Source organism: Eleutherodactylus coqui, chromosome 13, assembly GCF_035609145.1.
Source record: "Eleutherodactylus coqui strain aEleCoq1 chromosome 13, aEleCoq1.hap1, whole genome shotgun sequence".
Lineage (NCBI taxonomy): Eukaryota > Metazoa > Chordata > Amphibia > Anura > Eleutherodactylidae > Eleutherodactylus > Eleutherodactylus coqui.
In genome coordinates, this window is record NC_089849.1 from 118,366,939 (window position 1) to 118,511,117 (window position 144,179).

General features: G+C 46.9%; 2 protein-coding genes across 5 annotated transcripts in view; one reads left to right on the plus strand and one right to left on the minus strand.

Moving 5' to 3' along the window:
* The first annotated feature begins 7,066 nt into the window (after window positions 1-7,066).
* Window positions 7,067-102,242, plus strand: CEP131 (centrosomal protein 131). Of its 3 annotated transcripts, none has more exons than XM_066587666.1 (27): window positions 7,067-7,217; window positions 11,382-11,558; window positions 20,630-20,712; window positions 22,840-22,951; window positions 29,016-29,137; window positions 29,231-29,344; window positions 30,178-30,327; window positions 32,276-32,393; window positions 42,474-42,590; window positions 44,008-44,167; window positions 47,597-47,691; window positions 47,795-47,962; window positions 48,046-48,252; window positions 55,377-55,514; window positions 60,387-60,512; window positions 62,327-62,443; window positions 63,853-63,882; window positions 67,232-67,334; window positions 71,495-71,696; window positions 73,179-73,286; window positions 76,037-76,154; window positions 79,413-79,487; window positions 86,098-86,240; window positions 90,073-90,250; window positions 90,710-90,906; window positions 93,102-93,162; window positions 102,025-102,242. In XM_066587666.1, exons 2-27 carry the CDS (start codon window positions 11,388-11,390, stop codon window positions 102,094-102,096), a joined length of 3,285 nt encoding a protein of 1,094 aa, XP_066443763.1. In that variant the 5' UTR covers window positions 7,067-7,217; window positions 11,382-11,387; the 3' UTR covers window positions 102,097-102,242. The 3 variants fall into 3 exon arrangements, with proteins under 3 accessions (XP_066443763.1, XP_066443762.1, XP_066443764.1); XM_066587665.1 differs by having other exon boundaries at window positions 7,068-7,217; window positions 11,382-11,561; XM_066587667.1 differs by lacking the exon at window positions 63,853-63,882 and having other exon boundaries at window positions 7,068-7,217; window positions 11,382-11,561.
* Window positions 102,243-132,377: 30,135 nt separating this feature from the next.
* LOC136588055 (alpha-N-acetylgalactosaminide alpha-2,6-sialyltransferase 2-like) overlaps window positions 132,378-144,179 on the minus strand; it is a 62,445-nt gene continuing 50,643 nt past the window's right edge. For both annotated transcript variants that reach the window (XM_066586953.1, XM_066586952.1), the window contains 2 exons: window positions 137,998-138,097; window positions 132,378-133,631 (listed from right to left, as the gene is read on the minus strand). In XM_066586953.1, the coding sequence (XP_066443050.1) occupies window positions 133,461-133,631; window positions 137,998-138,097 (271 nt within the window). In that variant the 3' untranslated portion in view covers window positions 132,378-133,460. The remainder of the gene's footprint in view (window positions 133,632-137,997; window positions 138,098-144,179) is intronic.

The window sequence follows — 144,179 nt, forward strand, 5'->3', positions numbered from 1 at the left end:
ATGTGTAGCTTATACCAGTAGTACATATAAAATTATATACAGGAGATACCCAGGTTACTCCAGCATGATCCATATTACTATATATAGCAGATATACATCCCCTGTATATAGTGATGCTGATATAATTATGTACAGGACATATCCAGGTTATATGTACAGCTGGTATAATGTATACCACCTAAACATACAAGATTACATGCAGTGCATGGTACATACCGCATGTACTGCTCCTCTGCTCTCCTGCTTGGCTCCCGACACTGTCACTACAGGGAGGGCCAGACATCCATCCTGACCGCCAGACATCATACACACAGCTCCGCTACCGCTACATCCATTCTGATTCCCAGACATCACACACACAGCTCTGCTACATTCATCCTTACCCCCAGACATCACACACACAGCTCCGATACATCCATCCTGACCCCCAGACAAAGCTCTGCTACATTCATCCTGACCCCCACACACAGCTCTGCTACATCTATCCTGACCTCCACATATCACACACACAGCTCCACTACATCCATCCTGATCCCCAGACATCACACATACAGCTCTGCTATATCCATCCTGACCCCCACACACATCATACACACAGCTCCGCTACATTCATCTTGACTCCCACACATCAGACACACAGCTCTGCTACATGCATTCTGACACCCAGACATCATACACAGCACCACTACATCCATCCTGACCCCCACACATCAGACACACAGCTCCACCCACCCACCCAGTCATTCAGTCCTTCCACCCATTTAGACCCCTACAGCTCCAACACACACACAACGCTGCAGAGTCCTACATTTACTGAGCCCCCCCCCCCGTGGTCATGTGATCCTTGACTCCTCCCACACAGGGTATCACATGACATCATCGGAGGTCCTGGAAGCTGCGGCTCTGCAGGTCTGTGGTTTCCATGACATCAGGACTGCCAGGGGAGGGTTAACCGGCGCTAGGGGGCAGTGCAGGCTCTGAAAATACTGGCCTGTAATAGGGCCAGTAAAAAAATACCGGCCAGGCTGGAGAATCACCAGCCGGGTGGCAACACTACTTGAGTCTGAGGACTTATCCACACCGTTTTCACGGTCGGCCGATATTTGCTCCCATCTGATGCATTGGACTCCAATGCATCAGATCAGGCGTATTCCAGTGGTGTAAAAGCACCCGGACAGCAAATATAGCGCTGGGCAGCAAAAGATAGTCCTGGGTCTATCTTTGTGCCCGGAATACGTCGTCCGCTGCATGGGCTCCTATGGGAGCCAATGACAGTGGCTGGAGAAGGGAGGTGAAGGGAGTTTAGCAGCGTGACTGCTACACTCCCTCCCCCTTCTCTCCGGCTGTTTGCAATGGGAGGTGGCGGGACGGAGGCAGCACTAAGCTCCGCCCCTCCAACTGCAGACAAGAAGTGGGTGCTTATCTCTTCCCGTCACACCCACTCCCATTGCAAACAGCAGGAGCGAAGGAGAGAGGAGGTGAACCGGTGAGGGGGAAGGAAGAGGAGGCAACGGCATTTCGGCCTCGGCATTCATGCCCCGTGTCCATAGTGTCTGAACGGGCGCACAAACGTTGATTTGTGCGCCTGATCCCGCTGGCCGTGATTGGTTCTGGAACGCTGCAGCTCAGCCAATCACAGCCAGTGCTCCCTGGAGGCGGGGATTTTGAACCTCCAATCCAGGAAGTGCTGATAGAAGATTTCAAACAAGCGCCGGAGACCTGCGAGGAGACAGCGGCTGTTGGGTGATGGCTTTTTTTTAAAGCTAGGGCTTATTTAGGGTTCAAACAGTGGGACTTCCTACTGAAAAAGTTGTATCGCACCACATGAAAACGATGCAACAGAAGAAACACGGACTACAAAACCCCACACATCGCGGTAATACTCAGCATGCCGCGATTTTTTTTCTCGCAATGTAGCATGGGATTCACATACATGGGGCTTGATTCGGCCTTAGTTCGCTACTTCGAGGAATGCTATGCTCTCTTTGAAATCAATAAAGCTAAAGTGGAGGTTGAGCGCCAGGCGCCACGAGGAGGGGTATTTGGACGTGTAAATAGTTTATTTGGTGGCCTGGAAGTTCTCCTTTCTGCAGACTAAATGGCTGATAACAGTTGATAAGAAGAAGCAATAGCTTGTAAAAACTTGTTATAATCTTTATCCAAACTGATTGGATTCAGGTAAATGATTGAAGGAGCGCTGAGGTCACCGCTGAGGCCGTTGGCGCTCCTGCAGACTGAAGGAGCGCTGAGGTCACCGCTGAGGCCGTTGGCGCTCCTGCAGACTGAAGGAGCGCTGAGGTCACCGCTGAGGCCGTTGGCGCTCCTGCAGACTGAAGGAGCGCTGGGGTCACCGCTGAGGCCGTTGGCGCTCCTGCAGACTGAAGGAGCGCTGGGGTCACCGCTGAGGCCGTTGGCGCTCCTGCAGACTGAAGGAGCGCTGAGGTCACCGCTGAGGCCGTTGGCGCTCCTGCAGACTGAAGGAGCGCTGAGGTCACCGCTGAGGCCGTTGGCGCTCCTGCAGACTGAAGGAGCGCTGAGGTCACCGCTGAGGCCGTTGGCGCTCCTGCAGACTGAAGGAGCGCTGAGGTCACCGCTGAGGCCGTTGGCGCTCCTGCAGACTGAAGGAGCGCTGAGGTCACCGCTGAGGCCGTTGGCGCTCTTGCAGACTGAAGGAGCGCTGAGGTCACTGCTTATGCCGTTGGCGCTCCTGCAGACTGAAGTAGCGCTGAGGTCACCGCTGAGGCCGTTGGCGCTCCTGCAGACTGAAGGAGCGCTGAGGTCACCGCTGAGGCCGTTGGCGCTCCTGCAGACTGAAGGAGCGCTGGGGTCACCGCTGAGGCCGTTGGCGCTCCTGCAGACTGAAGGAGCGCTGGGGTCACCGCTGAGGCCGTTGGCGCTCCTGCAGACTGAAGGAGCGCTGGGGTCACCGCTGAGGCCGTTGGCGCTCCTGCAGACTGAAGGAGCGCTGAGGTCACCGCTGAGGCCGTTGGCGCTCCTGCAGACTGAAGGAGCGCTGAGGTCACCGCTGAGGCCGTTGGCGCTCCTGCAGACTGAAGGAGCGCTGAGGTCACCGCTGAGGCCGTTGGCGCTCCTGCAGACTGAAGGAGCGCTGAGGTCACCGCTGAGGCCGTTGGCGCTCCTGCAGACTGAAGGAGCGCTGAGGTCACCGCTGAGGCCGTTGGCGCTCCTGCAGACTGAAGGAGCGCTGAGGTCACTGCTTATGCCGTTGGCGCTCCTGCAGACTGAAGTAGCGCTGAGGTCACCGCTGAGGCCGTTGGCGCTCCTGCAGACTTAAGGAGCGCAAGGTCACCGCTGAGGCCGTTGGCGCTCCTGCAGACTGAAGGAGCGCTGAGGTCACCGCTGAGGCTGTTGGCGCTCCTGCAGACTGAAGGAGCGCTGAGGTCACCGCTGAGGCCGTTGGCGCTCCTGCAGACTGAAGGAGCGCTGAGGTCACCGCTGAGGCCGTTGGCGCTCCTGCAGACTGAAGGAGCGCTGAGGTCACCGCTGAGGCCATTGGCGCTCCTGCAGACTGAAGGAGCGCTGAGGTCATCGCTGAGGCCGTTGGCGCTCCTGCAGACTGAAGGAGCGCTGAGGTCACTGCTTATGCCGTTGGCGCTCCTGCAGACTGAAGGAGCGCTGAGGTCACCGCTCAGCCCGTTGGCGCTCCTGCAGAATGAAGGAGCGCTGAGGTCACCGCTGAGGCCGTTGGCGCTCCTGCAGACTGAAGGAGCGCTGAGGTCACTGCTTATGCCGTTGGCGCTCCTGCAGACTGAAGGAGCGCAAGGTCACCGCTGAGGCCGTTGGCGCTCCTGCAGACTGAAGGAGCGCAAGGTCACCGCTGAGGCCGTTGGCGCTCCTGCAGACTGAAGGAGCGCTGAGGTCACCGCTGAGGCCGTTGGCGCTCCTGCAGACTGAAGGAGCGCTGAGGTCACCGCTGAGGCCGTTGGCGCTCCTGCAGACTGAAGGAGCGCTGAGGTCACCGCTGAGGCCGTTGGCGCTCCTGCAGACTGAAGCGCTCCTGCAGACTGAAGGAGCGCTGAGGTCACCGCTGAGGTCACCGCTGAGGCCGTTGGCGCTCCTGCAGACTGAAGGAGCGCTGAGGTCACCGCTGAGGCCGTTGGCGCTCCTGCAGACTGAAGGAGCGCTGAGGTCACCGCTGAGGCCGTTGGCGCTCCTGCAGACTGAAGGAGCGCTGAGGTCACCGCTGAGGCCGTTGGCGCTCCTGCAGAACAGTTACACCCACGGACTTCACTGCTGGATCGATTAACCCCTTCCCTCCATATGACGTAAGGGTACGTCATGACAGCGGGTTACTTCCCACAACTGGATGTACCCTTACGTCATGTGGATATCGCTTCTGATCTCGCGCTTCCTGGCAGCGGGAGCCCGCTGTAACTGATAGCCAGCCTCCTGCTGCAACAGTGGGGGTGCATCGGAGATGTGCCCCTCCCGCTGTTAACCCCTTCCCTGCCGCGATCAATGTAGATCGCGGCATGGAAAGGGTTCATAGAGGGAGCGCGCTCCCTCTGTGACGATGCCGCGCTCTCGCGATACAATCACAGAGAGTCCGACTGGGTGCTATGGCAAAAGGGCGCCCCCTATTAACTCCTTCCCTGCCACGACCTGTCTAGATTGTGGCATGGGAAGGGTTCACAGAGGTAACCGGGCTTTGGCGATGTAATCGCAGAGAGCCTGTGTGGTTGCTATGGTAACAGGACGCTACCTGTAGGCGTCCTGTATTGCCATTGCCTATGATCGCTGTAATAAGCGATTAGGGATTGCAGGAGAGAAGTCATAGCGATCAGAGCTGGTATGGTGCAGTTCCCTCAAAGGGACACAAATGGTGTAAAAAAAAAAAAAAAGATCAAAATAATGTGCAAAAAATAAAAATGTAAAAAAAATGTAGAAAAAAACCCAACCCTTTTTCTCATATTAGCATAGAAAAAAATAAAACATCCCACATCCTTGGTATCATCGCGTCTGTAACGACACGTACGATAAGTTTAACACGTTGTTTAACCTGCACGGCAAAAAGCGTAACAAAAATACCCTAAAAAAACTAAGGAAAAATGCTAATTTTTAGCATTTTGCCTCCCAAAAAATGCGATAAAAGTGATCAAAAAGCCGTGTGTACCCCAAAATGGTACCAATAAAAACTACAGCTCGTCTCACAAAAAATAAGCCCTCACAGAGCTCTGTCCATGGAAAATTAAAAAAGTTATTGGACTTTGAATGCAGCGATTTAGAAAAAAAAAAGATTTCCAAAAAAAGGGTTTTTATTGCAGAAAAGTGGAAAAACCTAGAAAAAATTAGAATTTTGGTATCGTTGTATCCATACCGGCCCGCAGAAAAAATGTATTGTGTCATTTATGCTGCATGATTAATTTAAAAAAAAATTATGTCAGAATTTATGCATTTTCTCTCCCTACCCAAAAATGGCACCGATAAAAACTACAGCTCGCCACGCAAAAAACAAGCCCTCATACGGCCGCGTCGACGGAAAAATGAAAATGTTATGGCTTTTGAAAAATGGACATGAAAATCCGCCAAAAATTGTTGTGTCCTTATGCCCAAAATAGGCCATGCCCATAACAACAAGGGACAGTAGCTCGTAATCATGTGGAACAGTCTTTATGTAAACTGAATGGCTGATACCAGGGAGCAATAGCTTGCCTGTCCACGGGCGTTATTGAATTGCGTTCCCCGCGGCGATAATCCGACCGCAGGGAACGCAGACCCTCTGTCCATGAGCAGAGAATCATAGTGATTCTCTGCTCGCGGCCGGCAAATCGCAGCATGCTGCGAATTGCCGTGATTCTCCGTGGTCCGCCTATCTGTCAGAGAGGCTTACAGTGGAGATCCGTCTGCTGGCTACTGAGCGGAGATCCACCACGGGATACCGCAACGCCCGTGGACAGGCAGCCTTAGGCCGGTCTCACACGGGCAGATCTGAGTAGTGGAAACAACTGACATTGCGGCCAGGCTGCGGGCGCCCGTGTCATCGCCTAGCGACAGTGACAGACACATTTTTAAAAATAATCTGTGCTGCATGTCTGACAGCGAGCTTCAGCGGTCATTCGCAGTACAGAAGAAAGTACGCGGGGTCGCCCGCCTAAGACCACAACTGACTACAACTCCCAGCATGCCATTTGTCTACAACTGCCATTGCATGCTGGGGGTTGCAGTTCTATCAAACTATAGGTCCTACAACTGTTGAGATTTTGAGAGAACTACAACTCCCAGCATGCCCTGACAGTTGTAGACATTATGGACATGCTGGGAGTTGTAGTTTTATAAGACCGGTGACACCCTGATCTTGGAGTGACCACGGGTCTCCTGCTCCGGCCATCGTACAGTCCGGTGATGTACGGAGTTCAGGCCAGGAGACACAGCGAGCGCACTGCCGCTGATACCCCTTTAAACGCCCCAATCCGAGGCCCCGCCCCCTGTGATGAGGGCGCTCTGTGACGTTCGGTTGCTATGGCAGTTAGGGGCCTTCTGAAAGCCCCCGGGGATGCCACTGCAGATGCCTGTCCAGTCATGCCTGAGACGCGGCTCGATAGATGATTGCATGATGTAATACTGTGGCGTCACACTGCGGTTACATCACACTGCAAGAGATCAGACCTTCACAAGTTCTAAAAAAAATGTGAAAAAGTTTTAAAAAAACTTCTTTCCTGCTTTTTTCAGTAAAGTACTGTGTGCTGCAGCAGTGAGGCTCTGTGCAGATAACAGAGGGTTAATGCTCCAGCCTGTATCTCAGGTGCGGAGGACCCTGCAGCTCCCCGTGTAGCACTCCACGTGCCTCCAGAGATGGGATGAGAGTGCGGTCACCTCACAGCACCCAGTGCCCAGGTTTGCAGTTCGCAGAGATTACCACCGTTTAGTTATCCTGCACTGCTCCCCGCAGCTACGTCCTCGGGTCCGGGCAACGTAAAATAACCCCGCCCCTTTTGTGTTCTCCACCAAACATCGCTTGTAGTTCCGCCCCTCTTGTTGAGTGACAGAAGGAGAGCCAATCAAGTGAGAGAGATGCAATGCGTCAACCAATGAGCGGACAGTATGGGAACGTTGTTGTGAGTCGCTGCCATGGAACTCTGTCTGTAACATTGTCAGTTACAGCCCGTTTTGTGCCGTGAAGGAGATTGCGGGGAGTCCGGGCAGAAAACACGAGGGATAAACGAATATTCTGCACCCGGAGACGCCCGGCGCAGGAGGTTGGTGCACAAGACCGTTATTAGTGCTCGGCACAGCTTGTATATCAGTTCAAGAGACTTGTACCTTCATCCAGGAGGCTGAGCCTCTAGTACAGACTTGTACCTTCATCCAGGAGGCTGAGCCTCTAGTACAGACTGGTACCTTCACCCAGGAGGCTGAGCCTCTAGTACAGACTGGTACCTTCACCCAGGAGGCTGAGCCTCTAGTACAGACTGGTACCTTCACCCAGGAGGCTGAGCCTCTAGTAGAGACTGGTACCTTCATCCAGGAGGCTGAGCCTCTAGTACAGACTGGTACCTTCACCCAGGAGGCTGAGCCTCTAGTACAGACTGGTACCTTCACCCAGGAGGCTGAGCCTCTAGTACAGACTGGTACCTTCACCCAGGAGGCTGAGCCTCTAGTAGAGACTGGTACCTTCATCCAGGAGGCTGAGCCTCTAGTACAGACTGGTACCTTCACCCAGGAGGCTGAGCCTCTAGTACAGACTGGTACCTTCACCCAGGAGGCTGAGCCTCTAGTACAGACTGGTACCTTCACCCAGGAGGCTGAGCCTCTAGTACAGACTGGTACCTTCACCCAGGAGGCTGAGCCTCTAGTAGAGACTGGTACCTTCATCCAGGAGGCTGAGCCTCTAGTACAGACTGGTACCTTCACCCAGGAGGCTGAGCCTCTAGTACAGACTGGTACCTTCACCCAGGAGGCTGAGCCTCTAGTACAGACTGGTACCTTCACCCAGGAGGCTGAGCCTCTAGTAGAGACTGGTACCTTCATCCAGGAGGCTGAGCCTCTAGTAGAGACTGGTACCTTCATCCAGGAGGCTGAGCCTCTAGTACAGACTGGTACCTTCACCCAGGAGGCTGAGCCTCTAGTACAGACTGGTACCTTCACCCAGGAGGCTGAGCCTCTAGTACAGACTGGTACCTTCACCCAGGAGGCTGAGCCTCTAGTAGAGACTGGTACCTTCATCCAGGAGGCTGAGCCTCTAGTAGAGACTGGTACCTTCATCCAGGAGGCTGAGCCTCTAGTACAGACTGGTACCTTCACCCAGGAGGCTGAGCCTCTAGTAGATACTGGTCCCTCAACCCCCCCCCCCCCGAGGCTGAACCTGTAATAGAGACTGGTCCCCCCCCCCCCGGAGGCTGAGCCTGTAATAGAGACTGGTACCTCCCCCCCCCCGGAGGCTGAACCTGTAATAGAGACTGGTACCTCCCCCCCCCGGAGGCTGAACCTGTAATAGAGACCGGTACCTCCCCCCCCCCCGGAGGCTGAACCTGTAATAGAGACTGGTACCTCCCCCCCCCGGAGGCTGAACCTGTAATAGAGACTGGTACCTGTTTTTTGCGTGATATTCTTTTTTCTTCACGCGATTGTCAATGGGACTTTCTAATGTTAAAATCGCATCGCACACGATTTGCAAAGGACAAACTTGCGATTTTTTGTGCGATGCGATTTTAACTTTAGAAAGTCCTATATTCAATCGCGTGAAGAAACGCGCACGAAAAGCGCAAGTGTGCAGGAGCCCTTAGGGGCCTTTTAGACAAGCCTATTAGTGTTTGAACGAGGGGGTGACGTCCCCGTCCGCTCGTGCGGCCTGTTTATACGGCAGATGTATACGGTTGGCTCGTTCGAACGCGAATCGTTTGAGGCCCATTTACACACAATTATCCCTCAGAATTCGTGTAGGTGAGCGATAATGATTCCGTGTAATCACAAAGCCATTGTGCGCTATTCGTTAACTTGTCGTTTATCACGGAGTTTCGCGGCTTTTTTGTATGAGCGTTTTATCGTAGCTATTTTGCCGCGATAAAACTCCGACTGAAAATGGTGCTCATCTGATTCCCATGCATCCGCTCAAATGGCGCAACAAACGAAAAGTGGACGATTCTTGTTCATCATTTGGTCATTGGCGCGTGTTTAGACCCAACGACTATCATTCACTTTCGCTCATTTGAACAATTATCGTTCCGTCTAAAAGCCCCTTTAAACGGGATGACTTGCGAGCGCACGAGAGTTCAACAGCCATCCTGCAGATGGCGCTCCTGTGCTTTCAGAGCTCTTCCAGACTAAAGTTCATCCCGCAAAAATTAGGCCCTCCTGGAGCTTGGCGATGGAAAAATAATAATGCTACGGCTCTTGGAGGGCGGTGACACAAAAGCAGACCTTTATAAAAAGTTTTTTGTTTGTGTACAAACGTAGCAAAACATAACAAAACTGTATAAGGCCTCCCTCCCACGGATGGATTTCCGCTGCGTAATTCGCGGCGTAAATCCGCTACGTTGCCCGCAGCTATTAGGTTCTATTGAACCTAATAGCTCAGTGCTCACGGTGCGGAATTCCGCACCATGAAATCACCCGTCCTCACCCGCGGCATGCTCTATTTGCCGCGGGTGTACGTGTGGACGGCTTCCATTGTAGTCAATGGAAGCCGTCCGTCACGCTATCTTCCACTGTAGCACATGTGACGGTGGGCGTGTCATGTGACGTGGCTGGCGTGTCACATGACGCTGCGGCGCGTCACGCCGAAGCGTCATGCGGGAGCGAGGACGCCGAATCCGCAGGTAAGTTTGGGGGCCTCTGAGGGGGCGCTGTGACGGGCTCCCCGATCGCGCAGCAGTCCGATGAGGCTTCAGTGCTCTGCCATAAGACAGAGGACTCAATACAGGCCTAGAGAAGAGAATGGCTGCAAACCCACCGATTGTTGCCGACCCGTCATTGACTCTTAGGCCGGCGACACACAAACATATAGCAGCTACACTTAGGCCTCCCTAATACAGATGGCCTCCTGACCCCAAATCTGAGCGTCCTATATAACCCTAAACTATATTACTAAGTAACTTGGCCGATCTGCCTTTTAGGATCGCAGGAGAGCCGAGTGACAACCTGTAGAGGAGCCATAGTGGGGTCTTCTGTAGAGAAGGTCTAAGCTGTAGATTTGCACCATGGGGTATGTGAATACTAAATTGCTACACTGTGAAGCCCTGCGAGTCCTGAAGGATCACGGGGTTAAATGATGCAATAGATTTGTCATCTGTTGTATGAGAATTCATGTTTCTGTCCTTAATTTGTTTTATGTGCACAATATCTTACATTTCCGTTTCAAAGGGTTTTATTAGATTTTGTAGTCATACATGTAATAGGCTTTTAACATTCTAAGGTCCACTTGCAGGGGGCCAAATATTGCCATCCAAAATAACATTTGCCTATTGCGGCTAATGGAATACAAAGGTATAGGGGTAAAACAGAACAAAGGGGTCAACAGAAAATTTTAAATCCTAAATCAGTAGGTCGTCAAGAATCCATATCAGCGGATATACGTGTCTGAATTGCGGGCATCAATCCATTTGGTCACTAGAATAGAGGTTAAGTAGATGATAGAATGTGGCGGAATCCCGGGATCTCTATACATTCGATCCAAGGTTGCCAAATTTTCTGGAAATGTATCATTGTATCTGTTCTGATCGCATGAATTCTTTCATATAGCATAATTGAAGATATTCTATCAAGTACCACTGCAAAAGAGAGAGTCGGTGACTTCCATGCGGAGGCGATGTGGATTCTTGTAGCCATACATACATATTGTATCAATTTATGGGCTTGGCACCTGGACCGCGCAGGGCGATCCCCCAATAAGAAGATCGTAGGGGATTTGGGAATCGGACCCACAAACATTTGGTTGAGAAGTCTGTGGACTTTCGACCACAGTCTGTCAACTTCTGGGCACGTCCACCATGTATGGAGCATATCTCCTCTTTCCTGACATCCCTTAAAACATAGTGGGGAAGAGGTTGGATAGAAATGGTGTAATCTTTGTGGGACTAAATAGGTCCTGTGTCAAATTTTGATTGAGGTCTCCATAAGGGAGACTTGGTGGCTGCCCTTGGTGACCGCGCCATCTATCCAAAGTCATCTCAAGCTGAAGGTCCGCTTCCCATCTCCTCATAAACAAAAGTTTCTCCCCCATCAGGGGTTGGTTTAGCATATTATATATATGTGAGAGCATTCCTTTCTGAGAAGGGTTTTTGGCGCATGTGGCTTCGAGTGGTGTGGGCGAAAGTGACATGGGGGTGGGTGCTATAGTATGGATAAAGTGGGATATTTGATAAACTTTCATGTATTCCTGAGGGGGCGGTTTAAATGTGGCAACAAATTTGTGTTTCCAACAGGTTCCCATGCAGAGTCCTCTTGGCATCCCTTCCCATCAGGGTGGAGAGAATAATGGAGAGCTTGCCCTCACTGGCTCTCAAGTCTCCGTGACCCGACGTTCAAATAGTGCTGGAGGCGCCAAACCTATTTCACGCTCCATCTCTGTCATCACTGATACCAGGAGCAGAGGAAACCAGGTGGTAAGAGGAGACATTGGGGCGGGTTTACTAATGCTGTCTGCACATGGGATTTTACTGCGGAGTCCGGCGCGGGCGTCCACGCTGCAGATCCGCACCCAATACCATCCATAGCATGCTATGGGAAATCGATTCTTCCTGCACACTAGCAGAAATTAATTGCAATCTCCTCTCACAGAGGTAAAATCGCCGCATGCTCCATTTTTGCGTAAATTCCACACGGGCGGCTTCCATTGAAGTCAATGGAAGTCGTCCAACTCGCGGCCCATCCACAATGACATTGTGGAAGGGTCGCACCTACCCGTGTCATCACTTAGCGATGGCACAGGAAAAATAAACATTTGAGAAAAAAAAACGTAATGCGGATGTCCAATGGTGAGCCGTCCGGATCGTCCACAATACAGATGAAAAGGAAAGAACATAGGTACGCAGGGTCGCTGTCCGTGGTCAGAGCCGGAATCCACTGCAGGCTCTGCCGTGTGCAGGTGGCCTAATAAATAGTGCAAATTTAGATTATACAGCCTTAAAGGGGTTGTCCCGTGAAAGCAAGTGGGGTTATACACTTCTGTATGGCCATATTAATGCACTTTGTAATATACATCGTGCATTAAATATGAGCCATACAGAAGTTTTTCACTTACCCCCTCCGGTGCTGGCGTCCACGTCTCCATGGCTCCGACTAATTTCTGCATCTTCTGGCTTCTTTAGACGCGCTTGCGCTGTCTGGTCTTCTGCTCTGTTGAATAGGGCATGCCGGAGAGCTGGTCTTCTCCGCGTCATCGTAGCTCCGCCTCCATCACGTGGTGCCGATCGGCCAATTAGATGGCTGTAATCGGCAGTGGAACGCAAGACATCCATGGTGCACCGTGGGAGCAGACCCGCGGTGCACCATGGGAGAAAACCGCGGTGCATCATTGGGAAAGGACCGGCGGCCATCTTTTAAATAACAAAGGGATTGTTTTTAACGGGGCACAATGTGGGGGTAGGTAGAAAATTTTTTTTTTTAATTTCGCCGCGGGACAACCCCTTTAAAAAGCACAATAACAAGATAAATCTGGCACACCTTTAGACACTCCTGTCTCTTATATCAGCTATTAGTTGACTTGGTTCACTCCCATTTTTTTTGCACCAATATTTTGGAGCTATATTAGGCACACAATGTCATGTTTAGGGCTTAGTCACACGGGCGTTTATATGTACGTATGTTACCTGCCTTTACGATCCGCATCTATATAGAACCAGTGCTTTTCAATGGCAGCAGTCAGATGCCTGATATTTACTGAGCTATTGAATGACAGCTGAGAGCTGCCTCTGATTGGCTGAGCACTATGACCAATCAAAGGCAGCCCTTTCAGCAGGCGGGGATTTTAAGCCCCCGCCTGCTGAAATCACTTCAGAGCAGTGCAGGAGAAGACCTGGCTAGACGCGCTGAGCCCTGGCAGCTGCGGAGAGGTCAGTATTAGAAATGAGCGAATATACTCGTTTCGAGTAATTACTCGATCGAGCACCGTGATTTTCGAGTACTTCCGTACTCGGGTGAAAAGATTCGGGGGGCGCCGGGGGGCAGGAGGAGGCGTGGTGGAGCGGGGGGTAGCAGCGGGGAACAGGGGGGAGCCCTCCCTCTCCCCCCCCACTCCCCGCTGCAGCCCCCCACTCACCCACGGCGCCCCCCGAATCTTTTCGCCCGAGTACGGAAGTACTCGAAAATTGCGGCTCTCGGGCGAAAAAGGGGCGTGGCCGAGTAGGCTCGCTCATCTCTAGTCAGTATGTATTTTTTTTTTTTTTACACATTTTAGGCATGATTTTCAGGGAAGGGCTTATATTTAAATGCTGTCACAGTGTTCAGTGACAAGGGAACTCCCCGCGGAGATGAAGAAATCCTTTGTAGACCATTGGGGCCGTCGCTGCTGCCGTCGGCCCCGTTAACTAAAGGTGAAACCCCTGGATGTGACAGCATCCAGGGGTTTCACATCCAAGAAATCCTCTGCTGCCGCTGTCACAGCCACAGCAGGGGATAGCAGGCAGCGCACTTTATGTGCAGGAAAACGCGGCCAAGTGCGTTTTTCTTCTGCATGCCGCCCACTTCGGTCATGCAAATTTTTTTGTGCGTTTGCGTTCTGCGCACAGAAATTCGCACGTTAAAACGCCTGTGTGACTTTGGGCCTTATCCTTTACCTCATAAGCCACACTTTCTTTTCCCGCAAAAAGATGCGTAAAACATGCCATAAATGTAGTAGAAAGCGCAGAAGACAATTTTCTGGCACAGTTTGTGTCAAAAGACTGGTGCATTTTAATAGTACATCTGCCCCACTGTGCCCTGCAATCTTAAAAGGTGTTCCTGCCTTATATAAATTCTAGTACAGTTACAGTTATACTTCCATTTTCAAGATCTGTACTTGCTGACAGAGAATGGAATCACTGGCACAGTGGATGGGGTTGTTGCCAGAAAAAGCTCTACTACGCTGCAGTGACCCCCAACGTCTGTCAGTTGGATATCTCAGCAATGAAAATTCCCATTTACTGAGGGCAAGAAGAGGTCTTCAAAATGGGAAATGGTTAAAACACAAAGTATGTTAGAAAATTAACAATTTTAATATATAATGATTAGTGAAATATGGCTGAGTCTAAACATTTGTGCGAATTAATTTTATGAAATAACTGTCAAAGTTTAATTTTTTTTTATACCAAGCTCCAAATCCCCTGTATAGACACAGAGTTAACAAGATGGTAACTGCCTGGAGTGCGACATAAGTACATGACCTGGGTGCGACTGCAAGGGGTTAATCGATCTTGCACTCGCATTCCACTCAGGTTGCAAACTGGGCATACATGCATACACTGCTCTCCAGCTGTCAAAGGGTTAACACCACCTTAGGCTTAAAGGTTCAGAGCAACAAGGAATGAGCTTACTAAAGTTTTAAGCTTTAATAAAAAAAAATACAGTGCTGATAAAAAGATAAAAAGAAGGCCAAATGACATAGAAATGTAGTTTAGGAAATACAATGGAGAAACCCAGAGACCTACAACTTGCAAGACGTTCTAAGTCTTTGTTTCCTGAGGGTAGATGAAGAAAAACGATGGGCAGATACCCGCTGCAGAGCTGCCCCTGTCCCATTGCCGAGCATAGCTTTTATACTTTCCATCCTGAACTCCAGCTGTATACCTGCTGCTTGGTCCATTAAGCAGGTCCTGCCCAGGTAACAAGGGGCATTCAATCAGGAATTTATGCTAATTCAGATATGATCTTTATTGAACATGGATCTACATGGGTTCCAAAATTAATTAAAGGTATAAGCTCCCAACAGCTGTCCCAGCGACTGTCGCTCATGTGCAATGGCTTGTCAGATAACAGAGGCGGAGCAGCCTGGGATCTCTTCCGACTGTTGCCTCCACTCACAGTAAATAGGAGTAATTCCACTGTGGATCCACAGGCAGAACCTTGATTCCTGCTACTCCTGAGTGTGGACCTACAGTGAAATGTATTAAGGATCCGGACCCCCACCCACTGCTCCTTTCCTTGATAGGGATTTCATCAATTTGTTATCCTTTTTTCTCATAGTAGCTTGGCCAAGGACACATTGCTAAGAGACAGCTAATTAATTTTTGGAACCCGTGTATATCCAAGATCATATCTGCATTCACATCAAAAAGACGTCTGTGCTGCAGTTTCTTCTATTCCTGAATGTATGTTATAGTGAGGCCCTAAGGCCTCATGTCCACGGGTTAATTATTATTTAAAATCCGCGCCCCATAGGCATGCATTGGACACCCACAGGTAGTTAAATACCTGCGGATGTCATTTTTCCTTCAGGCGCAGATCCGCGTGCAGGAAAAAAACCACGACATGCTCCATTTTCGTGCGGGTGTCCCGCAGGCTTCTATTGAAAAGCGGAACACCCGTACCAGAATTAAACTCACCTGTCCTGGATGCTGCGTGTCTCCCCTCCGTCACGGCCGGATCTTCTTTCTTCGGCCTGGCAAATGTGCCTGGCGCATGCACGCTGTCGGCGTGCCGAACACATCCGCCGGGCCGAAGAAAGAAGATCCGGCTGCGACGGAGGGGAGACACGCAGCGTCCAGGACAGGTGAGTTTATTCTTCTTTTCAGGCCTCATGTCCGCGGGAAAGGAGGGACCCGCTGCGGATTCTGCATGGAGAATCCGCGGCGGGCCTGATTTTCCCCGTGAACATGAGGCCTAAGGGGCGAAACATGCACACAGCAAACAACCATCCTTGCCGTTGAGATGAGTGCCACCAACTATTCCAAGGGAGCAACGGTAAACCCAATGAATACGAGGGTCATGCAAAGATTATTGGCCAAACGCCACTACACTTGCAGTATAAAAAAGTAATCGAAAATGTGGTATATAATAAGAAAATCGAGTTCTCGAGTGTTATCTGTGGTATCGTTCATACTTATTCCACCAACCGAAAGGTGTCAGCACCCGTCGAACGACGCTGTGTCAACAAAATTGAGGTTGCTTTTGGTAGGAACACATGAAAGTGGCACCAAGGCCTTCCAGAAGCATGTGGCGGCCAGGTACTGCCACACTGGAGGGTGGCAAGATGGGTAGCAGCATTTAAGGAAGGATAGTGTCAAACGTGACATCGGAGCAAGTAAGCCTGTGACGGCCACGGACAAATCTCATATTGCTCCAGTTCACCTGCTGCTACAAGAAGGCCAACGATGGCCATGCGAAGGCTTGGCTGCGGAGATAAACATTTCATGCAAATCTGTGCGTAAGACTCTGACCGTACACCTAAATGTGAAAAGCCGCTAGCAGATGGCTCCACACAACCTCTGTGAAGCTCAAGCTTAGCACCGCATGGAAGTATCTGCTTGATAAGAAAGAGACTCTTTTCTGAGACGCATGATCAAGACGAGACATGGGCCCGGAGCTACGAGTCTGAGCTGAAACGGCGGTCTGCGGAGAGGAGGCACCAACATTCCCGCCGGCCCAAAAAATTCAAGCAAGTAGCCAGCAATGTTAAGGTAATGCTTCTGACTACAAGTGGAATGCCGCTGTGAACGCCCAATATTACCATTCTTTCTTGCAACACCTCTTCACCTGTGTTGCGTTGCTAGAAACCAGCTCTCCTGCAGAATTCGGAGCGGCTCTAAGGCGTTCTCTGAGGACCATCGATAACAGCAGGGATGCTGACGGTGTCAGACGTCTTCCAGAGATCTGGAAGCAGGTTGTGGTACCTCTCAATCCATGGATGCACGGATCCCAATAAAAAGGGGGGATGTAATGCTTCCTGGCATCCAAATATATTATGTGGAAATTAAAACATAGTTGCCAATACTTTTACATGATCCTCGTATTTAGTAGTCCACCATCTTGTACTCCTGCCCCCAGCTGGTGATGGGAGCTGCTTGATTTGGATGGACCAGTTGGCATCTGGCTTCCTCTTGAAACCAGTTTAACCAGACTGGAGTGACAAAAGGGACACTGCAAGGGTAAGCCGGAGACCCCCTGCCAAGTTCCTTCCTGCAATGAAAGCCTCCTCTAGTTCAAAGAGCAGTCCAAATGTACTCCGGGTACATGAAATATTTGTACATATATACTGTCATGATAAATTGTCACCACTAGGGGCAGCTTACTGGAAATGGATTTTATAGCTTCTGCTGAACTTCATTTTAAGGAGAATCTCTCAACAGGTTCACGCTGCCTGCACCATACGCCGCATGAAGCAAGATCGGTATGTTCATTGAGCGCAACTGGGCTTCATTTGAAAAACTCCGCAGCGTTTCCGAATAAACCTACGTTGAAGTTTGACACAGGAGGGCACGCCAAATCCCATAGAGTGACAGCTCTGTTGGTGAATAGGGAGAGCTGTCACTCCAGAGGATATGGGTGGGCAGAGGCCAGTGCGGTGCCCCCCCATGACTCGGGACGCCCTTCCAAGTCAAACTGCAAAGTATAGTTATTCTGAAACGCCACGGCATTTTAGAATAAAGCATACACGGGTTCAGCATACATACCTGTCCCGGGCTCATACCACACGTGGTTTGTGCAGCATGAACCCGGTCACAGGTTTCCTTTAAATCCATCTTTAATGAGCTCCTCCTAATGGGCAGCCACAATTGTTTTTTATTTAAAGGGGTTGTGCAAGAGATTGTTGAGTGTTTATACTCTGCAATGTCCGTCACTGTCTTTAAAATAAATGAAGCAGCAGCGCACGTGCCAGCCCTCCGCTCTACTCTTCTCGGGACCAATCTCAGGATGGGTGGAGTACCAGAGGCCGGGCCCCTGCTGATCATTAAGGTATCTTCTATCCTGTGGGCAAGGAGTAACTTTATCCAGTATTCTGCTAAAAGTCATTGGACAACTGAGCAAGAATCAAAATTCGTATTTATTTACATATGTTAACACTTAGTTGGGGGTCCCTTGGTCCTGATGACATTGGATACTCTCCCTGGCATACTCTGTACTAATGTCTGATACTCTTTAGCTGCTATTTTCCTGCCTTTTGCAAATGTTTAGTGAGTCTTCTCAAAGAAGATGCATCAGCTCCTTTACAGTGGTGCAAGGAGCGTCGTCATTGGACAGTTGAGCAATGGAAGAACATTTTATAGATTGATTAGCTTACCCGTCGCGCGTTGCTGCGAAGACAGACAGACATACATTCGTTTTTATATATCTAGATAACAACCAATCACAGTGCAGCTTTTTTAGGTTACCTCAGTGGTATAATATATAACAACCAATCACAGCGCAGCTTTCATGTTACCTCAGCTTTATAATATATAACACCCAATCACAGGACAGCTTATATGTTACCTCAGCAGTATAAAATATAACAACCATTCACAGTGCAGCTTTCATGTTACATAAGCGGTATAATATATAACAGCCAATCACAGCGCAGCTTTCATGTTACATAAGCGGTATAATATATAACAGCCAATCACAGCGCAGCTTTCATGTTACGTCAGCAGTAAGAGAAATAACAACCAATCACAGCGCAACTTTTATTCTGCCTCAGCAATATAAAAAATAGCAACCAATCACAGCGCAGCATTCATTTTACCTCAGCGGTATAATATATAGCAACCAATCACAGCACAGCATTCATTTTACCTCAGCATTCTCAATATCCAGCAATTGTCTTGTGATACGTTCGGCGGATGCATCATTTTGTGGTTGAACACGCATCCCGTTGCTCGTAATGCCTTTTGCTTTTGTGCTTGAGATGAAAATCAAACGATCTTTGTCTGGGGGGGCATAACTGTCGACGACGCTCGCACGCACGCCACCTATCGTAGGATAGCTGTACTATGCCTGTAATCTTCCCAGGAGTGTACTCAACAACTTCCCATTAACTTTTCCTATTTATGACATAATCAATGCTCCTGCCAAATTTCAAGTTTCTATAACATTGGGAAGCGAGAAAATTCGATTCCGTACGTAAAATTCGGACGCCAATTGTTTTGCGCTTAAAATTGAATAATCGAGTTGGGACCCACTAACTTTTCCTATGTATGACATATTCAACGCTCGTGTCAAATTTCGAGTTTCTATTACATTGGGAAGCGAGAGAATTCGATTCCGTACGTAAAATTTGGACGCTAATTCTTTTGCGCATAGAATTGAATAATCGAGTTGGGACCCATTAACTTTTCCTATTTATGACATATTCAATGCTCGTGCCAAATTTCGAGTTTCTATGACATTGGGAAGCGAGAAAATTAGATTCCGTACGTAAAATTTGGACGCTAATTCTTTTGCGCATAGAATTGAATAATCCAGTTGGGACCCATTAGCTTTTCCTATTTATGACATAATCAATGCTCCTGCCAAATTTCACGTTTCTATTACATTGGGAAGCGAGAGAATTCGATTCCGTACGTAAAATTTGGACGCTAATTCTTTGGCGTATAGAATTGAATAATCGAGTAGGGACCCATTAGCTTTTCCTATTTATGACATAATCAATGCTCGTGCCAAATTTCATGTTTCTACTACATCGGAAAGTGAGAGAATTAGTGGCAGTGATGGAAATCGAACGATCTACGTGGGGGGGGCGTAACTGTCGACGACGCACGCATGCGCGCCATTTATCGTAGGATAGTTGTACTATGCCTATAATCTTCCCAGGAGTGTACTCAACAACTTCCCAAAGTTTCATGGCGATCGGATGAATGGTGTAGTAGCGCATAAAGGACAAACAGACAGACAGACACGCAGACAGACAGGCATACATTCAATTTTATATATATAGATGAATCGCTCGGCTCCATCTTCAAACCAGATGGAGGTACCGGGGTGTGGAGGAGCCTTTTGTCTGAGCGTGTTGTGCCAACAGTTATGTACGGCGGAGGTTCTGTTATGGTCTGGGGATGTTTAATGTGGTATGGTCTGTCTGTTGCTTGTAGTGGCAAAGACTTCAAACATGGAGGTGTACATTGACATTTTTGGATGTGCTGCTGACAATGTGGCAATACTCTGGAATTGTCAATAATACTTCCTACAAGCAAATGCGCCTACTCACAAACCCAACGCTGTCTTACATTGGTTTGAGGATATGGATGTTCTGCGATCGGACCGGCTGCACAGAGTCCCAGTATGAACCCTACTGAACATCTTTGGGACGAACTGGAAAGACGGGTCAGGAAATGCGAACGGCGTCCATCTTCTTTGCGAGAATTTGTCAGATGTTTGCAGGATAAATGACGGGAAATGACAGCTAAAAAGTATCAGACGTTAGCAGAAAGTATGACATGGAGAGTATCCAATGTTATTATGGCCAGAAGAGCCGCACTAAGTATTAACATATGGAAATAAATACTACTTTTGATTCTTTTTCAGGTGTCCAATTACTTTTGGTGGGGTAGTGAATCTTGGCACGACCCCTCTAACTCTGTGCAGGGCATTAGGACTCCTGTATCAGAAGAAGAGCTTGGACCTCAGTTAACATAAAATATGGAATTGATGCAACATTTTGAACCTCTTTAAATAGATTTGCAAAACAATAAGTGCACTCTAAACTTTATTCACGTAAAACTTGAACTCATTCCCCCCCCCCCAAGTATTTCTCTGACCATCACATGATTTCTCTCCCGAACAGAAGGACTCGCCTAGAGCCATCAATAACCTTCGCAGGTCCAACAGCACCACTCAGGTGACGCCAGGTGACAGCTCGCTGCTCAGGTAATGAGCTAGGACATAGCCCATGTAGTACCTCATGGTGCTGGACACACGTGAAGGCTGCAGGGCTGCGCTGGCCTTTGTCTAGATGGTGGCCATCTAACCTGGGTGTAACATATGACAGATCAGAAGCAGCCTGTTCATGTTCTGACCTTTGTGTTCCCAGCTGCTTACCCCCTGGGGGTATAAATGCATGAGCGTGTGGGAGGGGGCTTCTCCTCTCTGCTGGAATGTGACAAATGTTCTGCAAGGAGGAGTGGGGGGACTGCTGATTCTTTGTCAGACCCTGTAGAGGATCTCCTTTTGCTCTTGACATAGGAGGCTTCTTATGCTGTATTACTGTACTTTGGAGTTTAGCAATCCCTTCCCCCACAATTCCTGATGAGTCGCTCCATTTGCAATACAAATGGGGGAAAACTTAGTATTGCGTTTGGATTTGCAACCTGTGTGCTCACTTGTAGCAAGACCCTTAATGCAAGGCCTGCCCGGGACTCACAAGGCATTCTGCCACTTACATTGCAGCAGTAGCTGGAAAGATGAATGTTTATTTCAATGACACCTAGGAGGTCTACTTTGTGTCCCCGGCAGGTACATGATATTACAGCTACCATGTAGGTTGTCACTCAGCTTTACCAGACAAACTTGCCATTCAGGAATCTGATAAAGTTGAGAAGATTCTGCATCTCATGGGCACTGCCCATCAGCCCAAAGAAGACCAAAATCATGGTGTTCCGGAGGAGCAACACCAAATCAGCCAGGCAACCTACCTTCATGCTGAACAACTGTACACATACAGCAACTGACAAGTATACCCACCTGGGCCTAGAAATCAATCTGTCAGGGAGTCTCAAATCAACCATGGAGACTCTAATAGACAAGGCATGCAGAACCTACTATGCCATCAGAAAATTACTCTACCATCTTAAACCACCAGTAATGGTGTAGCTCACAATCTTTGACCACTTTATTGCCCCAACCCTTCTATTTGGCAGCGAAGTCTGGGACCTGCACGCATACCCAGACTGTTCCAAGTGGCATGTCAGCCCAACTGAAGTATTCCACCTGGAATTCTGCAAGCACCTTTTCCAAGCCCATCCGCGCACCTCGATCAGCACTTGTAGACCTGAGCTGGGCAAATTCCCTCTATGCCTCACAATCCAGAAGAGGGTGCTATTATATCAGGCCCACCTACAAAGTAGCAGTTAAAGCTCCTACCATCAAAAGCCATAATACACCAAAGGGCCCCCAACCAAACCCAGTGGGACCAAATCACTACCTAGCCCTGCCTCACAAAAGCTGAAATCAAGAAAATGATAAACAAGAGGCAAGAGTAGTATATCTGTGACTGGAGGAGCGACACAAGAGCATCCTGGAAACTAACAATATGCCAGGGGCTACAGACTGGCCTCATATCTGGAAATCCTACCACACCCCAAAAAGCGTCAGGTTCTGAGCTGCTACAGACTGAAGACCCATAGCTTAGCCATTGACGTATGGTGCAGGCCAACAGAGTGGTCAGGAGGCTGTGGAGGATGAGGCCCACTTCCTGCTGCGATACCCCAAATACTAAGTGGTGAGGAACGCTTCCTTCAGGAGACTTTCTGATTTTTGGACGGACTTCAGCTCCATGGAAGAGGAAGCGAAATTCCACATCCTGCTGGGAAAAGAGGGAGACGCAGTTTCCATAGCAGAACAATATGTCAGTGCCTGCCATAGACTAAGAGGAGCAATGATATGCCATGGACTCCTATACCCCCTTACATGATATGCCATGGTCTCCTATACCCTCTTACATGATATGCCATGGACTCCTATACCCCCTTACATGATATGCCATGGACTCCTATACCCCCTTACATGATATGCCATGGACCACTTTTCCACCCCTCACCCTAGAGATGCTTTCACCCTTAAACCCTAGCCCAATCTGCCACCTCTACCCCCCCCCCTATCACTATTTTGTAATCGCTTTGGCAATGCTAATGTCTATTAAGTCCTGCCAATAAAGCCTCTTTGAATATTGAATCATGCTCCCAATATGGCTACCATTACAGCATCCACAGGGGTGGTAAACCTGGGCATTCTATTCAGCTGTTTGTCCTACTCTAACCATTTGTCTCTTTTCTGCAGGGACCAGCATGACGATTTCTTAGCATTTTTTGAAAGCAGCTCTGTTGGAAGGAAGAAGCTACATGGACTGGCCAAAACTCCCCCGGAAAAGAAGACCACTTGGAACATTCTGGTACATTTCAAGACGAAACCTAAAAAGGGGTTCTCTAGAATTATTTGGGTCATGTCCCTACGGGGAAGCACTGCTTGTTTATTTACATCGGCTGCTTGTGGTTTACATTAGAAGCTGAAAATCCTAATAATTGGCACAGTCAGGAGCTTTCTACACTTGTATCCAGCCTAGACACATCTGTAAGCTGAGTACCACAACGCTCTAGTCTGCCTCCATACTTTGCTACAATGTGTCAAGTTCATCCTGAAGTCCAGGCTGTTTCGCTGGCAGAGGCTTGTCTAGATTGGGTACAATTGTAGCAAACCTCTGATGTGAGAAGTACTGTATTAGGTCTCTACTGGCTTTCAGCCTCTGGTGGTAAAAAAACAACTTTCATTTACTGACAGCAAGCAGCTATCTTGAACATAGAGAGGAATGGACACATAAGGTCTGTGAGGAAGTTGCAGAACTTTTATTATGCAATACTACCTTGATGATTAGAAGGTTGACGAACCTGGTGAATGCAGACGGCCAGGTTAGATTCCGACTGTGAGAATCCCTCCGTGTAATGCGACCCTGTGTCCCTGCAGTGACCCGCGGCTTACCTGTCTAGCGTCTTCGCTCTGCGGATCTGCCGGCTGGTGCACAGCCGCACGGGAGCAGTGCAGACCCGATGCTTCAGCGATGACGCCGCATAGGACATGCCGCGATTTTGTTTCTGTGCGAGTTTTCCATAAACCAATGCAATCCTATGGCAGCGTGCAACGGCAGAAATTCCACTGGAAATCTCGCCATGAAATTTCCGCCCGTATGCATTCAGCCTAATGTCCACAGGCGGATTTGATTTAATGAATCTGTGTGGTTCTCCCACAGCTCTAGCTGCCCATAGGAAATAATGGGGCACCTGCAAGTGATTAAACATCTGCGGATTGTGCGGATCGCAGACGTGTGGATTTGAAATGCAGTATGCTCCATTTAGTGCGGTAGAAACGCGGATAGGGCTCCATTCACCTCTATGAAGGCTCCAGATCCACAGTGTATTTAAAATACAATGAAATACATTTGCAGGTTTAACTGCGGATTTGAAGCCAGGGAGGTGGGGCCGAGGGCGGTACAGTGCAGACAATGCGATCTGGCAGCCATGTTATAAAATGTTTGACGTGGGAAAGCTTGAAGTGCTGATGGAGGACGACCCATCGTTTGGGATACCAATAACGAGAATTTCAAGGATAGGAATCTCAATGACAGAATCTGGAAGCAGCTGGCAGAAACAATGTACCAAACTGAGTGGACCGGAGACGCCGTCACCGCCAAACAGAGTGTCTGTAAGTACTGTCTCCTGCTGTTTAATTGCGCACGAGTGTGAATGAAGCATGCAAGTAAAAGCGTGCCTTTTGTTTGCGCAGCTTGCTGTGTATCTTTGAATGGATGTTTCTGTTTGGTTTATTTTTCCATGCTTGTGTTTGTTTGCATGCGCGAACATGTGCAAACACATATTGCATGTGAGCATGCAAGCGCACATCCACGTGCAATATGTGTTTGCATGCGCATGTGTGTTTATGTAATGCACGCATGCCTGTGATTTTCTTATAATATATATATTTTTTCTTCTTTGCTCTCTTGTAGCGAAGAAAATAAAGAAGAAATGGCGCTCTGCAAGGGACCAGTATAGAAAAGAGCTTACCGTTACAGCGAAAAATGGTGATGGTGCCCTAACTAAAAAGGCATACATCTACTTGCGCACATCAATGGATTTGCATCCGTAAGTATAAAAAAAAAAACAGAAGTCAGACAAAAGTTGCAAGAAGGCCCCTCACACTGTATTTTTTTTAACCGCTTGATGACGACAGGTCTGCTGTTAAAAATTTGTTTATTTTCCACAGCTCCAGTGACAACCTCCTGGAAGCGGTGGCATCGGAAGACTTGGTGGAGGAACAGGCCTCCCAGCCTGTTAATGAGGATATTGCAGGGGAAGGAACGTCACAAGCTGACGCTTCTTGAGACCATATCGGCCATTGCAGCAGTTACCCCACCCCGCGCAAAAGTGGAAAAGGGGACGCCCGACTTCTGCGGAAAACCAGGCTTTGGCAATAGCGGCCACCCGCCAGGCTATGAGGCAAGAAGCGCTGGACATCATGTGGCAAAAAAATAACCCTCTGGATGCTGCGGAGACACACGGCCATTTTGTTACTGCATCACTCCGCAGCATGCCTGACAGCATGCGTCTAACAAAGCAGGACTATATGTCCTTTTTGATAGAAATGACCATGCCACCAAGCTCACCCTGTGAACTCCACTGCTTAACAGATCAGTACCGTATGCGCCATCGGCAACGGGAATTGTTTGACTCTCGGCCTCCACCACCACCGTCACCTCCTCCTACGCCCACAAGCCTCGCAAGACATTCATGCCTATTTGTATATCCAACATGGGCCCCCTTCAAGTGGTCATGTTGGAAGAAGCCAAAATACAGAGGAAGCTTATTATAGGCAGTCCACCAGCATGCAATCCTCTCCAAGCAGTGATGTTAGATATCAAAATCTGTAGGCTCAATTAGAAGCGAGCAAAAAAAGTTCAGAAACTTTTAAGCCGTTTTTGCAGCCCTGTTTTCAAAAAATAAAAAAAGTGAATTTTTTTTTTACATTTCAAATCGACTTGTGTCCTTCTTTTGGTTCATGCTACGTGATTACCCCCCAAAAAGATTCTCTTTGAATTTCTGACCCACCAAAAAACATTGCTTTTTTTGGGTAACGTATTATTTTAGACTCGATCAACGCCCCTTTTGCTGCTGTCCACAGCTTAGCTGCGCTTCCCGCATTACTTGCCCTAGCCACCCTCCCATTGCAACCAGTGAAGAGGGGCGGATGGGGGGCTGGAGCCCGTTGCACTAGCTCCCGCCTCTTCCCCTTGCAGAGAGCTGCAGCGTATTTCAGCCAGGTGTGAAAAACTGACTAATATACCCCCGTGTGAAAAAGCCCCAACTGTTATATTTTGATCCTCCCTCATTTTCAAGTTACACGGGACTCACCTAGCAACTGCGGTCCGTAACTTCGCCGGTCTGCCAAGTGGCACTGCTCTGCCGGTTATTTGAGTAGTTGTCTATCAGTACTCCTAGGCTGTGAATGGCTATGAGTCGTGCTACACAACAACTGTTAAAAAAAAAAACAACACACACACCTTATTTGGAAAAAAAAAAAAAAAAAAAAGGTTGGAAATTTATTTGCACCACATTTTTTTTTCTTGTAAAAACGCGAAAAAGGTAACCCAAAATGAGGTATTTAGTTTATAATATGGCCAAACATTGCTAATGCCCATTAAGCACGTAAGCAATGTTTTGCCATATTACGTAAGCTCGCAACCCAACGTCAAGGGTCCTCATTTTCTAGTCCCTAACTAAAAAAAAAAGCTAACTAAAAACAAATTTGGCAGCCAGGAAAAAAAATCAAAACCTGGTTTAGAAAGTCCTGACCCTTAGGCTACATGGATAGAGGAGGTAGTCCATGTAGTGATCTCTAACCTGAAGCCCAGAAGATGCAGGCCTAATTGCTTGATTCTGACCACGCCCTCAAACTGATGAAGTTGTAGGAGGTGGGTCATCCACAAGTGTCCAACCCGCATCATTGATACGGCAAAAATTGTGCAGAACCACAGTGGCTTTAACTATCGTACACGCGTTTTCAGGGGTCATCTGAAATGCTACCCAGGGATACTCGCCATTTACTGGTGAGTATTCCAAAGGCGCATTTGACGAACCGCCGAGCACCCGTGAGTCTTTAATTAAAGACCCTCCATCTGGTGTCCAACCCTCTGCTGGGAAATGGCCGCAGAACATGGATTGACAGGCCAAAGCTCTCATCCGTGACAATTACGAATGGGGACATTGGACATGGGGCACCCGTGGCTCTGGCAGGGCCAGCTGGTTGGAAAGCAGCTGCTGGCCCATTGTGGAAGCCCTGAATATGCCAGCAGCAGCAGAGCTTCCATAGGCCCTGATATCCACCAGTGCAAATCGGTAGTTACTATCGGCTACCGCCAACAGGACTACCAAATAGTACTGTTTGTAATTGAAATATCGGGATCCTGAGAGTGGCGGCTTCTTGATCCAAAACTGCCGACATTCAGCAAAGCATGCGTATCTGAGCCCACATACAATTACTAGGGGCGAAACATTTGCTAGGAATACAGACTGCAAATCAAATGCATTCCAAAAGAACAAATAGAGTGAAGGGAAAAGGATAAAGTGGGGGGAAAAAGTAAACTTCTGCAAGCATGAACTTACCGGAGAGTGACAAGCAGACGCTCCTCAGCTGTGATGGCCTGCCGCATGTTCATACCTCTGAACGTTAAGTGCGGCCGAAGGACCTCAAGAAGCTTGTCGAAGCTTGCAGTACTCGTGCGACAGAAAGCGGCAAATTTATCTTCATGCTTGCTAAGATCGCTGTATAGCGTGGCAAAATGCCCCTTTCAAGGCTGCTGCTTGATAATGGGGTGAACCCAAAACTGCCGCTACTTAGGTTGAGGCTCATTTTCCGGCGCCGCCTCCTCCTCGGAGTCATCATCAAAGAAGTCGTACGCTAGCCATTCCAAATAGGCAGTACGACCAGCACCAGACAATGGCATCCTCTATTCTCTGATAGAAGCAAAGTGAAATGGCTTCTAAGCATTGGCCAGTTGGCCGGACAAGGTTTTTGGGGTTGGCTAGGGGTTTGGCTTTCTTTTCAAGGCGTATTGCAATTTTTTTTCCACGCGGATAATCCACAATACATCCGCGCGGAAAAAATCCACGATCTCCCGCAAGCGATAAAAATACAATTTTAGGTAGATCCGCAGTGCATCCGCATCACATATCCGTGCGGGGTGTATTATGCCCATGGACATGAGGCCTTAGCCTATAAAGTCCTGCTCATTAGATTGCGTTAAATGGTGAGTTTTGATAGCATGTTTAACCCCTTAATGAGTTAGAAAACAGCTTTTTCCCCCCATTTTTCTATACCGTTGTTTACTATTTTTGCACAATGAAAAAAAGATTTTAATTTTGTGTCATTTTCCATTGATGGAGCTTTCTGACTATTGGACTTAATAATACAATTGCTTCATCACTTCTGTAATACACTGCAATACTTCTGTACTGTACCTGTAAATGTAAAACCGAGAGGCATCCTATAAGGCTCCGCTGCTAGATTAACAAGCATAGCTGACCTAAGGGCCTTCATTAGACCCCCGGGTGCCACGGAAACCCCAATGGCCCCTACTTTTATCACTCAGATGCTCCTGTCACTGTTGACTGCAACACCCGAGGGAGTTAAAGGGGTTGTCCCGCGCCGAAACGGGTTTTTTTTTTTTTTCAACCCCCCCCCCCCCCCCCCGCCGCGAGACAACCCCGATGCAGGGGTTAAAAAAGAACACCGGAGAGCGCTTACCTGAATCCCCGCGCTCCGGTGACTTCTTACTTACCTGATGAAGATGGCCGCGGGGATCTTCTCACTCGGTGGACCGCAGGGCTTCTGTGCGGTCCATTGCCGATTCCAGCCTCCTGATTGGCTGGAATCGGCACGTGACGGGGCGGAGCTACACGGAGCCGGCATCCAGCACGAGCAGCCCCATTGAAAAAAGAAGAAGACCGGGACTGCGCAAGCGCGGCTAATTTGGCCATTAGACGGCGAAAATTAGTCGGCTCCATGGAAACGAGGACGCTAGCAACGGAGCAGGTAAGTGAAAAACTTCTTATAACTTCTGTATGGCTCATAATTAATGCACAATGTACATTACAAAGTGCATTAATATGGCCATACAGAAGTGTATAGACCCACTTGCTGCCGCGGGACAACCCCTTTAAGCATCCAGGATCAAAGTCTGATCCTAGACTTTAGAGTGGGTGTCGGCTGTATAATGCAGACACCACCTGCAAATGATGGCACAGCTCCTGTGCCCGCGTCATCACTGCTCCATACTGTTACGCCAGTTGAGTTCCTATGATATAATAGTATGGCACAGGCCAGGAAGGGGTTAATAACATTTTATTTAATAGTAGGTGAAGATTTAGAGGATGTAAATAATTTTTTTGCCCTATTCCCTTTATTCGCAGGATGACCAACCTCGTGCTTTTCCTATACCCTCTAGTGCCCGCAGTGCTAGCTCTGTTCCCAGCCTGAGCATAAAGAAGAGAGACATGCCCACCCTGGCACCCAATTTTCCAGCCAACAACCGGTATATTGCGTAGCATTGTCTTAATAAGGATAGATTTGTGCTTCTTGAATATTACTGAATATTGAATATTTCCATGTTTCTTCCCATTTTTAGGAGTAACAAGGGAGCTGTAGGAAACACTGTAACCACTATGGTGCACAATAACTACTCCTCCAGCGATCGAGGACTTGCCGCCAAGAGCTCCAATCAGAAGCCGTCATCTCTAAAGTAAGAGGGGTGGAGATAAATTAGGACACATTGAAGGTCTTTGATTGGTATTTGGGGATGTATATTGGCACCCAGGGCAGTTTTTAGATGTTGTATGAAATTAGAAAAAAAGCGTGCTTTTAGTATTTCAGAAACCGCACCACCCTGTGGATCGTGCTTTGTGTTATAGGTCAATGTATCCAATTTCTTTCTATGGAGAGTGAGTGCCATGCACAGCCAACTATCTGCTTACCTAACCAAGTGTCGGGCAAATGAGGGAGACTGGGCGGCTGGAGGAGAATTCTCTCGCTGCTCCCCCCCTCTCCATTCACTGTAAGCAGTGGTGGTTCAGTACTGAACGACTGCTCTTTACACTGATCGATATGTCGTTCAGATTTTAAGCTGCTTTAAAGTGAACGACTGGATGATTCTCATTTAGTTTTTACATGCTTTTACCTGGGATGATTATCGTTCAAAACCCCACGGGAGCCTGAACAACCAGAACGATTATTGCCCAATGTTAAAGGGCCCTTAAGCCACTCAGGATGGTTAAACCCCTAATAATCATTTTTATGACATAGGTGTGTGATACTTAGACACCATAATTAACACAAACATCCCTTAACCCCCATTTCTTCAGTAGATCCTTCCAGTTTTCACAGACCGCTGAGAAAACATTCATTTTACAAGTTGGATTTTAACCTGTTTGATTCTTTGTTTTCCCAGGGATAAGTGGCGGTTGGGGTATCTAGTAGCTGCTTATCTCACTCGCATAATAAAATAACATGTTAAAGGTGTAATTAACTTTGGAAAATCAAAGCATTACTTGTATCTTTTTACTTCATCCTCCCCAGTAACCAGAGGAAACCCAAAGGTGAAGAATCAGAAAGCAGCTACCAGAAATCCCAGAAGAATCTGTCCAGCACGAACAACCTGGGGCATAACAACGCTGGAGGAAGTTCCACGCAGAGGAGAAAAGAGGTCACTGCCGAGGAGGCGGAGCGGTTAGTGCTCGCGTTATCTGCATCCATCTTCCTTGTGCTTTCTAGTGATGTGAGATATAACTTTACAGACTTCCTTCATTTGTATTGCACAGTTGCATTCTATTGGGCATATCTAGACATTGATCTGCTGAAGTACTTTGTGCTGCTGAGGACCCTGATCTTTCCACTCTTTGGCTGACCACCGTTTGTCACCATTCTCCTCCTAACCTTATAATACTCCACCTGTCCTCACTAATATCATCGCACTGCCTCCTACAAGATCAGCACACTCCTCTGCAAAGATACTCTGTGCTGCTAAAGGCCGTGATACTTCGACTTTCTGTGTGAGACCTCCCAATTGTCTCCATCTTACTGTTTGCATCATAGGCAACATAATCATCTGAGTACGCTGGTCACTGCCTACCATAAGATCAGCACACTCCTCTACCGCTGCTCTCATCATTCCCATCATCTGATTGCTTGGGCAGGTTTCTCACTATGTTTAATGAAACTAATGTTGGTTTTGTCCTCAATGCAGAAAACTGCATGTAGATGGAAGCCAGGATGGAACCATAGAGGAAACCTCCATCTCACGCAGTGTCTTTCCCTTTGCAGTCTTTACACCGGTCAGAAAAGTTAATTGCTCAGTGCTTTTCTGTCCCATGTAAAAGACTGATGTCCCCAATAACTGTGAGATGGGGACCAAAGAGGTCACTGAGCGGCATCTGGTTGTGTACACCCAGCCATGGTTTTCTTTGCAAGATTGTATACTTTTTACACATACAACCCCCCCCCCCTCCAATCGTCCTCCACTCAATCTCCCTCCACTAACTAACAAAAATTGCATGTATTGCATTGAAATATACAAGGTAGTTTATGTTAATATTCTGTGGTTGATCTTGAACACACCTAGCATGCTGTTTCAGGTATTCGGAGACTTAAAGCGGAGGCAGTTACGGTAAAAATGACTATTTAATACATTAAAGGGGTTCTCCGAGTTAGTTTCTTCTTTTTTTTTCTAATCTACAGGCAATAATGAAAAATAAGAAAAGAACCCAAACTTAACCCTCTGTGGATCCCCACCTTCTCTTTACAGCCTGCAGATAACTATGTCCTATATACAGATTGGCTGCAGTGGTCAGTCTGTATACAGAATATCACCGTTCAGAGGCTATAAACAGACCTGGCAGCAAGAATGGCAGATGCAGCGGTGGATGGCCACAACAGATTCTGTTGATATTTTTTACTCATTTTCTGCAGATTAGAAAAAAATTAATTCGGATAACCCCTTTAAAGGGCTCTGTCCCATCAACATTAGGTTAGACCCTATCCTGTTGATAGAGGATAACTTGCTGATCATTGAGAGGACTGACTATTGGGACCCCAAGCAATGGCCATCTAGAGTGTCCCTGAATGAATGGAGCCCGATCACACATGCACTGCCGCTCCACGCATTTCAGTGGGACTGACAGATCTAGCCGAGCTCAAGTACTCTGCTGCTTCTGGCAGTTCCTGTAAGCCGATTTATGGGTAAAGCATTTAGTCCATTCAAATGGTCTTTGATTGAAGACCTATATTGCCCGTAACTTTACTAATCTGCAGAAACACTGGAGGTTTTTTCTTAGGTCTGTGTAATATAAATGAGATAATGGGGTGCCATACTAACTGAAACTTTTGGTGCGCTCTCTAAGATGTCATTCCTGCTGTCCTCCTCTGTATATCCTAAATCGCCTTCCCATTTTCCGAAAGTAAAGAGTGATACCTAGCTAGAAATTTCATTGGGAGTCTCTTGTAGATAAGGATGCTTCTGCTACGGTTGAGCTGCTGTAACTGCCTGCGAATCACTACTAGTTGACGGGTGGTGCTGATCAAAACAATAAGTCCAGCTGCTGCCCGGTAATTAGTGGGGATTACATGAAATTAGATTGTAATAGAAGCGGTCACTGACATGGGCATGTCTCCTGTACAGGTTTATTCTGCAAGTGAACAACGCAGCAATCACCATTCAGCGTTGGTACAGGCGCCAACGTCAGACACGGCGATCTGGGGAGGAAGCTCTGCGGTATATCTTGGCTTCTAAAAAGGAGGTAATTCAGCATAAACATACAGTTGTCATCAAGACTGTTACAGGCTTAGGACTGTGTTCGGTGGGGTTGTGACCACTGGGACCTGTGTAATCCTTATGGAGAGTGCAGCTTCATCAATATCCATAGATGTCAATGAGAGTAATGGGAACAACACAAGGTTCCCATATGTGGAGATTGGGCATGCATGCAGCCCTCTGAGAATAAGGACCCCTCAGGATCAGACCTTCAAGGACTCCATTTTTATGGCTTATATTATGGGAAACCCATTTAATGTAGAACTTGGTTACATATAAGGGTGGGCAGAAGGGACAGTAAAATTTCACTAAAGGTGCCCATACACATCAGGTAACCGTCAGCTGGACCTGCTAGTTTCAACAGAATAGGTCAACCACAGTGTATATGGGGGGGGGGGGGGGGGTCATTTAAATCCTCCCCGTCGCAAGATATCCAGGCAAAGGATCAACCATTTTGGCAACAGCCTGTTCCCCTATCTCCTCTGAAAAAAAAATGTTTATGGTGATGTTGGGAAGAAGGCTTTTTAGGAGAATGCCCATTTTTAAAGGGAACCTGTCTTTTTGGCAGACCTCTTTAAATTTCAGCATTAGTGCTACCCCCAATAGAGATATAGTAATTAAAGTATTTGCTGCAGCTTAACAGCTCCCAAAGGTTTAGGAATGTAATGAAAAGCAAAAAGTTCCTGATTCTGTGGAGTCACATAGTATATCTGATACTTCTTAGCCAATCGGCAACTCTGAAAAGGGCTATGTTGCATACACGCCACAACTCAGGTAGTGCAGTTTGGCACTTTGGGAGGCAGTTTAGTGAGTGTGATTGTATACCCTTACTAGGGCATCATACCATTGATTTTATTTAAATAGGTCTGAATTAAAGGGGTTGTCCCGCGCCGAAACGGGGTTTTTTTTTTCAATAGCCCCCCTGTTCGGCGCGAGACAAACCCAATGCAGGGGTTAAAAATAAAAACCGGACAGTGCTTACCTGAATCAACGCACTCCGGTGACTTCTTACTTACCTGGTGAAGATGACCGCCGGGATCTTCTCCCTCGGTGGACCGCAGCTCTTCTGTGCGGTCCATTGCCGATTCCAGCCTCCTGATTGGCTGGAATCGGCACATGACGGGGCGGAGCTACGAGGAGCCGCTCTCCGGCACGAGCGGCCCCATTCAGAAAAGAAGAAGACCGGACTGCGCAAGCGCGTCTAATCCGGCGATTAGACGCTGAAAATTAGACGGCACCATGGAGACGGGGACGCCAGCAACGGAGCAGGTAAGTGAATAACTTCTGTATGGCTCATAATTAATGCACGATGTATATTACAAAGTGCATTAATATGGCCATACAGAAGTGTATAACCCCACTTGCTGCCGCGGGACAACCCCTTTAAGATCCCTTCACACAGGACGACTGTCAGACGCATTGGCGCCTAGCAGTCACCTCAGTGACTTTATTTCTTCCAAACAGGAGCGATACTCGTTCTGTGAGCGGCCAGAGATCTCTTTCCTGACCACCTCCATACACAGTACACAGGGAGTCACTCAAAGATTGAACAACTCCTGTTAACGTGGCCCAGCAGTTGCTTGGCTTTTAGTTCTGCTGAAAACAAGACTCTGACAAGTGAGCGATTTGTTGCTCAGCGTCCTGTTGGCAGTTGCTTGTACATGGGATGACTGTTGCCCGAATTCACTGTTTCCAGCAATAATTTAGGCGATATTCCCTGCGTGTAAAGTTACTTTTAGTGAAAGATTCTCTTTTAAGCCCTTCCTCCACCCAACGCCCATTTTTGTTTTTTTTCTCTCTGAAGTGCTAGCCATTAGTTGTCAACCTTCCGTTTAATTTGTTGTGCACTGCCTGTTAGTGAAGTCCTTCTCTAGTAATGGAGACCTAAAGATGGAACACCGGATGTAGAAGGGGGGTATTGGCTCACACTGTCCATAAACATCTATGGGGAGAGGAGGGGGTGGGAGAGAAAAGTAGAGACCCACACAGACTTGTTGCTGCAGCTAATAGTTAGCGTTTACTGTGATACATCAACACTGTATAATACCCTTCATGTTGTTACTTATGAAGATGTGTTACAGGAAGACAGAGAAGCAGATATGTTGCTCTCCTATGTGTCATGGGAGACCTCATAGTAGCTAGTCTACACCCACCAGCTCAGGAACAAGTGAGAATTGGAGATAGAGTCTGCAAAGGGTTAAATGGTGATAATTGCAGGATACAGTTATATTATGGCTACATATAGTGCTATTACTGATGTGTACACACACACAGCAGCTTCTTCTGAAAAGTCACCTGAAAGTGTGGCTGCACTTTTTAAATCAGACTTATTTGTTAAACTTTACTGTATATGAAAGAAATACATGGTATAAAAAGGTCAAGAAAAACACTTCTATACCGTAAACAGATACATTGCAGCTCCCTTCCTTCCTCCTCCAGAATTGACAAGGGCCACACAGGAGTGCAAGCACAAAGCAGGCCTATAGAGTTCAGGAAAACATGAAGGGTACTTTATGTATCGGAAAGATCTATCATATGCTATTGGTCAGTAACAGTAGGGATTCATTCCTCCAATTCTTGATGCCATATAAATGCTTAACTCACCAAGTTAAACATCCTTTCTCTGAGGAGTATGAGCGATGGCAAACCAGGTACTGCTAACTAAGGACCCCAAATAGCCTCAAATTTGTGTAGAGTATTTAATCTTTTATAGACCCCTTTCTCCAGGCCAATTATAGTATTTAATTTAGATTTAAGTTCTCTAAAGGCCCTTTTACATGCAAAGATAATCTTTTAAATGACTGAAAGAGTTATGATCTATTTGCATAAAGTGTTAATGGCTTAAATCGCCATTAACACTTGATCATCTTCATTTGCATGTAAAAGGGCCTCCAGGATTTGTTTGCAGAGTCCAGTGTGGGTGATTAAACACACTCTCAGCTGTGCAAACAGCTGCAACACATTCTTTCAAAATATGTTTATTGATTTTCTATGCCAACAATACAACATTGCGATAAAATGAGTAATACTTGAACATACGGGGTGTCATTCTCTTTTCTTGTAGCGTGGTATGAGTCGCAGGCTGTTGCGGGTTCGTGCCTCTCCACTTTTTTATATCGGGAGCTTAATATTCAAGGTTTTTATTGGGTAGGGGCGAACCCGTCTAGGCCATAGTGTCGTTATGTGGGCCACGGGGTCTTTGGTTCCCGTTTTCTATGAGGGTCTCTTCCTCTTAGAGACATTTACTTACGTTTATTAATGTCAGCTTTTGAGCTCCTGAGGGAGTCTCCCGCAATGCCCGCCACTCAGGGACCGTCGCTTCTACATTTCCTTTTATCCCCGTGGGATTAAGTGATGTGTATTGCAAACAAATTTTGTGGGTAACATTATATACGAAACCCGAGCCGAACTAACAAACACAATGAAATACCCCAAAGAGTGTTGGGGGGAGGAGAAAAGAAAAGAAGAGGAAGAAAAGAAAGAAGGGGGGAGGGGGGGTTGAGGAGAGAGGATGACTGGGAAAGAGGGGGGAAGGGAGGGAGAAGGGAGAGGGTTTGGCTGTCTCCTGGTTTCGCTAAGCGTATGTTAATGCTTGGAAGAGGGGAGTTAGAGGATTAGTCGGGCGAGTTAGGAGGAGAACCCAGCGCTCCGCAGATAGGTTTTCATCTCTGTCTATAGAGAACCGTCAGCAAGCCATTTGAGGAGTGATGGGGAGCCTTTAAAATCTACCCAGGCCACCCAGGCATCTCGAGACCCAGCTGCGGATTGGTTTTGCACAGTTTCGCTGTTCTGGAGGTCCTCCATATATTTAATATGGTCGACCGCCTCCACCCATGCAGTCCTCGGGATCACCCCTCCCCGTCTCCAGTGTTGGGAGATGATGTGGCGCATGGCCATGATGAAGTGGCCTAAAAGGCTTTTTTTGGTCCTAGAAACAGGGCCGGGAAGCATGGAAAGGAGAGCGATCTCGGGGGTCAGGGCCATAGGGGATCTGCAAACCTTCTCGTAGACCCTGGCGATGTCTCCCCAAAGGGGCGCAATTAACGGACAGGCCCACCAGATGTGTAACATGTCTCCTACTTCGGAGCAGCATCTCCAGCATATGTTTGAGACTTCTGGGAAAATTCTGTGGAGCCTGTCCAGGGTTCTATACCATTGTGTGACGATTTTATAGTTGAGCTCCTGTGCTTTGGTAGAGATGGACATCCTGTGGGTTAGCTGATATGTCTTGCTCCAGAGCTCTCCGGAGAACCGTATACTCAGTGCCTCCTCCCATCTCGCCTCCCATGGTGGTCATGTCTCTCCCATTCTCGCGTCAACCAACAACCCGTACAGCAGAGATATCGCGTGTGGGGGTGAGTCAGAACCGACACAGAGCTCTTCGAATGGGGTGAGCTCCGAGCTCAGTGACCCAGGGTTCCCAAACGATCCCAGGTAGTCCCTCACCTGGAAGTATTGCATCCTGGAACCTGGTTTTCGTCTGTGTGCCCCGACTAAATCACCCAGCGGGCGCATACCGTCCGGTCCCCAGACCTCTCTAGTTCGTGGCTTGGGTGCGTCTGGTAGGATTGATAGTTTGGTTACTGTTAGGGTGGCGGGGATTTGGGGATTGCCGGTTAGGGGTGTTAGTGGTCCCGGTTTGTTCATTATCTTCCTGTTTTTGGCTATTCGGTTCCAAGCCCCCAGGAGAGTTACGGCAAGGTGGGAGGCCCCCTGTCCTCTCCAGTCTACTCTTCCCGGAACCCAGAATGCGCCCCCTAGGTTTAGCTTGTTCTGTCTCTAAAGTCGCCCATGTTTTTGTGTCTGGGTAATGAAGTAGGTCAAGGATACATTTCCCTATTGCTGCCTTGTGGTAGAGCTCTAGGTCTGGCAGCGCCCCCCCCCCCCCCCCCCCCGTTGCCCGTGGTCGGGTAGGAATCTTGTAACTTATTCTCGGTGGGGAGTTTCTCCACACAAATCTTGTTGTTGCCTTCTGTAAGAGTGTGAAGAAACTCCTGGGTATGTCATATGGCATGGTCTGGAAGACGTAGAGGATTCTGGGCAGGATATTCATTTTAAGTGAGTTAATCCTGCCGAACCAGGAAAGGTGTAGTTTGGACCAACCCGTCAATTCTGATTCAAATATGGAGAGTAGGGGTTTGTAGTTAAGATCAAAGATATCCGACGGATTTGCTGGGATGTTTATGCCTAAGTATTTTAAGGAGTCCTTTCTCCATATAAAGGAAAATGACTCGCTCAACCGGTTGGCCTCCGTTAATGGTATGGAAATGTTGAGTATTTCGGATTTTTGAGGGTTTATCTTAAAATTGCTAATTTTCCCATAGCTTGTTAATTCCTCTAAAATTGCGGGCAGGGATGTGTTGGGGCTTGTGACGTAAAGCAGCAGGTCATCTGCGAATATGGAGATTTTTTGTTCTCCGCCTCCACCTGGCATCCCCTGAATGTCGGGGTTGCTCCTCAGGGCTGCTGCCAGCGGTTCCATCGCTAGAATATATAGGAGTGGGGAGAAGGGGGCAGCCCTGTCTGGTTCTATTCCGGATCTGAAAGGGCTCAGATAGGAGACCATTCACTCTGATACGCGCAGAGGGGTTACTGTATAGGGCCATGATCCAGGAAAGGGCTCTCGGGCCCAGACCCACCTCCCTCAACACCTGCTCCAGGAAGGACCATCTCACCCTGTCGAAGGCCTTCTCGGCATCAACTGCGAGAAGGCACAGTGGGGTATGGGAGCTCCGAGCTTTATTTATCAGAGATATTGTTTTAATCGTGTTTTTTGCTAGCTTTCCTTCCCGGGACAAATCCGACTTGATCAGTGTGGATAAGGGACGGGTTTAGGGGGTTTAATCTATTGGCCAGCATTTTTGAGAATATTTTAAGGTCGCTGTTTATGAGGGAGATGGGTCTATAGCTTTTACATGAGAGAGGGTCCCTTCCAGGCTTCAGGATCACGGCTATGTTGGCCTGCAGGGCCTGAGGGGGAAATGGGCATCCCTTAGAGACGGCGTTAAAGGCGGACAACATAAGTTCCGATAATTGTCCTCCCAGTAATTTATAGAACCTTGGTGTGAACCCGTCCGGGCCCGGACTCTTCCCCAGTTTCAAGTCGCGCAGAACCTGGGTAATTTCTGAGGGCGATAAGTCACTCTCAAGTGCTTCTGAGTCAGCACCTGAGATGGTGGTGTGTGTGTGACGATGTAGGTACTGTGCTGTAGGCTCGCTTTGAGTGTGTCCATCCGGGTCCCCCTGGCCGGGTATGTTATAAAGCTTGGAGTAGTAAACCCTGAAGGTTTCTAGAATCTCGCTAGGGGCACAAACCTCGGTCCCTGAGGGGTCACGGATGGACATGATGTTCGTCTGGGGGGTCTGGGGACGCAGTGCCCTAGCCAACCACCTCCCGATCTTGTTGCCATACTCATATTGCCCCGCCCGAAATCTGTCCCTTGCGCTCAGGGTGTTCTGGTCGAGTATGGCCAAGATCTCGTGTCTTGTATTTATGATGTCTGTTAGTAAGGCTTCGGACCTCTGTGCCTTGTTAGCTGTTTCGCGGGACTCTAGGTCTTTGAGTCTACATGACCGTTCTTTTTTAAGTCTCGAGCCGTGTGAGATGAAGACTCCTCTCAGGGTGCATTTTAGAGCCTCCCATTTAAGCGGCGCCGAGGTTGTGTCGGTTGTGTGGATTTCTAAGAAGGTAGTAATTGTTTTAGTTATGTCATCCATGCAGGTGGGATCTTTAAGTAAATTGTCGTTTAGTTTCCAGTTAAATCCTCTGTAGTCCTGTATTATCGGGTTAAGTTCGGCCAGTACTGGGGCATGGTCGGACCAGAGGAAGTTCCCTATAGTACATTTAGGGGACCCATCTAACAATTTGTGTGAGATAAAGATGTAATCGATTCTGCTGTACGAGTTGTGGACACGCGAATGGCAGCTGTAGTCCCTATCGGCCGGATGGAGAGATCTCCACAGGTCGATTAGGTGTAAACTCACCAGTTGTTTCTTCAGTTTGCGAATGTCCGAGAACGAGACCGAGGAGCGCCCCGAGGAGGTATCCAGGTGTGGGTCTAGGACCATGTTGAAGTCGCCTCCGGCTATGATGGTCGAGTTTTCTGCGAATTCTGATAATCTCCGGAGAGCTCTGGAGCCGAAGAGAGCCTGGCCCTGGTTAGGGAAATAAAAGTTAGCGAGGGTGAAAGTGTCGTTTAATATCTTAATTCTCAGGAATAGGTATCTCCCCTCCCCCTCCCTCTCCAGTGCCAGAATCTGTGGTTTAAGGGATTTGTGGAAAGCTATGGAGACACCACCAACTTTGCGGTCGGGGTGGGGAGCATGAAACCAATATGGGTAATAGCGATTGTGGCATGCAGGTATGCTTGCGGTAGTGTAGTGGGTTTCTTGGAGGAAGGCAATCATGATCTTCTTTTTGTGGAGACTATATAAAATCTGGTTTCTTTTCCCGGGGCTGTTTAGGCCTCTCGCATTATAGGAGCTTATTGTCACAGGTGCCATTGCTTACCCTCAGGGAGACATCGCCAGTACTGTTGAGGAGACAGCCTCGTGGTTGTAGGATGGAGGATCCTAGGAGAGGGAAATTTAGAGGAGAGGAGAAACCAGGGGAGAGAAAGGGGAGAACAAAAACAGGTACCAGTTAGAACTATATTCATGATGAGTCGGGATCTTAGGCCAGGGAAGATCCCGTCTCCAAATGTAACTGCACGCAGCTGAAAGAGCTGCGGAGACAAAAGGACAAAAAGAAAAAAATCTAGATTGCAGCAACTCGTGCTGCTGGCCTAGTATGGGGGAAGCCGGACCCGAACACCAGACCTCGGCTCCCCCCGCACCCCGGCTTCTTATGCTGAACCCACAGAGGGGTATGATTCAGGGCATCCACGAATTTTAACGAGAAGTTCTCCGACGGGAGGCTGTTGTCACAGACAGTAGGCATAAAGGGCCCAAAGAGGAGGAATTCCGCTCTCTCTGGCTAGCGTTTCCCGTTTGGGCTGACCAGGTGCCATTCTTCTCTTGGAAGCTGCGGGTCTGGCGCGTCGACTTTGGGCCAGTCAGGGATGGCTATGATCGGGAGTTCTAGTTTGGCCAGGAACCTTGGGAGATCACCCAGTCCCCTAAATGTGGCTGAGCGCCCGTCTCTTCCTGCGTGCAGCTGAAAGGGGAATCCCCAGCGGTAGGGGATGTTTCTTTCTTTTAGCGCCGTCAGTATGGGCTTCAGAGCTTTGCGGAGTTGCAAGGTTCGTCTAGATAAGTCGGGTAGAACTAGAAGGTTAGTGTCCTTGTAGATTAGAGGGCCTGATTCCCGGATTCTTCTGAGGAGCTCTTTTTTTTCTCTGTAAAAGTGGATTCTACAGACGACGTCGCGGGGTCTTGCTGGGTCGGTACTCTTGGGACCCAAGGATCTGTGAATCCTGTCGATCTCCATGGGGTTATTTTTGGATCTATTGAGGATGTCGCCAAAGCTTTTTGCAGCCCAGTTCTCTAGTTGCGCTGATTCTACATCCTCGCTCAGGCCTCTTATTCGAATATTATTCCTTCTGTTGCGATTCTCAATATCGTCGAGCTGGGTTAAGATATTGGTGATTTGCGAGGAATGGTCTTGTAGAATTCTGTGGTGTTCGGTGAGCTGTGTCTGCATCTGGATTTGCGTTTCTTCTGATTCTGCGACTCTGTGGCCTATGTGTTTTATGTCTGTTTGCAGGGCTTCAATGGCTTGCATTTGTGAGCTAGTTGCCCTTTTTCAGTAGGGCATCGACTTCACTTCTTGTAGGAATGCTCTTTAGTTGGGCTTTCCAGTCCCATTCTTTGTCGTCGGCGCCGTCGTCTTCGTCTGAATCTGTCAGCAGGGTAGATTTAGTGTGAGCCTGGGGTTCTGGCCCCTTTGATGGTGGCGTCGCGGCTGTAAGAGAGGTGCTTTCGGAGGTCTCGGGGAGCTGCTCGTCTGGGGGGTCATAGTCTGAGGGCTCGTTTGGGGTCCTGCTGTCGCAGCTTCTCATAGCTGGTGCTTGGCTATGGGGGTTTATCCCTTGAGCTGCTGTGGCCAGGGGTGTACTGCTTCTCACCTCCCTGGCCTGGAAGCCTATGCTCTTGCTCCCCCGGCTTTGGGCGTCTCTAGGCGGCAGCTGCGGTCCCCGGGTCTGAGGTGCGCTTTTCATGTCTCCCTTGCAAGGTTCTCTCTGCGCTGGGGTGTCTGGGGAGCCCCCTCTGAAAGCCCTGATTGCTGGCCCCTTCTTGGATATGGCGCTGGATGAGGTGGGCGGAGCCTGCCGCGGGAGGCTTCCGGCTGGCTTAATCTGCCTCTGGGGTTGCGGGGATGAGACCCGCTGTTCTTGGGGGTCTGGTGGGCTTATATTGCTGCCCTGCGCCGTGGGAGAGTACCTTACAGGCGTCTGTGGCGGCCCGGTTGAGAGCGGGGGTGAGGCTCCTCCCCCTTCCCTGAGCGGCGGAGCCATCTAGGAGTTCTCTATGCCGGCCGGCCGTCTCGGCAGATGAGCCAGGTAGGCATCTAGCGGGCCTGTGTCTTCACTTTCCGGGGTCCCCCGGTCTCCCTGTCTCTTAATGCGGCCCATAAAGGCAGTGCTGCGTCCGTGGATGAGGTGCAAGTGGTGTATTAGCCGGGGTTTAGCGGGAGCTCTGAAGAGGTGCGACTTACTGTTCCATGTCCTAGGCCACGCCCCCCCAGCTGCAACACATTCTATTGTTCTCCTCGCAGCTAGTGTAAACCTGCCGTAGAGAGAACAGCATGCGGTCTATTGAGAGATAAATGTGTTCGCTTTATATCTCTGGCTGAATTATGCATTTTAAGTTCACCCTAAAATCATCATTCAAATAAAAAGTGCACAATGCCCACGTTTGTCTGTAATGATTATTGCTCATTTTCAGCCATTTGAACGAATTTTGATCGATAATCGTTGCATGTAAATGGGCCTTAAGAGTCTGTGTGTGGGAGAATCTGCTTGCATTCAATGGAATGGTATCAATTTGCAGTTTCTTCCATGGTACACTTTGTATAAATCCATTGCATTTTTTACTTGGAGATGTTCCAACTCTCTGCTTCTTAAAGGAACAGCGGCATAAAGCAGATGAGGGTAGTTACCTAAATTCCTATCAGTCCAAAGAAGAAGATCGCAAGAGAATCCGAGAAGAGAAAGCTCGACAAGCCCGACGGGCAGCTATCCAGGTATGACTTATCTTGTGGTGTTAAAACTTTCTTGATGCAATGACACCAATTTTGCAATGGCAGATGGGCTGACAGTCCATGACCTCCTGTAGAGCAAAAAAAGCATTTTTAACCCCTTAGTGACGGAGCTTTTTTGCTTTTTTCCATTTTTGTTTTTCCTACTCCCTTTTAAAAAATCGTAGCTCCTTTATTTATCCATCGAAGTCGCTGTATGAGGGCTTGTTTTTTGCGGGATGAGTTGTATTTTTCAGTGGCACTATTTATTGTACCATATAATTTACTGAAAAACTTTTAAAAAATTCTTAGCGGAGAGAAATGGAAAAAAAACAACATTCCACCATCTTTCGGTGCGTCCTGTTTCTACAGCACACAAATTGCAACAAAAACGACCTGATATTTTTATTCTATGGGTCAGTACGATTGCTACGATACCAAACTTGTATAGTATTTTTTTTGCTGTAGTACTTTTATTTTTTTTTAAGATATTTAATTTTTTTCAATTATTTTCTGCGGTCATTTTGTGCGCGCAATACCTTTTTTATTTTTTCGTCGACGTAGTTGAGCAAGGGCTCATTTTTTGCGGGATGTCCTGAAGTTTCCGATAGTATCAATTTGGAATACATATGACTTTTTGATCACTTTTTATTGCGTTTTTTCTGGGAGACAGGGTAACTAAAAAAGTGTATTTCTGGCGTTCTTTATTTTTTTTTTTCACACGACGTTCACCGTGCGGGAAAAATAATGCGCTACTTTGATAGATCGGACTTTTACAGACGCGTCGATATCAAATACATAATTTTATTTTATGATTTAGATTTTTTAATAATGGATATGGCAAAAGGGGGGGGGATTTAAACTTTTATAACTTTTTTTTTTTTTTTTTTTTTAACAATTAAAAAAACTTTATTGATCTTTTTTTTTACTTTACTTTGAAGTCCCCCTGGGGGACTTTAACATGCGATGCTTTGATCGCTCCTGCAGTATGACGTAATGCTATAGCATTACGTCATACTGCTTTTTTACAGGCAGTCTATGAAGCCACCCTGTGTGGATGGCTTGATAGGCAGTCTGCTAAGGCAGCCCTGGGGCAATTCATTAGGCCCCCAGCTGCCATGACACCTGCACAGCTCCCCCGATCTCACCGCGGGGGGGCCGTGCGGGACCCCCGAACAGCGTTCGGGGGATTTAAATGCCGCTGTCAGAATTGACAGTGGCATTTAAAGGGTTAATAGCCGCGATCGGCCGAACGCCCGAGCGCAGCTATTGCCCGCGGGTGTCAGCTGTAATAAACAGCTGATGCCCGCGCTGTATGGAGGGAGATAGCGGCGCTACCTCCCTCCATACACGTCTTGCAACAGCAGGACGTAGTTTCCCAATGGGGCGGTCGTTAAGGGGTTAAATCTTTCTTCAATCTAAGGAACTGCATCTGAAGCGGGCACAGAAAGCCCTGGAAGCCCAGAAACTGGTAGAAGAGGAGCTGGCACTGCTGGAACAGAGCGGCAAGGTGGGAAGAAAGAAGGTTAGCAGAAATCTGGTCAACTCTCCATTACAGAGAAGCAAGTCCAATAATAATACAGGTAGGAGATATTACAGGACGGACGTGCTTGATTAGTGAAGTCAGAGCAGCTGTACGCTGCGTTTACACAGAATTATTATCGTTCAGATAAGCACTGGATTGTTCGACTTTGATTGTTCGGCGTTGGCTGTGTTTACACTGAACGATAATTTAGCTATCGTTCATTTCACGCAGACATGAAAATCATCATTCGTTCGCTGATCCCTTGGTTTAAATCCCAATCGTTCCGTTATTCTCATTCATTGATAAAGTGAATGTGAATGACTGAACGATTTATTTGCGTGGCTTGAGTCCGTAGTGTTTAGCACAGCAGGCAATCACCGCTCCCTCAAGTCATTTGAAAGACTCAACGAATGCCATTTAAACCTAACGACAAGGGGACTCCTCTCTATATACCCTTTTAGGGCATTTGAGGGAGACCTCTGCAAAGAGCAGCTTTCCACTGGAGGATATATATTTTATAGTTGCTCCCTGATTTTTCAGTGGCTGCTGTGTAATATTATATCACCAGGGAAAGTGCATTAGGAAAGGTGATTCTTCATGGTGCATCTTGATGGCGTCCTAGGCAGGACAAGTGTCTGACCATACTTCCAGGGGCATTATTGGGAAATTCAGTGTAGTGACGGACAGAATCTCCCCATAGTGCCCTTACCCGACACACTTGAACAGGTACAACTCTGAGATTATTGCACCATAAGGCCTAAATGACAAAGAGTTTTATTTTCTGACATGTTAAAAAGGTTTCCCCATGTATTTGAGTTACCACTGGAACCCCCACTAATTTCTATGGTTGGGGCCTCTTTCACTCTGGTGACAGCGATATCCCCGCTACAAAATCACAGCCATATCACAGCTTTGTTCCTGTGATTTGGTAGCGACAGCAATGTGTTTTTTTTGTTAAAAAAATAAATAAATCACACATCACATCAATGCTGCTCGCAGTTTTATGGTGAGAGGGATAAGTCCTGCACCAAAACTAAGCCCTAGCTGCATTCAGTTAAAAAAAAGGGGAATACTTACCTAAAAGGCTCAGTTTGGGTCTTCCCGCTGCTCTCTGGAGCTCCGCCGGGGCATCCTGAAGTCTTCGTTCGCCCACAGAAGATCACTTCCTGGTTGCTCATAAATCCCGCCTCCAGGAAGCCATGGGTCTGATTGGCTGAGCAGCGCTGTATGGTTCTGAGCTTTTTAGGTAAGTATTAGAGATGAGCGAGCATACTCGTCCGAGCTTGATGCTCGTTCGAGTATTAGGGTGCTCGAGATGCTCGTTACTCGAGACGAGCACCACGCGGTACTCGTCTCGATTAAACGAGCACTGACCATTGAATTCAATGGAGCCGGCAATACAGCGGCTCTATTGAAAGCAATGGGCTGCCGGCGTACGCGGGATGAATTGTCGGGAAGAGCTTAAATATATAAGCCCTTCCCTGCAATTCATCTAGAAATGTGTAAAAATAAAAAATATATATATACTCACCTGGTCCCGGCAGAACGATGTTAGCCCATTGAATTCAATGGAGCCGGCAATACAGCCGACTCCATTGAAAGCAATGGGCTGCCGGCGATCGCAGGATGAATTGTCGGGAAGGGGTTAAATATATAAGCCCTTCCCTGCAATTCATCCAGAAATGTGTAAAAATAAAAAATATATATATACTTACCTGGTCTCGGCAGACGGAGTTCAGCGCGGCAGGCTGCAGTTCTCCTGAACTGCTCTAAACAGCTGTGAGTAGTATTCAGCAGCCGGGGATTTAAAATCCCCGCCTGCTGAATGAGATGCCTCTGATTGGTCACAGCCTGACCAATCAGAGGCATTCCTCACTCACACCCATTCATGAATTCATGAATGGGTGAGTGAGGGCTGCCTCTGATTGGCTCAGGGGCAGCTCTCAGCTGTCCCTGCGCTGAGCCAATGTGGCAGAGGAGAACGATCTTTACGCTGACAGTGTGTGTGTGTGTGTGTGTGGGGGGGGGGTCTCACTCTTGCCACTATTGTGGCTTAATAGTGGGACCTGGGAACTTGAGATGCAGCCCAACATGTAGCCCCTCACCTGCCCTATTCGTTTCTGTGTCATTTCCATCACTTTCTTGTGTTTTGCAGATTTTCACAAATGAAAACCTTAGCGAGCATCGGTGATATACAAAAATGCTCGGGTCGCCCATTGACTTCAATGGGGTTCGTTACTCGAAACGAACCCTCGAGCATCACTGAAAGTTCGACTCGAGTAACGAGCACCCGAGCATTTTGGTGCTCGCTCATCTTTAGTAAGTATATTCCTTTTTTTTGATGAAGTGCAGCTAGGCCTTAGTTTCAGGTAAGGGCTTATCTTCGAATGTTAAAGTCGCATCGCACAAAAACCGTGATTCATTTGTTGCGATGCGATAAAATGAAGGCTCCGACAAAGCAAGAATATATCAGCAGCACTCACCAGGAAACCGACTACGGTGGAGGGGTATAAGATGCACGCCAAAGCAGGGGTCGGACACAGACCCAATAGACAATCAAATGCAGAACTGAAGCAGGTGTTGTACTTGTATCCAAAAAGACAGACATGAACAGCAGCGACATTTCAACTCCTACATGGAGTCTTACTCAAAACGAAGGCTCCATAGGCAATCATGGGCTACCAAAAAATCGCAAATCGTGGAAATATAGAGCATGCCATGATTTTTATTTTCCTTGCAAAATAGCATCAGGGAAAACAGCGCTAATGTGTAGAAACCCAGTGTGAAATCAGCCTGAGAGGTTGCATTCTCTGTCGCACTTTTAAATGGGGCTATGTTGTTGTATTTTCACAGTGCCGCTTTGGGAATTACACCATTTAGGAAAAAAAAAAGCCTGATATGGCTGCTGTGCTCTACACAGTTACGTATGCTTATGGGAAAACCTCTTTAACCTATTAATGACCACGGATGTAAGGCTACGTCCTGCAGCGTTGGGGTATAGGGGTATGTATGAAAGAAGATCGCACAGCTGGGGCCGCCAGCTGTTTCTTACAGCCGGCGCCAACCCACAACCGCTCCGATAAGCCACACGACTCAATGTTAATGTTCTGGGGTCCCTTACGGCCCCCCCGAGATCAGATCGCAGGGAGCTGTGCGGGTGTCATTGCAGTCGGGGGCCTTCTGAAAGGCCCCAGGGTTGTCACGGCAGAATGCCTATCAAGCCATGTCCGAGGAAATGGGGGAAAAAAAGGGGACAGTCCTTAAGGGGTTAAAGACTATTCCTAGCAAAACTGATAAACGTGTTATGTTATGCCTGAGGGCCAATGCATGGCACAGGGATTCCTTCTTCGGCCTGTGAATCCCTGGATCATGCTCCGCCCACTCAGGCCCTACACTAGGTATAGCACAGCACCAGTTGGGCCCAATGTACCTTTAAATATTATTGTATATATGAGATACAACCATGTGCTATTATTCATCCTGACAGGTTCTAGAGTGCAAGATATGTTGGAAAATGAGAATTCTCTGATCCCACTCTTTAAGCCATCACCAGACTACAGAAGCAGTGAGCATAGTGCCCAGGTGAGGGGATCATGTGAAATATCTTGTTATGCAGTTTTTCAATGTGTTTCCCTATTTCTTTTCTACATTTAACATGCTCACACCAATTCTTTTTTTTTTACAGACACCATTTACTCCTGACCAGGGCCGGGGGGAAGTGGATGTTGCCATCTCTGCCCACTCTAAGACCACCCTGACAGACCTGCTGGACACTCTAAAGCTGCTGGAAGAGACTGAACCATTGGTGGAAATTAGGAGAGAAGGCAAAGACAAGTCTCACTGGATGGATGGGGTAAGATAGTCCGTTGGCTGCAGGTAGATGTAAGGTCTGTGTATTTAGAAACAGACTGTGAATTTGACTGTCTTCTCTTCCAGGATGCTGACACATCACTCACGGCGGATAACCTGGAGCGCCATAGTCAGCTGACACTCAACAGACAGGTGGATCAGAAGGAAGTCCACGGCGGCGCAGGGGCTCTACTGTCTGAGGCTAAGCTGCAGAACATCATTAGCTTTCTGGATGAAATGGAAAAAGCTGAACAAGAAAGACCGCGGTCCTCAGGTTCCAACGCTCACAGAGGGGTAAAGTATTCAGATATTTAGGCTAATTCCTGTCAGTGGCAGCACTTTAAAGATGTTTTAGGAGGTTAGAAAATATGTGCTTTGTTCTTGGGAATGCTGATACCATTGTCCATGAATCACTAGGTTGCCATAAGGCAGTACAATTCCTTTATATTTGACTCAGGTTAAAAGTTTGCTTTCTTGTCTGTATCATTGGGGGACATAGCAAAGACCTTGGGTATAGCTTCTACCACTAGGAGACGGCACTAAGCATAAAAAGTGTGAACTCCTCCCACTAGCTATACCCCTCCTGCAGGCACAAGCTAGCTCAGTTTTTGCTTAGTGCCTGAAGGAGGCAGACCTTCCTGCTTTTCTCCATTCTAGCTGGGCATCTGGGATGAGCTAACATCCCTAATAGTCCCCAAGTAGGGAGGGGGTGAACAGTGCTGCACCAGACAGCATTGCTACCTGCTCCTCCAAGAAGACAAAGTGGAACAGTACAGCACTAACTGCTCTGTCTCCTGCCAGCCATGGGGTCACAGGCGGTTCTCGACTGCTCACCCCACTTCCAGCAACCTCTCAGATCCAAGGAAGTCTCTGAAGCTGGAGACCCTGCTGATGCTCGGGGAAGCCGTAGCAAAGAGGGGCGAAGATAGGTGAGTAAACGGGATTAGGTGAGTATCACCATAGCCCCTCCACACCTTGCCCCCCTCCCCCATCAGTGCAGCACGGGGAGAAGTGGAATATTCCCTCTTCCCTAAGGCTATGTTCTGTGTTGCAGTGTTTTTGGCTGAGCTGCGGCGGTTGTTTTTGCCACGCTGCGGCGTGTGTTACCGCCAAGCGGCGTGGGGACTGTCTTTCCAGGCTGGGCGCCATGTGTCCGCCCAGGCTGGCTATCATGCGTCCGTCTCGCGAGACAACGCCCGATACAGGTCACCCGCAGAGCCGCCCCTTGTGCGGCCATAACTTGCCGGTGTGTGCTTCCTGCGTTGCCGTCACGCTGCTAGTCTGTGATGACGACACGTGCCCAGCCCCTGGTGTTGCCTCGTGGCATGTTTCCCACGAGGCAGGGATGTGCAGTGTTAACGGGGGCCTGCTGTGTCCTGAGGGACAGACGCTATGCAGCCTTATTGTTTAGTCGCTGTGCGGCACCATTACGTGGCCACCGTGTTGCCTTAATACTTGGCTACTGGGCGGCATTATGCTTAGGAGCTGTGTGGCGTGCTGTCCAGGCGCGTTATTATGGTCAGCCGGTGGGGCCCTTATTATGGCGAGCTGCTGGGCGGCGTTATTAATCTGTGCAGCCGTTGAGCGGGCATTTTCTGTAGCCATGCATTTTTCTGCAATGTGGTCGCACGGCTTGGTATATATCGCCAGGCGGCATATGGGTATGCTGCCGCACATTTTTTCATTGTACGCTTGTCACCATGCAGCCAAATAGCCATGGTCCGCTTGACTAACCCGGCCTCAGCGCCGGAGCAGCAGGCTTTCTTGCGCGCAGAGGGCCCTGTGGGACAGGGGCTGGTTCTGAGGGATGAGAGGCCTGCTGTGCAGCTCGTATGCCCCACTTCCCCAATGGTGATCTGCCCTATTCCTAGGCGCCATAGTCCTGCCTGTTCCCTGCCCAATCAACCTCAGCGTGATTCCGGGCTCGGGTTGAGCCTTGCTTAGCAGCTAGCTACCCTGCTATTGCCCCTCCGGCAACCCCTTGCGGCCATTCTTTGCGCAGTGTCTGAGTCCAGGATAACAGACGGACGGGCTGGCCAGAGACACTTACCATGTGCTCTCTCGCTACAGTACGAGATTACATCCAGCCGGAGAATATCTCTGCTTACGGACAACAGTGTTCAAACTGGTTGTCAGCATTCTCCGGGCTTGCTGAAACCTGTAGTACCTTCCATAGAGAAAGAGTACTGTGCACAGGCATTCTCCAGACAAATCGCCCCTCATGTTTGCTCCGCACCGGGTTGAGCCTTGCCTGTCGGTAGTGCCCCGCAGTCAGCCTACCACAGTGTCGGAGTCCAGGATGACAGACAGACGGGCCTGCCAGAGCCACATACCAAGTGCGCTCTCGCTACAGTACGAGATTACATCCAGCCGGAGAATATCTCTGCTTATGAACGACAGTGTTTGAACTAGTTGTCTGTATTGCTCTGGCCTTGCTGAGACCTGTAGTACCTTCCCTGAGAAGAGTACTCGCACAGGGATTCATCGCTCGTAATTTCTGGTCAGGTTTGGGTTGAGCCTTGCCTAACGGCGCTTTGAGGCCTCATGTCCACTGGGAAAATCAGGCCCGCTACGGATTTTCCATGGAGAATCCGTAGCGGGTCCCTCGTGCCCCGCGGACATGAGCGCTGAAAAGAAGAATAAATAAGAATTAACTTACCCGCAGCGGACCGGGCAGGTCTTCTCTTCTTCACGGCCGGATCTTCTTTCTTCGGCCGGCAGATGTACTCGGCAAACCGGCAGCGTGCCGCGCGCATGCGCCGAGCCGAAGCAAGAAGATCCGGCCCTGAAGAGGAGAAGACCTGCCCGGTCCGCTGCGGGTAAGTTATTCTTATTTTAGGTCTCCCGCTACAATAGAGGCCTGCGGGAGCCGTCCCCGCGGGAGACCCGCACGAAAATGGAGCATATTACGTTTTTTTTTCATGCTCCATTTTTTTTTAAATTCACTTTTATTGACCATCCGCGGGTATTTATCTACCCGCGGGTGGTCAATGCATCCCTATAGGGTGCGGATCCGCATGCGGGTGATCCGCTGCGGATTTAAAATCCTATTCTGCCCGTGGACATGAGGCCTGAGGGTTGCCGGTCTGCAGTCTATGCAGGCAGCCTTAGTGCAGTTTCCATGTCTAGAATAACATGCGTGAGACACGTACTAGGGGCGCTTTCGCTACCATACGAGAGTCCATCCAGTCACAACTGTTTCGTTTTCCGAGCTGGTTATCAGCAATACTCGGACCTTGCTGACTTCTGTGGTACCTTCCATGTGGGAATCGTACTGTGCACAGAAAGTCAGTGGTTACATTGCTGCTCTCCTCCGCTCCAGAACAGAGTTTCACCTAACGGCTAGCCCCCCTATGGTGGCCCACCTGCAGTTTCCTTGCACGCAGCTGTAGCGCGATCTCTGTTTACAGGAGAGGCTCAGGCTGGGGCCACCCAGAGACGCATACTATGTGCGGACTGCTATGGGCCCCGTCTCTCCAGTCGGGCTCGGAACCAATCCGGCATCTAGTGCTTTCTAGGAACACTGGACTGCTGGCTCAGTCAGCCGTGTCCATGCTGATGTGGGTGTCTCAGGTCATCGGTGACAGTGAGGAGTACTCTGTAGCAGAGCAGTCTCCAACTTCGCTCCTAGTGAGTTTTTTCGTGGATCCCCCCCCCCCCCCCCCCCCGTGCAGGTACAATGCGTAAGGTTCTAGTCCAACTTGGCTGTCCGACAACTGCTTTGTTACCCGAAGAGTCGAGGTGTCCTGCATCCTCCAGGGCCTCGTTTTGACGGGAGTCAATTCGCTCTATGACCAACGCCCCTCCCTTTAGACGGGGATTGGCGTCAGTGGAACATTGGCTGGGGTTTCTCAGCAATGACGCAAATGCCCTTTTCCAGGGTCCCCCCATTTGCGCAGGCACTCTGAAACCAGTTTTGGCTGTGAGTCGCTGGTGGTAAGTGTTTCTGCTCTTTCACGTCTGGGTCAGTTTTTGGACGACGCCTTTATAGGGTGCCGTCCAGGAGACAAAGCGTTTAATTCGGGCAGATCCAGAAGCACGCTATGATCCTTCGTCGCATGATGGCGGGCAGGAGACCGTGAAACAGCATATACGGGTACTGATTCCAATTCTTAACGCTCGACCCTCCCGGCTCCGGATGTTTTCCACAATGGGACCAGCGAGATCCGCGCCCATTTTCTGGTGCCTGGTTGGCGGATGCAATGACACCTTAGTAAGAGACTACCTTTGTGGACATCTCGTAGAGGAGCAGTTTCCAAGCCTAGACTTCGTCAAAAACCATAGACTTCATGCGGAAGGTGGATGCCGCGGCCATGTCACAGGCGCAGAGGCTGATACTAATGGAATTTTTTGAGCCATTCATCTACAGCTTCCGTTCTCGCTGGTAGCGGTTGCCCGAATGTATCGCCTGGGATGCTTCCTACTAACCCTTCATCAGCGGGGCTGTCATTAACAACAGCCTGCCTAGCTGGGGGTTAACAGTCTGGATCTCAACGGACCCTGCTGTTCAACTAGGTCAACAGCTAGAAGGCCTCCAGCTCTTTGAAGTTTCAGCTCCATTGCCGATGCTACTGAAAGCCCGTCCAGCTCGCTTTGGCTACTTGTCCCCTGGTCCATGCAGGAGGCACTAGCAGGCGGAATCTCCCTGTCATCAAAGGAAGCCGTTATCGGCCGGTTGCATGTTACCGCTCTACATGTGGTATAATGACTCCGCATTAATGGAGACTTTGGTCCCAGATCTCTGCTGTTATTCCCCACAAGTCCCATTCTTGGTTTTCCAAGTGGGCTCCTCAAACTGGCGCTGCTTCACGGCAGTACAGGATTCACGTGCCAGGCACACAGTGTCTTGTGTTATGGCACATATTACCCAGACAGTGGGTGCCTTGTTGGTAGCTCCTCGTTGGGAAGTTTCTCCCGGTGGGTGGATGGGACAGTTACTCGGACCCTTTCATGTTCCGTCTCTGAGCATGATGGATGCCTAGGCACACCAATTGTGATTGAAGAGCTGATTACGCTGCTTTACACCTCTTCTCTCACCCCCTTGGGTACTGATTTAGAACGTCCCGAGGTCTTTGCTGTGTCCCCCAATGATACAGACGAGAAAACAAGATGTTGGTATAACTTACCGTACTGAGTTCTAGTACAGTTCTGAGATGACTGCAGGCATGCTCACTGCCCAGCAACGCCTTCCTCCGGTCTGGGGAGGAGGAGCTTCACTACTGAGCATGTGCAGATAGTGCAGAACAGATTCATCTCAACCAAAAGCCTTGGAGAAGCAGCATAAGGATATTTAGTCTAATTGAGAGGAAAGGCAATAACTGATTTTTCTATTGCTGTTTCCACATCATAATTCTCAATGTTTTTGATAAATAGGGGCTTAGAATATATATTTATAGAATATTACAAAACTTTACTTAATTCTTATGAAAAGAAATATGCAGCAAATTCTGCATTGAAGTAATTATAATGTATAATATATAATTTATTATTTTTTTTATAAGCCGCAGTCAGTTCATTTCTACTGACTGAGACTCTGACTCCACAGCCCTTCTTGCACGTTTAAAGTTAAGTAAGGGGATGGGTCCAGATGGCATCCACCCCAGAGCTCTTACAGAACTCCAATCTATGATTGCTGTCTTTTCAACTGTTTAATCAGTCCTTTCTAACAGGCAATGTCCCTGATGACTGGAGACTGGCCATTGTTGTACCCATCTATTAGAAGGGTAGTAGAGAAGAAGCCAAGAAATACAGGCCAGTTAGTCTGACAACTGTAGTAGTTAAACTAGTGGAAACTCCCCTGAAAAAAAGGATATTTGACCACTTAAAAAACAACGTGTTGGGCCCTAAACAGCACGGCTTTACTGAGGGCAGATTGATCGCATTGATTTCTTTGACTATGCCAAAAAAGTGGTGGATGAAGATGGTGCCGTGGATATTGCATGTCTGGATTTCAGTAAAGCCTTTAGTTCCACACTAAAAAGCTTATAGATAAGTGATTGAAAATTAGACTTAAGCCAGGTTTAGACACAACGATTATCGCTCAAAAGATGTATTTTGAGCAACTTTTGAGCGATAATCATTGTGTGCATTTACAGGGCAAGGTGATCGTTCAAACGTTGAGCGATCACCTTGCACTCCGAGCAGGGTATACAGAAGACAAGCGCGGCCGCTTGTCTTCTGCATGAAGTTTTTCTCTGCTTGGAGCGCTCAGCTGGTATACAGCTGAGCGCTCTGAGTGGGGTATGCAGAAGACAAGCGGGGCCGCTTGTCTTCTGCATCCAGCTGTTCTCTGCTCAAAGCAGTGTTCTCCATAACCCGGGTGTTCATGGAGCGCTCAGCTGGTATACATCTGTGCGCTCTGTGCGGAGTATGAGGAACACAGCTGGACCACTGTGTTCTTCATACCCTGCCTGTGTTCAGGGAGTGGGATACAGCTGAAACAATACTATCAGCTGCATCCCGCTGTGAATTCCTGATAAGGCTCATCGTTGTCTTTTAGCAATTCGTTAACAAAAACTGCACAATGTCAGTGCAGTTAGACAATGATTATGGCTCAAAAGCCATCTTTTTGAACGATTATCGTTGTGTCTAAAAGACCCTTTAACCCGTTGATAGTCCAGTGGATTCACAATTGGTTAAAAGATGGATATCTGGGTGTTGTTGATAATGGAGCGTATTCTGAATAGGGACACGTTACAAGTGGTGACCACAAGGGCCTCTTCTGGGGCCTATTCTTCTTAATATGCTGGTAGGTGACATAGGAGAAGGTTTAACAGGTAAGGGATTGTGATCCTTGTGGCATAATGGTAATTTATTATTGTTATCAGTCCATGGAGTTAAGCTGTTGAGTTATACTCCTGTCCGTGGGCAGTTTGGCACTGCAGTTACAATTTATACTTAAATGAATGGAATGCGCGCAATAGGAATGGACAGATACTAAGGTTGCACTGTGTAGCCAGGTCTAGGTCCCCTATATATTAGGAAAATAAAGTCTCTTAACCCATTTAGCACTCCAGAAATGAATATATGAGTTATAAGCGTTGTATATACATATAGTTTATAGGACTTATGAAATGCCAGGTCGTTACCTTGACATCCATCATCTACATTGAAGAGAGCCACGTGCATTGTCTCCTCCTCTCTGGAGTGTTGATTGGGAAAAGGTGATCCCCATCCTTCAGGTGGAAGTCCTGTTAGCGGAACTTACTTCAGTTTTATTATGGAATATATTTAGGATATACCATAAATATCTCAGATGGGAATACACTTGTGGCCCTTGGAAGTGGTTCAGTGTGGCCCTCAACTTCTAGTGGCCGGACTGCTAGCCTGAGACTGTTGTAGGCATGTAGAAGACTTGGTTATGCAGAAAATTTGTTATAAGATGTTTCATAAATATTGTCTCCTTTGTCTTGGTACAGCCTCTTCTGTCTGAGGAAGAGTTGAACCATCTGGAGCAGGCGTCAGCTGTTGCTACCGAGGTGACAAGTTCCATGTTGAAGATGCGACTGGAGCTGGAAGAGAAGAAGAAAGCCATGAGTCTTCTGCAGACAGCACTGGTAAGTATGAAGCTCCTCGGTGACAACCTGACCATTATGTGCTGCAGTCTGTCACTTGTCATCTTTTGCCGTCTCTCGGGGCAGAACTGGCATAAGATCCTGGATGCATTCTGGTCTGTTTCATCCAGGAAAATGCCGACTGGCACGTTGGAAACCAGATGGACCTCATTATAGTGAATGGGATCCGTCTGGCACCATCCAAGTCCTGAAAATGTTGAATCCAGTGCTTCAGTTCTCCCCTTGTTTGGCTTCTAGGACAGAACCGAACAGCAGAAGGCGAAAGCTCTGCACTGATGTGAACAAGCCTGTAAATGAAATGCGACAGTGCCTGTTATGTACCCAAACTGTCTGTTCGTTTCTTCATTGCATGTGCGTTTAATGCCTCAGTTGCATGTCTCCACTTATTTTAATGGCTCCTTTTTTTATTAATTTTTGTAGATTAGAAACTGTTATTTCTAAAATGGGACTTTTCGGGTTCTCTTAGTCTAGGACATGTGTTCAGTGCTCCATCAGAGCTGAACTGTGAACACAATGGCACCCAAACTGGTCACAAGTCAGTGGCCCAGAAGATGCCTACCCCTCACCCTGGCACATGGCCCTGTGTTGCTCTATAAAGCTAATACAATTACAGTGTGTGCTTGAGCTATCACATATAACATTTATCGCATATAACCATTTATTATAGTATTTATATTCCTTGAATACGTAAATGCTGCGAGGAACTGCCGCCCAACACTTTGTCCTAGTAAGCTCCTTCACTGGACATATTTGGGACCAGATAAACGTAAATCTAGGAGTCTCTCAATTAACCCCTTAGTGACGAAGCCTGTTTGCGCCTTAGTTTTGGAGCCAAATTTTAGGAAATCTGACATGTCCCTTTAACATAGAATAACTCCATAAAGGTTTTGCATATTCAAGTAAAATGGATCCCCCTGTTTGTCCCGTGTTCAGAAACACACCCATTATAGCACCAATCTACTTACTGGACACATGGCTAGGCCTATAATGGATTTCAGGGCACAACTGAATAATTTCCAGGCCCCATTGCTCACTTGTGCAGAAAAAAAATGTTGAATCTGTTTGCGGAGGCCTGCAGCAGATCCCAGCTGTGAGCCCGGCCGTGGCGCTGCGTACGACCGCATAATGTAGCATGTAATCCAGTGCATTTGATTGATCCGCGTATTACTACAGATCAAACGCATGCGGACTCCGTAATTCTTATCCAGTCGTGTGAGATCGGCCTAAGTTAGATTGCTCCCCTTTTATCATGTACCCGGGGACTGCTCAACGAGGCCACCGGTCAGTGCTTCAGACTTTCAGCTACCTTCGGTAGCCAGGAGTAAGGAGATTTTACATTTCCCGGGCCCTCCCGGCTCCTGCGAATGTGTCTGGCATTTTGCCGAGGGGAGCACGCGCAGAATCGGGGTAAGGTTTGTAGAGGAGGATCGCGTCAAGGATTCAAATGCAGAGGCCTCCGGTAAGAAGTTTCATCTTCTCTCACTGATCGAATCGGTGAGGGGAGATGAAACTTCAACTTTTTTTTTTACTTTTACATGATTGCCATTATCAATTGGATAATGGTGATCACGTGACCAGGGACCGCTCACCGCAGTCCCCCGTGAAATCTCCATGCTTTCGGCTACCTTTGGTAGCCAAGAGCAGGGAGATTTTAAATTTCCTGGGCAATCGTTGATTTTTGCGCATGCGTCCACCATTTTGCTGACGAGTGCATGTGCAGAAGCTGGGGTAAGGTCTGCGGATAAAGATCCCATCGTGGGACAAATCCGGGGACCTTAGGTATGTAATTTCATCTCACCTTACAGATATGATCCATAAGGGGAGATGAAACTAACTTTTTATGTTCAAACAAGTCGGGTCTTGCAGGACCCCATAAAATCAAGAAATATATATCTAAAAATAAATTACGAAAACATTATTGACCGAGCCCAGATTTTGTCTTTAACTTTTTAAACTTTTTATTGTAACTTTTTTTAACTTTACATGATCACTGTTATCCGATGGATGACAAGGATCATGTGACTTGGAACCACATACAGCGGCCCCGGTCACATCTCCCTGCATTTGGCTATCTTTGATAGCCGGGTGCAGGTGGATTTTAAATTTTCCGGCCTTCTGTGCATGCATGCTACATCGGTGCATGCACAGAAGCCCGCGGCAGGGCCATATCGCCATGGGACATCATGGAGGACGGGGGGTGAGTATTTCCAGCTGCCCCATGGATCTGATCCATGATGGCAGCTGAAACTTTAACTTTTGTTTTTACTTTATTGCGATCGCCAATCGCATTCCCCTGAGGATTAAAACAACGTGGAGCCCCCCCCCCCCTACCCCCTCCATGTTGTCGGCTACCTCCTGTAACCGACAGCATATAGCCACCACGTCGACAGCCCACGTTGCTTTAATCCTCAGGGGATTCATGTTTTTATGTCCCTGAGGATTAAAGCCCACTTAACTTGGATGTAAAAAGGCAATGCGACCATCACTAAGGCGTTACGAGGGCTCTAGGGTACTAACCGCAGACTGTGTCTACTAGCATAGTGGAAGACATTCAGTAAACTGATGATGAAGTGTGGTTTTGTTCTTACACTGCACCTCTGGAGGCTCTCTCATATACTTCCTCCTGTCCATAATGTTCTCCTGCAGCCACACAGCTGGGGAGTACTTATGTGGCCCAGATAGATTACGATAAGGTCTGCAGACTCTTTTACTTTTTTTGTACATTGTTATGTTGTGGCTTTGTGTAAATTAAAAGCAAATTTCAAGGTTTCCCCATCATTCTGCACTCAGTAGCCCATAATAATAAAGTGAAAACAGAATGTTAGAAATCTTTGTAGATTTCTTCAAAAATAAAAAACTAACATTTTTGCATTGACGTAAGTATTCCCACCCTGTAGTCAGCACCTAGTTGAAGCACCTTTGTTAATGTGCATTTAGACACAAAGATGATCGCTCAAAAGATGGCTTTTGAGCAATCATTTTTGCATAAACTATTACTTAGTACTTATGCCTATTAGTACCAATTAGTAGCGTGTGAGCAGCTGGAAGCCATACTCAGGGAACAGACCACCCGCTGCTCTCTGAATAAATTTCCCTTTGTTCTGCCATGGGGCTGAGACAATGTAATCAGCTGTTATCAGCGCTCCATGGTCAGAGCACAGCATGCGGTCTGTCTCATCAGCTGTTCTTCTGAATGATGGATTTCAAGCCGAACTGAAGTCCATAGTTCGGTAGAAAAGTGAATGACGGGCACATTTACATGCAGCAATTATCGCTCAAAAGACGGCTTTTGAGTGAATTTTAAGCGATAATTGTTGTCTAAATGGGCCTTTAGAGATTACAGCCTCTAGTCTTCTTGACTTTGAAGCCACAAGATTTGCACATCTGGATTTGTGAATTTTCTGTCATCCTTCTCTGCAGATCCTCTCAGGTTCTGTTAGGTTGGATGGGGGCCGTCTGTGGACAACCATTTTCTGGTCTCTCCAGAGATGTTCGATTGGGTTCTGTGTTATTCAAGGACATTACAGAGTTGTTTTAGACTCAGAGGGTTTGAAAGTAATCTACAAAAGTTAAGACACCTGTAAGGATACTTGCAAGACTAGAATTAATGTCAAAAATAACTGGAAAAATCAAGGTGTTTTAAAAACTTTTGAATAGTACCCTCTAATGTTGAAAAATTTTAGAAAACCTTGATTTTCCAGTTATTTTTGACAAATAGATTATATTTATTTTGGAGGATGGTGCTTCCTAGTCAAACTGCTGTTAAACCAACCATCCGATCCTGGACAAACCAAAATGGCCACACCGTTACTGACTACCTGATACACACCATGCATTAGTAGAGCATCAGCACTCTATGACGCTACATGCGGCTGCTTTGATTGGCCAGCAGTGCTGCTCGTCTTCTGGGTCATATGTGTAGAACCCGGCTTGCATGTATTCCAATGGTGGTATATGATGATCTCAATAGTAGACTGCAGCTTTCACTTAATTTCTAGAAGTTGGATAACACCTTTAACTATCTGCCAATCACTTTAGCAAGGTACAGTAATACACTTACTAGCATATTTTGTAGCAAAAATACCCAGAAAAGCAGCAAAGAGTTTGTCACATGACCCCCAGACTTGGCTGATGCAGTGACATTTTGTATTGTCATCATAGCAATCAATAGGAGTGTGCACAGGGTTCCAGCTGCACAGTGCGCACTGATTTTCAGGGGGGAACCGCGTTGGATTGGGGAGACAGGTAAGTATGCGAAACTCCTGACCTGGCTCCAGAGAATCTGCCGTATCCGCACCATAACTTAATACGTTTATTGTGCTCATACCTGGTGACAGTCAGTAGGGCAGCCCTGGCCTGACAAGTGAGGTGAACACACATCACCTCCTGGAGCAAGTCTGACAATCCCTACATATAGTGATAAAGGGGTTATACCAAGATTGACTCTTATCTATTCACCCCTCCTAGCGAGGAGAAACCTGAATGGAGTGGCAGTGGAGCATGCAGAGTGCCGCGCCAATTATTTTACTTTTATACATGCAAAGAATCGCTTATAGGGACAATTGATTCCGATTGTCTGTCCACTAGGGCCAGCTATATATCTGTGGAACCAATCAGCGAGCAGTGTTATGTTTGCTGGAAAGCAATGATCGGCTGCATAATGCACATTTGCTCGTTCATCTATTGACCATTGGCCCCTTTACACATCCCGACAAGCAGGCGGACGAATGCCCTGTTTTTTGCTTGGCATTTCTTTTCATCAATGTCCAATATTGTGGTTTCAGGGTGTTTACACTTCAACTAAAGTTAATCCTTTAATCCCCCCCCCCCCCCCCCCACATTTTGCCCCCTCAGGCCCAGCAGCGTGAATTAACAGTGCGACATGTAAAGCAGACCGAGAAAGAGATGAGCTATCAGCTGAAACAACAGAGTGATCAGTATGAGGCCACTATACAGAGGCATCTCACCTTTATTGACCAGGTAACCAATAAATGCCCAGTTTTCTGCTTTTATGAATATAAAACTTAATCTATGTACAGAGCCGCCGTTAGGTTGTAGGGGACAAAGCGGGGGTCTCACCACTCAATCCGAGGCACGGGAAATGTAGAATAAAAAGAACTGATTTTTCTCACCTCTCGCTTCCCCCGATGGCCTGCTGTACGCCGTTCCGCTCTCCACTTGCCTCCTGGCAGCTGATAACATAGTCAGTTCCTGGCCTTGGCGATAGTACAGCTGAGGCCAGGTAGTGATGACAGCGGTCACATGATCACACTATACAGAAGGCGGGATGACGGAGCAGCGGGGACCACACTAGTAGGGAAAGCGAGAGGTGCGTTAAATTTTAATTTATTTTTTTTATTTCACATTAAAAAAAGGGCATTGTCAAAGCCTGGGTGTGAGCATTATTAAAGATCGGGGGCATAAAGGGGCATTGATGCTGAGTGGGGACATAAAGGGAGCAGTTTTTCTAAATGGGAGCATAAAAAGCATCATTACTGAGGGAGCATAAAAGTGGAGCACTTTTACTGTGTGAGTGGCATTAAAAGTGTAACTTACTGGATGGAGTTTAAAGTGGCAAATAAGGGTGGATACTAGTACTGTGTGGGACAGCACAGATGGCATTATTACTATTTAGGGTAGTATAGATGGGGAGATTGTGTGGAGGTGTGGCTAACATAGGGAAGGATCAGTAATGGAGGTGTGGCTAACATAGGGAAGGATCAGTAATAGTGTGGAGCCAAAGATGTAGGTGTGTCAAATTCTGCAGAGAACATTTGTGAGAAGCCATCATGGTGGTCTGCTCAGATGCACAAATAAAAAGAAAGTTTTAAAAAAGGGGAACGTGAACGACTCCAGACAGACAGATTGTCACCTGTGATCACTAGACATAATGGTATTGTAATCACCTATATGCTCTGCAGATTGCCTGTGTAGAGCTGTTATCCAGAACTGGGGTAATATTGGTCTTTTGTATAATGCCACTATGATTAGCCAGAAAACTTAAACCCCAAAGCATGTTTAATCAGATGTGAATAAATTAATAAAAAGAGCTTTACCCTTTGCGCATATATAAATATGTTTGTTTAAACATTTTAATTTATTCTCCAATACAGGTTACAGGGGTTTTCTCACTTTCTCTCTTGATGACCTATCCTCAGGCCATATCATAAATAGATGATCGACAGGGAGCTGCACCTGCAATACCAACTAAGGCTGCTGGCATGTGGTTAGCGTTTTCTGCTACCTATGTTGTCTGTAGTGACAGCAACACCACGAATGAGCTGGTCGGTGGGAATCCTGAGCGTCGGACCCCCAACGATCATCTGTTGGGGGTCTGTTCTGAGGATAGGTCATCAATAGAACAAAAAAGTCAGAAAAACGAATTTCAATTAATTGTAACATTAATTGATCACATCCAATCTAGCTAAAGGTGCGTGTACATGGGACGATTATTGTTCAAATTCCCAGGATCCAGCGAGAATCTGAATAATTATCGTTCAGTTTTCTGCACGCCGTATTGTTCCATGAAAAACAGGCAGTATCACCTATAGATGACTGCCTGTTTACTGTGAATGGAGGCGAGCGGGCTGGAACAATCCCTGACCCCCTCCAACGCCATTCAGTCAGCGATGGCTTATCCTAAAGGTCATAAATGTGATATTGGGGGGAATCCCACCTCCAGGTTTCCCGCCTTTTGCAGATTTTGTAGCGATATGAGCGTGAATGATACAGCAGTTGTGAAGGTCTCTGTATTGTCTACCGGTGTTCACGCAATGAGCTCTGCTCCCTCACAGCTCATCGATGACAAGAAAGCCTTAAGCGAGCGATGCGAGTCACTAGTAAGTGAGATGAAGCAGGTGGATCACAAGTACTCCAGCAAGATCTCCCAGATGCAAGAGCAACATGACATGGTGAGAAGAAGCATCTTATACTCCATTCCTGTGCTAAGTTCCATTCAAAGTTCTGCTGGTTTTTTCTTAGTTCTTGGGCTGCCTGACACCCTGTCACACTGCTGCCCCTTCTGATTTGGCAGATGTATAGTGTGCATGTTTGAGGTATGGGATAAGTACTGTTTACACTATGGGAGATGTACTCTTACACTGCAGTACAGGGGAGTGCAGTGCATTATAGACTTCCTTCCAACCATACACACCAATATCTACAGCCTAATTTGAATCCACTGTTCAGGCTTGATAGAAATTAAATAGAAATCTCATTAGTGCAGCTTTAAAGGGGTTGTCCGGCCATAAACATTAGGTCTCATTACTTCTGTTTGCCAATTTCCATGCACTTTGTAATATAGATTGTGCATGGAAAATGAAGCAAACAGAAGTTTTGGACTTACCTGAAGGGATGCCCCCCCCCCCTGTGTTGCTCCTCCGTCGTCCCTGGTTACCGCAAGAATCTTTTCTTCTTGTCGGCCCAGCTCTTGTCGGCGCGGGAACGAGCCCCTTCTCATCCGCGCATGCACAGTTCTTCTCTCTGCAGCCGGGACCGATATACGATCTTCTTGTGTGCAGGGGGGGGGGGGATGGAAGAGCCTCAGAGCAGGAACTGAGCTCCCGCCCCCTCTCTGCCTCCTCTCCGCCCCTCTGCACTATTTGCAATGGGGAGAGCTGAGACGGGGGCGGGGATAATTCTCGGACCTTAGCCCCGCCCCCATCCCGCCTCTCCTCATTGAAAATAGTGCAGAGGGGCGGAAAGGAGGCAGAGAGGGGGCGGGAGCTCAGTTCCTGCTCTGAGGCTCTTCCATTCTCTCCCCCCCCCCCCCCCCCCCCCCTCACACAAGAAGATCGTATATCGGTCCCGGCTGCAGAGAGAAGAACTGCGCATGTGCGGATGAGAAGGGGCTCGTTCCCGCGCTGACAAGAGCTGCTGCGGCCCGACAAGAAGAGAAGATTCTTGTGGTAACCAGGGACGACGGAGGAGCAACACAGGGGGGGGGCATCCCTTCAGGTAAGTCCAAAACTTCTGTTTGCTTCATTTTCCATGCACAATGTATATTACAAAGTGCATGGAAATTGGCAAACAGAAGTAATGAGACCTAATGTTTATGGCCGGACAACCCCTTTAAGTCTTGGACTATAATTTCAAGTGATCGTATCTCAGCTTAGAGGTGAGATATTGTTTGGTGTCCTTCAGGGAAGTCTGTAACACAACATACCTGTTACCTAAGAAAATGCAAAGTGGGGTTCTCATTTATGGCTGCCAGATTAATTTTCTTAGTTCCTAGTGGGATTTTATTATTTTGTTGTTTATTGGATTCTCTTGTTGATTTATTATCTCTTCCCCTTTTCTTCTTCTCTTTGCTTTCCCCCAGGTTTGGCAAACTCTGAGCCCCCTGTGTGAGGTAATAGCCCACTACATGCTACACTATGCCATCCTGGGAGGAACCCTTGTCTGTTATGCCCATACCTATGCCCACCCGTCCTCATAGACTGTGTATTATTGCGTTTTCACAGCATGATCTATACCCAATTTATACTAACTGGTTTGTATCTATCTGGCATCTGCTTTTTTTTACAGAAGAAACTGTATTTCAGTGTGTGTCACTTTCAATGTACTCCATGCTGCATCCGCTCCCAAGTCCCACCCAATCATGGCGATCACTCCAAGTCTTGTAGAAACTGAATGAAACAGGAATAAACTGCCCCCTGCTATTTAAAAAGTGATGCTGCATTTGGATGATGTCATCGCTGGTTTGATTGGGGGCGGAGTCTCTGGGTGTCAATGCCACTGAAGAGACAATTTGAGTGCAATTTCCTCATTTATGTGTGCATTCCGTTAGGAAGGGGATATTCTGTTATAGTGCGGTAGTGCAGGAGTTCAAGGAATTTCCCTATACATTCCCCTAAAGCTCCCCTATATGACAGAATTATGGAGTTTGTATAAAATATCTACGGTACTATCCTAAATTGTGCCCCAGTTCCCACCATCCTGGTATCTGATGGGCTGTTCATAGTGATTGGCTGCTGTAGTCCAATAATAACTCTGATGTCATGGGGATGGAAAATATTAGAACAGCAGGGTCTGACACAGAATGTTAAGGATTGTAACATATCCACCCCCCAATGTTGAAGAAAAAATGAGGTCAAATCCAATTTTTCCCATTTTAAGGGAAAAATTTTTTTGACTCCAATCTGCAATCAGAATATTCCTTGGATCACTGACCCTTCTGGAGTAATCAGTAATTAGAACACATTACATTGTAACACTTAAGAAAGGTGTCCAGGCCCCTCTTGTACTATCTTATTGAGTTCACCATCACCATGTCCTCAGCCAGAGAGTTCCAGTCTCACTGCTTTTACAGTAAAGAACCCCCTTCTATGTCGGTGTAGATATCTTTTTTCCTCTAGACCTAGAGGACACTCCCTTGTTACAGTCACAGTCCTGGGTATAATAGATGATGGGAGAGATCGCTGTATTGACCCCTGATATATTTATACATAGTAATTATGTCACCTCTCTAAACTAAATAACCCCAATTTTGATAACCTCTCTGGGTATTGTAGTCCGCCAATTCTGTTTATTACTTTAGTTGCCCTCCTTTGCACCCGCTCAAGCTCTGATATGTCCTTCTTGAGTACCGGTGCCCAAAACTGCACACAATATTCCATGTGTGGTCTGACCAGTGACTTGTTCTCGTCATGCGCCCCTGGACCTCTTTTGATGCACCCCTTGATTCTATTTGCCTTGGCAGCAGCTGCCTGACACTGGTTGCTCCACTAAAATCCCCAAGTCCTTTTCCCTGTCAGTGTTTCCATTGGTTTCCTAATTAGTGTGTAATGGTGACATGTATTTCCTCTGCCCATGTGCAGAACCTTACATTTATCAGTATTAAACCCCATTTGCCATCTCTCTGCCCAAACCCCAAGGATATTCCAAAGTTTCTTATTTTTCAGTATGAGTAAGGCCTCCTTCCCACGAACGGATTTACGCCGCGTAATTCGCGGCAAAAATCCGCTGCGTTGCCCCCTGGTATTAGGTTCTATTGAACCTAATAGCTCAATGCTCACGATGTGGAATTCCACCGCGGAATTCTGCACCGTGAAATCTCCCGTCCTCACCCGCAGCATGCTCTATTTGCCGCGGGTGTACACGCTGACGGCTTCTATTGCAGTCAATGGAAGCCGTCCGTTCACGCTATCTCCCGCTGTAACACAGCGGAAGATAGCGTGAAAACGCTTTCCCGCCTACCGCCGCCGCGTCATATGACGCGGCCGGCGCGTCACGTGACACGGCCGGCCGCGTCATGTGATGCGGTGGGCATGTCACATGACGCAGCGGCGGTGGGCGGGGAAGCGTCTTCACGCTATCTTCCGCTGGTAAGTATGGGGTCTCTGGGGGGCGCCGTGACGGGCTTCGCCGCGGAATATTCCGCGGTGGAGCCCGTCACGCTCGTGTGAAGCCGGCCTAAGCCTCAGTGGTTTCCTTATTCCCAGAAACCCCGAAATGGGCTTATGGTTCTTAGTAGTTTTCTTTTTCTCCCTTCTCTTTCACCCCTGTTCTGTTTGTTTTCGGTCTGTCCACTGTTTGCCAGGTCTTGCTGTTTTTGCTTTGCATGATATGACCAAGGGATGAAACGCCATTAATATTGCTTGTAGCCACGGTTATGCATGCAGAATTGCACTGATTCCTGTGCTTTGTATGTTTGGGTCCTTTGAGCATGTTTCCTGATCAGGAAACTGGTTGTCACTTTTCCAGCCTATTCAGCCATTGTCCTGAAAAATTGGGTAGGGTATTTTTATTACTTCTGCACTAATTACTATAATACTGCACCTTACGGTGAAGAATATGGACCTAATCAACCAGGAGTATTGTTTGTACCTAAGTTGCTTTACTAGCCAGTATAGTGCTATATGTAGAACATGACTATGGAGCTTGATGGGTAAATTCAGAAGTTGCTAGTAACACTCTTCAATGACCCTATTGTTGTTTACATCCAAATTATGTGTTGATTTCATAATGTATCTTTTATATAGCATATCTCCAAATTACATCTTCACATAGGCATAGTGTGAAATAATAAAATTCTGTCTGCCTGCGGACGCCACTAGGGGCAGCTTACTATCTACAGCTCCTACTGAACTTGAATGCATTTGCTTAAAGGGGCTGTGCCAACTTAAACAGCCTCATACAGAATGTGTGGGTACAAACTAACAGCTTATCACCCTGAGTCCTACTGCCGGGACCCCTGGGGGAAGCCACGGCCAAACACATGAAATGTAGTGTTACAGGACGACCTTTCACATGAATGACCAGGATGGTACAGGGTCTTCCAGAACAAGAGCTACTCTTATAAAGTGTCTCTCTATTCCTGGTGACAAAAGGGAGTCCCAAGCGGGGGACCCTGCTCTATGACATTCATATCTCCTAATAAGGCAGAGAATCGGGAGAGTGTTATGTATTGCGTTACAGTGGATTCCCGGATAGTGCTGATGTAGGCGTCTTAGTACATGGGAAGTTTTTAAGAGTGCTGTAGACCAAAACTTTTCTTGTGACAAGGGACTAATCCTATCAGGACTCAGTGCTATTCCTATTGCTGGCAGCACCATATGTGACTTCCCAATAGCTGCTCTTCTCTAACTGGGGAGGCTGTAGCTGATAAAGGCATATTATACAACTCAACCAGAGGTACATTAGGGTATATTTATTTAGGTAGAATAATTTATCAGTCCTCTTCACATCTTGTCTTCCAGGAGATGAAAAAGCTGCAGGAACTCATGACGTCTACGGAAAAAGTGCGGCGAGACAAGTGGATTGATGAGAAGACCAAGAAGATTAAAGAGATCACGGTGAAGGGTAAAAGTGGAGTGTATGCACTTTTAAGGCGTTACTCACTTTCAGGTCTCCATAACAAGAATAGTGATTTATTCAAGTGACTGAGTTGCAATACCAAGACGCAGCCATGAACAAAAGGGGCATGGTTTCTAATTGCTTTAAATCTCTTTATGTTTAATATGTTTTTATGGAAATTTTCGCATATTAATCACATATAAAACAGAACAAGAGATAAAGAATATGTGACATCTATTTTATGGCGGGTCTCGCAGGACCACCGCTTGCTGTTCACTGCAGCTGCGTAAGCTGTATCTTGATTTGCGATTCCTTCTCATAAAGTCTTGAGGGCATCTTTTTAAAACTATTAAGGTAAGACACTTGGCCCTTGTAACCGACACCTTCTTGCACTTGTTTAACCGGTTCGACTCTTAACTGGTTAAGCTCGCAGATATATAAATTACTAACCAACATTGAGATAGACAAACAAAGATATACGGAAACTAGGGGAAGATTAGAGATAAGAGAGGAAAAAAGAGTCTCGGGAGAAGAGAAGATTGCATAAGGGCAGATGGAAGAAGCCCGTCATGGATCATGCTGTTAATAGTTGTCTGGTTAAGTCTATGGCTGAGGACTGGCTCCATATGACCCCAAGACCCATCGCGTCACCATCCCACCGCTAACTGAAATTGCGGTGAGTCACGGTACGTGTTCCATAGCGCCCAAGCTCGATCACTTAGCCTGGGTCCCTCCGCTCATTCGTCACCTAGTTCTTCCATGTTCATTAACTGGTTTAGTTCTTGAACAAATTCCAGGATTGAGGGAGCCGAGTTGCTGCGCCAGTGGCGTGGGATTACCGCTCTGGCTGCTGTAAGGAAATGCCGTAGCAGCCCCTTTTTGATGGCGGCAAATGGGCCAGGAATAATTGACAGCAGTGCTAACTGCGGGGTGACCTCTGCTGCGCATCGCGACGCCCCCTCATACAACTCAAAAACCTTCTTCCAGAAAGGCTAGATAAGTGAGCAATCCTACCAGATGTGCAGCATGGTACCCCGCTCGGACCCACACCTCCAGCATTCCTCCGGGACTGAAGGGAAAATGTGGTGGATTACATCTGGGCATCTCTACCACCTGGAAAGGAGTTTAAAATTTTTTTCTTGCGCGGAGCAGGCCAGGGGCAGCTTATGTGCGAATGTGAAGGCCTTCTCCCAATCAGAGTCCCGCAACTTCACCGAAAGCTCCCCCTCCCATTTCCTGACATAGAACGGCAAGCCCTGCGTGAGCCCCTCCAGGATGATTCTATAAATTCGAGAAAGAACCCCGGCCGGGGGCTCGGCTCTCAGAAACAATTCCTCAATGGGCTCAGGGGGGCCCCCAAAAGTACATGACCTTAATTGGGTCCTCCAAAATGAGGATAACTGAAGGTATTCTATCCATAGCAATCTCTGCTCGGGTCTGGACGCCTACAGCTCGTTAAAGGATGGGAGGCCCCAGAGCCCACAATCTGACACCATCGGACGTCTTCCTCCTCCCTCCAGCCCAGAAAGTTTCGTCTATCCCATCCTGGTGGAAATGCTGGATTATGAAATATCGGAGTTAGGGCTCCCCTGTGAGGCAGGTCTGTGGGTCTATCTTCCCTCTTAATCCAAGGTAGCAGTCGCATGTGGGGCCAGACTAGTGTTGTCTCCAATCCCACCCACTGTTTTGAGGCTGAGTGATGCTGCCAGTCTACCAGTCTGGTGAGAACTGCCGCTGAGTAGTATATTTTAAGATCTGGGAGACCCACGCTTTAAATCTCTTTAACCCCTTAAGGACCAAGCAGAGTAAATTTACAGTGCTTAGTCTTGAGCCTTAATCTCAGCCAAAAGTGAAAATAAAGTGTGGGATTAAAGCTCTTGCAATCTAGCACTAGCAGTTTGGGTCCTCGGATGTTGGTGACAGCCGAGGACCCAGAGGAGAAGACAGAAACACTTCCACCTTTTCCTTTACAGGCTACGTATTGCTAAATGAGCGCTGTTGTTAGGTTGTGCTTCTGGGACCTGTAATACTATGGGTTTCCAGGAGCACATTTCCATAGCTGTGGCAATATTGAGCTGGCTTGGTGTGGTGTTCAGCTAGCCAGCTAACCTCCCCCCGTCTCTTGCATATAAATATCAGTCCTCTGGCTTGAGGGAACTGGTGTTCCTCATTCCCCCTTGTGTTTGCTTTCATGCTTGGTGTTCTGTGGGTGTCTACTGCGATGTGTCCTGTGTGACTGTGCTGGTTGCGAGACATGTGGTGTGAACTGTGTCCTGTACTGCTTGGATCGTTTACCATTTAGGACAAGTTAGGTCCATAGGTTCCAGTGTTGTGCCGCCCCTATCGGGACGATCACCCTGCATGCAGGCAGGATTTATAAGGGTTAGTTGTGTCGTAACAGTAGAGTCCCTTGAGACAACGAGGACCCTTGAAGTGGGCTCGCAGGCTTAAGTGACTTGGCCAATCCATGAACCAATACCTCGTACCTAATCTATTCCATCTTTTTATGCGTGCAGGTATGCTTGGTAAGTGTTTTGTCAGTCTTGCTTATGTTTGTATTCCGTTCTATGTCTGATCCACCCATCCACTGGCTGTTTTATGCCCGGTTCTTGTTTGTTTGTTGGGCGGGCGGATGCCCTCCGTCGGTGGGCGAATGCCCAAGCCTTTTCTGTCCCCTTAGTCTGTTGCTAGGCAGATTTTAGGGCCTATCTTGTCTGTCTGTGCCTGCGTCTAACCACCCATAAAGCAATGCTGATACGTTCGTCCTGACTGCTCTGTGCTATGTGATTCCAGAGTCCCGTTGGCAGTCAGTGGCGGACATAACAGCTATATAGTGTAGAGTATAAGAGGATTTACAGATGTGTCTAACTCAGGGACTTCTATATACAAGTAAATCGTCAGTTGGGGATAAAGGGAACCGCGACAATAGTGCAGAGGTGATAATACACGCATGCTTTTTTCAACAATCTATGTAGATATGGAATATAATAAGTTATTCTAAACCATGGGGAAAATGTTACTCCCCATTGTAGCCACTAGGTGTCCTCCTGCTCCAGGATAATAACTAACTGTCATTACTTAGGTTTGAAAGGTTTAGCTATCAGTGTGCGAATGAAGAGTTTATGGCTGATCCGTTCTATTAAATGCAGATGCGGCCCAGCAGTGAACACTCCACACCATTAAATAGCAATGGAGGAAAGAAATTCAGGGAAGAAAGAAATAGGGATAGAAGAGGAAGGGAGGGGAAGAGAGAAGATAAAAGGGGGTGAGCAATCACTATTCTAGGACTTGCTCCTTCTAGACTCTTGGATCAGTCTTGGATCTCCGTTACATGGCTCTGAAGTAAGCCGTTTAGGGCTGCAAAATAGAGTTTGTTTCCATATCTACAGACCACTTCATTTGGACCATCCCTCCAAGCTGTCACACTGCGGACTGCCTCTTCCAGGACATAATCATCTTTGCTCCTTGGTTAGAGACGTTTTTGAAGCTTTTACTCCACAAGGACCGCTCTAGCCATTCTATCCTGACCATAAAGCAGCTCAATCATTTGGTCAACATCTGACATTTTCAGATAGAATCACTGAAAGATTTTGGTCGCAGTTTATCCCCTTGTCTTGAGCTCATGGTCTCATTTACACCCTTGGATTAGTACATTGCCATTATTGATTTGTCCTGCACCCCTTTTGTATCCATGGAATCCGTTACATCTCTATACACCTAGGCAATATATATACAGCTAAGTCCCTAACTCCATAACTAATAAGGCTCTTGACACTGTCCCAGAATGCCACACATTCAGCCATATTACTCTTCAGTGTTGATTGGCACAGGAAATGCTGCGTGTGTGGCTGCAGAGAACAGAGAGGATCCCGGAGGAGAAAATGAAGAATTCCCTGTGAAATGACTAGTTTGCCAATGCTATATGCTCTGCAGAATGCAGTTATTCCACACTACAGTCCATGTAACACTAAAGTATGGAATACCTGCAAGGTGGCACCACAATTCAGGTGCCACTCGCACAGTGAATGTCTTACAACCAGGGTAAGACGAGAACAATACGCATTTGGCCCTAAAAAGTAGCACCGATGTATACATCCTGACTGAGGCACTGCATGGCAGCCATATATGTGACTTTTCTCCTCACTGTGCATGTCTTCCTCTAACAGGACTGGAGCCAGAGATCCAGAGACTTATATCCAAACACAAGCAGGAGATACGCAAGTTAAAGGCTCTGCATGAAGCGGAGCTGCTGCAGTCGGATGAACGTGCGGCACAACGATATGTGCGCCAGGCCGAGGAGCTGAGGCAAAACCTGGAGAGGGAGAAGGAGGAAGGGAGTCAGAGGGAACGGGAGCTGGCCAAGCAGAGGTGATCCACCGGGACACACTGGTTTCAGTATCAAATACTGATGCAAAAAAAACCCCATACCCCCATCATCATCTAAATGAGTTCTACAACTTTGTAGAACTCATTTACTCTTGTTTCAATCCATTACTATTAAAATGTCCAGCTGCTGTCTGTGAATGGGGATACTTGTCTATTTTCAAAGTCAGAAAGTTTGTCCAAGCGTAATGATTTTCACAGCTGAGGGTTTGTTACACTCCGTCTAGGCAATCGTTAATGATCGCAGACTGGTACATATAACCTGCACTGATACAATGTGACACACTCTCCGCACAGGAGTGACATTTGTCCTGATGATGTGTTTGGTACACAGAGAATTGTGTAGAGGGGATACCATGGAAGTAAACCCGTCAGCTGTCAGCAGTATCAGGTCTGTACAGCCTCAGCGTGTATATTTGCATATTCCAATTTACGGACAACAAGAGGAGGTCCTAAAAAGGATGTGGAATTGAAATCCAAAAGGAGAAATGTTATTGGCTAGATTGTATGATGGAATTGCCATTTAACATGGACCTGTCAAGGGATTTCTGCTGCCCTATCTGAGAGTTGGATATGAGCGGCAGAGACGCTGAGCTCCATGAAATCTTGACAGGACTCTCACTCTCTACTAGAAATCCCGTCAAGATTAAAGTTGCTTTTAGAGGAAATGATTATTGTTCCAAAAATCGTTCAAACGAGCGAAAGTTAACGATAATCAGTCTAAATGCAGCCAACGTCCAAATAATAATCGTTCACTTTTCATTAGCCGTTCATTTTCTGCAGGTGTAATAACCATCGTTGGCTCGTCCACTTATCATTCGGGTTAACCAGCGCTCGTCCTGTCCTCTGTCACTTATACAGCAAATATGAACGACTGAACGATTCTCGTGTGAACGACCAACGATGGATCTGCTGTATAAGTGAAAGAGCCAGCGGTGACATCACTCCCTCGTTCAAACGAGAATCGCTCATGTAAAAGGACCCTCTGCCTCTTTCACCGTATGATGTGCTGCTTGCGCATTGGACGGCATTAATTAATTGACATATTCAGCTAAGTAGACCAAAATAAAGCCAGGGATGCCTCCCTTCCTCCTTTTTAATATCTATCTGTCCACATAGGGCATGCGTACAGGGGTAATCCTGATGGGACAAGCCACTTAAAGTTGGGACCGTAAAAGGCCATGTTGCATTGGCACTTTATCACACCCTGTCTAAGTATGCAACAGTACCGATGAGAGGGATGTATTATTGCATCAGTAGGTAGATTTGTGCAGGGAGCTATGACAGCCATATTAGTTGTTACTCAACTGTCCCAGAATCCGATGCATAGAATTTAGGACTACCAGGACTCTGTGAACATATTTTTCCCCTTATGCTATTTAAATGCTGTTTTTCCACTTTACATTGTACATTTTGCATACAGTTGGTGGTGCCGCTACATTTAAGGTTTTCTTTTCCTTTGTCCAGGTATGAGAAGCAGCTAGTGCAAGAAGAGCAGTCCCTGCAGGAGCAGCGCAGGAGGTTATATAGTGAGGTGTCCGAGGAGAAGGAGCGCTTAAAACAGCAAGCGGCCAGGTGAGAGACTCCCGATTCCAGCTATTGACCACCAGTGCGATTTACACCAGACATTAAGAATAAACCTGCCTTGATGACTCAAGTAGCAGGTTATCTGATAGCAGCCTAGCTGCTGCTCTATTAACTGGGATTGGTGCATCCTGATTGTTTAAAGGGGTTGTCCCGCGAAAGCAAGTGGGTCTATACACTTCTGTATGGCCATATTAATGCACTTTGTAATGTACATCGTGCATTAATTATGAGCCATACAGAAGTTATTCACTTACCTGTTCCGTTGCTAGCGTCCCCGTCTCCATGGTGCCGTCTAATTTTCAGCGTCTAATCGCCAGATTAGACGCGCTTGCGCAGTCCGGTCGTCTTCTTTTCTGAATGGGGCCGCTCGTGCCGGAGAGCGGCTCCGTGTAGCTCCGCCCCGTCACGTGCCGATTCCAGCCAATCAGGAGGCTGGAATCTGCAATGGACCGCACAGAAGCCCTGCGGTCCACCGAGGGAGAAGATCCCGGCGGCCATCTTCAACCGGTAAGTAAAAAGTCACCGGAGCGCTCGGATTCAGGTAAGCGCTGTGCGTTTTTTTTTTTTAAGTCCCTGCATCGGGTTTGTCTCGCGCGAACGGGGGGGGCTGTTGAAAAAAAAAAAAAAAGTTTCGGCGCGGGACAACCCCTTTAACGCTGTGACCCTTTGATGAGCTCACTGTTTTCCAGTGACCTGATCAGTCCCTGGGGCGATCACTGTGCAGTCAGTCTTGGGATCCCAGTAAGGACCTCAGAGTTGTCTGTACACTAAACCAGCTGTTACCGCTGTAATGCGTTTCAAGTCAGGACTTCCTCAGGTAAGGGGACTATTTCTTTGGAATTTTACCTGAAGAAGAGTTACATTTTGATTTGTATGGCATTGTAGCAGATCTTTAAACTTTCCTGGTCTGGGCTGAGTGGAGCTCCAGTCTCCTGCAGTGTGTCATCTTGTTTCTTCAACTGTGACGCACATGTGAAGAATCTGTGGAGCGGGCAGCAAGCTAGGACATTCCCATACAAGCACACGTAGTATGTGTCATACAGAACCCAGAAAAATGAGTAAACCTATTGCTTGATTCATTCATACACAATGTATAACCCTCCACATGGAGTGCCTCTCCCCTTCCTTATTACATACCTTAACAGCCTGTGTCACCATGATGCAGATATTGATGTATGGAGAAATATGCAAATAATTGTAGAAATAAACATATAAAACAAGAATCCCTTTAACCCCTTGAGTGGCGGGTTTCCTACCACCCTGTCGTGCCCACCAGGGCAGGTTTTTTAAAATGGTCTGATCATTGAATTTCAACTAATTTTGCAGTTGCGTCTCAAGAGCCATAACTTTTTCATTTTTCCATTGACATGGCCATATAAGGGCTTGTTTTTTGCGGGACAAGTTGTGATTTTTTAAACAGGGGGGAGGAAAAAAAGAAATGGGGAAAAAAGAAAAAAAGGGGCCATGTCATTAAGGGGTTAAATAATGTATTAACTTCCTTCTCTGGGTCATTACGACGCATGGATACCACATGTGTGATTATATTTTTGATTTTTTACAAAGTAAAGGGAGACAAGTGTTTTTATTATTTTTTTTATTATTTTTTTTCTTTTTATTTTTTTTTGTCCCTTTAGGGGACTTCCACAGGGACCCATCAGGACCCCTGATCACATTCCGGGGGTCCGATGGTGACAGCCCTTTACATGCTGCAGTGACAGCCCTTTACATGCTGCAGTCACATAGACTGCAGCATGTAAAGGGTTAACACAGCAGAGATCGGAGGTTTTCTCTGATCTCTGCTGTAAGAGCTGGTACCTAGCTGTCCTCTGACAGCTAACAACCAGCTCTCCCTGCCACAGAGACCATCGGCTTGCTTCTGACAAGCCGATGGTCTCTATGGCAACCTGTAAACAAACCAGTGCAGTAGATTGCCGGCATGTCGGCAATATCTTCTGCTGGTTTTTCAAAGCCCTTGCTTTGTTCTCTGTGGGTCTGTGCAGGCAGAGCACACTGTCACAGCTTGTGGCATTGTGCTCTGCAGCTCCCATAGTGATACGTAGCCCGGAAATCTTCCGGGCTATGTTGCTATGAGCAGTGGAGCTCGTCCCGGAAAATTTCCGGGCGTGCCACTCAAGGGGTTAATGGAAGTTAAAAAAAAAAGTAATAAAAAAAGCAAATAATGTAAAACACATTTTTCTGCATTTACAATAAACACAAACCTACACTTATTAGGAATTTGCATGATTTCAATAAGCTGTAGAACTGAAGTTATAACATCATAGGAAAATAAACTCACTGTTTTCTTTGGCACAAAAACTTTTAAATAACTTGCCCAATAATATATGCGCTCCCGCATAAAACAAGCCTACATACAGAAAGGCAGGCACTAACCAGCTTATTTGTCCTGCTCCTAATTTGTTACCACGGGCAAATGCTTGTCTTTTCCTTTATTTATTAATTTTGCTCAATTTTCCTTTTTTATATACAATATATTCTACAGCTGTACAGCGTTTACATTGGTCGCTATCCCAAGTGGCTCGCAATATAATTTTCATCTATTCATGTGTTTTTGGAACGTCACGCAGATGTTGCCTTTAGTCAGATTTGAACCCAGGACCATCGGGCTGCATTTTCTTTGATAACACTCCCTAATGTAAACTGAATTTATATAGTGTAGTTGAGGTGCGAACAGTCATCCATTCCCTTATGTGATATTTATTAACACGTTTGTCTCGCAGGCAAAGAGCAGAATTGGATGAACTACGAAAACAGCTAGAAGACAATTGTGCACTGTCCACCAGAGTCCTGAAAGAAGAATACGAAAAGAGCAAGGAGGAGCAAGAACGGCGCCACCAGGTCCAAATTAACGCTGTATATAGATATGGGGAGGGGCTGGACATTCCAGAAGTTGGGATGTTTTTTTTATGATATTACCTATTGTTTGTCAGGACAGTGTCCGGGATATGGGGGTCCCTGAGCAATCCCGCAACCCCTGTCCCTGCCTACTTGCCCCCCTGGGCTAACCCCCAGGGCGACAACTGGGCGGCGGTCCCTACCCTCACTAGGGAAGCGGGACACGGGAAGACAAACAGACACTGAAGACAAACAAACGGTAGAATGGTCAGACAACCGGGTCGGCAACAGGAGGGTATGCGGTACAAAGGGGTCGGGCAAAACGTAGTCAAAGTCCAAAAGCAGAAGTCAGAAAAGCCGGGGTCACAAGAGCAGTCAGAATAAACGCGGGTGCAGCTGGGGAACCAAACTAACACTGGCAAGGGCTGGAAGGAAAACACACACATTTAAATGCTGTCAGAGCTCCCGCCCCAGCAGCTGATTGGGGCGGGGAGCCTGACAGCAGCAGGGCCCAATCAAGGAGGTGCTGGGGAGACGCTCCCAGCCTTGCTGAATAGACAGTTACCAAGGAAGCAGGCTTGGTAGTCAAGGAAATAGAGAAGCACCTGCTGCCTCCCTATCAACCCGGCGGCGACCAGTTTTACAGCGGCCCGAGGAGATCACTAGAAGCGGGGCTCCCCTACGCCGCACTCCTATAACCCGGATGGCAGGACCGGTGGTGTGGGCATGGCGGCCCCCGAGAGTTGCTGGTTCTAACATTGTTATAATTGGGCTTCGATGTATACACAATGAGGATCCTACCTGAAGAAGAACCCAATATAGTGACATCTACATTCTGGAAAATCACTTTACAATAAATGGAGTTGTCTTATGAAGAAGACATGCTGTTCCTTCAAAAATGGGTGGATTGGGAGTCGGAGCTGCTGATGACCGGCCACAATGATGTCAGTATGCCCTAATTGGGTGAACAATCAGGATTTGTTTTTTTTTCTCCAAAAATATGTATTCCCCCTTCACATTATATGGTTATGTGTATTACAAGAGGGGAGAACAGATATCAGCTGGTGTTGGAGTAAACGATAGCAATCAGTTGATTGTTGCTTCTTTTGAGATCACTGGGCCAGAGTGTGTCATGGTGCCCATAGACATGAATTTTGTCATTTGACCATGGAAAGTTTCCTGATTGACCAATGCTTTATGGGCCCTTTTAAAGGGATTGTCCAGGATTTTTAAAAAATGCTGCTTTCTTCCAAAACGGTGCCATATTTTTCTACAGGCTATGTGTGGTATTGCAGCTCAGCCCTGTTTATTCACTGTAGGTGAGCTACAACCCATGAACAGATGCGGCACTGTTTCTGAAAGACAGCCATGTTTTGGTAGTCTCAAACAACCTTTTTAGTTTCAACAGATTTTATTAAAGTTCAGAGAGTTAAAACAGTAGTCATTCATGCTTTCTTATTTCCCCACGCCGGGGGCGGTGAGATTAATAGAAGGGATGACAAAGGTTCATTTTCAGACATTTTTGTACATTTCTTACATAACCTTTCTTTTAACGAGCTGAATTCTATCGTATCGCCTGTTTCTGACCTTTTCGGTGAATTCTGGGTATTCAGGCTTCAGCAATTACAAAATTATAAAGGAAACATAAAAACATGAAAGAACATGGAAAAGTAGGTCTTCACATCTTGTTTTCCATTCGCTACCGACTTTGGGTAATTCTTTTGCTTAGCTCTTTTAGGATTTGTGTGGTTATCGGGGGGGATTTAGGTTGAGAGCAAGTTATGTCTGAGGCCTGGGATGTCCATCATTTCAATCCAAGGTCTCCATAACTCACTGTATTCCGTTAGAGTGTCAGTTTGTATAGCATGTAGTCTTTCATACAGGGCAATCTGGGAGATCCGGTTTTGGACTTCATTATATGAGAGGGTTGGCTGTTTCCACCTCGCTGCTATATGGATTCTAGTTGCCATGCATATGTGCTGGATCAATTTATGTGCTTGGTGTTTTATTCCTGGCGGACGATCTCCTAGTAGGAATAGTGTTGGAGATTTTGGGAGTGGACCAATAAATAGTCTTTGCAATAGTCTGTGTATCTGAGACCATAGTCTGGCTACCACCGGGTAACTCCACCATATGTGGGCTTGGGATCCTACTTCTGTACATCCCCTAAAGCAGAGTGGTGAAGTCAAGGGGAAAAATGTATTTATTCTTACTGGGACTAGGTGGGTGCGGTGTAAGATTTTAATGGACGTTTCATTAAGGAGACTTGGTGGCTACCTCTAGTGATAGTTTCACAACAATGTTGCCATCTTTCCACTGACATGTGGATTTGTAGTTCCGTTTCCCACTTTCGCATAAACGGAAGTTTGCTTTCTGTATCAGGCTCGTTTAACATTTTGTATAGTAAAGATAAAGTTCCTTTCCTCAAGGGGTTGTTTTTACATAATCTTTCAAGTGTTGTCATCAAACAACCTTTTTAAATCTAATAGCATACCTTCCATTTGACCCCCAACACTTAAAGGGGTTGTCCCGCGAAAGCAAAAGGGGGTATACACTTCTGTATGGCCATATTAATGCACTTTGTAATGTACATTGTGCATTAAATATGAGCCGAACAGAAGTTATTCACTTACCTGCTCCGTTGCTAGCGTCCCCGTCTCCATGGTGCCGTCTAATTTTCAGCGTCTAATCGCCCGATTAGACGCGCTTGCGCAGTCCGGTCTTCTCCTTTCTGAATGAGGCCGCTCGTGCTGGAGAGCGGCTCCTCGTAGCTCCGCCCCGTCACGTGTGCCGATTCCAGCCAATCAGGAGGCTGGAATCGGCAATGGACTGCACAGAAGACCTGCGGTCCACCGAGGGTGAAGATCCCGGCGGCCATCTTCGCAAGGTGAGTAAGAAGTCACCGGAGCGTGGGGATTCGGGTAAGTACTATCCTTTTTTTTTTTTTAAACCCCTGCATCGGGTTTGTCTCGCGCCGAACGGGGGGGCTATTGAAAAAAAAACCCTTTAAGACCCACCTAGGTTTCCCCAATAACTGCTTTTCAGTCTGGTTGGGTATATAGTGCCATAATAGACTGCACTGCTGGATGGTATGTTACTACTCCATGACTAATCCCATGGGTGCATTCTTGGAGGGGCATTTCCCATATCACTCCGTCTACATTCAAGAGACGTCTGAGGTGTCACGCACAGACGCAGTACGAGGTGTGAATGAGGAAAAAAGTAAGTAAGCTGCAACATTCTTCTTGTGTTTGATTGCAGATTGAACTGAAGGCAATCAAAGAACGGGTAGAGATAGAGAAGCAGGCATGGGAGCAGAACTACAGGAAGAAGGAGGTAAATAAAGTTCTTCTTCAGGGTGAGCGGAATTGTTGCAGAATTTTGGCTGGGGAATGCATGCCAAAACCATTCACTTTGCGCAGAAAAAAGATTTGCAAGTAGACATTCTGTGGATTCTCCGAGCAGAAGCATGCTCTATTTGTCAGGGAAAAGCGATGGATTTTCACATGGATTTCTATCATTGCTGTGCAGATTTACTCCATGATGTGTGATCATAACCAAAAGGGAAAGTGTTCTCCTATTTATCTCTTGAGGCAGTAAATACAACATAGTAAACTTCGTTATCCACAAAACCGGATTATTAGATATTCTTGATTTATTGGATGGCCAAAGTGAAGTATGTCTGGGATATCAGAAGGTCTGGATTGTCCATCGCTCCGTTAACCCCTTTCGAACACGTGCCATACCCGTTGGAAGTATGTCAGAGTTAACTCAGATTACTGCTGTCGACCCTTGAAATGCCATTGTTAATAGCACTGACAGCGGCACTTTAATGTCCTGATCAGGAAAAAGATGTCCCAAACTCCTCCAACACTTCCACCCCACCTGTGGCCCCCCTCGTGCTGAGATTATGAGGTGCCATGGCAGCTTGGGACTTTCTGAAGGGTCCCAGGGCTGACATGAATGTTTGACAGTGGCATGTCTTACTAGAATGTCTGTACTGAATCCAGTATAAACAATAACAATCTCAAGTTCTCTATGGGGAGTACAGTAAAAAAAAGTTGTCATCTGCAAGATAAAAATTGAATAAAAAGTGATCAAGAAGTTGCATGTACCCCAAAATGATACCAATAAATATACAGGTCACCTCAGAAGAAGCAAGCCCTCACACAGCTGCACTAGCGGAAAAATAGTTATGGGGGTTAAAAAATAACTTTCTTTTTAAGTACTATTACATAAATTGCACAAATTGTTCTCACTATAATCATACTGATCGACAGAATAAAGGTAACGTCATGCCATAACCCCCCCAAAAGAAAAAACAAATGGCTCAGTTATTTTTTCCCCATTTTTGTGCTACTTGGAAAGATTAAGAATTTTTTAATATAATACTTCAAATGGTGGTATTGAAAAATACAACTCGTTGCATGAAAAACAAGTCTAATGGAGCTGCAGCTCTAAGGAGTTAAAGGGATCTTGCTGTACATATCAGGTCCAAATTGTCGAGCGCAGATCCTTCAGTTTGCATTTATTGCAGTTAACTGATGTCTGTATAGATGCTCAGCATGGGTGCAGTATTAAAGCATATAAGAAAAGAAGTGACTGCCTTCTTCCAGAAACCATCCCAATGAATGGAGCTGCATACACAACCCATGGACAAGAGTGATGCTGTTTCTGGAAGAGAGAATGATAACATTGCTTCCTCCGTGGTGTCAGACCTGCCCCGCTCACCACCAGCTCCGTGGTGTCAGACCTGCCCCGCTCACCACCAGCTCCGTGGTGTCAGACCTGCCCCGCTCACCACCAGCTCCGTGGTGTCAGACCTGCCCCGCTCACCACCAGCTCCGTGGTGTCAGACCTGCCCCGCTCCCCACCAGCTCCACGGTGTCACACATGCCCCGCTCCCCACCAGCTCCACGGTGTCACACATGCCCCGCTCCCCACCAGCTCCACGGTGTCACACATGCCCCGCTCCCCACCAGCTCCACGGTGTCACACATGCCCCGCTCCCCACCAGCTCCACGGTGTCACACATGCCCCGCTCCCCACCAGCTCCACGGTGTCACACATGCCCCGCTCCCCACCAGCTCCACGGTGTCACACATGCCCCGCTCCCCACCAGCTCCACGGTGTCACACATGCCCCGCTCCCCACCAGCTCCACGGTGTCACACATGCCCCGCTCACCACCAGCTCCGTGGTGTCAGATCTGCCCCGCTCACCACCAGCTCCGTGGTGTCAGACCTGCCCCGCTCACCACCAGCTCCGTGGTGTCAGACCTGCCCCGCTCACCACCAGCTCCGTGGTGTCAGACCTGCCCCGCTCACCACCAGCTCCGTGGTGTCAGACCTGCCCCGCTCACCACCAGCTCCGTGGTGTCAGACCTGCCCCGCTCCCCACCAGCTCCACGGTGTCACACATGCCCCGCTCACCACCAGCTCCGTGGTGTCAGACCTGCCCCGCTCACCACCAGCTCCGTGGTGTCAGACCTGCCCCGCTCACCACCAGCTCCGTGGTGTCAGACCTGCCCCGCTCCCCACCAGCTCCGTGGTGTCAGACCTGCCCCGCTCCCCACCAGCTCCGTGGTGTCAGACCTGCCCCGCTCCCCACCAGCTCCGTGGTGTCAGACCTGCCCCGCTCCCCACCAGCTCCGTGGTGTCAGACCTGCCCCGCTCCCCACCAGCTCCGTGGTGTCAGACCTGCCCCGCTCCCCACCAGCTCCGTGGTGTCAGACCTGCCCCGCTCCCCACCAGCTCCACGGTGTCAGACATGCCCCGCTCCCCACCAGCTCCACGGTGTCAGACATGCCCCGCTCCCCACCAGCTCCACGGTGTCAGACATGCCCCGCTCCCCACCAGCTCCGTGGTGTCACACATGCCCCGCTCCCCACCAGCTCCGTGGTGTCACACATGCCCCGCTCCCCACCAGCTCCACGGTGTCACACATGCCCCGCTCCCCACCAGCTCCACGGTGTCACACATGCCCCGCTCCCCACCAGCTCCACGGTGTCACACATGCCCCGCTCCCCACCAGCTCCACGGTGTCACACATGCCCCGCTCCCCACCAGCTCCACGGTGTCACACATGCCCCGCTCCCCACCAGCTCCACGGTGTCACACATGCCCCGCTCCCCATCAGCTCCACGGTGTCACACATGCCCCGCTCCCCACCAGCTCCACGGTGTCACACATGCCCCGCTCCCCACCAGCTCCACGGTGTCACACATGCCCCGCTCCCCACCAGCTCCACGGTGTCACACATGCCCCGCTCCCCACCAGCTCCACGGTGTCACACATGCCCCGCTCCCCACCAGCTCCACGGTGTCACACATGCCCCGCTCCCCACCAGCTCCACGGTGTCACACATGCCCCGCTCCCCACCAGCTCCACGGTGTCACACATGCCCCGCTCCCCACCAGCTCCACGGTGTCAGACATGCCCCGCTCCCCACCAGCTCCACGGTGTCAGACATGCCCCGCTCCCCACCAGCTCCACGGTGTCAGACATGCCCCGCTCCCCACCAGCTCCACGGTGTCACACATGCCCCGCTCCCCACCAGCTCCACGGTGTCACACATGCCCCGCTCCCCACCAGCTCCACGGTGTCACACATGCCCCGCTCCCCACCAGCTCCACGGTGTCACACATGCCGCGCTCCCCACCAGCTCCACGGTGTCACACATGCCGCGCTCCCCACCAGCTCTACGGTGTCAGACCTGTCCTGCTCCCCACCAGCTCTACGGTGTCAGACCTGTCCTGCTCCCCACCAGCTCTACGGTGTCAGACCTGTCCTGCTCCCCACCAGCTCTACGGTGTCAGACCTGTCCTGCTCCCCACCAGCTCCACGGTGTCAGACCTGTCCTGCTCCCCACCAGCTCCACGGTGTCAGACCTGTCCTGCTCCCCACCAGCTCTACGGTGTCAGACCTGTCCTGCTCCCCACCAGCTCTACGGTGTCAGACCTGTCCTGCTCCCCACCAGCTCTACGGTGTCAGACCTGTCCTGCTCCCCACCAGCTCTACGGTGTCAGACCTGTCCTGCTCCCCACCAGCTCTACGGTGTCAGACCTGTCCTGCTCCCCACCAGCTCTACGGTGTCAGACCTGTCCTGCTCCCCACCAGCTCTACGGTGTCAGACCTGTCCTGCTCCCCACCAGCTCTACGGTGTCAGACCTGTCCTGCTCCCCACCAGCTCTACGGTGTCAGACCTGTCCTGCTCCCCACCAGCTCTACGGTGTCAGACCTGTCCTGCTCCCCACCAGCTCTACGGTGTCAGACCTGTCCTGCTCCCCACCAGCTCTACGGTGTCAGACCTGTCCTGCTCCCCACCAGCTCTACGGTGTCAGACCTGTCCTGCTCCCCACCAGCTCTACGGTGTCAGACCTGTCCTGCTCCCCACCAGCTCTACGGTGTCAGACCTGTCCTGCTCCCCACCAGCTCTACGGTGTCAGACCTGTCCTGCTCCCCACCAGCTCTACGGTGTCAGACCTGTCCTGCTCCCCACCAGCTCCACGGTGTCAGACCTGCCGCGCTCCCCACCAGCTCCACGGTGTCAGACCTGCCGCGCTCCCCACCAGCTCTACGGTGTCAGACCTGTCCTGCTCCCCACCAGCTCTACGGTGTCAGACCTGTCCTGCTCCCCACCAGCACCACGGTGTCAGACCTGTCCTGCTCCCCACCAGCTCTACGGTGTCAGACCTGTCCTGCTCCCCACCAGCTCTACGGTGTCAGACCTGTCCTGCTCCCCACCAGCTCCACGGTGTCAGACCTGCCCCGCTCCCCACCAGCTCCACGGTGTCAGACCTGCCCCGCTCCCCACCAGCTCCACGGTGTCAGACCTGCCCCGCTCCCCACCAGCTCCACGGTGTCAGACCTGCCCCGCTCCCCACCAGCTCCACGGTGTCAGACCTGCCCCGCTCCCCACCAGCTCCACGGTGTCAGACCTGCCCCGCTCCCCACCAGCTCCACGGTGTCAGACCTGCCCCGCTCCCCACCAGCTCCACGGTGTCAGACCTGTCCCGCTCCCCACCAGCACCAAGGTGTCAGACCTGTCCTGCTCCCCACCAGCTCCACGGTGTCAGACATGCCGTGCTCTCCACCAGCTCTTTCCTTAATTGTGCTGTTTCCTAGCAGAGAGCTACTTGCCAGTGGCCTGTCCCCAAATACTGCATTTAGTCTCATAATCTCACAGCAGCCTTTTTCCTGTTTTATTAAAGAATTAACCCTTTAACCCCCTTAAGGATGCGGCCCTTTTTTTTTTCCATTTTCGTTTTTTCCTTCCCCCTTTTAAAAAATCGTAACTCTCTTATTTACTGAAAAACGTAAAAAGAATTCTAAGGGGAAGAAAATTTTTTTAAAATGACATTCCGCCATCTTGCAGTGCGTCTTGTTTCTACAGCATGATATGATAACTTAATTCTATGGGTCAGTATGATTACTACGATACCAAACTTGTATAGCTTTTTTTTTTTTTGGCTGTACTACTTTTATTTTTTATCAAAGACATTAAATTTTTTTCAATTATTTTCTGCCGCCATCTTCCGCGTGCAAAAACTTTTACATTTTTCAGTCAACATAGTTGTGCAAGGGCTCGTTTTTTGCGAGACATCCTGTAGTTTACGTTGGTACCACTTCAGAATACATACGTCTTTTTGATCGCTTTTTATTGCATTTTTTTCTGGGAGACAGGGTGACTGAAAAAGTTCATTTCTGGCGGTTTTATTTTTTTTCCGACGTCATTTACCCTGCGGAGTAAATAATGTGTTACTTTGATAGATTGGACTTTTACAGACGCAGCAATACCAAATATGTATTTTTGCTTTAAAGGAGTTGTCCCGCGCCGAAACGGGTTTTTTTTTTCAACCCCCCCCCCCCCTTGTTCGGCACGAGACAACCCCGATGCAGAGACGTAAAGAAAGCTTACCGGAGCGCTTACCTGAATCCCCGCGCTCCCGTGACTTCTATACTTACCGGTGAAGATGGCCGCCGGGATCCTCTTCCTCCGTGGACCGCAGCTCTTCTGTGCGGTCCATTGCCGATTCCAGACTCCTGATTGGCTGGAATCGGCACGTGACGGGGCGGAGCTACACGGAGCCGGCATCCTGCACGAGAGGCTCCATAGAAGAAAGCAGAAGACCCGGACTGCGCAAGCGCGGCTAATTTGGCCATCAGAGGCCGAAAATTAGTCGGCACCATGGAGACGAGGACGCCAGCAACGGAGCAGGTAAGTGAAAAACTTTTTATAACTTCTGTATGGCTCATAATTAATGCACGATGTACATTACAAAGTGCATTAATATGGCCATACAGAAGTGTATAGACCCACTTGCTGCCGCGGGACAACCCCTTTAAGATTTAGATTTTTTATTATAGATATGGCAAAAGAAAGGTGATTTAAACTTTTATTACTTTTTTTATTTTCACAATTAGTAAAACTTTATTGTTCTGTTCTTTACTTCTTTTTTTTTTAGTCCCCCTAGGGGACCACAACTAGCTATGCTTTGATCACTCCTGCAGTCATACTGTAATCAGATAGGCAGACTGCTAAGGCAGCCCTGGGGCCTCTCAGGAGGACCCCGGCTGTCATGACATCCACACGGCTCCAAGCGATCTCACCGCAGGGGGGCCGTACAGGACCCCCATACATCGTTCGGGGGATTTAATTGCCACTGTCAGAATTGACCGGGGCATTTAAAGGATTAATAGCCGCGATCGGCCACATGATTGATTGCAGCTATTGCCTGCAGGTGTCAGCTGTAATAAACAGCTGACGCCCGCGCTGTATGAAGAGAGGTTGCCCCATGATCTCTCTTCATACATACCCCGATGCTGCAGGATGTAAATATATGTCCTGGAGTGTTAAGGGGTTAAGGAGACGTTTGGCTATAAATCTAATGATTTATGTTCAAGTATCTTTTGGAGATTGAATGTTTCTTTTGCTATGCTTTTCAGGAAGGCTGGCTCCTCACTAGAGAGCGGGAACTCAAAGAAGAGGTGCGAAAGGGAAGAGATAAGGAGATTGAATTGGTGATCCAGAGGCTGGAGGCCGAAATGTCAGTAGCGAGAGATGAATGTGAAAGGGCCGCTGAAAACAGGTACCAAAACAAGGAACAAGGGGAGAATCCTAACAAGTGTGTGCTTTAGAGGAAGAGACTGCGGCAACTTCAGAATGGTTTTAGTACGCCTTGAGTGTTGCCCAAGAGAGCTCAGAACACTTTAAAGGGGTTGCATGAAATTAAGAAAAATAGCGTTTTTTTTCTTCTTAAACCACACGACTCTTGCACAGGCTGCTCATATCATTATCATGAATGGAGTTGGTCTGCCAGCTTAACCCGTAGGCAAGAGGAGCACGAAAGGAAGAAAAAACACTAAGGGTTGTATCGTGCATTTTGGTTTCCTGAGAGCTTTTTGCCTCAAAATACACGGCAGACAGATATTAACCCCTTAATGACATGGCCTATTTTGGGCTTAAGGACGCAACAATTTTTGGCGAATTTTCTTCTCCGTTTATCAAAAGCCATAACTTTTTTATTTTTCCGTCGACGCGGCCATATGAGGGCTTGTTTTTTGCGTGGCGAACTGTAGTTTTTATCGATGCCAATTTTGGGTACATAGACTATATTGTAAAATTTTTATTTTTTTTTAATGATAGCAGGGAGAGAAAACGCATCAATTCTGCCATAGATTTTTTTTTTTTTTTTTTTTACAGCGTTAATCATGCAGCATAAATAAGACAATCCATTTTTTCTGCAGGTCGGTACAGTTACAACGATACCAAAATTCTTTTATTTTTTTTTAGGTTTTTCCACTTTTCTGCAATAAAAACCCTTTTTTTGGAAATCTTTTTATTTTCTAAATCGCTGCATTCAAAGTTCTGTAACTTTTTAATTTTTTTTATGGACGGAGCTCTGTGAGGGCTTATTATTTGCGAGACGAGCTGTAGTTTTTATTGGTACCATTTTGGGGTACATACGGCTTTTTTGATCACTTTTATTGCATTTTTAGGGAGGCAAAATGCTTAAAATTTGCATTTTGCCACAGTTTAGCGTTTTTTTTAATGCTATTTTCCGTGCACACTCAGAAGCATGTGCAGCTTATTGTACGCGTCGTTACGGATGCGACAATACCAAATATGTGGGGTTTTCATTTTTTTAACCTTTTTTTATGCTAATATGAGAAAAAAAGCATAAAAAAGGGGTTTTTTACATTATTTTTTTTAATTCATTTTTTTAAATCTTTTTTTTTTTTACACAACTTGTGTCACCCTGGGGGACTTTCACTACAGTACTACCCACCGCCCTGCCATGCCATGCCGTATCACTTATACAGCGATAATAGGCATTGGCAATACAGGACGCCAGTGTCTGGCCATAGCGACAGGCCGAGCTCTCGCAATAACATCGCGAGAGCCGACCGAAGACACAGAGGGAGCGCGCTCCCTCTGTGAACTCTTTCCCTGCCGCGATCTACTTAGATCGTGGCAGGGAAGGGGTTCACAGCGGGGGGCGCATCTCCGATGTCCCCCCGCTGTTGCAGCAGGACGCTGTGACTGACAGCCGGCTCCCGCTGCGGGATAGCGCGGGATCATATGTGATCCCGCGTTAACCCCAGGACGTAAGTTTACGTCCTGTTGTGGGAAGTACCCCGCTCCCAGGACATAAACTTATGCCCTGGAGCGGGAAGGGGTTAAAAAATAGAATATTCACAGGTCTGTTCACACAAGCGGACAGCAATTGTGATTTCCACATGCAGAAATTAAATCGCAGCACGTTCTATTTTCTTGCGGATTCTGCGCAGACGAGTTCCATTAAAGTCAATGGAAGCCGTCTGACCCACAACCCATCCACAATTGACATTACGGATAGGTCACGGGTACCCGCATCATCACCTAGCAATGGTACGGGAAAACCAGTGATTTGAAAAAAAATCTGTACCGTGCATGTCTGACGGCGAGTCGCCAGGTCCATCCGCAATACAGATTTAAACAGGTACACGCGATCGCCGGCCGGAGACAGGGCCGGATTTCCTGCGGGCTCCCACATGCGAAATCCGACCCGCCCATGTGAGACCAGCCTTAAGCAGACCCTTTATTTTCACCTTTTTATTCAGAAAGCTAGTATATAATCGTGGCCATGTTGTCTGCATGCAGTTGCAGTGTTCTGCAGTTTGGACTGGGGCACAATGGAGCTATTCAGAGGGTTTTTTTGGCTTGTTTTTAAGCAAAAGATTTTTCTGGCTTTGTGTGGATTAAACTCAGTAAGCCCAGCTGCAGTGTAAAGCACAGGGAGGGACAGAATTTCTTATGAGAAGGCTAGATTTCGGACCATGCTAAACTCCAGTACACATAGGATGTGGTAACCGCTCACAGCTGTGCCATAATTGTCCAGTGCTAAAATGTGTCACCATTTGAAGGGTTATTCCCACTTCACAGCACGTTTATGCCCAATATTTATAAGATATTCATTAATTCTCCACATGAATGTGGAGACTGTCATACCAGTTGGGATGAAGATTAGGGGACCACTATTCACAACATACATGCCAATAGATACATGCCCATAGCGGCACAAACCAAGCCATGTGACCCCATGTAGAACACGCAAGGCCACACATCAAATACAGCGCAGTGACTACACAGAAAACACCATGCAGTGGCTATCCCGCACCGCGGCTGGTCTATACCGTAAAGTCGCACCACGGCTGGTCTACAGAAGTATGACACAGTTCACACAGAACAGAACCTGCAGAGAAATGGAGGAGAATGACACTATTCACACACGGTTATACCAGGACAGAGATACAGAAGTATGACACAGTTCACACAGAACAAAACCTGTGCAGAAATGCAGCAGAATGACACTGTTCATACCAGGACGTACCAGAAGAGCCACCAGACATGCAGGAACACAGGACTGCTCAAGAGGAAACCCAGCAAACACTCACAAGAAGCTTCCTTGGCTGACTGAAGCACCACACCCAGCTAGCACAATCAACCCTATTTGTGGAGCTGAGCCACTAAAAAACCACAGATCCCAGCAGCAAGCTCTAACATGGCCCCAAGGCAGCCAGTGTAGGCATAACACAAACCACATGGCACAACACACTGATGGGTGGCAAATAACCCATGCTACAAATACACAGCCTGTCAGGCAGCGTGACACAGGAGGGGACTCCTGTACAGGGGCAGGGCAGCAAGGGAAGCTGCTCCTATCTTCTTTCTTCCTTCCTTGTCTCCGGCAGGGTCTCTTGACCAGCTCCCCATACCCCGCAGGGAGAGGAGAGGCAGCTCCCCCAGGGGACATATGGCTGGTGGGCAACGAACTGGAGCCCAGCCCTGCCACCTTTTCTTCTCCAGGTAGGGCAGACAACGGACAGCAATGTCTGGCCATTCGCCCTCCTGCGTAGGGGTAGATCGTAGAGTGATACTGCTTCATTGACCTGCTATAGTTTCTTGGAGGAGGACAGACACTTGCCGCCCGCCCTTCTTGTGGGGAATAGGTAGCAAGTTGCCTGGCCCATCTCCACAGCCCTGTAGTCCTAAAGACCTTGATTGAAGATACCTGCCTCCTACAGACATGAAGCTAAAAACTGATTAGCTGAGTACCTGCAAAGTGGGAGGAGCCAACTTGTTTGTCTGCTTAGTGTCCACTTCCAATCAACAGGTGCTATATACCCAAGGTCAAAGTTGTGTCTCCCAATGAACATGACGAGAAAGAGATTTTATGGTATGTTCCTTACAAAATCTAGTTATTCCCCCATTGTCCCCCAAATTCCTCTATTGCTGAATGGCTAGCTGACGTTATCATTCAGGATGAGGAGACGGCCCCTGTAAGAGCTCAATTCAGTAGTGTAGAAATAGACTTTTTCTCTCCCGTTGCAAGGATCCTGGATGAAAATTAACACTTATCTACTTTTGTGTCTCGGCAGGATTAAGAGAGTGCGTGAAAAGTATGAATCTGAGCTACAGGACCTGGAGCGATCCGAGAAGAAGTCACATGAGCGCAGCAACCAATTAAAAGAGAGAGTAGCTGAGCTGGAGGGGGAGCAGATCAGGCTGCAGGGACTTCTGAAGCAGAGGGAGCTGGAAGTGGAAGATCTCAGAAAGGTAAGGGAGATGACCAAAGGCAGAGCAATGATCTGCGGAAATGGTGGGCCCCTCGCACTGGTCCATCATTTTATCATTTCAGTCCATAGGTAACACAATAACTTTACATATACTTCGCTTTAGCTATCTTGCATTAGTCTAGCTTTTCTACTCAACCAGACCTGCATTAAAAATTCGTCTTACACACTTCGCTAACCATACAACTTGGAGTCTCCTATTCACTGCATTGTATTCTAGGGGAGTGTACTTTTTTTCTGTTTTAAAGTGCCATTGACATTTCCCATAATGCACTGTGTCAGAAAGTATTCTGTACTCCAGCGAGATATCAGATCATACAGCCAAGACGTAATTCTGAATGGAGCTCTCTAGCTGAGGAGTGTAAGACGCGATGGAAATCACTATTAAAGTAGTAGAATTCTTTATTAATGCAGCATTTTCCTATTGACATCCTGGTTTCAGATCACAGACCGTCTAAACGAGGAGAGGAGTTGCCTCTCAGATGTCATCCGCCAAGAATTTGCAGATCGACTCGTAACGACTGAGGAAGAAAACAAAAGATTAAAAATTGATGCCTCCGAGGCTCAGGCACGCCATCGCCTGGAGCTAGAAAGGGTGACACGTGAGAAGGAGGAGGAACTGGAGGAGGTTCACAAGAGGTGAGCAGGAGACCCCATACTTATGTTTTATTAAAGAATCGGTCTAGTCTTTCTAGCTGCTTTTTATCCGAATTGGGGCAATCTACCCCACAGGCGCGCACACACTCCACATGTCCATATGTTGTAATAGGTCATCATGATTGGACAGCCCTTTAACCCCTTGAGTGGCACGCCCGGAAATTTTCCGGGACGAGCTCCACTGCTCATAGCAACATAGCCCGGAAGATTTCCGGGCTATGTATCACTATGGGAGCTGCAGAGCACAATGCCACAAGCTGTGACAGTGTGCTCTGCCTGCACAGACCCACAGAGAGCAGAGCAAGGGCTTTGAAAAACCAGCAGAAGATATTGCCGATATTCCGGCAACCTCCTGCACTGGTTTGTTTACAGGTTGCCATAGAGACCATCGGCTTGTCAGAAGCTAGCCGATGGTTCCTGTGGCAGGGAGAGCTTGGTGCTTGGCTGTGAGAGGACAGCTAGGTACCTGCTCTTACAGCAGAGATCAGAGAAAACCTCCGATCTCTGCTGTGTTAACCCTTTACATGCTGCAGTCTATGTGACTGCAGCATGTAAAGGGCTGTCACCATCGGACCCCCGGAATGTGATCAGGGGTCCTGATGGGTCCCTGTGGAAGTCCCCTAAAGGGACAAAAAATTAAAATTTAAAAAAAAAAAAGTAAAAAAATGCTAAAAAAAAATAATAAAAACACTTGTCTCCCTTTACTTTGTAAAAAATCAAAAATACAATCACACATGTGGTATCCGTGCGTCGTAATGACCCAGAGAAGGAAGTTAATACATTATTTAACCCCTTAATGACATGGCCCCTTTTTTTCTTTTTTCCCCATTTCTTTTTTTCCTCCCCCGTTTAAAAAAATCACAACTTGTCCCGCAAAAAACAAGCCCTTATATGGCCATGGCAATGGAAAAGTGAAAACGTTATAGCTCTTGAGACGCAACTGCAAAATTAGTTGAAATTCAATGATTAGACCATTTTAAAAAACCTGCCCTGGTGGGCACGACAGGGTGGTAGGAAACCCGCCACTCAAGGGGTTAATCTGTTAAAGATGCAGCAATTTTTTTTTAGCATACCGACCGCAATAACCTTTTGCACCGACGTAGACGGTGTTTTGCGGGATGAGCTATGTTGTAATGGCACCATTTGGGGGTACTTAACATGTATTGTAGAACTTGCTTTTCTTTTAACTGATGTAGAAGAACACAGCAATTTCTTTTTGAGTTTTGTTTTTATGGCGCTCACCATGCAGTATAAATAACATGGTAACTTTGTTGTGTTTGGTCAATACCAAATTTATATAATGTTATGTTTTACTACTTTTGCACAATTTTGAAAAAACTTTTTTGAAACTTTTTTTTCTATTGCTGCATTCCAAGATTCAGAACATTTTTATTTACCCATTTTAGAACTGTATGAAGGATTGTTTCTTTGCACGATGACTTGTACTTTTCATCTTTTGATTTCATGTTTTGAGAAGCAGGATTACCTAAAATCTGCTATACTGCCATTTTTTTTCTTTATCATTTTACAGTGTTCACCATGCGGGATAAATAATGCGTTCATTTCCCAGTACAGCTAGTTACAGTGGCAGCGATACCAATAAAATTTTGAAAAAACTAAGCTATACTCCCCGCTCTGCTGCCAGTCCAGCGCCTTGGCTCCCATCTTTACCGCTGGTCTTTGTTTACTTGGCTGCTTTGTATACACGCATGACCACTGCAGCCAGTCACTGGCTTCACTGGCCTAAGGCTCAAGACCACTAAGTCCAGCGAATGGCTGCAGCTTTTACCACTGCAGTCTGTAAGTAAAGACCAGTGACAAGGGTGGGAGTGGTAGAGCTGGAATAGCAGGGATCAGCTTGATTAGTATACCTTAGTTTGTAATTTTTAACCATTTCTTGCCCTTTCTCCAATAGCTGAGAAAACCTTTTTTAAGTTGGACGAGTGGGAGTGATAAAAGTAGAATCCCTACAGATCAACTATAGATGGTCAATCCCAACAATAGGCCAACAATAGGAAATTTGCAGCAAACCCATTAAAACGAATCTCTTAATCCTAATAGATGGGAAATCATAAACTAATTTGCGAGATAGCAAAACTCAAATCTAATTGGCTAAAAGGATGTCTTATCCGGGTTCTTTTCATCTTTGGATAACGGTCACCATTTTCTTTTCACAGAGTGAAATCTGCTATAGTGAAGAAAGAAGAAACTGTGAACAGTCTGCGGAAACAATGTGAGGTTAGTGAATAACCCCAAATATAATATATATATATACCCGGCATTGTCCTGGGTATACATCGAACTGTGTAAATATTTTCTAATGCTATGTCTTACTTAGAAATACTTGTTGCTGACTTTGGCCCAATTAGAGAAGTAAAGGCAAACCTCCAAAGTTGTTAAAAATAAATAAATAAATAAATAAAATGATTATTAATACTTCAAAATTTAAATATTTTTAATCTATTTAATAACTTTTCGTAATTGATAATCTCTGGAACGTGCAACGTATAATTATCCATGGTAACAGTATGGAGGGATCGCAAGCACTTGTTTTTCTGGGCCACTGTCATTTATTGATGGTGATACATAATGCCACCCTGGCAGATGTGTTCATTGTAAAACATGTTCGTTTATGCTTTTTCCACCTGGAGCATAGATAAAAAAATTCTTTGGTGAGCCTGCTCCTAAGCACGCTATGTAAAACTGCCCATGGGAAAAACACAGTGACTCCAAGGTAATACCACAGCAGTTGATTGACCAGCCCTGTGCCTTGTTGCTGGTGCTACCAAGTGCCAGCCATACTGGAAACTGTAATGTGTTGGAATCAATGGAATGGGAGGAATGACTATGGCTTCCCATGAAAAATGGCCTCCCTTTCCAGTCAATAATGTTGTTTCTATGACGTTTGGCAACATTTTTTTGACATGTGTAATGGCGTCATTGATCTGCCTCCAGTTGCTCTTTTCCCATAAATTAAATTTGTAAAAACTTTGGGTTTTGATCATGGAATGGTAACAAAGATCTCGCCTTGTGGTACCCCTGACCTTGCGCTTTGAAAGTTGTTGCGAAGCCACTTTCTTCAACTATAGATGTGGCACCAAATGATGTCATTTGGGAAAATGAATTGTATCATCTTATGTTCTGTAGGAAATGTTTGGATTTTGAAGTAGTTGGAGACAAATAAGAAAGAAAGTCTTCTGGTGGTGATTCCAGCGGTGGAAGTTTAACTTTTACACTCCTACAGCACATTCCAGGACACTCTGTTTTAAATTTCTTGGTGTGACAGTAGCTACATATTTGGCACATTTGTCCAATGATAGCGTTCGGATATATCATAGCCCTTGTGAGATGATCATATTGATAAGCTTCCAGCAACAAATTGATATGCCTTGATGCACTGGCTCTATCTTTCTCCTTTTGAATTTGTGCTTGATGCGGTTCTAGGATCTCTGCAGCCCTTGATGTCCTGGCTTTTTCCCTTTCCTTTTGAATTCTGGCCTCATGCTGTTCTGGGGTCTCTGCAGCCTTTGATGCAGTGGCTTTTCCCCCTCTCTTTTTAAACTCATGCCTCATGCTGTTCCAAAGTCTCTGTGGCCCTTGAGGTCCTGGCTCTTTCTTGTTCATTTTTAAGTCATTGGTCATGTTGTTTGCTTGTCTCACTAGCTCGCAGTAATTTTTTCTTTATTTGCTTTTGGTTGGACTTGTGCGATTGGTTTCCATTTTTCTTGAAGCATTCTGGATCCACCTTGCCTATATTATTCACCATGCTGGATCATAAAGCATCTTATTTTACCATAGATTATACAATAAACCTCATTTATTAAAACGGTGTTAAAAAAAAAAAACAACAGTTTTTGTTGCACATAGTAACAAATCATCATTCCGTAAGCTGCTCTAGTACAATGAAAGCTGTGCTGTGATTGGTTGCTATGACCAACAAACAGTTGAACCCTCAAAGAATTTTAAGTTGGATTATGAAGAATACATTTCTACCAAGTTTAGTTGAGAGCCCATGAAGAACAAACAAGTTTAAACAAATGTTCACATTTTATCTGTACAGATGTAGCAAAGTTTATCTTGGGACTTAACATGTTAAGATAACTTTTTGTGCCATAGTTTACTTGCCCTTTTAGTGGTTTTACAATAGGTTTTTTTGTGTTTGACTGGTTTCACATCTGCGCTGGAACCTCCATTCGGAGGTCCTTCACAAATCCAGCACAAAATGCCGGAAGAAAAAGCGCTTTTTCTTCCGGTAAAATCCCAGGCAGCTGAGCGGGAACCGAATGGATCCTGTTATAGTTAATGGAATCCCTTCTGCCCCTTTCCTGCTCCCTGAACACAGCAGAAAACTGGAATCCCTGCCAGAGATGTGAAAGTGTTCTTAGGGTATGTTCACATATAGCAGAAATGCTGCAGAAAAATCTGCAGCATTTCCACTTCAAAAACCCCGGCAAAATTGGCACCATCAATGCGGATTTTGGCTCGAAATAAGCTGGGCTCTCCTCACCTCCCAATACTGCTGTACTCAGTAACTGCTACTGAGCGCCAGCGTTCATGTGATGTGTCGGTCATGTGATGCCACTTTCGCTGCTGCCGATCCCATTGAAAGCAGTGGTTTGTGGCAGTATGATTTTCGGGGAAACGCTTGAAATATAAGCCCTTCCCTGAAAATCATCATTAAATGGTAAAAAAAGAAAAAAATTTTTACTCATCTCTCCGCCGCTCAGGCGCGTCCTCCGGCTGGCGCCCCCATTTAAAAATCCCCGCCTCCTGAGAGGGCTGTGCTGATTGGCTGAATGCTCAGCCAATTACAGCTAGTGCTTAGCTATTGGCTGAACGCTCAGCCAATTACAGCTAGTGCTTAGCTATTGGATGAGCGCTCAGCCAATTACAGCTAGTGCTTAGCTATTGGATGAGCGCTCAGCCAATAGCTAAGCACTAGCTGTTATTGGCTGAGCACTCAGCCAATCAGCACAGCCCTTTCAGGAGGCGGGGTTTTTTAAATCCCTGGCTGCTGAAAGCGCTGAACAGCAGTGTCGGGGAGTCAGCGGGAGGATGTGTCTGAGCGGCGGAGAGGTGAGTAATTTTTTTCTTTTTTTTACCACTTGATGATTTTCAGGGAAGGGCCTATATTTCAAGCCCTTCCCCGAAAATCATATTGCAGGGTTTGCCACAAACCACCGCTTTCAATGGGACCGGCAGCAGCGCCGACCCCATTGAAAGCAATGGGATAGCATGCTGTACTTCTGCCACAGCTGTCCGCGGAGACGAAAGAAACTCCTACCACAGCTGTGACTGCTGTGGCAGAAGTCCGCGGTATTCTCCCTATCTTTTTAATGCTGCTAGCGCTGCTGCCGCTGGCCCCATTGAAAAGACTGGTGATATACCGGCATCATCCCGGCTTTTTTCTTGTGCTGCGAGGCGAGTGTTTTCTCGTCCGTATCATTGGGGGCCACAGCCTAGACCATGGGATATAGCCACTGCCCTAGGAGGCGACACTAAGCAAAAAAGTGTTAGCTCCTCCCCCCTGGCTATATCCCCCCTGCAGGCACTCAGCTAATTAGTCTTTATCTAAGTGTCTGCTAGGAGGCAGACGTGGCTATTCGCGGGAATCCGGGGAGTCGGGGCTTTTCCCTGGCTCTACTGGCCTCCCGGGGGAGACGCAGGCAGGGGGTGTCTCTACCACTACTGCGGCGTCTCACCCAGAGAAGAAAAAGGGGCCGACCCTGCAATGCGCATTGGCGTCGGTTACCCGCCAGCCATAGGGCTCCCCCTCCCTGGAGTAGCGCACTGTCTAACTAGTGACGCATAGGGGGCAGCACTGCTGGAGACAGGTCGACGTGCGGACAGGCTGTGGCTTCCCCAAGGCGGACGTAATGGAGAACGGACATCATGATGGCAGCGGCAGCAGCAGCTCTCCCGGCAGCAGGGGTAGGAGCATGGCATGCTAGCAGGACGCCGGCGCGCTGGCTGGGCAGGTCACTTCCGGGCACGGCGCTCCGGGGGGCGGGGCGCCGATGCAAGGGCCGGAAAATGTCACTTCCGGGTCACGGGCGGACTTCCGGTGCAAGCCACGCCCCCTCCGACCGCGGCAGACTTAAAAGAAGCAGCCAGCAGAGGAATGGCCGCTCTCAGCAGCAAGACACTCCGTTTGTCTGGCACTACTGAGCCCAGCACTGTGCGCGGCTCTCAGCACAGCACACAGCGGCATCCAGCCCTTATACGGCCCTGCAGACTTTTGGCTACAGAGTGAGCACCCGGACAGCAGCAGCACCTTTTGTAACGGGCACCAGCAGCTGTAGCAGCATCGCAGCAGTTCCTGCCACACACCTGCCGGGTCACCAACGCTACTATTCCGTGTGGTGAACCCACGTCGACTCCCGACGGCCTTCAAGCGTCAGGACCAGAGGCTCCAGCTGGATCAGGGGAACCGCTAAAACAGCTGCTAGACCGGTTAAGCCCTGCCAAGGCAGCACTTCGCGGTGTCTCCCCTCCCCCTCCCCTGTCCCCCCTGCAGGTATTCCTGTGGCAGTACGCAGCATCCCCTCTACCCGGAGGTTTTCTGTTTGCCATGTCTGACCCTAGATCAGAGGGTTCCAGCCCGGCCAAGGGGAGGGTGAAGCATTACGCTTGCACAGCTTGCAGCGTTAAGTTTGCCTGCGGTAAAGTCGACCCCCGCTGCGCTAAGTGTACCACGGCACGCGCGGTTCCAGGGATCCCGGTGCCCCCTGCCGCCCCTGTGGAGCCAGGGCCTGAACCCCAATGGGCGAGGTCCCTGGCCGCTGCCGTTTCCGGCCTGGCCACATCTTCTGCGGCGATTTTACGCCGGTTAGAATCCAGCTCGGACGTTTCCTCTTCGGAATATGCGCGCGGGAGGGCACGCAAAAGAAGGAGGTCCCGCAGCAGCGAGGACACCTCCCGTAAATCTCGCCATACCAGGAGGTCGTCTAGACCCTCCAAGTCCAGGCGGTCCAGAGACTCTCTGGCTGAAGAGCTGGTCAGCCGATTCAGCGTCCAAGATGGTCCTAACAAAGTTGCCATTTGAAGGAAATAGGCTCTTTGGACCTAAGTTAGATGACTTGATAAAGGACGCCACAGGCGGCAAAAGCACGTCATTGCCACAAATTCCAACAAGAAAGGAAAAGGTTCCTTTGAAGAGGAAACCATTTTTTAGGTCCTTTCGGCGTTTCTCGTCCCGTTCTGGGTCAGGGCAGTGGTCCCAATCTAGGAGGACCCCGACAGACGCAAGGAAGGGTCCAACCTTCAAGACGAGACAAGCATGGCGATCCCGACCTGGAACATCTAAGGCGGCGGGATCAAAGAACGCGGCATGAGGCGCCACCCCCACCCAGTGTCACCAGGGTGGGGGGCAGGCTCTCCCAATTTCGGGATACATGGTGGAGTCGCGTGAGCGACAAGTGGGTGCAGGAGATCGTGGCATCCGGGTACGCGATCGAATTCGCGACTCTGCCACAGAATTCGTTTTGCAAGTCCAGAGTGCCTGCCACCCCGGAAGGAGTAGCCAACCTACAATTGGCAGTGGAAAATCTTCTGGCACAGGGGGTTGTAAAACCAGTGCCAGGGGCACAAGAGAGGCAAGGGTTCTACTCAAATCTTTTTCTAGTGCCCAATAAAGACGGCAGGGTGAGGCCAGTACTGGATTTAAGGAGACTGAATCAATTCATCAAAACAAAGCATTTCCGGATGGAGTCGATCAAATCCGTGATAGCCTCCATGCAGCCGGGGGAATTTCTGTCCTCAATAGACATCAAGGACGCATACCTCCATATTCCGATTCGGTAAGCACACCAAAAATTCCTTCATTTCGAGATGCAGGGAAGGCATTTTCAATTCGCGGCTCGGCCATTCGGCCTATCAACTTCCCCAAGAGTATTTACGAAAGTACTAGCAGCAGTGATGGCACTACTCCATGCAAAGGGTATAGCGGCCATACCATACCTGGACGATGTGCTAGTAAAAGCACTGTCACGGGACGGCAACATCTGGAGTTTACGCGTCACGATGGAAACTTTAGAAGAATTTGGCTGGATAGTAAACCACGAAAAATCGTGCCTAATACCAGCACAACGATTGGAGTTCTTAGGCATGATATTCGACACCAGCCAGCACCGAGTCCTACTACCTCAAACAAAGGTAGACAAGCTTCTTCACGGTATTCGGTCTCTAATGCAGAAGAGAACGCTAACCATCAGACACTGTATGAGTATTCTGGGCCAGATGGTAGCAGCCTTCGAGGCGGTCCCCTTTGCCCAGTTCCGGTCAAGGATGCTACAACATCTGATATTGTCCCGCTGGAACAGGTCCACACTGACCCTGGAACAACGAATCCGGATAACCCCTCAAGTCCAGGATGCGTTGACGTGGTGGCTGAAACCACGGGAGGCTTCAGGCGGGACGGCCTTTGGGCCCAAAACGATGGGTAGTATTGACGACGGACGCCAGCCACTCAGGCTGGGGCGGAACACTGGGGGGCCAGTCTGTTGCACATCAACATCCTAGAATTACGGGCCATTTACCTGACTCTCTGGCACTTTGGGTCCAGTCTCAAGAATAAGGATGTGCGCATCCAGACGGACAACACCACAGCTGTGGCCTATGTCAACCATCAAGGGGGCACACGGAGCGCATCAGTAATGAACGAAGTAGCTTGCATACTGACGTGGGCGGAGAATCATCTGAACTCAATTTCAGCAGTCTACATTCCCGGAGTAGACAACTGGGTGGCAGATTACCTAAGTCGGGAAACGGTGGATCCCGGCGAATGGGGGTTGCACCCAGAAGTATTCCGGACGATATTTCTGAAATGGGGTACACCGGACGTGGACCTCATGGCGTCCAGACTGAATTACAAAATTCTTTCATTTGTGGCCCGAGCACGGGATCCGCAAGCGGCGGCAACAGACGCACTGACCATCCCGTGGGGAGGATACAAACTCCTGTACGTGTTTCCACCAATCCCTCTCATACCAAGAATCCTAGGGAAAATCAAACAGGAAGGGCGACCAGCGATATTAATAGCGCCAGACTGGCCAAGAAGAAGCTGGTACGCGACCATCATAGAAATGTTGACCGACACACCATGGCACCTACCGGATCAAAGAGACCTGCTATCCCAGGGGCCTTTGCTACACCCGGATTCCAGGTCTCTACATTTGACGGCCTGGCCGTTGAGACCGAGGTGTTAAGAAGAAAAGGTTACTCGGAGAAGGTGATTCAGACAATGATACGGGCCAGGAAACCAGCCTCGTCGGCTATTTATTACAGAGTCTGGAAGCGTTTCTTCACCTGGTGTGAGGAGCGGCAAGTGCAGCTGATGCAATTTTCGGTGGCCAGAATACTGGCATTCCTACAATCGGGTCTCAAAATAAGATTAAGGGTAGGCTCGCTAAGGAGGCAGGTGTCAGCACTGACGGTGCTGTTTCAGAGGCCAATCGCAAACAGAATGGCTGTGCGTACATTCCTACAAGGAGTCGCCTATACGACGCCCCCGTTGAAACCCCCGGTTCAAACATGGGATCTTAATCTCGTGTTGGAGGCTATCACAGACCAACCGTTTGAGCCGCTGAAAGAGATCCCTATGCGACTACTGACCTGGAAGGTAGTATTCCTCGTCGCTATTACCTCTGTTCGTAGGGTCTCGGAGCTGGCGGCCTTGTCTATACAGACCCCCTATATGACTTTCCACCAAGAAAAAGTGGTACTGAGACCATCACCAGAGTTTCTACCGAAAGTAGTCTCGGAGTTTCACATCAATGAAGAAATTGTCTTGCCTTCCTTCTGTCTAACGCCAGTACACACGAAGGAAAAGACACTGCACCGCCTGGACTTGGTGAGGGCGCTGAAGATCTATGTAAAAAGAACCAAAGAATTCCGTAAAACTGACACCCTCTTCGTGATTCCGGAGGGGCTCGGCAGCCTCAAAGGTCACCCTTTCTAAGTGGATAAGGTCCTTGATAACAGAGGTGTATCGCACCTCAGGACGCACGCCACCATTTCAGGTTACGGCCCACTCCACACGGGCGGTAGGGGCCTCCTGAGCGGTCCGGCACGGAGCCTCGGCACTTCAGGTGTGTAAGGCAGCCACCTGGACTTCCTTACATACGTTTTCAAAGTTTTATAAGGTCCACATATCTGCATCATCGGACGCCGCGCTCGGCCGGAAGATCTTGCAGGAGGCGGTCCAACTCTAAATGCCCACCCAATATATATATTTTCGGGACTGCTTGTGGACGTCCCATGGTCTAGGCTGTGGCCCCCAATGATACGGACGAGAAACAGATATTTTTGGTATAACTTACCATAAAATCTCTTTCTCGTCACGTTCATTGGGGGCCACAGCACGCACCCCTTGTTTATTTAAGCGGTTGCTGGAACTTTCTGTTCTTTGGTCATTGTTTGGCAGAGAATTATGCCAAAATATGTATTTTGGTATGTATAAAACATAATATGTATAATCGTACTCCCACTGGCTTCCTACTGCTTGCAGACAGACTAATTAGCTGAGTGCCTGAAGGGGGGATATAGCCAGGGGGGAGGAGCTAACACTTTTTTTGCTTAGTGTCGCCTCCTAGGGCAGTGGCTATATCCCATGGTCTAGGCTGTGGCCCCCAATGAACGTGAGAAAGAGATTTTACGGTAAGTTATACCAAAAATATCTGTTTCACTTGCTCACGCAGCGCAAGAGAGGATAAAACGCCAGGGGGTGTCCAGCCTTAAGATAATGCAGCCTAGAATACAGATCACAAGAAGGTCCCGCTGTGATCAGTGTTGAGGTTCCCTCCAGATTCCTGTTACCGCTTGCCACAGAGAAATAGTATGAAATAGCGTAGCATGCTGTGCCGTCAATAGGGTCAATATAGCAGGAAAACTGGAATCCCTAGCATTGATGTGAGCAAGTTGGAACAAGCATGGCATTTTGGGAGATTTCAGCTCTGAAGACTGCAGAATCGTGATTGCAGTTGTGGAGTATAATACAAGCTGTAACCCAGGTTTTGAATGTTTTCTATGGGTGCCTACCGTTCTCTGGAGCAGAAAGCAGTGCTAGGGGAATGCTCACCTGACTCTTATCTTGTCTTGCAGGCAGCAGTCAAGAGAGCAGATCACCTGGAAGCCCTCCTGGAGCAGCAGCGGAAACAGCTCTTGGCAAAGTAACCTGCTGGTCCTGTGCCCTCTGTGTGCCTCTCTGATGCATGCTGCCACAGCAATTTCAGATTCTCTTTATTTCTCGAGTTTATCTTTTAAACACTTTTTCGTTGGTGCCTCATTTGTAACAATAAAATGATTATTATTTTTTTTCACTACTGATTTCTTGAAAGTTTACAATGTAAAAGGCAGATGCAGCCATCCGATCTAAGTTGCCAGCCACAGCACCAATAGGTCCATAGTGTCTATATGTGAACTGCTGGTGTAAATTGGATGCTCCTAAAGGGGTCTCTTGCCATACATTATGCATGTTGTTACCCAAACACAATTAGCCTGCAGCACTTCTTTGACTTGTATTTCAATAGCTGGATCATTTAGATCCTGAATGCCAGTCACTGAGGCGTCTGAGCCCAAGACTCATGTGCAAAAATCTGTATCTGGAAAGAGTGACAGCATACCAGGTGCATTTATTAAATACTTCTTTATTCCCCCATTCCTGCGATGTTTCGACCCTGCTCGTGGTCTTTGTCAAGCTTATAAGGTTGAAACGTCGCAGGAATGGAGGAATAAAGAAGTCTTTAATATATGCACCTGGTATGCTGTCACTCTTTCCAGATACATTGTGCATGTGACCGCTGAAGTCCGTGGGTGTCTGAGCAGTCACATGCACAATATGAGGGGAAAAAAATATGTAAAGTAAAGATCAAAATTGCCAAAGAGAGCAAAAATAACCCTAAACTATTCTTCAACTATATTAACAGCAAAAGGATTTGCACAGAGAGCACTGGCCCTTTAACAAATAATGCAGGAGAAATCATAGAAGACGATGGGGGGAAAGCAAATCTATTAATAGTTTCTTTTCAAGTGTATTCATGAACGAAAAAGAAATGTCACATGAGATGCAGGGGAATAAAATGACCCCCCCCCTCTAAATATTGCATACCTAACACAGGAGGAAGTACAGGGCCCGTTAAAGAGGATTAAAATTGATAAATCGCCGGGCCCAAATGGAATACACCCATGGGTTCTAAGGAAACTAAGTGACGTAATAGCTAGACCGCTATTTCTTAAATTTATGGACACTATCAAGACCTGGGTTGTAGCATTGGATTGGCGCATTGCCAATATGGTTACAATATACAAAAAGGGGTCTAAAAGAGCCTGCTAACTACAGGCCGGTAAGTCTCACTTCAGTAACAGGAAAAATATTCTAGGGGTTTCTGAGAGACGCCATCGAAGAATACCTCAAGTAGAACAACGGAATAACTCCTCACCAGCATGGGTTCATGAAGGGTCGATCATGTCAGACCAATCTGATCAGCTTCTACGATGAATTAAAGGGGTTGTCTCGCGGCAGCAAGTGGGGTTATACACTTCTGTATGGCCATATTAATGCACTTTGTAATATACATTGTGCATTAAATATGAGCCATACAGAAGTTATTCACTTACCTGCTCCGTTGCTAGCGTCCCCGTTGCCATGGTTCCGTCTAACTTCGGTGTCTTCTTGCTTTTTTAGACGCGCTTGCGCAGATGGATCTTCTCCCTTCGGCTGGTCTTGGAAGCATCGGCGTTTTGGCTCCGCCCCCTTGTACGCATCATCGCGTAGCTCCGCCCCATGACGTGTGCCGGTTCCAGCCTCCTGATTGGCTGGAATCGGCACGTGACGGGGGCGGAGCTACGCGATGATGCGTACAAGGGGGCGGAGCCAAAACGCCGATGCTTCCAAGACCAGCCGAAGGGAGAAGATCCATCTGCGCAAGCGCGTCTAAAAAAGCAAGAAGACACCGAAGTTAGACGGAACCATGGCAACGGGGACGCTAGCAACGGAGCAGGTAAGTGAATAACTTCTGTATGGCTCATATTTAATGCACAATGTATATTACAAAGTGCATTAATATGGCCATACAGAAGTGTATAACCCCACTTGCTGCCGCGAGACAACCTCTTTAAGCTCTAGGCCTGGGAGAGTCTATTGATCTTGTATATCTGGATTTCTCTAAAGCATTTGACACCATGCTGCATAATAGGCTGATATATGAAATGGGACAGCTCGGATTGGGTGAAAATGTGTGTATCTGGGTGAATATTTGGCTGAGAGATAGAAAGCAGAGGGTGGTTCGTACTCTGATTGGGCCACAGTCGCTAGTGGGGGGCCACAGGGTTCAGTATTGGGCCTCATTCTGTTCAATATATTTATCAATGATCTGATAGAGGGTCTGCAGAGAAAAATATCAATATTTGCAGATGATACAAAATTATATAAGACAATACAACGGAGGACAATATGCGGTTACAAATGGACCTTGAAAAGCTGGTGGTTTGGTTAGAAAAATGGCAAATGAAGTTCAATATTGATAAATGTAAGGTTATGCACATGTGCAGGAGGAATAGATGTCACAAAATTACACTAAATAGGGTACTGCTAGGGAAAAGTGATATGGAAAAAGACGTGGGGGTACTAGTTGACTGTAGATTTAACTGGAGCAATCAATGCCAGTCAGCTGCTGCAAAAGCAAATAAAGTCTTGGGGTGCATTAAAAGAGGAATAGGGGCGAGAACATTAATCTTCCACTATATAAGGCACTTGTCAGGCCCCACACGGAATACTGTGTACAGTTCTGGACATCAGTGCTCAGGAAAGATGTTGCAGTGCTTAAGGGGGTTCAAAGAAGGGCAACTAAATTAATACATGGTATGAGGGGACTGGAATACCTAGAGAGGCCATTAAAAAGAGTATTTTTTACTCACCGTAAAATCTCTTTCTCGTCTCGTCATTGGGGGACACAGCAAAGACCGTGGGATATAGCTACTACCACTAGGAGGTGACACTAAGCACAAGAAGTGTTAGCTCCGCCCTCTGGCTATATCCCTCCTGCCGACATCAGGCTAATCCGTTTGTATGCCAGCACAACAAACTGTGTCATATAAAGACCAAGAGGGGTGGGTGCTGTGTCCCCCAATGCCGAGACGAGAAAGATTTTACGGTGAGTAAAAAATCCTCTTTTCTCGCTTGTGTCATTGGGGGACATAGCAAAGACGGTGGGACGTCCAAAAGTAGTCCCCGAGGGTGGGGAAAAAATAAATCATAAACGCATGCGGTCAGCTCACAGCCGTCTGTAAAACCCTCCGACCTAGCGAAGCGTCGGCTGACACAAATGTGTGAATTTGGTAAAACTTAGAAAAGGTGTGTAGGGATGACCAGGTAACCGCCATACACACCTGTGAAACGGAGGCGCCATGGCAGACCGCCCATGAAGCCCCCACTGCCCTGGCAGAGTGTGCCGTTACCTGAAACGGCGGTGTCTCACCCTTAGTCTGGTAGGCCTCAACCACCGCCCAGCGAATCCAGCGCGAAATGTGTAAGGAGAATTTATGTGTTTATCAAAGAGAAGACGATCCCAGATCTCGTGCAGAAGTCTGGACCCAGGAGAAATACATATCACACCAGCCTGTGTGGTATCAGATGATTTCTAATTTATTCTAAGGTGTTCGAAGCTTATGTACCATAAATGACATCACAGCAAAAGTATATACCTCCAAGATTAATAAGAATACATAATAGGCTAAAACAAAAATGATTAGCATAAGTTACACCTCCTAAGGTGTATCTATTACATACAATAAAACCGTTATGAGTTCAGGGAAAAGGAATGAAAGGGAGGGGGTCTTCTATCCTATTTCCTGTGGGCCTCATGCATACATGGGTGGTCTAGTAGACTGTCTTATCTCTTATCTGTCTACCTCAGAAGACATGCAGGCCTATAGAAGGGTTTCGTTTAACCCCTTCACTACTTATACTAGTATCATGCTATATATTTCTAGTCTACAATGCAATATAGAATAATTAACTGATACATTGATCTACAATTTTCTTAACATTCCCCACTTTAGATCAATACATCAACACAGTATAATAGTAAATGACTCTACCACAGACCCCCCTGGCTTATTCAGGCCCGAAGCTTTATTGCCAGAAGATCCGGGTTCACACTTCAAGACTAAGTATGTAATTATTTCATATAAAAGTATTACATTGATGCATATATATATATATAAAGTTCTTCTACCAATTGTACCCAAAATTAGGCCCGCCCCCAAGAGAAGCTTGGCCTTGATTTATTATTATCCAATTGATGCTTCTTTCTTCATATATAAATCATTGTCCATTCTGATATAAAATCTTACTTATCGAAGTGTCAATCAGTGATTTAGAGCAATCCTCCGGTACAATGAGGACACATTGGAATCAAAATGTCACACTTCAGAATCATCAAAGTAAAATAGCACTTCCTTCATAGAACTTTTACCCATCACTTGTCAGACAGAGGTGGTCACCTGACCCAGTAAGCCATCTTGTTCTTCGTCATCTTGTATATTTTGGAACATCGTTTTGGTGATGGAAGTGTCAATAAGGTTTTGTAACAGTCCTCGGATACACGGAATACAGCAGCAACCACAGAGTGCTAGAATGGAGGCACATACTGACACAGACTAGTGTGGAGTATATGACTTGTGACCAGTGTCCGAACAAGCTTCCAACCAGTCCCTGAATGGATCGTCTATGCCAGAGTTATCAGCTACTTCATTTTATTATGCATTTAACCCTTACAGTGCTCAGGAATCATCTGGTGCCGTGTTATTAGGAATGAAAGTACAACAATATCCTCCAATCATTTTACAAACTCTGCTAGTAACATATAACAAGAGCCATTCTATTTTGCCATGCAATAAGTAAGGTATGTCTTAGTTGTTCCTCTAGGCCCCTGATTGCATCTCTTGTATAATTAACAAATCTCTGTTGGTTATAGTACGTGTAATTAATCCAGTCTACATCTTTATTCACTGTTACCCACCATACAAGAAGAGACTCAAACCCCCTGCAGCCATCTCATTTCTCGCCCTATACTCGTCCGGTACCCCCCTTGGGACCCCGATGGCGTCAGAGGAACCTTTGGGAGAGGAGTTCCTAGTTCTCCGGACACGGCCTTCGCTGTTGCCCTCGGAGGTCATGACGTGCACAGGCATTATCAGTTGTACCAAAACACAATCCCGTTAGGGGCTGTACCTGGCACCTGTTCTAGGCCCGGTCACCACACAACCATCACACGTCTGTGCGTGCTCTCTGTAGCTCAGGCCATATCCCAGAGACAGCGTGCCCTTTACGGTTCTCCTCTCCGCACAGCATCCCTCAGGCAGTCTCCCGTAGTCTGCCTTGGTCCCATTACCAGGTAACGCGAAGCAAGTATAACCCCAGGATCAGAGACAACAGCAGGTATTTGGTCCCCGCCCACAGGTGGAAACAGGAAACTGAATGTATAACATGGATCACTTATCTGTGGGGGGCAGGTACAGTTAAGAAGCTTAATCACACATTTTACGTTCATCACAGCTTGAAGACTTGTCATTAACTTTTATCTATCGTGGGGTCAAGTCTTTCTATCTCATATAATTATTAACATTCTCTATACACAATATTTACTGCATAACATTAAGATTTACACAACTACTACTACTCCAATCATCTGCAGTCGCTTGATCCTCCAACCTTAACAACCCCCCTCAGGAATTTCTCTTATCAAGGAGAGGTGCTGGAGTAAGATAAACAAAGCTCTGTGTCTGGACTCCTACAGCTAACTGCAGCATCCTTGGGATATCCTTCCATTAATAGGGACACTCAGCTCTCACATTATCAACAACTTCATTATTATTATTATTTCTCTTACATGACATTATCACATTGAAAACACCATTTAACAATCAAACTCACTGCAAAACAATCACAGAACTGACATGTACACAGATAACAGCAAGAATGTGCGTTCCCTATTCACACAGGTTTATACTAAACTTCATTCCTGATCATCTTCATTACATGTCTATTCATATCAAGCAAGCAGAGCATGGCTAGAGTCAGTCACATACCCCCTCCCTTTTTCTCACTGAACTCTAAAGATGAAAGGTGGGGGTGAGGGTGAAACAAGCATTCCAATGTAACAGATGATTTAACCAATTGTGAACTTATCCCACCACACAGAGCAGCACTCAGGCCATTGTCATCTTCATCTAATACTACTGTAAACTTTCATTCCCTCACTGTGTGATCCCAGGACTGTCTGCATCATGTAATCATCCCTTCTGTCCTGCTGCCTACTATCCCTGATCCTTGTCAGCACTACCGTCACCCATAGCAACCTGTCGCCTCACTACCGTCACCCATAGCAACCTGTCCCCTCACTACCTGACACTTATCTGAAGGAGACCTTACATATTCCTCGCTACGACTAAATATCCTGCTGTATCATACTGAGCCTATCTTATAACACACACCTAAGACAGATAACATATCATCAACACACAGAAGACAGTGATGGAGGGTTCTGACTATTCCTATGCAATTCAGAGAAGGCACTAATCACTGGTGTTGTGTACTACAAGTACAAGCATTGGGATGCCAGGTAAAAGGTACATCTATGGGATGTAAGGAGCCAAGATGGCACCTGGGCGGCGGCTGAAGGTATTACAGCAGGTACTAAAATGGCCGCAGGCCATGACTAGCACTAAGATGGCCGCCAGGGACGTGGCCTGACTAGGAGTACGATCAAGCCAGGTAAGCATCTAGCCACGCCTTACTCCGTTGTGTGCAATGCCAACAAGTACCGCATCTGACACATATCTATAATAATCTGTATTTGTATAACACCAACATATTCCGCAGCGCTTACATAGACAGGGGGGATACAGAAAGACAGAAGGACAAACATTACAGAAGCACGGTTACATAGTAATCAGCTGATGGATACAATAGCGGTGCTGTTCCTGCTCCAACGAGCTTACATACTACAAGTAATGGGGTGATACAGAAGGTAAAGGGCTGGAGATGTGCACGGTATGGGGAGGTGGAGATGTGCACGGTATGGCGGGGTGGAGATGTGCACGGTATGGTGAGGTGGGAGTGAGGGATTTTATACACATAGACAATGGTCAGAGATTTGGCCGTGTGACGGCAGAATCAGTATGACTGCAGGAGTGGTTTATGATGGCTAGCAGGGATTGCAGTCAGTAGGTCGGGAAGCAGATCTACCAGTATGGCTCTCGTCACTCCTTCTATACAAGTTACACTCAGCGCTCCCCCCAGCATCCCCCCATCGTGTAGGATCGGGTAATATGATGATCACCTCTGACAATTTCAGGGCTGTCATCAATAGCATTTCCCAGACTCACCAATCCACCAAAAAGAAATGCTATTCCTGTCATTTTTGTCCTTACCGAGGAGGCCCTCGGGGAAGGGGTGTGGATTTCTTCACCAGTTTGAGACGAAGACCACCTAATGTGCCCCCCCCCCTTTGTAGTGGGCTTTTAAACCAGACCCCCTCGGCACACTGTCCCTGCTCTGCCTGTGTCACCTTATTATAGGTAGATTGGTGAATCTAGATCTGCCATTCAGCAATCCTTATTGCAGTTGGAGTGGTCAGCAGTACCTGGTAAGTACAAGTGGTACCTGGTAAGGTCTTTCTCACTTTGGGGTCTTCCAGTTGTTTTTCCTTATCCCCTTGAGGACCCAATCACCTGGTTTTATTTCCCTTAGTGATGCTTTAGCCACTGTGGCTTCATCCACTGACCTGTGGGAAACACTTCTATCCACTTGGCTAAAGCATCCATGATAACTAGGCAGTATTTACTACTTTCACATTTGTATGATTCTATGTAGTCCATACAAATGTGTTGGAAGGGATACTGAGGTGTAGGACGGCGCCCCCTCCTGGTCTTATACTCCCTTCTGCATTGTGTTTAGCACAAATAATACAAGACAAAAAAATTTTTTTAGAGTAGTTTGTAAACCCCTAGGCTGTGAATACTTTCCATATGAGTGCTACCATCCCCCCTGTTGAGACATGACACAGGCCATGGCTCAAAACTGCTGCACATCTGAAGAACGATTTAGGTAAGATATTTTTTTTTTTTTCTCTACGGAGATGTACAGTCCATCTACAAAGAGAGTATTCAGCATCTACAAGAGATACATCCTGCAGATCTGGTCTGAGTAACACCTCATGTGCCATCTCTCCTAGACAATTTTGTGGAGGACCGTCTGAAGAAATAGGCAGTAAGGTAGATGGATGGAGCGTAGTACATCCCTAGGTTGTCAGGTGTGGCTGTGAGAGCAGTAGTGTCATGCAGGGGGATGTCTAGAAGGACTAAGATATGAGTATAACTAACTGTGTGCGGTACTCAGTGTGTGGGGGGACAGCACTATAGTGGCAGAAGGTCTGACTACCGCTTGTACACAGGGTGGGAGCGCTCGGCCACTGGATCTAGTCTGCAAGAGTAGTATGCCAGCGGTCTGCTTCCCACCGTGTTCCTGAGTTAACACAGAGGTCATATATCCTTCCCCTGAGTCAACAGTTAGCACAAAGGGCTTGCTGTAGTTCAGCAGCCCCCCAGACTGATGTGCCCACCAGAGTCTGTTTTAACCTGACAAAGGCTTCCTCAGAGGGCGCATCCCACTGGATCCTGTCAGCTGCAGCCAGAGGGTCATTATAGACGAGTCTGGTAAGAAGCGCTGTCAGAGATGCAGAATTTGGGATCCAAGAGCTGCAGAAGTTTGTCTGTTACGATCGTGTGGGCAGGCAAAGCACGGAACCCACACGATCGTGACCAAAGGGGACGCACACGGGTATCACCAGGGTCACACGTGACTCACACCGGTTTCAGGCAACTGACCTTGTGCTAACGGGAGGTAGAAATGGCCCTACCTAAGCGGGGACATTGCCCCAATAAGGGCAGCCCAGCGGTCTTCGGATCTGGGCCCTAGCTGATCCTAGGAGCCACGCACCAGAGCAGGATGCATTCACATACCACATGACAGACCCAGAATACACTGCACACAACATGCAACCACTAGTACCAGATTGGAAGCTGAATATAAATACCAGGTATTAGTTGACATGTTGTACAATAAGTGGAAGCTAGCAGGCCACTTCACGGCTCCTGGTTATACTGCTAGTCCCTACACTAACCAGGAGTCCAGCAGAACCGGACACAGTTCACCACACGCTGCAACAGGACAGAACACAGATTGCAGGTCACACAGCAAGCTAACACAAAACTGACAGAATTTAGACGTACAAATGGACATGAACCAAGTCACACTGCAAACCTCACCAGACAAGCATTCATGACTGCTCACCTGAGGGGCCATACAGACTGACCAGGAGCTGGGTTTATATGTGAGCACAGATCCAGGGGATTGGCTAGCAGACAGTACCACACCCAGCCAGCTCAATCATTAACCCTGAGAGTGCTGTGCTGCTGGAAACACAATAGAACAACATATCTCAGCAGCACATATAACATTGTCATTCCCAAAGAGGACATCATTTGCTCATAGTTTTGGGACCTCAAGAATTGCTTACCTACCTTCATCTGACAGGTTATACCCCAAATATTGAACCGTTTGCTGACCGTATTGGAGTTTCTACCTGTTTACTTTATGGCCTTGCTCATAAAGAAACCTCAAGAGTGCGACTGTGTCCCCCCACAATTCTCTCCACTGTCTGCTGCTGGCTACCAACATACAGTAGTAGCTGTTTACCTCTAAGAGGCTGGAACTGGGCTAAGTGTGCTGACATAGCCTTGGAGAAAATTGTTAGAGATTCACAGCAGCCCTGAGGTATTCTGGTGAAGGTATACCTAATTTTATCATAATATCTCATCTCAACAATTTTACTGGACATATTCGAGACTACATAATCTGACATTTCACAGGCTTATTTGTCTCTAGGTCTGTTATAACTGGTTCAGAGAGGGATTCCCTGTGGGTCCGGCCATTAACCCCTCTTACCAGGATATGACTATTACTACATTTTACATTGGCTACATATTGGGATGTATTAATGTCCTGGTGGCTCCTGAGCCCACCAGGAAAGTAATCATCCGCCCATTCACCTGGAGATCTATCTCAGGCAGTGGAAATTGCCATGAGATCCTCCAAGTGTTGTACATCGACCCCTCCTAGTCATTTTTCTCCCAGGTGCCTGAGAACATTGTTTCTCAAGGCACTCTCGGGCAAAATCACTAGACTTCCCATAATTCAAACACACATTTAAATCCCCGCGCTGCATCCCACCTCTGCTTCTTTCTCTGTCATCCTCTCGCTGTCCAATGACCTCTCTGACTTTCTTGAACCATCATATCACATTCTTCTCCCCATATAAAAAACCTCACTTTCTTACCCTTTTCTTTGTAACACTTTTCTGCATGTTTTGCATATTGCAAAACATCCTGCAACGATCCCATCCTCAGGGTAACCATGTACCTCATTATATAACCTCCTATTCCCTTCTTTACTGCACTTACTAACGTGTTCTTTAATGGCTGATTATATGCAGCATTAGGAACATCTCTCATTCCCCCTGATTATACTATGGAAGGGGTCTACCATCTCCTCCCCTCCCATCCTAATTTCTGTCTACAGAAACCCAATCTGGCCATAGAATTCTTCTATCTGCTCTCTCTATTTTTCATTCAATTGTAACTCCTCATTAACCCTTTGAATTGTTCATCAAACTGTCGGGAGTCTATTTTTATATGGGTGTGACAGTTTGGGTCTTCTTTTAACCAGGCTTCAGCAGCGGATAATCCGGATTTCTGCTGATCTTTTAGCTGATTTTGTCCGTATTTTATCACATAATTCTTTACAACTAGGAACTTTTAATTAATTAATTAATTTTTTTTAAATCCATATTTTTCCCACTTATGTCACAATATTTGACATAGTCAGGATCTAACTTGTGTATGTACTTCTTATCCCCTTGAAGGGCTTCCTGTCGTTGGCAACAAAAACAGAGACATGCACAGGAGAATGCCTTACAGTTTATATTTCCCATTGTTAGTAATTATGTTCTTGGTGCCGATTTACAAGACAAACAACATAAAACAAGCCTCTGGCCACTAAAATGTTTAGTGAAAACGCAAAGGTCCCTTACCAGAATCGCTGCTTCGCTATATACACGAAGAACCCTTTTAGTTTTACCGAGTAGGGCCTGTGAACATTGAACACAATAAGGGACTTGTCCGAAAACAACCTGCACAGCGAGGTTGGTCCTTAATGTGTTCTAGAGGTCAGTGCCCACGTATCGGATCCGCTTATCTCAATCACTCACACATTCGCTTCATGCAATATAAGACAACATTACAAATATTACAATATGTTAGTAGGCGGTCGCCCTCTTTATATTCTTAGTTACTCTATAACACAATATCAAAGAGAAAGTAATAGAAAGATAAGAAGTAAAGTTCCTGGACACCCCTGTGTCCCATGACGTAATCTAACCGCTTCTTTTTACGTGTCGCACGGAGTTAATTCTTTCCTGTAGCCTTCTCACAATGGCTATGGTCTCACATAGACTACTGCTATTGTCCCTTGACAACCCATTCGTCTATACTTGCCTCTCATTTACAATACACATTGTAAATTCTACTAACACTAAAGTATACAGAAGAAGAAGAGAGAGAAGAAAAGTTTAACCATTGTTATACTTACTACACGTTATCTGGGAGGCTTCTAAATTCTCCGGCTAGTTCGGAAAAACGTCACTGTTTCAGACAGGATGCCCGACTGGCTTCTAATGACGTCTAAGCAAGACGGAGGTCTTTTAATGATCGGAGAGTACTTCAGACCCACCTTTTCACAGCCAGGCTGTCCTCTCCCTCTGCAGTGAGTCTTTCCCGCTCGAAGGACCAAAAATGTAAGGAGAATTTATGTGTTTATCAAAGAGAAGACGATCCCAGATCTCGTGCAGAAGTCTGGACCCAGGAGAAATACATATCACACCAGCCTGTGTGGTATCAGATGATTTCCAATTTATTCTAAGGTGTTCGAAGCTTATGTACCATAAATGACATCACAGCAAAAGTATATACCTCCAAGATTAATAAGAAAACATAATAGGCTGAAACTAAAATGATTAACATAAGTTACACCTCCTAAGGTGTATCTATTACATACAATAAAACCGTTATGAGTTCAGGGAAAAGGAATGCAAGGGAGGGGGTCTTCTATCCTATTTCCTGTGGGCCTCATGCATACATGGGTGGTCTAGTAGACTGTCTTATCTCTTATCTGTCTACCTCAGAAGACATGCAGGCCTATAGAAGGGTTTTGTTTAACCCCTTCACTACTTATACTAGTATCATGCTATATATTTCTAGTCTACAATGCAATATAGAATAATTAACTGATACATTGATCTACAATTTTCTTAACAAAATGGTCACCTTTGAGGCCGCAAGACCACGTCTCGGACCCTCCGGAATCATAAATAGGGAATCAGAGCACCCCGGAATGACTAGGTCTGTTCCAAATAAATCTTCAGGGTCCGGACTAGGACTAAGGTGTGCAGAAAGTATCTCCAAAAGGAAAACGGAGCTGGTAGTTCTCTAAAAAGGATATGCTTTTCTTTATTAAATAAACTCTGCCATTACATATCCCACTTAAAAAGAAAAAGCTAGCCCTAATCATTGTTTGGATGACCGGGTCTGAGAAACCCCGTGCCCTCAACCGCCATGCCGTCAAACGAAGCGTGGACAAATTAAGGTGGTCGAGGGGTCCTTGAGAGAGGAGATCTTTTCGCAGCCTGGGAGCTTTTGATTGAAGCGAGACGCCATCAGATCGACATCTGGCTGACCCCATCTCCGGCATACGTCCTGAAAAACCTCGGGATGCAGCTCCCATTCCCCTGGGTCTACCGACTTCCTGCTGAGGAAATCAGCTACCCAATTCTCTACTCCCAACACGAAGACTGCTGATATCGCGGCAGGATCCTCTCCACTTCCTTCATGACCCCTCTGCTGCTGGTTCCGCCTTGATGATTTATGTATGCAACGGCGGTCACATTGTCCGACTGGATCCGTACCGGAGTTCCCTTCAGCTGAAGCGCAAAGTGCTGCAGAGCCCAGAATATTGCCCGCAGCTCCAACACATTGATTGGGAGACCGGATTCCTGCCTGGACCTGGTCCCCTATGCTACTAGGTGCCATAATGTGCATCCCCAACCTGTCATACTGGCGACCGTAGTAAGAACTTGCCACTGCAGGGGCAGGAAGGACTTGCCCCGCTGAATGCACAGCGAGTCCAGCCACCATCGGAGGGATTGTTGTGTCCCTGGTGGAATCATTATCTTCGGATCGAGGGAGTGCACCAACCTGTCGCATCTCGACAGTATAGTCCACTGCAAGGGGCGGGCGTGGAACTGCGCAAAAGGAATCGCCTCGAAGGAATAGACTTTCAGACCCAGAACTTTCATAGCATACCTGATCCATACCGGACGTCGGGACAGCAGAGAGTGTATCTGCTTCTGGAGAAGTTGGCGCTTTGCTGCCGGAAGAATCACTCGACCCTGCAAAGTGTCGCAACACATCCCCAAATATTCCATGCGTTGCGACGGTACGAGTGACGACTTCTGGTGATTGATCACCCGTCTGAATCTGGTTAATGCATCCATGGTGATGTGCAGGCTCTCCAGGTTGTCCAACCGGGTTGGGGCCTTCATCAAGATTTCGTCCAGATATGGGATGACGACAATCCCCTGAAATGCAGGATCGCCATCACTGCCGCTAGGACTTTTGTAAACACCCTGAGAGCCGTTGCCAGACCGAATGGTAATGTTGCGATCTGAAAATGCTCTTCCTGGACCGCGAATCGAAGAAAACGCTGGTGCGCTGGACGAATGGGAATATGCAAATATGTGTCCCGGATGTCTATTGACGAGAGAAACTCCCCTGGTTCCATGGACGCGATGACCGCCCGCATCGATTCCATGTGGAAATGCTGCACTTTCACAAAATGATTTAGCTTCTTTAGATCCAGAACCGGTCGGACGGATCCGTCCTTTTTGGGCACCACAAAAAGGTTGGAGTAGAACCCTGTGAAATGTTGATCGGGGGGAACCGGCACAATCACCCCTTGGGCATAGAGGCCATGGACCGCCTGAAGAAAGGCATCGGCCTTTCCTGGATCGTGTGGGCGGGCCAAGAACTTGATGGCATAGCCCTTGGATACGACCTCCCGGACCCAGGTGTCTGTGACCTGAGCCTGCTAGACCTCGCTGAACTGGGAAATCCGTCCTCCCACCCTGTCCGAGATGGGTGGGGGCTGTCCCTCATGCCGAGGGCTTGCTTTTGGGGTCTTTTGTAGACTGAGGACGCGACTGCCAAGATGATCGTGGCTTGAACGATGGTCCTTTCTTTTGTTCCTGCTCCTGAGGGGCCTTCCTTCCCTGTGATCTGTGAGGACCCGTCCGTCGAAAGGAGCGAAAACGCCTATGCTGTGAGGATGATTGCTTGGAGCGATTCTGTGATAAATGAGAGCTCTTTGCCCCCGTGGCTTCCGAAATGAGCTCATCCAGCTTGGCGCCGAAGAAGCGAGATCCTACGAAGCAAATGCTGATCAGTGAGCCCCTTGGAGGAAGCATCCTCATCCCAGGATTTTAACCACAGGCTCCGGCGAGTCACTACAGAGGCAGCGGAAGGCCGCACTACCAACTTGGCCGCATCCATAGAGGCTTCACAGAGAAACATGCCTGCCTGTTCGATCTGTTGTGCCGAAGCAGGTGCGGGGGCAGCAAGGAGAGACCAGAGCGCAGCAGCCGGCGCCAAAAGGCCACCAGGAGTCCAGCGCCAGCAGCAGCGGAGGGGACCAGAACGGAGCAGCTGAGACAGGAGGGCAGAGTGAGCGGCCGCCGGGACAGCGGGTGACGTCACCAGGAAGAGCGGAGGAGTGGAGGAGCTGATAAGTATCTTCTGTGTGTGTTTGTGAGCTAAGTGTGTGTCTTCTGTGTATCTGGTTAGTTGTGTCTTCTGTGTGTGTGTGTGTCTTGGGGTCTAAGTGTTTGTGAGGGGGAGAAGAAAAGAAAAAAAAAATTTTGTGACCGGTTGCGCATAAGTGTCAGCAGGTAAGAGGTTGCGCGAGAGCGGCAGCGTGTGAGGGGTTGCAGCAGCGTGTGAGGGGTTGCAGCGGCGTGTGAGGGGTTGCAGCGGCGTGTGAGGGGTTGCAGCGGCGTGTGAGGGGTTGCAGCGGCGGGTGAGGGGTTGCAGCGGCGGGTCAGCGGTTGCAGCGGCGGGTCAGCGGTTGCAGCGGTTGTAGCAGCGTGTGAGAGGAGTGTGAACAAGTCTATCTTCACTACTTCCACAAGTAAATTGTAGATCCCCATTAGGATGAGCTCCATGCCTGGCAATTTCATCCAGTCTGCTACTTGTGCAATGTATGCGGTCCTTGACCAGCCGATCGAGGGTGCATACTGTTGTGCAAGATGCGTGCACGTCGCAAATTTAGAAGCCCAAATTCTGGATCTAAATGAGCAACTGGCAACACTGAGAGCCATTGACAACATGGAAAGGAGTTTGCTGCTCACTGAGCAGGCACTCGCTGGGGTAGAGGCGGGGGCGGATGGTAGTACAGAAGTGCAGGGGGAGCAGGCAGTCAGCTGGGTGTCAGATAGAAGGAGGCGTAGAGGGAATAGATCCAGGGAGGCTGGTCCTGAACTGGCACAACCCAACATGTCTGCAACGTTGGCAGATGAGGGCGATGCCATTACAGAGCCAGCACCGCTGCAGCACGACATGCCCTCTGAACGCCAGGGAGATGACTGCTCCAGTGAGACAGGGACGGGGAGTGTAGGGCAGGCTAGACAGGTTCTAGTGGTGGGGGACTCAATTATTAGGGGGACAGAGAGGGCAATCTGCCATAAAGACCGGGATCGTTGAACGGTGTGTTGTCTTCCTGGCGCTTGAGTTCGACACATCGCGGATCGGATTGACAGATTACTGGGAGGGGCTGGTGAGGATCCAGCGGTCATGGTGCACGTTGGCACCAATGAACAAGTTAGAGGTCAATGGAGGGCCCTCAAAAATGATTTCAGGGAATTAGGATCCAAGCTTAGGGCACGGTCCTCCAGGGTAGTTTTCTCGGAAATACTACCTGTACCTAAAGCCACACTAGAAAGGCAGCAGGATCTTAGGGAGGTAAACAAGTGGCTCCGGAGTTGGTGTAAGAAGGAGGGATTTGGGTTCCTGGAGAACTGGGCTGACTTTGCTGTCGGCTACAGGCTCTACCGTAGGGACGGGCTGCATCTTAATGGGGAGGGCGCAGCTGTGCTGGGGGATAAGATGGCTAGAAGGCTGGAGGAGTGTTTAAACTAGGGACTGGGGGGGAGGGTAAAATGAGAAATAGTGGGGTAGCCAGTGTAACTAGCGATCCGGGTCCAAGCAAAGGGAAAGGGGGTCGAGCAGGGGGTGGGGTTAGTACAGTTAGAACTGATAGATCAGCCATAAGTACGAATAGCAACAAAACAAATTTAAAAAACAAAAAAAATTATATCAATTGTATGACCACGAATGCAAGAAGTCTGATCGGTAAAGTGGGTGAGCTTGAAGCGAGAATGACTGATGAAAACTATGATATAGTCGGAATTACGGAAACAAGGCTTGATGATAAGTGCGATTGGGCGGTGAATTTGCAGGGGTACAATCTCTTCAGAAGAGACCGAAGGAACCAGAAAGGGGGAGGGGTATGTCTGTATGTCAAATCGAACTTGAAGCCGAGGCTACGGGAGGATATAGGGGTAGGAGACGAACAGGTGGAATCTCTGTGGGTAGAAATACAGGGAGGAAAAAATAACAAAATCCTGATAGGGGTCTTCTATAGACCACCAAAAGCAACAGAAGAAACTGATAACTTACTATTAAGGCAGATAGAAGAGGTGTCAAACCGCAATGAAGTAATTATCATGGGGGACTTTAATTATCCAGATATAACATGGGAGAAGGAAACCTGCAAATCTCACAGGGGTGATAAGTTCTTGAGAGTAATTAAAGACAATTACCTGAACCAACTGGTACAGGAACCAACAAGAGGGAGGGCCATTCTGGACCTAGTACTAACCAATAAACCGGAACGTATAAAGGGGGTGCAGGTTAAGGGGCACTTGGGGAACAGTGACCACAATATAATCAACTTCCAGCTGTCAATCAATAGGAAGCCTTATCAAGGAGCGACAAAGAAACTAAACTTTAGTAAAGCAAAATTTGATCAGCTTAGAACTACTATCAGTAACATTAATTGGGACAACATCCTCAAAAATGACGGTACAGAGGACAAATGGGAAAAGTTTAAAAGGATCCTAATCACCTCATGTGAGCAGTTCATTCCCTTTAAAAATAAAAGAAACTCAACTAAAAGGAAACCAATGTGGCTCGACAAGACTGTACGAGGGGCAATAAACGAAAAGAAGAAAGCGTTCAAACTACTAAAGCAAGAAGACAGCGAAGAAGCGCTAAAATCATACAGGGAAAAAAACAAAATATGCAAAGATACGATCAAAACTGCCAAGGAGGAAGCAGAAAGACGGATCGCCAAAGAAAGCAAAAACAACCCGAAGCTATTTTTCAACTATATTAACAGCAAAAGGATTTGCAGGGAGAGCGCTGGCCCTTTAAAAAACAATGCAGGAGAAATCATTGATGAGGACGAAGGGAAAGCAAATCTACTAAACAGTTTCTTCTCAAGTGTATTCACAAACGAAAAGGAAATGCCACACGAGATGCAGGGGAATAAAACGAACCCCTCACAAAATATCTCATACCTAACGCAGGAGGAGGTGCGGAAGCGTCTAAAGAAAACTAAAATTGATAAATCGCCGGGCCCAGATGGATTACACCCAAGGATACTAAGGCAACTAAGTGACGAGATAGCTAGGCCGCTATACCTAATATTTCTAGACACTATCAAGACCGGTGTTGTACCATTGGATTGGCGCATTGCCAACGTGGTTCCAATTTACAAAAAAGGGAGCAAAAGTGAGCCTGGAAACTACAGGCCAGGAAGTCACACTTCAGTAACGGGAAAAATTTTCGAGGGGATTCTGAGAGACGCCATCGATGAGTACCTTAAGGAGAATAAGGGAATAACTCCTCACCAGCATGGATTCATGAAGGGTCGCTCATGTCAGACAAATCTGATCACTTTCTACGATGAAGTAAGCTCTAAGCTGGACCAGGGAGAATCTATTGATCTCGTATATCTGGACTTCTCTAAAGCCTTTGACACCGTGCCACATAATAGGCTAATATACAAAATGAGGCAGCTCGGACTGGGCGAAAACGTGTGTAAGTGGGTAAAAAATTGGCTCAATGATAGAAAGCAGAGGGTGGTAATAAATGGTTCGTACTCTGATTGGACCACAGTCGCTAGCGGGGTGCCACAGGGTTCAGTATTGGGCCCCTCTCTGTTCAACATATTTATCAATGACCTGATAGAGGGGCTGCACAGCAAAATATCAATATTTGCAGATGACACTAAATTATACAATATAATTTATGCAACGGAGGACAACGTGCGGCTACAAACGGACCTGGATAAGCTGGGGGCTTGGGCAGACAAATGGCAAATGAAGTTCAATGTTGAAAAATGCAAGACTATGCACATGGGCAGGAGAAACGGATGTCACCAATATTCACTTAATGGGGTACCGCTGGGGAAAAGCGATATGGAAAAGGATCTGGGGGTATTAGTGGATAATAGACGAAACTGGAGTAACCAATGCCAGTCAGCTGTTGCAAAGGCAAATAAAGTCTTGGGGTGCATTAAAAGAGGTATAGGGGCGAAGGACGAGAACGTTATCCTTCCATTATATAAGGCACTTGTCAGGCCTCACATGGAATACTGCATACAATTCTGGTCGTCGGTGCTCAGGAAGGATGTCGCAGTGCTTGAGGGGGTTCAAAGAAGGGCAACTAAACTAATACATGGAACGACGGGACTGGAATACCCAGAGAGGCTATCCAAATTGGGACTATTTACTCTAGAAAAAAGAAGGTTAAGAGGCGATCAAATAACCATGTATAAGTACATGAGGGGACAATACAAAGATCTCTCCCAAGATCTGTTTACACCCAGGACCATGACGGTAACAAGAGGACATCCGCTACGATTAGAGGAAAGTAGGTTTCATCACCAACATAGAAGGGGATTCTTTACTGTAAGAGCAGTTAGACTGTGAAACTCTCTACCGGAGGAAGTGGTGATGGCAAAATCCATAGAGGAGTTTAAAAAGGGCCTTGATGTCTTTCTGGAGAGGAAGGATATTACAGGATATAAATCTTAGGTTAAGTGTCAATCTGGGTAAATAGGAAGGTAGGAACTATTAAGGGTTGATCCAGGGATTAGTCTGATTGCCATTAGGGAGTCGGGAAGGAATTTTTTCCCCAAAAGGGCTAATTGGCTTCTGGCCTTGGGGTTTTTTGCCTTCCTCTGGATCAACTCAGTAGGATAGACAGGCTGGACTAGATGTACATTGTCTTCATTCAGCCTTACATACTATGTTACTATGTATGTTACTATGTCCGCCAGATCCCAGGAAATGCTCCCTCGAGGATCCCCTCACGCAACCGCTTTGCCCAATCCATGCCTTACTGATCCAGGACGAGGCAAATACGGGCCTGAGGGCTGACCCTGCCGCCTCAAACACAGACTTAGCCAAAGACTCGAGCTTCCGGTCTCTGGGGTCTCTGAGGGAAGAGGCATCCGCCGTGGGCAGAACTGTGTGTTTTGCCAGGCGGGAAACAGGTGGATTGAATATCGGAGAAGCCGACCACTTATCCACCACATCTTGTGGAAAAGGGTACTTCACATCCAATTTGGAAAAGCCTCTGTCAGGAACCTTCCATTCTTTAGACAGAACTTTGTCAAAATCCTCATGGGACGGAAACGTCTTTGGGGGGCGCCTGGGCTGCCTAACAGAAAAGGACATCCCCGATGATTGGGGCTCCTGCTCAGTGAGCTGAAACTATTCTCGTACCGCCACTACCAAGCTTTCCACCATTGCCGAGAATTATGAAGCCTGCTCCTCCTCTGACCGAGGAGGATTCTGACAACTCCCCTTCTGAACAATAATCATCTCCTGACGAGCACCATGACCTTGTACCCGAGGAACGCAAAAGCGACGAGGAGGATGGTGACCGGGAAGACACCCGTGAGCTGGGGGGCGTATCTCACTTCCGTCGACAACCATGATGCGAGCCATCCCTGACTCCCTCATGTGTACCAGAAGCGTCCTGGGAAAAGATTCCGTGATCCAGTCTATCCAGAATCGCGCCAGACACCCAAATGAGGTCAGGCACCGCAAGAGACAGGGAGCGGGCCCATTCTGGCTCAACCATAGGTGAGGGCTGAATGGGGGAGGTGCCTGAAAGTTGTACAGATGCTTGCTTTGCAAGGGTACAGTCTTTACAAAAGGACTCGACCTGTCTGGATGCTTATTTCATATTGCAGCGAGAGCAAGCAAAATGCGTTACGCTCGCTGTTCCCGGTCCAGACTCCTGAGCTCTGGGGTCGAACATGGTGCTAGGAATTTACAGGATAACTGCAATTTACCCGCTAAAGCAACTATCGCGCAGACTGCCTGCAGGAGGGATAGCGCAGCCGGGGAAGCTAGCCGCTAGGCAGAGCTTACCTTTGGTCCAGATGAGGTCTGGGGAGCCGCCGAGCCCACAGGCTGGAATGCCGTCCACCGCTGTCCTAAAGAACTCCTTTAGGACAGCTGAGGATGGAGCAAGAAGGAGAGAGGGCAAGGGGGATTTAAACAGTGGCGCACTATCTCCCGATAGGCCAACCACGCCTCCTCCCCTGGTGCAGGGGGAGTGACTCACGCTGAAGCCATGCCCCCATCCTTATTACGGAATGGGGTGGCTAAAACCACCTGACACCGCTGAAGCCACGCCTCCCCCTACGTGATTCGTAGGAGCGACTGTCCTGCCGAGGCCGTGCCCCCACCTTGCATGAAGATGGGGCCACTGGAGTGTGCCGCGCCCGACACCAGAGAAGAACACCCCTTCTTATACTGCCGGGGGAGAGAGACGATCTTATCTAGAAAACATGCTGATGCTGCTGGAGACACACCCCCTCGCATCATACTGGGGGCGTGACTCTGACGCCGCCGGCAGAAAAATACCCCTTCCGCGTCATGCCGGGGGCATGAAACCGAAGCCACGCCCCCTCCGGAGGTCCGCGCTGTCCACCGAAAGGCACTCCACACCTATCCTCCACCTGACGCCGCTGACACAGAGCAACGTACTCCGACGCCAGGTATCTCACTGGGGCTCCTCCACCCCGAAGCGGGGAAGCAGATGCGCTGAGGGAAGGCAGCCATGTAAGGGAATGTCCCCGCGTGCCCCTCTTGTTTGCAGACCAATACCAATGCGTCTATGAGAAGCCCTTCCCCTGCATTGTCCGCACAGCTTACTGTTCTAAACATGGCCACTAAGGGCAGGGCGCTGTGTGGAGGCCACTGACCCAGGGTCTGATCACGTGCCCCTTTATGAGGGGGCAAGATAGAACGGCAACACTGGGCGGGCAAGGGGGCAGAGCTTCACAGACACAGCACTGTGCTGCAAACTATGAGATAGTAGTACTTGACTTATTACATAGTTTGTAGACCATCTACAAGTCTGTTTGCGCCTTAATGATCAACTAATTTTCTTTTATTTCCCCATCGTTGCATTCCACGAGCCATAACTTAATTTTTTCATCGGTTTCACAATGTTACTTTTGAAGTTAATTTGTTGAACCAGACTTTATTTAGGAAAAAAATCAGAGACAGAGGGGTCCTTTAGACTTGAAATAAAAAGTCACTGAAAAGCACCCAAAAATTGATGCATTTATTTATAGTGTTATTAAAATATAACTTTTTTATTACAAATTTTCATTTAAAATAAAGTGTGACACACTACCTATAACCCAGCACACACCGGGGACTAGACAGACACTAAAAAAACAAAGAACAGAAAAAAGGGGACAGACAAGGAAACTAAAGGGATAAAGTGTGCTTCAGACACTATGTCAAGAGATCATACGTTTTTTTCTTTCCTCATAAGTTGCCACTGGTTGGTGATTCTCATATGTTGGTATTCACCAATTTGAGACCTCCAGTGGCGATGCTTTTAGGGGCCTTGTTCTGATGATTAGCATACAATCCTCCAATCAGAGACAGTAAACACTTATATTGCCTCTATGTGAAGGACCATTGTCCCAATCTTCTTGTTACTGATGATCAATTCTATCCCTTTAAATCCAATAGTGATATCTGTATATATCTCATCTGAGGGCTGAATACCATCAGCAATTGTGTCACTTCAATCACAACGTGACCAATTTATATATATCATGCAAAGGCTGAATATGATCAATAATTAGGTCACTTTTCACTTTTATCGACGCGTTTCTTCGGCCCTGATACGATAGTTGAGCCGATTCATCAGGATCAAAAGGGGTGAATAGCCTAAGTAAATTCGTGTTAGGAATCTTTATTGAGTAGTTCCTAAAGTTTATATTGTGTAAATGTACTTTGTTCGTGATTATTACAGTATCCTACTGAGGATGTATTAATCAGCGCTGCTGGAATGGTAAAGCCACTGCTCTTTGTTATAAGTACACTGAGTGGTTATTATAGTATCCTCCTGAGGATATATCAGCGCTGTTAGGATGATAATGCCTCTGCTCTTACTTATGGTTACATTGAGTGGTTGTTATAGTATCCTCCTGAGGATATATCAGCGCTGTTAGGATGATAATGCCTCTGCTCTTACTTATGGTTACATTGAGTAGCTGTTGATTCAGAGCTCATGATACACAGCTGCCTGGTGTAATGCTGATGGATATGAGGGTAGAGATAGACTACGTGTATATCCCCTCTCCAAACAGTTGTAGTCTGTGGTGGACTTCGTTAAGATCAATGATTTACGTGAAGTATGATGACTACGTTCACATTTCCATCAATTAAAGGGGTTCTGACATAAATAATTTTTTTATGCTTTAGCAGCCATTGTTCCCTGCTCTGCCTAATGGACACAGGGAACCCACTGTTTAATGGCTGTTAAAGCATAAAAACTAATACTTACCATTAGAGATGAGTGAACGTACTCGGTAAGGCCGATTTCGCAATCGAGCACCGCGATTTTCGAGTACTTCACTACTCAGGTGGAAAGTACTCGGGGGCGCTGTGGGGCGTGGCGTGGCGTGGTGGAGCAGGGAGTAGCAGTGCGGAACAGGGGGGGAGCTCTCTCTCTCTCCCTCTCCCCCCCACTCCCCTCTGCAACCCCCCGCTCACCCACAGCGCCCTTGAGTACTTTTCACCCCAGTAGTGAAGTACTCGAAAATCGTGGTGCTCGATTGCGAAATCGGCCTTACCGAGTACGTTCGCTCATCTCTACTTACCATGTCTCCTGTTGTTGACATCGGTAGGGTCATCTACTGGCAATCGCTGTTCTTCTGCTTCTTCCTCCACGAGCCGCACCGCTCTGGGATCGCGGGCATGCGCAGTGGAGAGGTGCTCTCTGACAGGAGTCCGGACAGGCCGCGTCTCCACTGCGCACGCGCAGAATCTCGGAGTTCAGCCAGGATGGACGGGCCACCCACAGCAAGCACTGCTTGTGACGTGCTTGCTGTGGGCGGCCCGTCCGTTCACCTCGGAAGTGGCTGACGGACGGAGCAGAGCAGGAAGCGGTCATTTTGACCACTCCTGCTCTGCTTCTACAAGCCACAGAAGATGATGCCGGCTTGAAGGGACATGCCTGGCGATCGGTCCTGGCCAGGCAAGGTGAGTAAATTTTTTTTTTTCTTTAGTGTCAGAACCCCTTTAAAATAGTAATATTATAAAGTCCACAAAGATATGAATGTTCTGCTGTTTTATGCAGCAGTAATAGAAAGCTCCAAAAAGTTATACCTCAAGATTCCCAGATGTGTACTTTAAGATAACACACATGCCACCCTAGAGGGCTTTGATAATTGGTCCCTCATTCTTTACAGGCAAAGTTGTGTTAGCTTAGTTGGAATTCTATTTTGTATCACTACCTATTAAGAGCAAACGCCTGTTAGCGGCTGTCAACGTTTTCTCAGCCTTAAAGGGATTGTCCCGCGCCGAAACTGGTTTTTTTTTTTTTTAACCCCCCCCCCCCCCGTTCGGCGCGAGACAACCCCGATGCAGGGGTTAAAAAAACAAACCGGGTAGTACTTACCCGAATCCCGGCGGTCCGGCGTCTTCATACTCACCTGCTGAAGATGGCCGCCGGGATCCTCTCTCTCTGTGGACCGCAGGGCTTCTGTGCGGTCCATTGCCGATTCCAGCCTCCTGATTGGCTGGAATCGGCACGTGACGGGGCGGAGCTACACGGAGCCAGCATTCTGCACGAGCGGCCCCATTGAAGACAGCAGAAGACCCGGACTGCGCAAGCGCGGCTAATTTGGCCATTAGAGGCCGAAAATTAGTCGGCACCATGGAGACGAGGACGCCAGCAACGGAGCAGGTAAGTATAAAACTTTTGATAACTTCTGTATGGCTCATAATTAATGCACAATGTACATTACAAAGTGCATTAATATGGCCATACAGAAGTGTATAGACCCACTTTGTTTCGCGGGACAACCCCTTTAACTGTAGGCACTGCAGCAGCACTAACAAACCGACAACTGCACACCAGGACACACAAGCCCCTACTGATATCCCTGGTAGGATCTGCACCAGGCTTCCCTTAAAAAGAGACAACTCCGCCCCTCGTGTAAGGTGATTCGTTGTCATTAGCCTATGAGAGCTCAGTAGAGGGTCAAGCCCCTTCCTTCCTAGTCTCATGCTGTTCTCTGACTCTATTGGAGAAAAGCCGCACACGTGCAGTGGAGTCCATTCAGGACTTAGTCATTTCTCCAGATGCCCCCTTCCTTGCTGATCTCACGATGATTGGCAAGCTATTGGAAGAAGCCGCGTATGCGCAGTGCAGTCCGTTAGGGACTTAATCATATCTGCCTCCAGGAGAAACCCTCCTTGCTCGTCTCGCGATGTCATCGTATTGGCTGGACATTCCCGCGCACGCGTGGTGGGAACCATTCAGAACTTTGTCATTTGGTGCTTCTGAATTTCAACTAGATGACTGTGGCTGCGTGATTCTACTGCGAACAGCCGCAGACAAGCCATACAGATGACATCCAATACAGACTGTGAATATGAAGGTGGGGTCACACCTTTATATACAAGCCATCATTGCTAGAGCGTGTGAAAGAAAAAAAGGCAGTTGGGGAAGGGAACACTCACCCTATAGTTTCTGGGCGCTAGGTATAACAGAGATACAGGGATGTACAGTTATGGGAGACTGTCCATCAGTGGTTCTCAATATTTTACATGAGGGAACATACATTATCATATAACGTGTAGATTATAGGGTAGAGTTATTCTGTCCAAAAAAGGCTCATATGCGCGGTGCGTACTGAGAGAATCTCTCAGATGAAAGATGGCAAGATTCGCCTTATAGGTACTTTTGATGAGGAGAACAGTGAGATTAGAAGAACGATCTCTAAATATTGGCATTTACTCAGAAAAGATCTTGACCTTGAAGGCTGCCTCCATGATAGACCATCAATAACCTGTAGGAGAGGGAGAAACTTACGCGACAGACTGGTGCATAGTCATTTTACACACAGTATATGTGTATGATATATGTATATGAGAATCCGACATGGCTTAACCCTAATCCACCGAAGGGATCATATCCATGCTCTGGCTGTCATGCGTGCCCCTACATGGAAAAAACCAAGGTGTTCTGCAGTGCCGTAACGGGTCAGCAATATGAAATCAGGGACTTCACAAGTTGTCGCTCTACGGCGGTTGTCTACTTAGTCACCTGTCCGTGCCCATGTTATTATGTGGGCAAAACAATGCAGCAGCTCGGGAGAAGAGTGCTGGCCCATGTAGGCAATATAAACAGAAACAAAAAAACTAGCTTGGCAAACCATGTACATGAGATCCATAATGGTAATCCACGTGTCTTAAAATTTAAAGGTATCGAAATAATGAGACCTAATGGCCCGGGAGGTGATGTAGATCGTAAGCTCCTGCAAAAAGAAACAAGATGGATAGACCAACTGAGAACAATTGCACCTGAGGGGCTTAATGAGTCTTTGTCATTCATGTCATTCATATGACGACAAGACCAATGGGGATATTCAGCCGTCCGATGTGCGGTTAAACTCCTATACACACTATTACCATCCTGTTATGACTTGTCCAGAGGTAGGAGGAAGCCTGGATACATCTCTGAATAAATATGTTGACCTATGGGTAGTATGGGAGCAAGAATATAAGATACTAGAAATGGATTCATGAAAGTCGTATGTAACACATTTTCCCTATGAATTATGGCTATACACGCGAGCACATCTCTTTTCCCTTATGATTAATATGGAAAATAGGAACAAATCTTGCCCTCTTTCATCTGAGAGATTCTCTCAGTACGCACCGCGTATATGAGCCTTTTTTGGACAGAATAACTCTACCCTATAATCTACACGTTATATGATAATGTATGCTCCCTCATGTAAAATATTGAGAACCACTGATGGACAGTCTCCCATAACTGTACATCCCTGTATCTCTGTTATACCTAGCGCCCAGAAACTATAGGGTGAGTGTTCCCTTCCCCAACTGCCTTTTTTTCTTTCACACGCTCTAGCAATGATGGCTTGTATATAAAGGTGTGACCCCACCTTCATATTCACAGTCTGTATTGGATGTCATCTGTATGGCTTGTCTGCGGCTGTTCGCGGTAGAATCGCGCAGCTGCAGTCATCTAGTTGAAATTCAGAAGCACCAAATGACAAAGTTCTGAATGGTTCCCACCACGCGTGCGCGGGAATGTCCAGCCAATACGATGACATCGCGAGACGAGCAAGGAGGGTTTCTCCTAGAGGCAGATATGATTAAGTCCCTAACGGACTGCACTGCGCGAACGCGGCTTCTTCCAATAGCTTGCCAATCATCGTGAGATCAGCAAGGAAGGGGGCATCTGGGGAAATGACTAAGTCCTGAATGGACTCCACTGCACGTGTGCGGCTTTTCTCCAATAGAGTCAGAGAACCGCATGAGACTAGGAAGGAAGGGGCTCGACCCTCTACTGAGCCCTCATAGGCTAATGACAACGAATCACCTTACACGAGGGGCGGAGTTGTCTCTTTTTAAGGGAAGCCTGGTGCAGATCCTACCAGGGATATTAGTAGGGGCTTGTGTGTCCTGGTTTGCAGTTGTCAGTTTGTTAGTGCTGTTGCAGTGCCTACAGTTAAGGCTGAGAAAACGTTGACAGCCACTAACAGGCGTTTGCTCTTAATAGGTAGTGATACAAAATAGAATTCCAACTAAGCTAACACAACTTTGCCTGTAAAGAATGAGGGACCAATTATCAAAGCCCTCTAGGGTGGCATGTGTGTTATCTTAAAGTACATATCTGGGAATCTTGAGGTATAACTTTTTGGAGCATTCTATTACTGCTGCATAAAACAGCAGAACATTCATATCTTTGTGGACTTTATGTTTAATCTCTTTATTAAATTTTTTTACAATATTTTACAAAAATTAGAAAATATCAGTACGATATGAAAAGCCTTTGTGGACTTTATAACATTACTATTTTAATTGATGGAAATGTGAACGTAGTCATCATACTTCACGTAAATCATTGATCTTAACGAAGTCCACCACAGACTACAACGGTTTGGAGAGGGGATATACACGTAGTCTATCTCTACCCTCATATCCATCAGCATTACACCAGGCAGCTGTGTATCATGAGCTCTGAATCAACAGCTACTCAATGTAACCATAAGTAAGAGCAGAGGCATTATCATCCTAACAGCGCTGATATATCCTCAGGAGGATACTATAACAACCACTCAGTGTACTTATAACAAAGAGCAGTGGCTTTACCATTCCAGCAGCGCTGATTAATACATCCTCAGTAGGATACTGTAATAATCACGAACAAAGTACATTTACACAATATAAACTTTAGGAACTACTCAATAAAGATTCCTAACACAAATTTACTTAGGCTATTCACCCCTTTTGATCCTGATGAATCGGCTCAACTATCATATCAGGGCCGAAGAAACGCGTCGATAAATGTGAAAAGTGACCTAATTATTGATCATATTCAGCCTTTGCATGATATATATAAATTGGTCACGTTGTGATTGAAGTGACACAATTGCTGATGGTATTCAGCCCTCAGATGAGATATATACAGATATCACTATTGGATTTAAAGGGATAGAATTGATCATCATCGTCTTCAATTTATTATGAGACAGTAACAACGAGATTGGGACAATGGTCCTTCACATAGAGGCAATATAAGTGTTTACTGTCTCTGATTGGAGGATTGTATGCTAATCATCAGATCAAGGCCCCTAAAAGCATAGGCCACTGGAGGTCTCAAATTGGTGAATACCAACGTATGAGAATCACCAACCAGTGGCAACTTATGAGGAAAGAAAAAAAAACGTATGATCTCTTGACATAGTGTCTGAAGCACACTTTATCCCTTTAGTTTGCTTGTCTGTCCCCTTTTTTCTGTTCTTTGTTTTTTTAGTGTCTGTCTAGTCCCCGGTGTGTGCTGGGTTATAGGTAGTGTGTCACACTTTATTTTAACTGAAAATGTGTAATAAAAAAGTTATATTTTAATAACACTATAAATAAATTCATCAATTTTTGGGTGCTTTTCAGTGAATTTTAGACCTTATTTAGGGGCTTTATTTCAAAGGGCGGTGAATACATATGTACACAAAACCTTTCAGTTTTTTTTTCCCATTCCAATGTCACAAGTTGGACAGTTTTTTCGGGTCCATTACATAACAAAATTAAAATCCATTTAAATTCCAGGTTGTAAAGCAACAAAATAGGAAAAACACCAAGGCTCTGTAATGACTTATTAATTCAACCTTCACTACTTTTTATAAGGGGTGGTTATCTATAGTAGTGCCCTTTGGATCTTGGATAGCTACAATAAGGGATAGCATAATCCTCCCTAGCAAATCACTCCAAAACATGTCTGCATCTGGCAGATGGATGTGGAATCGCCGTACACTTACTTGGTTTTGGGCCATACCTGGAGAAACCCTAGTTTCACCCTTGACCTCGCCAAGTGGGATTTGGTCTTCAAGCTGTTAATAGCAGAAATAGTCTCAGTAATGTCACTGCTGGCGCTACCCAAGGCCAAGGGGCAGTAACTGAGGGTATGAAGACAGGCATAATTCACAGACAAGCCAAGGTCAGGGGCAGGGCAGCATAAACATCAACCACTGTATAACAGGCAGTGAGTCAGTGCAGGCAGACAATAGCATGGCAGGAAAATACAGAGTGCATGATACTCAAAGCAAGCAGAGGTCTTAACCAGGAGAACACAAACTGGGGCTTTATCACAATGGTTGGAACCAATTGCTTAGGGTGTAAATATCTGTTATAGCAGGTGCTAAAGGAGGATATTTTTTGGGGGGGTGGAAGGTTGTGGTAGTGTGTGCTGGCCCTTTAAGTCTAGGGGCAGCAGGTGAGCAGAGGGTGCAATAGTGGTGTGCCATGGCTGTTCTTACCACCTTGAACAAATCCATAAGGTCCGAAGTTTAAGAGTTCCTTTTTGGTGTATTCCACCAACAGTCTTTATTTTACTCTCTGCTTGGTGAGATAAGTACACAACAGATTCACACGAGTTCAAGACACTAAAAATAAAATTCTATATAAGACCCCCAAGGTCAAAACCTCTGAGATGCCCACAGTCTCCTCCACTGCTGAACGCTAGAGGAACATTTATGTCTACATCTGTACTGTGGATGGTTCTTTGATTCTGGTGAAATCTATTTCACCAGAATCAAAGAACCATCCATGGTGCATGATGCCAGGAGAATAGCATATGACCACAGCTGATGACGATTGGCTGCAGCGATCAGGGTGGTTTTTGTTCCAGAACAAAGACAGAGGACCGCGGAGCTGCAAATCTGGTTCTCCGGGGCTGACGACGAGTAGGTACCACAACTTTTATTGTTTTCACAGATTTGGATCCATGTTTAAAAAACTGTAGAGCATGCGGACAACCCCTTTAACCAAGTAAAGATCCCATCAGGAAACCGGGTAGATATCTGGATAGCACTGTCGGGCCTCCTAGCAGCTGACTGTGTGAATATGTAGAAAGGTAGCGCTGCATGGAGTGCCAGCCCTCCTGAGACTGCGAGCCACTGGCTGCTACAACCGTACTTCCACACAACTACCATCAGTGTTCTACAAAATAGCTCTCCTGCACACGGAGGACAACTGTGTCTCCAGCGTCACCTTCAGGTGGCTTCCCTTATGTCTAATGTAGAACAGAAGGGACAATTGTTAAAACTTGCCAAGTGGAGGTCAACATACATAATGACACCAACTCATTAATAAAATAAATGCTTCAAATTTATTAAAATATACAATAATTCTGTAAATCTCTATATTTTTACAAATATTTAAGAAAAAATAATTTAGCAGCAAGTTAAAAAGGCAGAAGGTTTAATCAAAGATGAAAATAACACAAGAGCACTTCTACCTCAAACAATCTCCCCAGTCCTTGAGTCACCCCCTACTATCATCAATTTCATTCACCAGTTTATTAGCTATATATGTTGCTTGGAAAATGTAGGTGACAACATGGCTGCCACCACAACACCTTGCATCCATCATTAATGGGGCCTATAGAATGATATTCCGGATGGCAATAATAATAAAAAAGCTATATATAAAAGTGTTAAAAATTAAGAACGATGAAGGGATTGTTCCATCAGTACAACCCATGTCCTATAAGGGCATATGGATCTTATACAAGGGATTAGCCAGAGGACGGAGCCACTGCAAACACTATAGGCAACATGTAGTACCACATTTCTCCAGTAGTGGCCTCTGCAGTAGAAACTAGCTCCATTTTACTGGGGTTTCAAATGTTGGACTTGCAGCGATCTACTGATCTCCAACAGGAGAAGCTGATCACCATTGAAGAATTTCCTAATTGGTTCTCTTGTTTTGCAGTTCCAACTGAATTATCAAACTTTCCAATTTATTAGATGCCAGATTAATAAACTTTCTGGATCATACAATAGATTGTGCTCCTTTCCAGACTATCAGATGCTAGATGAAAGTAGTTTCTCTGTACTACATAACTAGAGATATGCCGTTCAGGAAAGCTGTGGTGAGCAGCTATCTTTCCATAATACAGATAAGGAGTTATTTACTGGTGACTTGTTTTACTAGATGGAAAACACGTTTCAAGTTCTTGAGTTAAAAAAAAAAACCTTCACGATTGGTTGTTGTAGGTCAGTCCTCGCTGCTGGTGCAGCATCTGCACTCTGAAGATAAGCCTCATGGGGGCCTTCCTAGTAGGACCATTACCAGACCGACTAGCTGAGCACATCAATGAACTAACCCACCAGTGCAAAGAGGTGGTGAGAGGCTGGCATTCTCTGTATCCATGCCCCAAGGTTACCATCCTTAGTCCCTCATGTAGAGCTTTATCACCCCAGCATTGTGCAGCTTCTGCCAGAGTATTGTTTCTGTATGCAAGTTGTGGTTCGCAGCGAAGGGAACCGGGTAGTAGGTGATATCATAGTAATGGTCTGAGAATTTTGCATAGTTTGGGGTCATGAATCCATATGCGCTGACCTGGTGGGAGAAGAGAGGCAGGGGTTAATCTTAATGTGGCAATAAGAGACCCGTACATTCATGATTTTTAGGGCCCCAATTGCTCTTTTTTGGGGAAAGGCAGTGCCTGGCCCTATAAATGCAGTATAACAGTGCACTCGCCTAATGGCATAATTATAGGGGGTGCTATATCACTGCTGCCTCTGCACGCCCTATAGCTATGCCTCTGCCTTAAGGACCTATCAGGAGAACTTTAACCCTTAAATGGACATTAAGCATGTAAAACCACTCTTGGGCTTTATTCACACAAGCTGGCCGAAATGGATTCCAATGCATCAGTTTAGATGGGCAGTTTTCCGGTGCGTAAACACGGTCGGCCAGAAAAGATACAGCGCATACAGTGCACATTCCAGCCGGCTGTGTTTACACCAGCCAGAAAAGACAGGTCAGGACATATCTCCCGGCTGGAATATACCGGTCGGTCCAATAGACTCCTATGTGAGCCTATGAGATGCTACAAAAGGGAGGTTGGAGGGAGTTTAGCAACAACTCTGCTAATTTCACTCCTTCTCCACCCCTTGCCGGCTGTCTGCAAAGGGAGGGGCCTCTCTGCCCCATCCCACCCCCTCCCATTGGAGGCAGCCAGCAAGGGTCGGAGAGGGCGTGGGAGGTTAGCACACTGGCTCCTGTCCCGCTCCTTCCCTTTGCTGACAGCCAGCAAGGGGGGGGGGGGGGGGAGGAGTTTGGCAGAGCTAAACTCACCTCCCACCCGACAGTTTCCCAGGCTGTGGGGTATATACACCGCAGGCCCAGGCGTTTAAACGGGAGATGCAGCCATGACTGCGATTTTCAGCCGCAGCGCCCGTGTGAAGGAGCCCTTATTCTGAGTTATATTATCATTTGAACTACAAACCCAAAGCCTGCAGCTGCACTACTGAAACATGTTGCCTTCCCATTTTTTCAGCTAACTTCCAACCGGCAAGTGTGATAGCGGGCCATGAATCACAGCTTGATATCCCGCTCACCAACATGTGATTTCCCCATGGATCCAAAGGCGTTTATATCTCAAAACCACTTCCCATCACTTCGGGGAAGTAGCAGTCCTCCGCCGAGGCTTGACAGTATATATAGGTTAGGGTTAGAGATGAGCGAGTATACTCGCTAAGGCACATTACTCGAGCGAGTAGTGCCTTAGCCGAGTATCTCCCCGCTCGTCTCTAAAGATTCGGGGGCCAGTGACAGGTGAGTTGCGGTGGGGGGCGGGGGGGAGAGAGAGGGAGAGAAAGATCTCCCCTCCGTTCCTCCCCGCCGCTCCCCACCCCTGACCGCCCCCCGAATCTTTAGAGACGAGCGGGGAGATACTCAGCTAAGGCACTACTCGCTCGAGTAATGTGCCTTAGCGAGTATACTCCCTCATCTCTAGTTGGGGTGCATTCATACTGCTAAAGGATGCTGCCGACATACCGCTGAATAGGCCTACATTACTCATAGGCTCCCAGGGGAAAAAAAAGAAAATTTATATATATATATATATATATATATATATATATATATATATATATATATATATATATATAAATAAACACACACATTTTTACTGGATGCCTCCATATAGAATATTATAGTCTATGTACAGCATGTGGTATTCTATACAGCAATAAAAAGGTAAGGTAACCTATATTGGATAGATGCCAAAGGGACGGTCTATGAACTTGATCTGATAAATGGGGTGCCTATGTACTTCATCTGATGAATGGGGGTGTCTATGGTTACGTTCAATGTCTATTGTGAGAGCAGTTTGAACGCACCCTTAGGAGCATGGATTATCTTTTACCATTTCCAATCACTAGCGGGTTTTACCACAATTGTGGAATAATATTAGTACAACTAAAGTTCCTGGAATAAGCCTAATGCTGCTTAGCACAAGTACGTTGTTGACTTGTGGGTTCTTCCTGCTTTAAATGTATTTCATTAAGTAAACATTAAGTCCTAACATTTTGTTCTTTAATATTTGCCTTAAAGGCTGAATCCACACCTTTAATTACTTGGATGCATATCTGTCATGTAAAATAGTATTGCTTCCCTTTCAACTCAAAAATACTGGTCTGTAATTTTGGGCGCATGTCTGCACATAAAGAATGAACAATGAAAATGCTTTGTGTAATATCCATGGGGTCTAGGACAGTAAAAGTGCTGATTCCAGCTTCCCAGGTGGTCTTGGTTCTGAAGGTGGCAATCCCAGCTGCCCTGATGGTCTAGGAAGGTACTGAAGAGGTCCATACCAACATCTCATGGTTTTATGCAATGAAGTGGTTAATGTTAGCATTTCTCTGTTGGCTTAATGTCAACATCTCTGGTGTTTTAGTATGAGTGCTGAACCCCCTCAGTGACCTTCACCTGCCCTAATAGGATGTGTGAAAAGGGCTAATTCTGGCTTCCCAGGTAGTCTTAGAACTGAAGATGTCAAAGCCAGCTGTCTTGATGTTCTAGGAGGACAATAAGAAGGTCAATGCCAACATTTCTGGTGTGAGCTCTTTTGTAGGATCACAGAAAAAAGCTAAATGGACCCTATAGGTTTGTGGCAAGATGAACCAAGCTACTAGATTCCCATTGCCATTTACAGAAAATATCCACTTCCCACAACCCAAAAATTCCTTATTTCTTTATTATTTCATAAATTCACTAAACATTATTAAACTAAAACCTACATGAGTGAAGAAATAAACTGAAGCTCTGTTCATTCATTGATTTGCAATATTAGCCCCTAGACCCCTAAAGACATCACTCATGCGGTATTGTGTCAATATAAAAAATACCAGCGCTCCATAGTGCAGCAAGTGTGGGACAGTGAAAGGTAGGAGTAAGGTTACATGGAGGGGTCATCCTGGCGGCACAACCCACTTGGGAGCCGTCAAATATGCAGCAAATTCCCCCAAACCAAACAGACAAGGAGCCTCAGTTAGCCAAAATAGCATAAGAGAAGACGAGTGGTGTAGGTGCACTATAACAGGAGACCCAGGGTAGTACGCATAATTTATTCTGGTGACACGTTTTGGTACCAGAATAGCACCTTCTTCAGGCTAGTTAGATATGTTGGAGGGGGAGAATCTTTTGTATAATTTAGTTGAGGCAGGTAGACCGAGGCAGGGATTTAGACTGCTGCTGTCCCAGTCGGTTTAATTAGAGCTCATTTACATGGATGTATTGCCATTCTGTATTACGCTTCTGATAGGACAGAATAAACACTGATTTATATTGATGTAATCAGGTGAGTGAAAACATTGCAGCGTGTCCTATTTTTGTCTGTAGTCACAAACCTAAATCGCCCAGTAAAGGCTACGAGATCGCATAAAAATGCAGCAAATAGTCATATTTCCAGATAATTATTCCTGCCACCAGTACTTTGAAGAGGTAAAGGAAGCAGTTTGCTCTTTACAATTGTATCAGATGTGAATGACTTTCTATCAGGAATATAATCTTCCGTGAAGCATTCTATATCCGATGTTCATTGAATGATGACTGCACTGTTTATATATGTTTCAATGTATTTTTTATTCGATTCAAAATCTAATAAAATTAATGAGAAACAAAAATGCAGCAAATCCGCCGCTGGATGCTTATTTACTGCCTTTTCACATGTTTGTAGGAGAGGGTTTAAAAAATTGTGACATCAATTAGGCCTTCTTGTGTTCTTTTTTTCTCTCGCACATGTGAAAAGACTGTGAATTACGCGGTTCTACTTCACAAGTATATGCGTATTCACTGACTGAAATAAGCATATGCCAATGTGAATGTAACTAGCTAGCAGGGCACTAATATGGCAAATCAAGAAATTGATCAATGAACAGAGCCTGACTATTTGATCACATTCTTTATTGCAGTGCAGGTTTTCAGTTGTTTAGTAACTTTATGAATGCATATGATGAATAAGGAATTTTTAATTGGTTAAGAGTGGATATTTTTGCTCTTTTGTTGGAGGACTGCACCAAACACCCCATATCTCAACTTCTGGGGCCCCCGACATTGGAGGAATAGGAAACGTGCCTTACACATTTTTGGGACCTTGTACAGCTGTGCTTACTGCCCATGGTGATGAAAGATGGGTGAAAATTTGAAAAGCTCCACTTCCTTCTATGAGCCCATGATCCAGAGAAAAAGGCGTTCCCATTCTCTTTTATCAATTACGTGCAATCACTTGCCTTTGATATATTGAAAATTTATGAGAACCTCCAACTCAAACCCCCACCAATCTGTGTCTTGTTGGTAAGTCCCTTTACATTAGTCATTTATGCCCAAATATATGTCGGGGCAGATAATCAGGCGGTGTATGGTGAAGAGTGTATATGATATGGTAACCATACTGCCTCCCAATGAATTGCTTCCTCACCTGATCACAGGTGTGTATGGCAGCCAGCAGCAGTGAGGCTCCAGTGGACGGGCGATAAATGTCACGATGTTTTGTTTTTAAAATCGGATCATATAGGAAACTGTGAAAGTAAAATAAAGAATTAGAATGTAATCAGAAAAACAGACAGAAGGAAAATTGATGTGTTTGAACTCTGGTGCTGGAGGAGAATACTATGGATACCTTGGACCGCCATGACAACGAACAAGGTAGTGTTAGATCATGTGAAACCGAAAATATCACTATACTGCAAAATCAAACAGCGGCTCTCTTTTTTTGGACACGTGATGCATGCGAACTCACTGGAAACAGTTCTGATGCTTGGCGAGGTCAGGGGAAAGAGAAAATCGGGACGACAAAGAACAAGATGGTCAGATACAATCAAGGCCACCACGAGCATGTCAATCACGGAACTGACAAACGGTAAAAGACAGGAATGCGTGAAGAACATTTATCCATAGGAGTGACTGAAGGTCAGATGCGACTGAACGAATAATCAATTGGGAAAATATTCAAGGGGTTTCTGAGGGACGCCATCCTAGAATACCTCAAGGAGAACAACGGAATAACTCCTCACCAGCATGGGTTCATGAAGGGTCGATCATGTCAGACCAATCTGAGCAGCTTCTATGATGAAGTAAGCTCTAAGCTGGACCTGGGAGAGTCTATTGATCTCGTATATCTGGATTTTTCTAAAGCATTTCACACCATGCCAAATAATAGGCTAAGGTATAAAATGAGAATCTCAGTCTGGGTGAAAATGTGTGTATCTGGGCAAAGAACTGTCTTGGAGATAGAAGGGAGAGGGTGCTAAATAATGGTTTGTACTCTGATTGGGCCCCAGGGTTCAGTACTAGTCCCCATTCTGTTCAATATATTTATCAACGACCTGATAGAGGGACTGCACAGAAAAATATCAATATTTGCAGATGATACGAAACTATACAAGAAAAATTGATACAACGGAGGACGATGTGCGGCTATGAACAGACCTAGATAAGCTAGGGGCTTGGGTAGAAAAATGGCAAATGAAGTTCAGTATTGATAAATGTAAGGTTATGCACATGGGCAGGAGAAACGGATGTCACCAATATACACTAAATGGGGTACTGCTAGGGAAAAGTGATATGGAAAAAGACCTGGGGGTACTAGTTGACTGTAGATTTAACTGGAGTAACCAATGCCAGTCAGCTGCTGCAAAAGCAAATAAAGTCTTGGGGTGCATTAAAAGAGGTATAGGGGCGAAGGATGAGAACATTATTCTCCCACTATATAAGGCACTTGTCAGGCCTTACATGGAATACTGTGTACAGTTCTGGACACCGGTGCTCGGGAAGGATGTTGCAGTGCTTGAGGGGGTTCAAAGACGGGCAACTAAATTAATAAACGGAATGAGAGGACTGGAAAACCCAGAGAGGTAAAAATGGGAATTATTCACCCTGGACAAAAAAAAAAAACGGTTAAGGGTAGACCAAGTAAAAATGTATAAATACATTAGGGGACAATACAAGGATCTCTCCCATGATCTGTTTATACCCAGGACTGCGACGGTAACGAGAGGGCATCCGCTACGTCTAGAGGAAAGCAGGTTTAATCACCAACACAGAAGGGTTTTTTTACTGTAAGAGCAGTGAGACTGTGGAACTCTCTGCCTGAGGATGTGGTGATGGCAAAATCCATAGAGGAGTTTAAGAGGGGGCTATATGCCTCTCTAGAGCACTATGATAATACCGGATATAGATATTAAAAAACCACAGGGGTTGTTGATTCAGGTCTTGGAGGAACTTTCAAAATATTAATCCAGGGATTATTCTGACTGCCATTATAGAGTCGGGAAGGAATCCCCCCCCCCCCCCTCCCCAATTGGCTAAATTGGCTTCTGCCTCATTGGCTTTTTTTTGCCTTCCTTTGGATCATTTTCCCATCACAAAAAACAAGCAGACAACGTTTCAGCCATGTTGGCCTTTGTCAAGCTCTGTAGCAGACTGTAGGACTGGTGTCATCCTGTGTATCCTCCCTGATCTCTGAGCTCTGTTCTACTTTCCCTGTGAAGAATTGTACTCTGCATTACTGGGAAAAATTGTGTGCCAAAGTTTATCAACTAAAATTATACCAGGCCTTGGGACCCAAGGTACTATACACAAGTGTCTGTTTATTTTCCGCTGTGTACCATACTGGTGTGTGGGAACAGTGGCATCACGCGTGATAACTACTACCCCATCATCCTGTTTATTAGCATGCCCTATCCTAGGGGTGTTTAAGGTGGCCCTGGCCTTGGCTATGTGTTAGCCCTCTGGGAAGAGAGTCTGGTAAGTGCCGCCGTGACATGCCAGCACTCACCCCTTTCAGCTCTCCACGTTGGTCAGGTGTCAGGGGTATCCCTCTGGGGTGTTGCATCTCCATTCAGCCTAACATACTATGTTACTATGTAATGAAGCCATCATGATTGATGACTGGTGTAGACCTCCAGATAATGTACGGTACTCTTGGCACCAATTGACACAATGTGGGCATATGTCCAAGAATAACTACTGCATTGCACTGCCCTACATTGCTTCCCCCATCTCAATCCACCACCCAGCCCACGCCCTCCTCTCTGCTAATAAAATCAGATGAAGTGCTCCTTTAATTCGAAACTCTTTCCCGCCTTCAAGACTTCTCCAGAGCAGCACCAGTCCTCCAGAACAAGCTACCCAAAATTATCCGGACAATCCCAGACACAAAATTTCAGGCATGATCTAAAAACACACCCCTTCACGGAGGCATACCATATTCCTTAAACCAAACCCCTCTTTACTCCACCTGATAACAAGCTCCCTGTCCTACTGACTGCAATCAATGCTAGCTGCAACCAACCACACCCTAAAGTCATACCGGCTCAGCCACCACACGCCTTACGTCTGACCATTTTCTAAAAGTATAGCGTCCCCCATTCTCCACCTCACCATACCGTGCACATTTCCAGCCCTCTACCTTCTGTATCACCCCATTATTGGAGCAGGACCCTCACCCCCACTGCCTCCACCAATTGATTACTACATGTAACAGTGGTTTTTGTATCTTTGTTTTTTGTATCTGTTCTCCCCTGTTTTGTAAGCGCTGCGGTATGTTAGCACAATATAAATATTATTATTAATGCCCCCCCCATGGAGAAGAATATAACTACTATTGCGTACTATGTGCAATATTAATACCAGAATACTGCCCCCCTATGTACAAGAATATAACTACTATAATACTGCCCCCTATGTACAAGAATGCAACTACTATAATACTGCCCCCTATGTACAAGAATATACTGTATATACTCTAGTATTAGCCGACCCGAGTATAAGCCAAGACAATAAGTTTCGCCACAAAAAACTGGGAAAACTTATAAGCCGAGCTATATTGGAGTATAAACTAGGTTAAAAAAAACCTCCATACTCACCTCCCAGCCGGCGTCTGTGTTCGTGCGACAAGCTGCTTGAATTCTCCCCGCTGTCGTCGTCTCTGCTTGGCTCTGTCAGTGCTGTGTAAGTAAGCGCTGTGATTGGATTAAGCACCAGCCAATCACAGCTGGCGCTCGATCTAATCACAGTGCTTACTTACACAGCACTGACGGCAGGGGATTTGAAAGCCGAGCAGGGAGATGACAGCGGGGAGAATTCTAAAGCAGCTTGATTGGCTGTGAATGATCGAGCACCGGCTGTGATTGGCTGACGCTCGAACCAATCACAGCTCTTACTTCCACAGCGCTGACAGCAAGGGATGACAGAGCTGAGCAAAGAGGACGTCGGGGGAAGACAGCGGAGAGAATTCAAGCAGCCTGCCACACCGCCCCCGGAGACACAGATGCTGGCTGGGAGGTGAGTATGGAGGTTTTTTTATTTATTTATTTTTTTAAGCCTTGCCTGACTCCAGTATAAGCTCAGGGGGGCTTTTTCAGCCCCAAAAAATGTGCTTATACTCCAGTATATACAGTAACTACTATAATATTGCCCCCCTATATACAAGAAACTACTATAGTACTGCCCCCCTATATACATGAAACTACTATAGTACTGCCCCCTATGTACAAGAATATAACTACTATAATTCCTGCCCCCTATGTACAAGAATATAACTACTTTAATACTGTCCCCCTATGTACAAGAATATAACTACTATAATACTGCCCCCTATGTAGAAAGAATATAACTACCATAATACTGCTCCCTATGTACAAGAATATAACTATTGTAATACTGTCCCATATGTACAAGAATATAACTACTATAATACTGCCCTCTATGTACAAGAATATAACTACTATAATACTGCCCCCTATGTACAAGAATATAACTACTATAATACTGCTCCCTATGTACAAGAATGTAACTACTATAATACTGTCCCCTATGTAAAAGAATATAACTACTATAATACTGCCCCCTATGTGCAAGACTATAACTACTATAATACTGCCCCCTATGTACAAGAATATAACTACTATAATACTGCCCCCCTATGTACAAGAATATAACTACTATAATACTGCCCCTATGTACAAGAATATAACTCCTATAATACTGCCCCTATGTACAAGAATATAACTACTATAATACTGCCCCCTATGTACAAGAATATAACTACTATAATACTGCCCTCTATGTACAAGAATATAACTACTATAATACTGCCCCCTATGTACAAGAATATAACTACTATAATACTGCTCCCTATGTACAAGAATGTAACTACTATAATACTGTCCCCTATGTAAAAGAATATAACTACTATAATACTGCCCCCTATGTGCAAGACTATAACTACTATAATACTGCCCCCTATGTACAAGAATATAACTACTATAATACTGCCCCCCTATGTACAAGAATATAACTCATATAATACTCCCCCCTATGTACAAGAATATAATTACTATAATACTGCCCCCTATATACAAGAATATAACTACTATAATACTGCCCCTATGTACAAGAAAATAACTTCTATAATACTGCCCCCTATGTACAAGAATATAATGACTATAATACTGCTCCCTATGTACAAGAATATAACTACTATAATACTGCTCCCTATGCAAAAGAATATAACTACTATAATACTGCCCCCTATGTACAAGAATATAACTACTATAATACTGCCCCCTATGTACAAGAATATAACTCATATAATACTCCCCCCTATGTACAAGAATATAATTACTATAATACTGCCCCCTATATACAAGAATATAACTACTATAATACTGCCCCCTATGTACAAGAATATAACTGCTATAATACTGCCCCTATGTGCAAGACTATAACTACTATAATACTGCTCCTTACGTAAAAGAATATAAGTACTATCATACTGCCCCCTATGTACAAGAATTTAACTAATATAATACTGCCACCCTATGTACAAGAATATAACTACTATAATACTGCCCCCTATGTACACGAATATAACTACTATAATACTGCTCCTATGTACAAGAATATAACTACTATAATACTGTCCCCTATGTACAAGAATATAACTACTATAATACTGCCCCTATGTACAAGAATATAACTACTATAATACTGCTCCTATGTACAAGAATATAACTACTATAATACTGCCTCCTATGTACAAGAATATAACTACTATAATACTGCCCCCATATGTACAAGAATATAACTACTATAATACTGCTCCCTATGTACAAGAATATAAGTACTATAATACTGTCCCCTATGTAAAAGAATATAACTACTATAATACTGCCCCTATGTGCAAGACTATAACTACTATAGTACTGCCCCCTATGTACAAGAATATAACTACTCTAATACTGCCCCCTATGTACAAGAATATAACTACTCTAATACTGCCCCCTATGTACAAGAATATAACTACTCTAATACTGCCCCCTATGTACAAGAATATTACTACTCTAATACTGCTCCCTATGTACAAGAATATAACTACTCTAATACTGCCCCCTATGTACAAGAATATAACTACTATCATACTGCCCCCTATGTACAAGAATTTAACTACTATAATACTGCCCCCTATGTACAAGAATATAACTATTATAATACTGCCTCCTATGTACAAGAATATAACTTCTATAATACTGCCCCTATATACAAGAAAATAACTACGAAAATTCTGTCCCCTATATACAAGAATATAGCTACTATAAT

What these genes read in the sequence shown, in the direction of transcription:
- CEP131 (XM_066587665.1), top strand. Translation starts at nt 11,388, where the DNA reads ATGCAGAGTCCTCTTGGCATCCCTTCCCATCAGGGTGGAGAGAATAAT. An exon ending in CGGGAGCTGGCCAAGCAGAG is followed by an intron (nt 71,697 to 73,178) that starts GTGATCCACCGG and finishes TCCTTTGTCCAG; the next exon opens with GTATGAGAAGCAGCTAGTGC. An exon ending in AGAACTACAGGAAGAAGGAG is followed by an intron (nt 79,488 to 86,097) that starts GTAAATAAAGTT and finishes TATGCTTTTCAG; the next exon opens with GAAGGCTGGCTCCTCACTAG.